Source organism: Haliotis rubra, unplaced genomic scaffold, assembly GCF_003918875.1.
Source record: "Haliotis rubra isolate DU_JTF1 unplaced genomic scaffold, ASM391887v1 Scf134, whole genome shotgun sequence".
Lineage (NCBI taxonomy): Eukaryota > Metazoa > Mollusca > Gastropoda > Lepetellida > Haliotidae > Haliotis > Haliotis rubra.
In genome coordinates this window covers 238,644-360,649 of record NW_025765270.1, presented here as the reverse complement: position 1 = coordinate 360,649, position 122,006 = coordinate 238,644, and the positions used below count along the sequence as shown (strand labels likewise).

At 40.5% G+C, this 122,006-nt stretch overlaps 3 protein-coding genes across 3 annotated transcripts; 2 read left to right on the top strand and 1 right to left on the bottom strand.

Annotated features, from left to right (window-relative positions):
• Positions 1–2,715: 2,715 nt before the first annotated feature.
• Positions 2,716–56,311, bottom strand: LOC124267801 (rho guanine nucleotide exchange factor 10-like protein). The gene is given in 22 exon segments (XM_046702789.1): positions 2,716–3,862; positions 6,783–6,960; positions 8,454–8,596; positions 9,362–9,519; positions 10,258–10,520; positions 15,120–15,232; positions 15,428–15,519; positions 16,401–16,519; positions 16,954–17,084; positions 21,361–21,399; positions 21,402–21,511; positions 23,564–23,649; positions 23,811–24,041; positions 25,579–25,671; positions 28,574–28,690; positions 29,856–29,884; positions 29,887–30,028; positions 31,455–31,532; positions 32,241–32,393; positions 32,875–33,065; positions 47,369–48,764; positions 56,214–56,311. Coding segments are annotated over 21 exon segments (4,773 nt in total). The 5' UTR covers positions 48,675–48,764; positions 56,214–56,311; the 3' UTR covers positions 2,716–2,861.
• A 6,503-nt stretch (positions 56,312–62,814) lies between these two features.
• On the top strand, positions 62,815–83,093 carry LOC124267802 (serine--pyruvate aminotransferase, mitochondrial-like). The gene is given in 13 exon segments (XM_046702790.1): positions 62,815–63,110; positions 66,785–66,863; positions 67,558–67,671; positions 68,179–68,243; positions 68,587–68,687; positions 71,524–71,594; positions 72,595–72,631; positions 72,633–72,677; positions 73,140–73,235; positions 77,250–77,319; positions 77,946–78,041; positions 80,506–80,588; positions 82,679–83,093. Coding segments are annotated over 13 exon segments (1,116 nt in total). The 5' UTR covers positions 62,815–62,996; the 3' UTR covers positions 82,824–83,093.
• Positions 83,094–110,307: 27,214 nt separating this feature from the next.
• Positions 110,308–115,668, top strand: LOC124267800 (chloride intracellular channel protein 1-like). The gene is given in 5 exon segments (XM_046702788.1): positions 110,308–110,468; positions 110,848–111,275; positions 111,277–111,552; positions 111,554–111,648; positions 112,514–115,668. Coding segments are annotated over 4 exon segments (771 nt in total). The 5' UTR covers positions 110,308–110,468; positions 110,848–110,897; the 3' UTR covers positions 112,536–115,668.
• The last annotated feature ends 6,338 nt before the right edge of the window (positions 115,669–122,006 follow it).

The following is a 122,006-nucleotide window of genomic DNA, read 5'->3' as shown; positions in this document are numbered from 1 at the left end:
CAGAAGTTCTGCTGACAGCAGACGCTTATGTTGATCTCCTGAAGGTTCCCCTTCCAAGGTTTAAATTGTGGTACAGGACGTGAATTTGGCCGGAGTCCTTGAACGACACCCCAGATCCCCACACCAGAAGTAGTAAACTCCATGGATGCAATCCAAGGTTATCAGGACTCAATGGACAGATCATGTTGTCTGCAGACAAATAGTTACAGTGATTAGGTCATGTATACTTACTGACATATGTAACTCGTGTAGGATCATCACTTTCCGGGAGGAGGTGCAGCTCCAGTCAGACATACCAGCACATTGAATCTCAGAGTGGCCCATGTGACCCTTCTTGAACTGACATCGCCAGTAACATATAGGTAATATATGCTGCTATGGGACAAATCTAGGCATTCTTTACAACATGCCCCTCGTCTTCCGCTGACAAACTGAGGTATTCTTTGACAAAGCAAACACCGGGACGCTTGCAGAACAATCTTTATGCCACGTCGAACATTATTCCCAACAAAATCCACAGTTATCATCCACATCCTAAGTCAATGGAGACACGATGGCACACCACTGACCAGCTCTACACAATCACACTGTGGTAAATAACTGATTGACATACTGAACTCTTGACATTGACACTATGCTTGACTATTAACAGGTTCCTCCAATGAAAAAGCACATATCCACCACATCAGATAACACTATTTCATGTGATATTACTCACAAAGCAGACTGTATTCAAGCTGCCTCACTAGTAAGTCCAACGACTTCCTGAAGGAAGTGGTTTAACAATCACTCATTGCAGGACTGGTATAAAACTGCAATATATTCCAACCATGTTTAACAATCACTGCTATCGAATGGTACAAACTGCAATAGTATTGCAACAATGTTTTAACAATTAAAATACTTTGACCTAATCTGTATGTAACAACTTGCAGTATTGCTACAGTGTTCTAACAATCAATATTGCTAATAAACTGCTGTAGTATTGCTAGTGTTCTAACAATCAATATTGGTAATAAACTGCTGTAGTATTTACTACAGTTCTAACAATCAATATTGCTAATAAACTGCTGTAGTATTGATAAAATTAGTACAACATTACGGGATCATGATCATTTGACCAGGGACTACATGAAATTATTATCGGAGATCAATTCACAAAGCAAATTGTGAAAGAAATATGTGCAAACTATTCAAGAATTAAATGCACAATTAAGTTACACTTCATTGTTTAAGCAAGCAATAGTCACGACAGTGAACATGTTTTTTTTCCGCCACTTTTAGCCATATTGCCCGAGGATGACAAGCTCCTTACGTTGAAACTAATGGAAATCAAACCAGTTTTTAGTTGTGAGTATCTAACACTGTAACCACTACCCTACCCAACCAACCTTAACACATGAGTGAATGAGTGAGTGAGTTTAGTTTCGTAGCTGCTTTCATAACATTCCAGCAATATCATGGCGGACGGAAATGGGATACACACATTGTACCCACCCGCTTAACACATGAGGGACAAAGATTGGCGTGGTTACAACTTTTAAAATGAACTGGTGGCGAAGATAGACTGAGAGTGTTAAGGCTTGGTGTTGGGACTGGGTTTGTGGCGTGATGACTCCACAGCATTGCTGCTGGCCTGTCAGTCACTGACTCCTCAATTATTCAAAAAGCTGCTGCGATTACACCTGGAATATTGCTGTGGTATACAACAGCAAAGCAAACATCGCTGTTGCTGTGATATGGCCAGACTACTGACATGAAACCTGTTGCTACCATATGTGTACACACAACCTTGCACTCGGCCAGTGTTATCTACCCAGGCGGTGGGGTAGCCCTAACGGTTAAAGCCCTCAGCTTGTCATGCTGAAGACCCAGGTTTGATTCTAAACATGGGTACAATGTGTGAAAGCCCATTTCTGGTGTCCCCCCATGATATAGCAGGAATATTGCTAAGCGAGCATAAAACCAGAACTCAGTCAATCGGTGAGTCAATAATAACACGAACCTGTGGTACTTTCTTCACACACGTCATCCAAACATAGAAGGAAAATAGAAACTGGATGTCTTAAATAAAATTCATGAGAATAAACTGAACTATTTTTACATGTAATCACCAACATTTTATCACATCTTTCAACACTACTGAGAGATATACAGTGTATTCAAAATTACATTTGAAAGTAAATTCTTCAAATAATATTAACAAGAATAATCTAACATATAACTCTTAACCAGTAATAGGTAATCCTTTCTCCATTACACACATTGCCAGTATAGAATGATTTACAAGCATAACAGCAGCACTGGTAACCTTGGCAACAAAGCATAACAACAGCACTGGTAACCATGGTAACATGTATAAATGTGAAAGACTTTTCTGTACAATGTAAATAGTAAATAACAACAATCACTGATTTGTTTTCATTAGTCTGTTCTGGATGTTGTTCTGCGACAAAATATTTCATCACATTTCATATAGAAAAACGCTTTGAGAATTCACACTAAATTCATAACATTTTACATAGCAATGACAGAAATCAACAACAACAGAGACTGATATGTTCTCACTTATGTCTGATGATAGAATAGTTTTAAATGGAAATTCATTACACATATTTATTTGACGCGATTGTTCAGTTTACAATGTCAGCACATCAGCAAATTTTCAAAAATAATGTTTATCTGCTATCCGTAGTCCATTCAATGTGCCATTTCATGACAATGGAACAAGTAGAGCTATAACTTGTAAATCCATAACAACAGACTTGCATCCTCGGATGTCCTCTGTTTGGTCTTTTTGTTCCAGTCGACGTATCCATCCCCGCCTGCCACAACGATCACAGCATTGCATGGACTCTTCCTCATTGTCGCCGTCCTGTGTGTCTGGGCAGATCCCCCACGATGCAGTGTCCCTGCCGACTGCGCACAGACCTACTCGTTGCTCTCAGCCTCACCCCAGACCCCCATTTAACAGTCTGACCATCCTTCCGTGCTGACAAAGCATTTTCTGGTGATCCTAAGTCACTAGGAAGCTCTTCAAACGAGGAGATCGCATCTTGGAAACTATCATCCTCACTCTCTTTATCAATGTCATCGTCAGTCTCCATCAAATTCTCGTACAACATGCGGACCTCATCTTCTTCTTCGTCCGCTAACTCAGAGTCAGAACTTTCAAAGTTTCGTTTTGCAATCTTGTTTGCGAGTTCACTCCTGAATGAGAGTGTTTTTGATTTCAGTCTTGGTTTCTCCCTCTTGAAACTTTCACTGTCTTTATCACTTTTCCTCCGCTTAGCACTCTGAGCTGTCTTGGCACTCTTTGACTGATCAGTAGTACTAGATGAATCCACTTCAGCGATTGGTTGAAGGACAGGATTTGATTCTGTGTCGGTCTGACCAACTACTGTGTTATTTCCACCAGTCACTGAGAGCTCATCAATTTCTGCCTGCCAAGCCTCAGTATGGGACTTTCCATCAGGGGACATAACTCCATCTATTCCACTGTCACTAACAGGGGAGGTAATCTCTTCACTTTTGTTTTTATTCAAGGTTAACTTATCATTGAGACTGGGGCGCTTTGGCCGAAGTGATGACCACAAGGAGCTGCTACGGTTCAGTTCAGCGACACTGCTAGAGTAGTAAATTGGAATCAGAAACTTGACTGGTCCCCGATGAGAATGGTGTGATATTTTGGGCCGCCCACTGGCCAGTGGGACACCATCCTTCAAGCGAGGTAGAGGTAGGGTGAGAACAAAGCCGTGATTGGTCCCAATCCAAAGCAGTCCCTTGCTGGCTGACAAACTGGTGATGACACAGCTGCTGTATCCGTCCGGCTGGTCGTCAGTCATCACCTTGCTCTTCCTCTCTGGAGAAACAAACACACGTTATAGTAGCCGGGAGCAACAGGTTGATACCAGCAGCTGAACACAGCGTCTGGGGTAAGGATGTAGATGATGGATAGAGGAGTAGATGGATAGATGGTAGATTAGATGGAAGGATGGTAGATTAGATGGAAGGATGGTACATTAGATGGAAGGATGGTAGATTAGATGGATAGACTGGACTGACTGAGTTTGGTTTTAAGTCACTTTTAGCAATATTCCAGCAACATCACGGCGGGGGACACCAGAAATGGGCTTCACACATTGTACCCATGTGGGGATTCGAACCCGGGTCTTCGGCGTGACGAGCCAGCAGCTTTAACCATTAGGCTACCCCACCGCCCCAAGATGGATAGATTAGATGGATAGATTGTAGAATAGATGGATAGAGTGGTAGAATAGATGGATGGATGGATAGATGGCAGATTAGATGGAAGGATGGTAGTATAGATGGATGGATAGATGGTAGATTAGATGGAAGGATGGTAGAATAGATGGATGGATAGATGGTAGATTAGATGGAAGGATGGTAGATTAGATGGAAGGATGGTAGATTAGATGGAAGGATGGTAAAATAGATGGATAGATTGTAGAATAGATGGATGGATGGTAGATTAGATGGAAGGATGGTAGATTAGATGGAAGGATGGTAGATTAGATGGATAGATTGTAGAATAGATGGATAGATTATAAAATAGATGGATGGATGGATAGATGGTAGATTAGATGGAAAGATGGTAGAATAGATGGATGGATGGATAAATGGTAGATTAGATGGAAGGATGGTAGATTAGATGGAAGGATGGTAGAATAGATGGAAGGATGGTAGAATAGATGGATAGATGGTAGAATAGATGGATAGATGGTAGATTAGATGGAAGGATGGTAGAATAGATGGTAGATTAGATGGGAGGATGGTAGAATAGATGGAAGGATGGTAGAATAGATGGAAGGATGGTAGAATAGATGGAAGGATGGTAGAATAGATAATAGATTAGATTGAAGGATGGTAGATTAGATGGAAGGATGGTAGAATAGATGGATAGATGGTAGAATAGATGGAAGGATGGTAGAATAGATGGAAGGATGGTAGAATAGATGGAAGGATGGTAGAATAGATGGATAGATGGTAGATTAGATGAAAGGATGGTATATTAGATGGAAGGATGGTAGATTAGATGGATGGATGGATGGATGATAGAGTAAATGGAAGGACAGATGGTAGAGTAGATGATGGATGGTAGTGTAGATGGAGGGATAGATGGTAGATTCGATGGAAGGATAGATTGTAGAATAGATGGATAGATGGTAGGATTAGATGGAAGGGATGAGTAGAATAGATGGATGGATGGATGGTAGAGTAGTAAATGGAAGGACAGATAGTAGAGTAGAATGATGGATGGTGGAGTAGATGGAAGGATAGATGGTAAGAGTAGAAAAAAGATGGATATGGTAGAGTAGATGGATGTAAGAGTAGATGGAGGGATAGATGGTAGAGTAGAATACATGGATGGTAGAGTAGATGGATAAATGGATGGTAGAGTAGATGAATGTAGAGTAGATGGAGGGATAGATGGTAGAGTAAGAATAGATTATGGTAGCAGAGTACATGGGGGATAGATGGTGAAGTAGAATACATGGATGGTAGAGTAGATGGATAAATGGATGGTAGAGTAGATGGAAGGATAGATGTTAGAGTAGATGGATGATGGATGGTAGAGTAGATGGAAGGATAGGATGGGTTGAGTAGATGGATAAATGGATGGTAGAGTAGATGGAAGGATAGATGTTAGAGTAGATGGATAAATGGATGGTAGAGTAGATGGAAGTATAGTAGAAGTAGAATACATGGATGGATGGTGGAGTAGAATAGATGGATGGTAGAGTAGATGATCAATGGTAGAGCAGAGTGAGTGGTGAGTTTAGTTTTCACGCTGCACTCAGCAATATTCCAGCTATATGGCGTCTGTAAATAATCGAGTCTGGACCAGACAATCCAGTGATCAACAGCATGAGCATCGATCTCGCTGGAGAGAACGATGACATGTGTCCAACCAAGTCATGAAACTGACCAACCCGATCCGTTAGTAAGCCTCCAGACAAGAGACCCTTTTATAGCAAGCACATGGAAGTTGCTGAAGACCTATTCTACCCCGGATCTTCACGGTCTGGTAGAGTAGAGAAGATGATGGTAGAATAGATGGATGGATGGTAGAGTAAATTAATAGATGGTAGAGTAGGATGATCGATGGTAGAGTAGGAAGATGATGGTAGAATAGATGGATTGATGGTGAGATAGATGGATGGATGGTAGAGATTACAATAGATGGATGGTAGAGTAGATGATGGATGGTAGAGTGGATGGATGGTAGAGTAGATGCATGGATGGTAGAGTAGAATAGATGGATGGTAGAATAGAATAGATGGGTGGTAAAGTAGAATAAATGGATGGTAGAGTAGATGATGGATAGTAGAGTAAATGAATGGATGGTAGAGTAGAATAGATGGATGGTAGAGTCAAGATGGATGGTAGAGTAAATGGATGGTTGATAGAATAGATGATGGATGGTAGAGTAAATCATTGATGGTAGAGTAGAATAGATGAAGGTAGAATAGATGGATGGATGATAGAGTAGATGGATGTATGGTAGAGTAGATGGGTGGTAGAATGGATTAGAGTAGATTAGAGTAGATGATGGATGGTAGAGTAAATGAATGGATGGTAGAGTAGAATAGATGTATGGTAGAGTACGTGATGTATGGTAGAGTATGTCATGGATGGATGGATGGATGGTAGAGTATTTGATAAAATGGATGGTAGAAGCTGATGGAAGTACGACCTATGTGGCAGGAGTATTGTGATTAGGCATATAAAGACTTCCAGGAAACAGATGACTACACTACCTTCCAGAAGTCTGCTGACAGCAGACGCTATGTTGATCTCCTGAAGGTTCTCTAAGGTTTCGGTGTGGTACAGACGTAGTTTGGCGGAGTCCTTGAACGACACCCAGATCCCCACACCAGAAGTAGTAAACTCATGGATGACCAGGTTATCAGATTCAATGGACAGATCATGTGTTGTCTGCAGACAAATAGTTACAGTGATTAGGTCATGTATACTTACTGACATATGTAACTCGGTGTAGGATCACTCGGGAGGAGGTGTGCAGCTCCAGTCAGACATACCAGCATTGAATCTCAGAGTGGCCATGTGACCCTTGAACTGACACGTCAGTAACATATAGGTAATATATAATGCTATGGGACAAATCTAGGCATTCCTTACAACATGCCCGGGTCTTCCGCTGACAAACTCAGGTATTCTATGACACAAGCAGACACTCCGACGCTGAACAATCTTTATGCCATGTTGAACATTCCAACAAAATCCACAGTTATCATCCACATCCTAAGTCACGGAGACACGATGACACACCACTGACCAGCTCACACAATCACACTGCACATATCCACATCAGTTAACACTATTTGATATTAACAGGTTCCTCCAATGAGACATATCCACATCAGTTAACACTATTTGATGTGAGACACCAACAAATCTGACTGTATTCAAGCTGCCTCACTCGTAAGTCCAACGACTTCCTGAAGGAAGTGGTTTAACAATCACTATTGCAGGACTGGTATAAAACTGCAATATATTCCAACCATGTTTTAACAATCACTGCTTTCGGAATGGTACAAACTGCAATAGTATTGCAACAATGTTTTAACAATTAAAATACTTTGACCTAATCTGTATTACAACTTGCAGTATTGCTACAGTGTTCTAACAATCAATATTGCTAATAAACTGCTGTAGTATTGCTAGTGTTCTAACAATCAATATTGGTAATAAACTGCAGTAGTAATGCTACAGTGTTCTAACAACTAATATTGCAGTAGTATTGCTAATAAACTGCTGTAGTATTGCTACAGTGTTCTAACAATCAATATTGCTAATAAACTGCTGTAGTATTGCTACAGTGTTCTAACAATCAATATTGCTAATAAACTGCAGTAGTATTGCTACAGTGTTCTAACAATCAATATTGCTAATAAACTGCTGTAGTATTGCTACAGTGTTCTAACAATCAATATTGCTAATAAACTGCAGTAGTATTGCTACAGTGTTCTAACAATCAATATTGCTAATAAACTGCAGTAGTATTGCAAAACAATGCTGCGGTAGTATTGCTACAGTGTTCTAACAATCAATATTGCTAATAAACTGCTGTAGTATTGCTACAGTGTTCTAACAATCAATATTGCTAATAAACTGCTGTAGTATTGCTACAGTGTTCTAACAATCAATATTGCTAATAAACTGCTGTAGTATTGCTAGTGTTCTAACAATCAATATTGCTAATAAACTGCTGTAGTATTGCTACAGTGTTCTAACAATCAATATTGCTAATAAACTGCTGTAGTATTGCTAGTGTTCTAACAATCAATATTGCTAATAAACTGCAGTAGTATTGCAACAGTGTTTTAATATCACTGAATATTTACAACAGCATTAATCAGTCCTTCAGTCAGCCCCGTACACAACTCCCACCATAAATGTAAACTTACCTTTTCTTTCAAACTGTCAATTTCCAGGACAAGAATCTTGGTCGTCAAGGCAACCCAGAGGTCGTCATCAATTACCTTCATGCAGGATATGATGGTGTTTGAGAGATTTAAGGAGTGAGGAGAATTTACATTCCATGCGCCATCTGAAACAGAGTGAGTGAGTGAGTTTTTAACACAGCCTTTAGCTTTACTGCAGCAGGTCATTGAATTCAAACCCTAGTCTTTGGCCTAACAAGTCCGTACTGTACCTGCTGTGCTAACCTACTTGTATCAACAAATCATAATTTTTACTCACTCATGCACTTCAACAAGTAAAATATTCACTGATGGTGGCTGGTCATCCAAAGAGGGACTTGAAAGACCCTTTAGCAGTCATCTGGCTGCAGTTCGCTGGGCAGAGTATCCTACCTTAGCATTTCCAGGATCTGCTTATAACAGATATGAATCTCATAACTGCCCTTGTAATGATCCTTGGTGTTCAAGCACCACACTTGTGGGCTCCACAACGTTGCTACACATGTACATGGATTTGAACTTTGCTCCAACAACAACCCTCAGTGACATAAACTCACTCACTCCATCAAGATCTGTGAGCACTTTTCAGGATACAAAATAGTTTATAGAACATGTATTACCTGTAATTCAAACAATGTTGTGTGTTAAGGAAATATGACCAAAAGAATACCTCATGGTTATTCGACAGATTCCATGGAGGAAGGACCTCTCTTGCCGACATTCTTTGTGTAGATTACATCAGTAAAATCATGGTCAAGTTCGAAGAAAACAAGAGACAACTGGAACCCTGTACCTGAAGATTGCTAACAAGCCTTATGATACAGATGAATACACTAAACTTGTAATAACAATGGCTGCCGTCTGTATGATCGTCCTGTGAAACAAGACATTACCGTTATCCCTGGAGAAAACAGCCAAGGATCCATTGACCAGTCCACAGAAGAGTCGCTCATCCACGTACTTCATGGACAGCGGTGCAGCTGGCAGAGTGAACTTCACCACTGCTTCACGTCGCATCCCATCAGAACTCGTCAGTGGGAAGATGAGGATCCTGGGAAAAGAATCCTCAAGTTTACATCTCAAACATAGATCAAAATCTGTTATGTCAAATATCACACTTAGATTTATTCAAATACAAAACAGTCTGAAGTGTGGACAGAGTGCATTAACTTACTGACATCCGAACATGTGCTTTAGAGCTACCCTGAATGCTGATTGGTCAGTTGAGTGAGTGAGTATTGATATACACTGCTTTTCGATATGACGGAGGGGATACCATAAATGGGCTTCTCAAATTGGACCTACGTGGTGAATCAAACCCGTGTCTTCAGAGTGACAGATGAACACTTTAACCCCACTGACCCACATCAGTTGAAGTGTCATGATACCACAATGCTTCACTCTTGAAGACAATATCATGACATCATCAATTCTTTATAACATCACATAATTATAGCCTTATACTTGTTTCTATTTGTTTACAATACTGACTGAATGTCAATGGTATGCATACAACTTTCTGAGGATGTGATGTCTGTCAGTACCCGTATTTCTGTTCTGACCTCCAAGTGCATTTTCAAGACAGCTGTGTTTCACCACTCAAATGTTTGCTACAGTGACTTTATCCACAACATTGTACATGTTGATTGGTCTTTGTCACAGTTCATCTATCTGTTTGTTCATTTTTACTTGCATCAATAATATCACCCTTTCAGAACTTTACTCTTGATGCTTAACTTCTTTGAAGAGTATATATGCTCTGAATTCATAACGAGAAGTATTTTCCTACTCATTGTCAATAGTTCCAAGCCAGACACAATCCTCTGCGAATGCATATTCCTTCACTTCTCTAGCATATCCCGGAACATGCTCTGTACATGTGACCTCAACGTCTGCTGCCTTAAAGCTCTCGATGAGGCTTGGTTTGGAGTTGTGTATGGAGATGATGGAGACCTGCCCCCTGGTGGGAGTGGTGGTAACTACCCACAGGTGTTGGGTGCTGATCCGGGTGCCGGAGCTCGATGTCATGAACACTGGGATGGCGCACATCATCTGCAACAGCAACACCACTGAATATATCCCTGACAAACCAGTGACTTACCAGAATTCAATAATACTTCTGGACAACAATGTTAATGCTGATCTGATGCTTGTCACAACATACATGCTTCTCAACACCTGCTTGTATTCACTTTTAGGGGCGGTGGGGTAGTCTAGTGTTTAAAGCGTTGGCTCGTCATCATGAGACCCGGTTCAATCCCCAGATGGGTACAATGTGAAGTCCCCCCGCGATATTGCTGGAATATTGCTAAAAGCCCTGAAACCAAACTCAGTCAGTCAGTCAGTTTCACTTTTAAAGGTGTAAGAATCCACATCAAAATGTCACCCTATACAACATACTGGAAGTTGTATGCTTTATTATTAACTCACCAACTTCTAGAATGCCGATCGAACAATAAAAAGAAATCCCCACATGAATCGTAATGATCAATTGACTTTACGCAGGTTTACACCATTATCTGCCCAAACTACAATCTCAACCATTCTTAGTGTGTGGGTGAAAGTTTTTTTGCAGGACAACACTACTTGTACATTTTCAAGTTTATCACTAGTGGGGACACCTGATAGCCAGTTGACGACTTTTCCGATTGAGGAGCCAATGCGTCCTTGTTTTATCGTAAGTTCCAGGGTAGCAAGTACTGTAAACGTACTTATTTTCGTGTGGTGCAATTTTCGCGGAATTGACAGTTTAGACTACATCGCGCGGTCAATTATTTGCGCAATCAGTAATTGCCGGAACTGCCAGCTGTCTCTTTGGCCACTAATAGCAGTGAAAACAAACAGAGTGGCTTAACCTGTCAGGCGCCGTTTATTGCATACTCACAGGAAATCCCTATCAGTGCGATATACTAGTACACAGTAATCCGTTTACTCATGGAAGAGATGAAAAACACATCAGTCTTATGTTCAATTCTGACGATCTGACTAATTAACATCTACTGTATATGAAGCTCTTTGTGATTTCAAACAAGCCGGGCTGTTGTGAATGAGATGATTGAGTGTTAAGTGACTATTCGCGCTTCATGATGTACTGGTAAATAAAATCTTAATGAATAAATAAAATACTGCTGTATTATTTCTTTCCAAGTCGCTTCATGGTAATCTGTTTTGTATCAAACCATCTGTCATGTGACCAATTCCATGGCCACAACAACACATTGCTGTTTTCGCTAAAATTCAGCCGCATGGATTTTGGCTCATTATTTAATTATGTTTTGGAAATCCATTACAGCGACAGTTAAGTATGATTCTTTATGCTACTATCAGTCATTTTAAGATTCCTGTAGATTTCTGTCTTCAAACTTGATGTGTTATGGTAACAACTAGGGCTACAAGATGGCACAGACTGAATGAATGACAGGTTTATTCACGGTGGGAATTTCACTAAAATGTTTTTCTTTAAAAGCTGTAAAACAGAACCTGTGCTACCCTGATAATACGTTTACAGTACCATGTTTCAGCATTGTACAGTATGACGCAATAAGGGGACCTACCAATCTTGAGGCAGACACTCTACCAACGAGATCACAGAGGCATACCCTGATTGTGTGGGGAATACTAGCCACAAGATCACAGAGGCATACCCTGATTGTGTGGGGAATACTAGCCACAAGATCACAGAGGCATACCCTGATTGTGTGGGGGAATACTAGTCCACAAGATCACAGAGGCATACCCTGATTGTGTGGGGAATACTAGCCACAAGATCACAGAGGCATACCCTGATTGTGTGGGGAATACTAGCCACAAGATCACAGAGGCATACCCTGATTGTGTGGGGAATACTAGCCACAAGATCACAGAGGCATACCCTGATTGTGTGGGGAATACTAGCCACAAGATCACAGAGGCATACCCTGATTGTGTGGGGAATTCTAGCCACAAGATCACAGAGGCATACCCTGATTGTGTGGGGAATTCTAGCCACAAGATCACAGAGGCATACCCTGATTGTGTGGGGAATTCTAGCCACAAGATCACAGAGGCATACCCTGATTGTGTGGGGAATACTAGCCACAAGATCACAGAGGCATACCCTGATTGTGTGGGGAATACTAGCCACAAGATCACAGAAGCATACCCTGATTGTGTGGGGAATTCTAGCCACAAGATCACAGAGGCATACCCCTGATTGTGTGGGGAATACTAGCCACAAGATCACAGAGGCATACCCTGATTGTGTGGGGAATACTAGCCACAAGATCACAGAAGCATACCCTGATTGTGTGGGGAATTCTAGCCACAAGATCACAGAAGCATACCCTGATTGTGTGGGGGATTCTAGCCACAAGATCACAGAGGCATACCCTGATTGTGTGGGGAATACTAGCCACAAGATCACAGAGGCATACCCTGATTGTGTGGGGAATACTAGTCCACAAGATCACAGAGGCATACCCTGATTGTGTGGGGAATTCTAGTCACAAGATCACAGAAGCATACCCTGATTGTGTGGGGAATTCTAGTCACAAGATCACAGAAGCATACCCTGATTGTGTGGGGAATTCTAGCCACAAGATCACAGAGGCATACCCTGATTGTGTGGGGAATACTAGCCACAAGATCACAGAGGCATACCCTGATTGTGTGGGGAATTCTAGCCACAAGATCACAGAGGCATACCCTGATTGTGTGGGGAATTCTAGTCACAAGATCACAGAGACCCTGATTGTGTGGGGAATTCTAGCCACAAGATCACAGAAGCATACCCTGTGTGTGGGAATTCTAGCCACAAGATCACAGAGGCATACCCTGATTGTGTGGGGAATTCTAGCCACAAGATCACAGAGGCATACCCTGATTGTGTGGGGAATTCTAGCCACAAGATCACAGAGGCATACCCTGATTGTGTGGGGAATTCTAGTCACAAGATCACAGAGGCATACATTGTGTGGGGAATTCTAGCACAAGATCACAGAGGCATACCCTGATTGTGTGGGGAATTCTAGCCACAAGATCACAGAGGCATACCCTGATTGTGTGGGGAATTCTAGTCACAAGATCACAGAGGCATACCCTGATTGTGTGGGGAATTCTAGTCACAAGATCACAGAGGCATACCCTGATTGTGTGGGGAATTCTAGTCACAAGATCACAGAAGCATACCCCTGATTGTGTGGGGAATTCTAGTCACAAGATCACAGAAGCATACCCTGATTGTGTGGGGAATTCTAGCCACAAGATCACAGAGGCATACCCCTGATTGTGTGGGGAATTCTAGTCACAAGATCACAGAGGCATACCCTGATTGTGTGGGGAATACTAGCCACAAGATCACAGAGGCATACCCTGATTGTGTGGGGAATTCTAGTCACAAGATCACAGAGGCATACCCTGATTGTGTGGGGAATTCTAGCCACAAGATCACAGAGGCATACCCTGATTGTGTGGGGAATTTAGTCACAAGATCACAGAGGCATACCCTGATTGTGTGGGGAATACTAGCCACAAGATCACAGAGGCATACCCTGATTGTGTGGGGAATTCTAGTCACAAGATCACTGGGGAATACTAGTCACGCAAGATCACAGAGCATACCCCTGATTATGTGGGGAATTCTAGCCACAAGATCACAGCGGCACACCCTGATTGTGTGGGGAATTCTAGCCACAAGATCACATTGAAGCATACCCTGATTGTGTGGGGGAATTCTAGTCCACAAGATCACAGAGAGGCATACCCTGATTGTGTGGGAATTCTAGCCACAAGATCACAGAGGCATACCCTGATTGTGTGGGAATACTAGCCACAAGATCACAGAGGCATACCCTGATTGTGTGGGGAATTCTAGTCACAAGATCACAGAGGCATACCCTGATTGTGTGGGGAATTCTAGTCACAAGATCACAGAGGCATACCCTGATTGTGTGGGGAATTCTAGTCACAAGATCACAGAAAGCATACCCTGATTGTGTGGGAATACTAGCCACAAGATCACAGAGGCATACCCTGATTGTGTGGGAATTCTAGTCACAAGATCACAGAGGCATACCCTGATTGTGTGGGGAATACTAGCCACAAGATCACAGAGGCATACCCTGATTATGAGGGGAATACTAGTCACAAGATCACAGAAGCATACCCTGATTGTGTGGGGAATACTAGCCACAAGATCACAGAGGCATACCCTGATTGTGTGGGGAATACTAGTCACAAGATCACAGAGGCATACCCTGATTGTGTGGGGAATACTAGCCACAAGATGACAGAGGCATACCCTGATTATGAGGGGAATACTAGTCACAAGATCACAGAAGCATACCCTGATTGTGTGGGAAATGCCACCATGTGATTGATAGTATGAGGACCAATGAGTGAGTGAGTGAGTGAGTTGAGTTTTACGCCGCACTCAGCAATATTCCAGCTATATGGCGTCGGTCTGTAAATGATCGAGTCTGGACCAGACAATCCAGTGATCAACAGCATGAGCATCGATATGCGCAATGGGGAACCGATGACATGTGTCAAACAAGTCAGCGAGCCTGACCACCGATCCCGTTAATTGAGGACCAATGAACCCGGCCAAACACTGTGTCCAGTATGGCAGCCAGGGAGACGACAAGATTCAGGCAGAGACAGTACAAGACTAACCTTGGTGTAGTGCCGAGGGACGTCTACTGGGAGACACCGCATGAAGAATGCTGGAGGCAGATCCTGGGTGTCCTCGGTGCTCAGGTCCCCCCAGCCCGGGTCGTTATGCTTATCTGCATCATGACAGAGATGAGGACTGAGACATGTGATACGAGATGGAGACACTGACTGAGACGCGTGATACGAGATGGAGACACTGACTGAGACGTGTGATACGAGATGGAGACACTGACTGAGATACGTGAAATCTTTCTGTTGGCAATCTGGCCAACAATTTGATAGACAGTGAATCTATTAGAAAATCCTACCTGTTGCTAGTTTAGCTATCAGGAAGTCCATGCACCACTCATGTTTGATAGACGCAATTGGGGTCTGAAGAACGTACCGCACCTTCTCACTTCTGGAAAATAAATCATTTCAATAATCATCACTTTTGGGGGTGTTATACTACTTTATCATGCATCAATGACCATTGGGGTGTTGTATCACTTCAATATCCATCATATCCAGGGTCGTATACCACTTTACTATTCATCACTTATATAGGTGTTACACCGCTTCACTATTCACCACTTACATAGGTGTTACACTGCTTCACCACTTATATAGGTGTTACACCGCTTCACTATTCACCACTTACATAGGTGTTACACTGCTTAACCACTTATATAGGTGTTACACCGCTTCACTATTCACTTATATAGGTGTTACATATTTCATCACTTATTCACTGATAGGTGTTACACGCTTCACTATTCACTTATATAGGTGTTACAATCGCCACAATTATTCATCGCTTCACTATTCATCACTTATATAGGTGTTACACCGCTTCACTATTCACCACTTATATAGGTGTTACACCGCTTCACTATTCATCACTTATATAGGTGTTACACCGCTTCACTATTCATCACTTATATAGGTGTTACACCGCTTCACTCACTATTCATCACTTATATAGGTGTTACACCGCCCCATGTGTGTCCAGCTTCACTATTCACTTATATAGGTGTTACACCAGCTTCACTATTCACCACTTATATAGGTGTTACACCGCTTCACTATTCATCACTTATATAGGTGTTACACCGCTTCACTATTCATCACTTATATAGGTGTTACACCGCTTCACTATTCACCACTTATATAGGTGTTACACCGCTTCACTATTCATCACTTACATAGGTGTTACACCGCTTCACTATTCATCTTTTAAAGGTGTGTTATACTACTTCAACATTCATAACTTATAGACAGTTGAGAGTAATCTCCCCTTACTTGGTGCAGTCAGAGAGAACGATAGAGCAACTGTTGACCAATCGGAGCTGCTCATCTTTGATGTGGACGAGTCTCTGCAAGTCTCGTCTGTGTTCCTGTATATGCTCCTCCGACAGATCCTGGTAACAGAGTGAGTGAGTGAGTGAGTTAATGAGTTTAGAACGTTGTAACCTTTTTTAGATATCTTTCTATCTTCAGAAAGAAGATGAACCCTTTAACTAGCAGAAACAGAATCACATTTTGTCAGAGTGTTGATCCAAGGTTGTAATGATGACATGAACACTGTCAATAAAATACCACCTGTGATGAATGATGAAGTTGTCCAAGCACAGGCGGTTGGTTGGATCCAAGGATATAGTCAGGAAGAATCTGTTATCCCATGCCCCTGCATTTACTGTGTAGATGTGTTGTCAGCCAATCTCTGATATATGCAGGAACAACTTTTCAGTCACTCACACATTCTTGCACTCATCCATTCATTTGTTCCTTCTCTCTCTGATCTTACGACTGCATTTCTCATTCAGTCACTCCCTCACTCACACAGTGGACGTACCATGTAGTTACGTTTGAGTGAGGACACCAGTGTACTGATCTGGGCCAGCACAGGCAAGTCGTGCAGCATCTCGTTCAGGTCCGCGTCAGGCTTATCTGCGAACAGGTGGAAGGGGTCTTCCTCAGGCTTATCTGCAACATCCACAATAACATATATACTGACTTCCTTAATCTCAGTGAAAACTGTTGTACTTCCAATCTTGATCAGCTAATTCTCATACTTTAGATATCACATTCTTATTTAAGCTGGACTGTTTGAGTGATTGTTAGTTGTTTAACGCCGCACTCAGCAATATTCCAGGTGTCTGATGGCTGCCTGTAAATAATCAAGACAGACAATCCAGTGATCAGCCTATTCAAATTGGAACACTGTACAATCCAGTGATCAGCCATCATGGTTTAAGAAAGAAAAGCAGTTACTAAAGTCTATTAATGTTGTGATATGTTACCATGTCTGACAGATTGATGATACCAGTAGACCATCAGTATCACCAACAGCAGGCTTCAAACACGGGAACATGAGGGTAATCTAAACCAAAGTGTCCAGTAAATGCTGTTTATCATCTAATGGAGGGTGTTTTCGGTGCAATAAAGCAATCTGATAAACTTGGTATCCAAATCTGATAACTCGCCAAAGGCTCGCATAATACAGTTTTTATTCCTAATATATGATATTAATGAAATGGAAACACACTCGGTTAATAATCTCTATATCCACTAGGCTATATCCCCAGTCCTTGTCATTAATGAATCCATCCATTCTCACTGTAAGCATGCAGTGCCATACATGGCCAAATCTGCCAAAAAGTTATCTCCCTTGTATCACAAGTCCCATGAAAACACTGTATATTACTGCCAGTGTTGCTTTCATCCCATCTAAGGGCGTTGAGGTAGCCTAGTGGATACAGTGTTGGCTTGTCATGCTGAAGACCTACGTTCCATTCCCCACATAGGTACAATGTGTGAAGCCTACTTCTGGTGTCCCCTGCAGTGATATTGCTGGAATACTGCTAAAAGTGGCGTAAACCAAAACTCACTCGCTCACACTTCATCTGATCTGAGTAGATGCTCAGTTAACTCCCTTGCATTACAAGTCACATTGTATAACATTGTATATCACTACCAGTGTTCCTGCCTACCTATCCATGTGGAGTAGATGCTCAGTTATCTCCCTTGCACTACAAGTCACATGGTATAACACTGTATATCAGGTTATACTACACTAAATGAGAATCGCTTGCTCACTGAGCGAGATGCGTATGTAAACAAATGAAGAGATAAAGACATGTGACAGCTGTGATTGGATGAAATAGTGTAAGATGTTTATGTTTTTTAAAAGCATGTCCAACCAGTAATTAAAACTGACCACAATTTTAAGTATTCAGTGCTGTGATTTTCATCACCATGACTTATGCTTATTGTGTGTACAGATATTTTCCAGTAGGTGACATTTGGTGCGGATCTGGGGTTGATGTGTTCCGCTTCCTGTGCTTTCATAAAGCGAGCCGGACAAGTTGGCCAGATAGTGTGTTTTTATGGTAGTTTAAAGGCCAGAGTGTACCCATGTGCACATGGAATGGCTGTTGATAGCCTGGATTATTTTTAAAAAAATATAAGGCTACTATAGAAGTCTATGGGAAAACATTTGGTGTTGTGTAACCTGTAGGGTTCGAGCACTTTTCAGTAATTCATACTTTACATGATTTCCTGTGTTTATTTCACCATGGAAACATGTTAGCATTAATGTAGAGGCAAATTTAAAGGTACTGGGAGTAAAGATAGGGCTGTTTTGAGTGGAATAGATTGTTTTAGTGTCCAGAATATGAGCGTTGCTTCGTTTGTGGTCAGAACAGTGGGAAAAAGACCCTCACGGTGAGTCTTACCATCAAGAAGTGGTTCCCTGGCTTCTAAATTTGTTGGAACTGATGAATTTGACAACAAATTAGGTTAAAATCACCACTGCCACAACAATGTGAGTGTCTAAGTTAATCTCCTGAGGGTCAATTTGAAGTCAAATGATAAGAATATCATGAAATTTGTTCACTGCTGACAGCAGAACATGTCACAAACCCTTGTGTTAAATGCAAACAGTGTAGCATATGATCAATTCTTTCTGCCTGTCCCCTTTTGAATATAAAACGACCTAATTTTCTTTTCCTTTTTAAAATATACCCTTTTTTTCACCCATAGGACTTTCAAAATGAATTTCTGTTTTATTAACAACTGTCTCATTGCTGTTATAGATTTTATGATTTGACATTTAATGTAATCTCAACACTATTTTCAGCTTGTAGAATGCCTGTTGGTGAATGGGGAGGTGTATCTTCACAAATACAGCAGAAAAAGAAGCCTTCACATCCAATGTGGTATTTCGACATGCCGGCCCGAGTCTGTTGTTGGCAGTGTCTAATCAAGCATACTCCTTTGCTTCGATATGCTTCACCGCCTTGTAGAAGTTGCAGTACTTGGACATGTAGGTACATATAGTACATTTAAGTGTCCCAGTCCAGTTAAGGCACCAAAATGTCTCACTACCAAATTCCATCACTCGGTCATCCTCATACATTAGAAATTTCTGACAGTGTCCCCTTAATGCCCTCAGTGTGTAGTATTTCAGCTTCCCAGACATGAAATAAGGGCTGTATATCAATCCCAGAAGCTGCTTAGATGTAAATAATAACAATTGACCCTTGTGGAATGTAATATTATGGGTCTGAATTCACATTTTATTGACATGAGAGTGTTCGATATCTTAAAATTATCTCCCTGTTTACCCAAATACATTGTGTCTTTCTCTAACCCAGTAACCCATAAATTACTGCAGAGAGCTCTGTTTTTAGCTGATATTGTCAAATACTGTTAATTGTAATTAAAAATATTCAGTTTAGGGCAGGGTAACTAATAAATTTCCAAAGTTATGTGGATTTTTCACTTTGTTCCTCTAAACTGGCTTATACATGAAGTTGGCAAGTGTAACAGCCTCAAAACAATACAGTCAATAGTTTTGAATTTCTGGAAGTATTTCAAAGTCTTAGCTTGATGAATCAATAGATTCAAGTGTAAGTTCTTATCATGCTGTGGTCTAAAAAAGTGAATTCATCTGTTGAAAGGGTCATTTGCCTTGATCGAGCTAACAGGCTGCAGGGTACTGTGGTCAGTGTTTCAGACTGCTAGGCATAATCCAACCCCTCACTCATTACATTCTGGCAAAGTTCATCATCCAGCCTTACATATGTCAGGATGTTAAAGCTGCTTTTAATGTTAAACCTGTCCAATTTCTGGCCTGAATTCAATGATTTTTGTCGTTCAAAAATATAGTTTGGATTGATATGATCAAGGCAGTCCCAGTCATGCATGGAATTAACCCATGGCCCCTTTTTGTGAAATAAGAGTAAACTCCCATGGTATATGTATGATTTAAAAACTTTCTCTATTAATGCAGAAGTGCATTTTGTATAGCTTTGGTGAAATAGACATGATATAACTCTTACAGCTCTGTCAGTGCAGCAAATCCATATATTCTTGTGCCATATAGATATGTTGGACAGGAAAAAGTATTGAAGCTTCATGCAGTTTTATATTTTTTCTGAGAAGTTGCATGTATATACAGTACATAAGTCACAGATTTGCCTAGGGCAAATGTTTCTAAATTTTCCTACAGGTTATACTACACTAAATGAGAATCGCTTGCTCACTGAGCTTAGATGCGTATGTAAACAAAATGAAGAGATAAAGACATGTGACAGCTGTGATTGGATGAAATAGTGTAAGATGTTTATGTTTTTAAAAGCATGTCCAACCAGTAATTAAAACTGACCACAATTTTAAGTATTCAGTGCTGTGATTTTTCATCACCATGACTTATGCTTATTGTGTGTACAAATATTTTCCAGTAGGTGACATTTGGTGCGGATCTGGGGTTGATGTGTTCCGCTTCCTGTGCTCTCAAAACGAGCCGGACAAGTTGGCCAGATAGTGTGTTTTTATGGTAGTTTAAAGGCCAGAGTGTACCCATGTGCACATGGAATGGCTGTTGATAGCCTGGATTATTTTTAAAAAAATATAAGGCTACTATAGAAGTCTATGGGAAAACATTTGGTGTTGTGTAACCATCACTACCAGTGTTCCTGCCTACCTATCTGTGTGGAGTAGATGCTGAGTTATCTCCCTTGCATTACAAGTCACATTGTATAACACTGTATATCAATACCAGTGTTCCTGCCTACCTATCTGTGTGGAGTAGATGCTGAGTTATCTCCCTTGCATTACAAGTCACATGGTATAACACTGTATATCAATACCAGTGTTCCTGCCTACCTATCTGTGTGGAGTAGATGCTGAGTTATCTCCCTTGCATTACAAGTCACATGGTATAACACTGTATATCCATACCAGTGTTCCTGCCTACCTATCTGTGTGGAGTAGATGCTGAGTTTCCTCGTCCCCCTTTAACGACGCTCTCCATGTCCGGGGTAATGGCAGAATCCTTCACCTCCAAGTCTCGGAGGTTGGCCATCCACTTCAGCCGATATCGCTCGGTCGAGTAACCACCCTGATCTCTGGAAGGGCAGAGTAATAGAAAACATAAAGCTGGTGCATAAGTGAGGTGTTTTGATCTTCACCAATCAAGCATTCCCAACTACAGGCCACAAAGTAAAACCACCCCATCTCGATAAGCCTGTAGACGACCCATAATAAGCCAGGCCAGCCATCTGGATCCACCCATCTAGATCCACCAGTGGATTGGGAGACCTACACTAAGCCAGGCTGCCAGCTGGAGCCACCCATCTAGATTCACCAGTGGATTGGGAGACCTACAATAAGCCAGGCCAGCCATCTGGATCCACCCATCTATATCCCCCAGTGGATATTGGGAGACCCACACAAGCCAGGCCAGCCATCTGGAGCCACCCATCTAGATCCCCAGTGGATTGGGAGACCTACAATGGAGCCAGGCCAGCCATCTGATCCACCCCATCTATATCCCCCCAGTGGATTGGGAGACCTACAATAAGCCAGGCCAGCCATCTGGAGCCACCCATCCAGATCCACCCAGTGGGTGGATTGGGAGACCTACAATAAGCCAGGCCAGCCATCTGGATCCACCCATCTATATCCCCCAGTGGGATTGGGAGACCACACAAGCCAGGGCTGGGCCATCTGATCCACCCATCCATCTGGATCCACCAGTGGATTGGGAGACCTACAATAAGCCAGGCCAGCCATCTGGAGCCACCCATCTAGATCCACCAGTGGATTGGGAGACCTACAATAAGCCAGGCCAGCCATCTGGATCCACCCATCCATATCCACCAGTGGATTGGGAGACCTACAATAAGCCAGGCCAGCCATCTGGATCCACCCATCTATATCCCCCAGTGGATTGGGAGACCTGGATACACAAGCCAGGCTGCCAGCTGGAGCCACCCATCCAGATCCACCAGTGGATTGGGAGACCTACAATAAGCCAGGCCAGCCATCTGGATCCACCCATCTGGATCCCCCAGTGGATTGGGAGACCTACAATAAGCCAGGCCAGCCATCTGGATCCACCCATCTATATCCCCCAGTGGATTGGGAGACCTACACTAAGCCAGGCCAGCCATCTGGAGCCACCCATCTAGATCCACCAGTGGATTGGGAGACCCACAATAAGCTCAGGCCAGCCATCTGGATCCACCCATCTATATCCCCCAGTGGATTGGGAGACCTACAATAAGCCAGGCCAGCCATCTGGATCCACCCATCTATATCCCCCAGTGGATTGGGAGACCTACAATAAGCCAGGCTGCCAGCTGGAGCCACCCATCCAGATCCACCAGTGGATTGGGAGACCTACAATAAGCCAGGCCAGCCATCTGGATCCACCCATCTGGATCCCCCAGTGGATTGGGAGACCCCTACAATAAGCCAGGCCAGCCATCTGATCCACCTCCATCTAGATCCCCACCCAGTGTGGATTGGGAGACCTACAATAAGCCAGGCCAGCCATCTGGATCCACCCATCTATAAGCCAGGCCAGCCATCTGGATCCACCCATCTAGATCCACCAGTGGATTGGGAGACCTACAATAAGCCAGGCTGCCAGCTGGAGCCACCCATCCAGATCCACCAGTGGATTGGGAGACCTACAATAAGCCAGGCCAGCCATCTGGATCCACCCATCTGGATCCACCCATCTGGATCCCCCAGTGGATTGGGAGACCTACAATAAGCCAGGCCAGCCATCTGGATCCACCCATCTAGATCCACCAGTGGATTGGGAGACCTACAATAAGCCAGGCCAGCTCTTTGCAGCCACCCATCTGGATACACCAGTGGATTGGGAGACCTACAATAAGCCAGGCCAGCTCTTTGCAGCCATCCATCTAGATCCACCAGTGGATTGGGGAGACCTACAATAAGCCAGGCTGCCAGCTGGAGCCACCCATCCAGATCCACCAGTGCATTGGGAGACGCACACTAAGCCAGGCCAGCCGTCTGGAGCCACCCATCTGGATCCACCAGTGGATTGGGAGACCTATAGTAAGCCAGGCCAGCCGTCTGGAGCCACCCATCTAGATCCACCAGTAGGTAGGGAGAACACTACAATCTCAGTGACACTGACTTACTTCGTTCCAACCTTGACGAACATGACACAATCATTCATCAGGAACACTCGGACATTTTTGGACTTCATTGATGCTGTTTCCCCAACCTGAAAATATATAAAAAGTCATAACAACTAAAATAAATTTAAATGTCTGATAAAATGACATTTAAATGGCTCAGCTACAATGAATACAGAGGTCTCACAACATTCTGGCATATCATGTTAGCTCCATATTTAGTAAAGACAAACAAGTTGGGTTCCGTTACCACTTGCTCCATGTCATCTTGTCGCAGTAGTCTCCGCGGACTCTCCGCTGCCTTGATGACACCTTGGTTCAGTTGCCGTGACAACTGACTTGTGATCTGACGGGCCATAAACTTTTGTTCGCTGTGACGTTTCCGTTCATTCAGTTTGTGCGTGACATTCTCGAGTTCTGTGAGAGCCAGCTGTAAAGCTCCTCGGTCATGGTGGGTCTGTGGTGTGAACTTCAGTAAATCCTGCCAACAGAAATGACAAGACTCCTTAAAAAAAATGCAGGCACAATAATCGAGTCTGGACCCGAGAATCCAGAGATCAACAGCATGAGCATCAATCTATGCAACTGGGAAGCAATGACATGCATCAACCAAGTCAGCAAACCTGACCCTCCAATCCAGCGACTGATATCATTCGATGCATATCCTTGCACCATTGTCAAGCAGGAAGCTTCGTTATTCTTAACTGACAACGGTACAAGGATCTGTATCGAGACGTCACACTCACAAAATAAAAGAAGTTGTTATCCATAAAGTTTGTTCAATATCGTACGTCTCAACTTCTAAAATGCCACTCAAAGAGGCAAGATATCTATAACAGGCATTGTCACTAATAATCTCTCGCCGTAAATTATCAAATCAAACTTAAAAAGTAATGAAAGTTTAAGATGAAGTTAAATGTCAACAAAAACATGACCAGTCAACCTCTCTTGAAGTCTTGCTCTTCAGTTGTTCAAACACACAAATATTTTCAAGACTGACTTTGACCGTGACATGAATGTCATAGTGTATGAAATATGCAAAAATGGTACTAAAGAAATTGCTTATTGAACAATATTCAAGGGAAGTCCTGAAAGGCTATGAAGAAAATCCAGTGAATTCAGGTTAACATGCTGAAATCTTCAAAGTGTCATAGTGACCTTGAAAATTATGTGAAGGTCACCAAAATCGACTTGGCTCTGTACCTGCATTAGATGAAGCTTGGTGTCAAATATGAAAAAGATCCAGTGAATTGTTTTTGCGATATCTTGCTGACTATCTTAACATGCAATTTAACATGGTGAAAACTTCAAAGTGTCTTTGTGACCTTGAAAATTAAGTGAAGGTCACCAATATCGACTGGGCCTTGCACTTTCCCTAGATGAAGCTTGGTGTCAAATATGAAGAAAGTCCAGTGAATGGTTCTTGAGATATCTCGCTGACCATCTTAACATGCAGGTTAACACACTGAAATCTTCAAAGTGTCACTGTGACCTTGAAAATTAAGTGAAGGTCACCAAACTCAACTGGGCCCTGCGCCTTCCCTAGATAAAGCTTGGTGTTGAATATGAAGAAAATCTAGTGAACAGTTCTTGAGATATCTCACTGACAAGGGTAAAACGTTAAAGTCCCTTTATGACCTTGAAATTAAGGTCAAGGTCACCAAACCTGACTGGGATCTTTCTTATACAGTGATGAAGCTAGGTACCAAATCTGAAAAGAATCTAGTCAACGGTTCTTAAGATATTCCAATTCTACGTATGTACAGACGGATGGACGGAGCCTAATACTATATCCCCTGCTTCTCGCTAAATGCAAGGTGGGGGATAATAAGTCAGGCAAAAGTGGGAGCTGGATTATAAACAGACACCTGGTTTGTTACCATAGGAGTCCAGTCCAGGGCTCCACCAAGACAATATATAATTAGGATTGAAAATCTTTAACCCATTGCCAGCATGTTACAATGACTTGCCCATAAATAACATAACTAGGTGAAAATAAGCCGATGTTAATGACCAACCTGTAGCAACATGATGAATTGTGGGAACCTCTGCACTGGCTTTACCATCAGCCCAAATATGGACAACCGGTCACTGCTGCTGGACTCCTTCGCCTGAAAACAGGTGAATCATACAGTCATGCCCGGCTTGCAAACCTGCCGACTCTAAAACTGAAACACGCACGCACGCTCACAGGTGAATCATACAGTCATGCCAGGCTTGCAAACCTGCCGACTCTAAAACTGAAACACACACACACGCATGCACGCACTCACTCACGGACGCACGCACGCGCCGACACACACACACACATTAAAAAGATTTCTATAAAATTTATCGTAAAAACTTAAAAACATAACAAATTATTGGGGACTACAATCCAGTGTTAGGCTCATCACGCTGTTCAAAGACCTGGCTTCGATTCCGCACATAGGCATAACATGTGAAGCCCATTTCTGGTGTAACCCGCTGTGCTAGTGCTGGAATAATGTGACAAAATGCATAAACCTACTCATTCACTCACTCACTCTGCTCTTAGTATAAGCACAGTGTTTTGTAGGCCAATTTAAGACCACAATCCATATTGGATTCAGCTCCAGGCATCTTCTCATACCTGCTATCCTCTTTCGACCAAACACATGGTTAACTGTCGGGACTGTGACATACCTTCAAGAATTCGGAGAAGGTCTGTTTCGTCCTCTGTACTGTCTTGATCTCTTCCATCGCTGCAGCGAAGCAGTTGACGTAAATGCTGTAGGAGTTGAGCAACATCGTCTTGGAGAACTGGTATGGAATAAAACATATACTGTATATCATTGTAATAAGCCGATCTCATAGATAAACTGAGGTCTTAACTTGACTCTTAAAATCAGTATCAAAATGCATAAGCCAAACCGCCAACCATTGTTCATCTTCTCGCTGTGTGCAGTAATCACGGGGAAACGAGTGCACAGCTGGTTGCTATTTCCGGCTCTGTGTAGAAGACAAATACGCATGATAATCTTAATCCCTGCATAAAATACAATGCCTAGCAAAAACAACTTAGAACTGGAATGGTAAATAGTATTGTCTTCACTGACAAAGTGGTTTTCTCGTTTGTTCAGATGAAGTTTGACGAAAGTGTAACTAGTAGATCAGCCAACCCCCTTTTACGGACTGCTTTATTTGGGTCTTCAAAATTCGGCTTATCTACAGTCATATATACACTGCCTGGACAGGAATAAAGCCTGAATAAAGGTGTCCATAAACATGACAAGCATCAACAAGAACACGATGTCAACAGATATGCAGCTACAACTTGTAGCTGAAACTTAGATTTGTTTACGAATACATCAACATGCATGGTACTTGACAGAACAGTAGGCTTGAATGATTACCTGAAAAACAGTAATATGTTTATGATGGATAAAGTACTTAATCCTTACAAGGATGCAAATTCCACATGTCAGATTACTGTAATATTTAAAGCGTTTACCCAATACAGTCCACCCAGCTGTGAATGGGTACCTCGTTAGGATGAGAAAGCCACAATAACTCGGTGCGCCTAGTGGCTGCAAGAGTTGTATACTCCCCAGGGAGTTGAGATTGATAATACGATGTGCCATTGAGATTGACATCCAATGATCGAGGGGAAAAAAATATTAGCGTCTTTAGCAAGCACTAGTTGCCTGGATATGTGCTCTATATAAGTATCATATAATAATAATAATAATAATCTTATGCAGAAAAAACAACAGAAAGAGTTTTGTTTTACAGACAACAGATTATGATGTCCTAACAGTTAGTGAGTGAGTGAGGTTATGCAGAGTAAACTAGAACTCGCTTTAATTTCTTTAGGAGAGCTGATTTCATGTCAGTGGTTCAGTGTGGTTCCAAAGTCAAATAACTATTATTAAATCTACACGCATCCTTGCTCTACATTGAAACTTATACAAACCTGTAGAGGTTATGAATTCTTTGAAGAAAGTCCTCCTTGGGGTACATATAAGCATTAAAATGTCCATTTCAAATCCTACGGTACAGTTGTAACTATATTTTAATAAAATATTTACAAAACAAAAACTCGCTTTGTTCCTAGAGACCTACAGTCATGCCCGCTTGCAAACCTGCCGAATCTAAAACTGAAACACGCACGCGACGCCACAGGTAAATCATACAGTCATGCCTGGCTTGCAAACCTGCCGACTCTAAACTGAAACACGCGACGACGACGCCACAGGTGAATCATACAGTCATGCCCGCTTGCAAACCTGCCGAATTTAAACTGAAACACGCGATGCACGCCACAGGTGAATCATATACAGTCGCGCAGGCTTGGGCTAAACCTGCCGAATTTTAAACTGAAACACGCACGACGCCACAGGTGAATCATACAGTCATGCCCGGGCTTGCAAACCTGCCTAATTTAAACTGAAACACGCGACGACGCCACAGGTGAATCATACTGTCATGCCAGGCTTGCAAACCTGCTTACTCTAAACGGAAACATGCGCGACGCATCGCCACAGGTGAATCATACAGTCCTGCCAGGCTTGCAAACCTGCTTCACTTAAAACTGAAACGCACGACGCGACGCGACGCGATGCATCGCGCATCGCGACGCGACGCATGCACTCACTCACTGGACGACACACACACACACACATTAAAAAGATTTCTATAAAATTTATCGTGAAAACTTAAAAACATAACGAATTATTGGGGACTACAATCCAGTGTTAGGCTCATCACGCTGTTCAAAGACCTGGCTTCGTTTCCGCACATGGGCATAACATGTGAAGCCCATTTCTGGTGTAACCCGCTGTGCTAGTGCTGGAATAATGTGACAAAATGCATAAACCTACTCATTCACTCACTCACTCTGCTCTTAGTATAAGCACAGTGTTTTGTAGGCCAATTTAAGACCACAATCCATATTGGATTCAGCTCCAGGCATCTTCTCAGACCTGCTATCCTCTTTCGACCAAACACATGGTTAACTGTCGACGAGAGCATGACTCACTCTCTGTGACATACCTTCAAGAATTCGGAGAAGGTCTGTTTCGTCCTCTGCACTGTCTTGATCTCTTCCATCGCTGCAGCGAAGCAGTTGACGTAAATGCTGTAGGAGTTGAGCAACATCGTCTTGGAGAACTGGTATGGAATAAAACATATACTGTATATCATTGTAATAAGCCGATCTCATAGATAAACTGAGGTCTTAACTTGACTCTTAAAATCAGTATCAAAATGCATAAGCCGAACCGCCAACCATTGTTCATCTTCTCGTTGTGTGCAGTAATCACGGGGAAACGTGCACAGCTGGTTGCTATTTCCGGCTCTGTGTAGAAGACAAATACGCATGGTAATCTTAATCCCTGCATAAAATACAATGCCTAGCAAAAACAATTTAGAACTGGAATGGTAAATATTATTGTCTTCACTGACAAAGTGGTTTTCTCTTGTTCGTTCACATGAAGTTTGACGAAAGTGTAACCAGTAGATAAGCCGACCCCCTTTTACAGACTACTTTTTTTGGTCCTCAAAATTTGGCTTATCTACAGTCATATACACACTGCCTGGACAGGAATAAAGCCTCAATAAACATGACAAGCATCAAGAAGAACAAGATGTCAACAGATATACAGCTACAACTTGTAGCTGAAACTATTTGTTTACGAATACATCATCATGCATGCTACATGACAGGACAGTAGGATTGAAAGATTACCTGAAAAACAGTAACATGTTTATGATTGATAAAGTACTTAATCCTTACAAGGATGCAAAATCCACATGTCAGATTACTGTAATATTTAAAGTGTTTACCCAACACATCTTAGGCAGAAAACACAACAGAAAGAGTTTTGTTTTACAGACAACAGATTATGATGTCCTAACAGTTAGTGACTGACTGACTGACTGAGTTTAGTTTTACGCCGCTTTTAGCAATATTCCAGCAATATCACGGCGGGGGACACCAGAAATGGGCTTAACACATTGTGCCCATGTGGGGAATCGAACCCGGGTCTTCGGCGTGACGAGCCAACGCTTTCACCACTAGGCTACCCCACTGCCCCCCTAACAGTTAGTGAGTGAGTGAGGTTATGCAGAGTAACCTAGAACTCGCTTTAATTTCTTTAGGAGAGCTGATTTCATGTCAGTGGTTCAGTGTGGTTCCAAAGTCAAATAACTATTATTAAATCTACATGCATCCTTGCTCTACATTGAAACTCCTACATGTGATTCAATTACTCAAAATGAAGCAAATGAACTTTAAGGACGATGTAGTGTTAGTAGTTGAGGTAGAGGACGTAACCGATGCTGTGAAGATGTCTCCGATCTTCCCTCCTGGTCCCACTTCCTGACACGGTCAGCCAGTTCGATCTGGAACATCTTGTGGTGGCTCAGGATCTGCTCAGCCTCGGCGAACACCATCTTCACGTGACTGCGTGGGGAGGCTATGTTCTCCAACACCACTTTCATGTAATCCTTCAAGAAAGTAATTATTATCAGCTTTAAGATTTTAATCATGATGTTTGTTTGTTGTTAAATGCCACAATCAGCAATATTCCTGCTTTATGGCGATGGTCGTACACCCTTAATGTCAAGTCAGTAATGTTCAAATAAATATGTGATAAAACCTTTAAATGTAAAAAAGGAATTATGCCCCCTGAACTCCCCATTCCAAATATATAATGAGTCCCTACAGTCTTACCACAATCTCATACGTGATTACCTAAACATTTAGCTCTATTAGACAGGCCTACAAAAGAAAACTTTCCCACTGTGCAGAAAAACTCAGAAAAGCCCACATTAATCGTGGAAATAGCAACATAAACATAATACCTCGCTACTGAAACAGTACGTTCAAACATAGGCTGGCTATGACTGACTGACTGAGTTTGGTTTTACGCCGCTTTTAGCAATATTCCAGCAATATCACGGCGGGGGACACCAGAAATGGGCTTCACACATTGTGCCCATGTGGGGATTCGAACCCGGGTATTCGGCGTGACGAGCCAACGCTTTAACCATTAGGCTACCCCACCGCCCGGCTGGCTATAAGCCGTCGCCACATGTAGAACGCAACGTCACAGAAGAAACGTGACGTCATAGCCTTGTTCATGATGTCACGTCACCATGGCAAAGTGATACTTTGCCCTAGGGCATCGTATGAAAAATATGAACCCCGATATCTTCGCCCTCGTAGGTAATATAGTCACATATTTCTTCATAAAACACTTAGGAACTTATGTTAATCCTAATGTATCTGAAAACAATAAGCCATATAAGGAGACGAATACAAAGCACTGTTCATCTTCCTCAGCCAGGCACTTTAGGAGGGGAACATTTTGACATCATTTTGATGAGAAATTTAACAAATGATCAATACAAGGTGATAATTAAAAACAAAACCCTGAACATATGACCCAATGTTGAATCACACAACAAATATTTTGTTCACTAACGGTGCTGTATGTGGGTTAGAATCGGTCCCCTGTAACCTATTCTTGTCATAAGAGGTTACTAAATATTCCAGTGGGCCATGTTGGAAACTTGATTGAATTCATGTCCCTGCCCCCCGATGACATGTCCTGCTGCTCGTAAAGTCCATCACTGATTTGCATGGTGCATGAGTGAGTTTAGTTTTACGCCGCTTTTAGCAATATTCCAGCAATATCACGGCTGGGGGACACCGAAAATGGGCTTCACACATTGTACCCATGTGGGGAATCGAACCTGGGTCTTAGGGTGACGAACAAACACTGTAACCACTAGGCTACCCCACCACCCCGATCTGCATGGTATCAACTCATGTACTTACTGACGGCCATTTTACATCAAGAGCAACATGTGCAAACAAACAAACAAACCAAAAGGCAGCGATTTCAAGAATCATTTCAATTCATCCTACCTCTGTTATCCGTTCCAAAGCATTGATGTAGGACTTCTCACTCGATATAGTCAAATCAACAACACATCGCCTTTTTTTCTGGAACACAACATTTTGAACCAAGCTGAATATTCAATCGCAATAACAATGGCATCTTTAAAGTCTTATTATCACACATCAATAAATATTCAGCAATTGTCATTTCATGTCTAGGTAAGTCAAATGACTTCTAGGCTTGTTATTCTTTAAATGGACTGCCTCCGTGGTGTAGTGATTAGAGCTTCCGCCCGGAGAGCGGAAGATCGCGGGTTCGATCCCCGACCGCGTCATACCAAAAGACGTTAAAATATGGTACTTGTTGGTCCCTGCCTGGCACTCAGCATTATTGGGTACAACAAGGACTGGTCGGCTCGGAGTCAGTATAATGTGTCTGAGTGGGGTATTCATGCTTCACTGCGGCATGGTATCTCAGTGAGCTAGCTCTATAAAACCAGCTTCAGTCTGGGCTAGTACAAGCAGCCGCACATACACATACACACGCATGCACGTCGTCATATGAGCGAAATATTCTCAAGCACGACGTTAAACCCAATTTCACCTCACACCTATTCTTTTAATACACTGTTAACTCTCCAGCGGAACCATATACATTTTGAATTATATTACAACTTGAATTCATGCAAAATGCCAAAAAATACAAAATTTAAGCAAGTGTTGAAACATCATTTTATAAAAAGGAAATTCTTTTTGCATACAAATTAACAGATTCTGGTACGTAGTTACAGCTAGATGACCGAGTAGTCTCACCTGACTTTCAGAAAGGTCATCCGAAGGGGGAGGTAACTCTGGGGGTGGATGTTTTGAAGGGTTAAGATCAACAGGAAAGCATCTAGTGTCCTCTTCCATGGTAACATTATTTTTCCTCGCCAAACTTCGAATTCGTTTGATAATATGGTGACCCTTGGAAAACAAAAATGCATGCATGAATAAGCAAGTAGACAAGCACTTAATGAAGGATTTCAGTTTATTTGAGTGAGTGAGGGTGAGAGTGAGTGAGTGAGTGAGAGTGAGTGAGTGAGTGAGTGAGTGAGGAGGTTTAACACTGCTTTTAGCAATAATCCAGAAATGGGCTTCACACATTGTACCCATGTAGGGAATCAAAGCCGAATCTTTGTCGTGATGAGCGAATGCTTTAACTGTGATTCTATCTCACAAAGTATGTGATCTTGCCTAACATCAGACTTCCATTTCAGTGGAAGTGTCAGTGAGTGAGTGGGTTAGATCACTGACTTTGTATGCTTCTTTGCTTTGTAACTTCTAAAAATGTCACTTAAAGAAGTTTAATTACTTGTATCGCAACAATCTTACCCCCAATTACCTGTTTGTTTTGTTAACAAGTTTACTCCAACTAACTGTTTCAAAAAGAATATATGCTAATTACCTGTTTGGGTTCTGGAGGTAGAGGTTTGGCTGGGGCCTGTTCCAAGACCTCATCGTCCCCTGATTCCTCGAACTCGGAGGACCCCCACCCATCGTCAGACAGGTGTATGGAGCTTATGGACTCGTACAGCTTATCCTGAGACACGGGAGCAACAGTCTCAGCCTCCGGTGAAGCGTCTTGTTCAGGAAAGTCTGAAGACAAAAAATAACTACATCAATGCACTGCATTGTTTCCATGACAACTACAGCCAAACACTCTAGAAACATGTGAGTGGATACTGAAGCCAGTCAGCATTCCCCATTCTGTAACCAGACAGTGTGTGAAATATTCTCATAATATTGCTGGCCAAGTGGATACCCAGTCTTAAAAGTAACAAGACAGTTTCAAATAAATCAATTAATAAAATAATGACTGCATATTTAAAAGAAATATATTAATTTGGCGAAGGTTTCATTTAAGTGATACCAAACTGAAAATCATCGGTCAAATATTATGCAGGGGTAACTGTGAGCACATTCCTTTGTTAAGGGATGTCCTTTTTCTTATTGATGGTCCTTGTGATCTCACAGGCTCTGGAAGAAAACCCTCTCACCTGCACAGCAAAGACCATCCTATACTTTGAGAGTGGGATATAAATGGTGATTCACATAGAACAAGTAGCTAAAAGGCTAATCAAAATGATGCAGTCACCTAAAGGGAGTGAGTTGGTGCGGCAATATTCCAACAACATCTTGGTAGTGGATGCCAGAAACAGGCATCCTACATTTTGACCAAGATAGGAATAGAACCTGAGTCTTCAGTGAACACATTAACCATAGGGCTACCCTAGCACTCAATGAGTGAGTGAATGAGTTAAGTTTTACACCACTATTAGCAATATCCCAGAAATATCACTGAAAGGGACACCAGAAATGGTCTTCACACATTGTACCCATGTGGGAATTGAACCTGGGTCATTGGGGCGGCAAGCGAACGCTTTCACCAGTAGGCTACCTAAGCACTCAGTGATAACAGGCTGTGCAACAGACATCTTGATGATCTTCACTGATCTGAAAACATTCACACTAGGACTGTTACTAGTACACACAAAACCATGAAACCCTTCAGCATCAATACATGGAAAACATACATGGAAAACATACATGGAAAACATACTGGAAAAGTTTTCAAAATGAAATGAATTCAATACGTCAAATTAGTTGACCTTTTTGCAACTTGACATGTTTGTGACGTTTGTGATGAAACTTGATATGCTTGAGGCTGGTTGCCGATGCAGAACGGAGACGAGAAAACAACGACATCGAATGTCATCTCATCGGAAGACCAATCATAGTCTCAAGTCTTCCTGGCTGAGCATCTGACAACAATACATACAACTGCCACAACTCGGAAACACAGGAAGTCAGAGAACAATTGGCCTCATTACAACTTCCACAAACTTGATAAGCATTAGACTCACATGACAACAAAACACATCCTGCACAATTTCCGACAAAAATGTATTTATACCGATAAATAACCATGACAACTCGTGTTACTGCAAATGTTGAACTTATATCCATGGGAGTTCATGGTATGACACATATTCCATTTAGAAGTCAGTTCAGGAGAATATGGAAACCAGGAGTTGAATATGTTGATGGAGATGTGAGTGTTGATTGGTCGGGGAAGGGTCAGTGTTGATTGTTTGGAGCGGAGTCAGTGTTGATTGGTTGGAGTGGAGTCAGTGTTGATTGGTCAGAGCGGAGTCAGTGTTGATTGGTCAGAGTGGAGACAGTTTTGATTGGTCGGAGTGGAATCAGTGTTGATTGGTCGGAGTGGAGTCAGTTTTGATTGGTCGGAGTGGAGTCAGTGTTGATTGGTCGGAGTGGAGTCAGTGTTGATTGGTCGGAAAAGGGTCAGTGTTGATTGGTCAGAGTGGAGTCAGTGTTGATTGGTCAGAGCGGAGTCAGTGTTGATTGGTCAGAGTGGAGTCAGAGTTGATTGGTCAGAGTGGAGTCAGTGTTGATTGGTCGGAGAAGGGTCAGTGTTGATTGGTCAGAGTGAAGTCAGTGTTGATTGGTCGGAGTGGAGTCAGTGTTGATTGGTCGGAGCGGAGTCAGTTTTGATTGGTCGGAGTGGAGTCAGTGTTGATTGGTTAGAGTGGAGTCAGTGTTGATTGGTCAGAAAAGGGTCAGTGTTGATTGGTCAGAGTGGAGTCAGTGTTGATTGGTCAGAGCGGAGTCAGTGTTGATTGGTCAGAGTGGAGTCAGTGTTGATTGGTCAGAGTGGAGTCAGAGTTGATTGGTCAGAGTGGAGTCAGTGTTGATTGGTCGGAGAAGGGTCAGTGTTGATTGGTCAGAGTGAAGTCAGTGTTGATTGGTAGGAGTGGAGTCAGTGTTGATTGGTCGGAGTGGAGTCAGTGTTGATTGGTCGGAGTGGAGTCAGTGTTGATTGGTCGGTGTGGAGTCAGCGTTGATTGGTCGGAGTGTTTGTTTGTTGTTTAACGTCACACTCAATATTATAGCAATACTCCAGCTATATGGCACTGATCTGTAAATAATCTAGTCTGGACCACTCAGCAATATTCCAGCTATATTGGTGGCAGTCTGTAAATAATCATGTCTGGACCAGAAAACCATGTGATCAACAGCATGGGCATCGATCTGTGCAATTAGGATATGATGACATGTGTCAATCAAGTCAGTGTGCCTGACCACCCGATCCTGTTAGTCATCTCTTATGACAAGCTTGGACTCCATTCTACCTCGTATCTTCACAGGTTTGACAGCACTGGGAAGTTATAAGGAAATATAACACACCCATACAGATATAACTATATATAACAACCAAGCATTATATCCATTATCACCACCATCACAGACTATATCTTCAAATCCTTCACAATGTTTGACAATGTCTGAGAATCCTTGGAATCTATCCCACCCAGAAGACACACAAAACGTTCGTACATCTTCACACAAGGACAAAGGCACTAAAGAAATTCAACCAAAAATGCGTTCTGTGGGCTAAAACCATCCATGTTGTAGACCGCAAAGAATGAGGTTAATCCTCTTACAAATGTTCCTAATCAGACCATCAACACACACACCACACACCAACTACTACACCCACTTCAACGAGGACATCCTCTGTCACCTTCACCTCAGGTGAAAGGTCGGGCTATTTCCACGAGAGATCAATCCCAAAGTGACAGGTGCCCTCAAAAGTCAGACCTGAATGTGGAACGATGACTCTCCCTACCATCGCTGACATGTGTAATTAAAGACAAATATCCGCTATTGACTGGGTCGTCAAAGTGTGAAACAGACTTAATGAGTCAGTATAAGAAACACCAACACTGACAACCACTTCCTCATACCAGACCTCCCATGACGACCTCTCACCTGAACATACAACCTACCAGTTTCAGGTTCATAGGGGATTCAAGTTTAAAATAAAATGTGTCCCCAACAACCTATACTGGTCATATGAGGCAACCAAATGGATCAGGGGCGGTGGCGTTCGCTTGTCATGCTGAAGACACATCTGCCATGGTACATGCTTCACATCTCCTTTGAAACAGCATTTCCTTCTGACAACACGGGCGGTGGGGTAGCCCAATGGTTAAAGTGTCCGCTCATCATGCTAAAGACCTGGGTTCGATTCCCAACATGGGTACTATGTGTGAAGCCCATTTCTGATGTCCCCTGCCGTGATATTGCTGGAATATTGATAAAAGCCGTGTAAAACTATACTCACTCACTCACCCAAATGGATCATGTGGTCAGCCTCAGTAACTTGGTATATTTTCTATCATTGTATCTCAAAGGCGTGGGGCATTCCTCGTAATATCAGACATTTTATTTTAATTTATGGACGTCGACTTCTGTAACATGTTTCTGAGTATATTCTTACTCCTTCATCTGTTTATGTACAGTACATGAGTGAGTGAGTAAGTGAGAGTGAGTGAGATAGATGGAAAAAGTTTCAACATTCATTCCTCTCCTCCAAACAGCAAATCCTAGATACTGTCTTCCAAACCACACACTATAAAGACAAGGTACAAACAGACACATATTAACCAGTAACTGCATGAATCTGACCTGCATGTTTGGGCGATTAGGAGATCTTGTAAACTATGCCACAAAACAATATTCCAACACATCCACATTCCTTTCTCCAAGAAACACTTCCAAATCCTCTTTTCTTCACAAAAGAGGAAAAACTGTCCCAAATTAACTCAAAAAATTACAAACAACCCAATCTGTTTGCTGGGAACTCGAGAAACAATCACAAGCTTTCAAGCTGGTGTGACCACCCCAACGGTTGACCTGTGAAATGAAAGTGAGGCTACTTCTGGTAAATACGACAGAATGGCTGCCAGTCAGGTAGTATCAATACTGGACAACAGGATTAAACTCTGTACCTTTCTTGACTTGATTAAACAATGTAATTTAACTTGTAAACAGACTTTAAACGTTCTTGTTTCATCAGACAATGTTTTGGGGTTTTTTTAACTCTGGAAGTGTGACAGGACCCAAGCATCACAACAGATACGGTATATTTGCCACTAGTTTTTATACCATCTCATATGTTCCTAATGTCTGCTGGACAGAGCATTAAATTCACGTTTACACATTAATAGTGAGTGAGTGAGTTTAGTTTTACGCCACACTCAGCAATATTCCAGCTATATGGCGGTGGTCTGTAAACAATCGAGTCTGGACCAGACAATCCAGTGATCAACAGCATGAGCATTGTTCTGCGCAATAGGGAACCGATGACATGTGTCAACCAAGTCAGCAAGCCTGACCACCCGATCCCATTAGTCACCTCTTACGACAAGCATTGTTGCTTTTTGTGGCAAGCATGGGTTGCTGAAGACCTATTCTACCCCGGATCTTCACGGGTCACACATTAATAACATTTGATGATTTAATGTACATGTCCAAGTGAAAACAAAAAGGAGTTAACTTTAACTACCACACAAAAATCCAGGATGGCAACCAGGATAAATCAAGGATTGCAAGCAGGGCCTAGATTTTTATTGCTCTCTTAGCACTAAGATAGTCATAAGTGCCATTCATTAACAATAATAACATTAACTTACGACTATCTAAGCGCTAAGAGAGCTTCGAAAATCTAGGCCCAGGACTGTAAATCCAGGATCACATCCATGATACGTAACCAGAATATATCCAGGATTGGAATCAATGATCAGAATATATTAGAACAACAAAAGGAAGCACCTCAATGATTTAACTGGAATACTTGATAAATGAGGTGTAAGTACAACTTCCTCATAGACACTGCATTACCATGGTAACACGTTATAACAATTGGCATCACCTATAAAACCACGGAAATTGAAACTTCCACTAGAACGTTAAGGTTATTATCGACGCCATCCTCCTTCAAAGCCACCTTTATCTGTGTGTGACTTTGTATTGATGTACACACTTCCCTCATATACCATAGATGTTTTTAGTTGCTGACATATACACCAGGCTAGCTATTCTCGAAACTTCTTAAGCCCTACGAACTTCTTAAGCCCATTCTTAACACATTGGCTACGATCAAAGTTAAGAATTCTTAGGGCTACGAACGTTTCGAGAATAAGGGCCCAGGACCCTGATCCACAAAGCGTTCGTAACGTTACGACCTGTCGTAACTGTATAGTTTATCATAGGTTTACGACCTGTCGTAACTGTATAGTTTATCATAGGTTTACGACCTGTCGTAACTCTATAGTTTATCATAGGTTTACGACCTGTCGTAACTCTATAGTTCATCATAGGTTTACGAATGTCGTAGCGCTACTAACACTTTGTGGATCGGGGCCCTCGAATAAAGAAAGTACCTCTACAATAAATTTAGACAATGTGTTGTAACTGGTTCTTTGTGTGAACTGAAATATTGCCTCCATGTACTCACGGTATTACCGTAACGTTTAACTGAATCAGATATACTTCATGCTAACTAAGGTAACCAACAATATATTTCAATTTAAAGTTGAAGCTGCCAGTAGTTTTGCCCACCCAGTAGGCTACCCTTACACTCCTTACAGAGGCTCAAAGCTGCAGGCAGCAGTGTACAGGGGATCATGCCAACTCAACAAGCAAATATTTAGATTTATCAACGGTCAAAACTGCAATAATGCAGTTGTATGGCGAGAAAGTGTGGTTTTTTACACTGCTGTTGCAATATTCCAGCAATATTCCAGCAATATAAAGGCAGTGGACACCAGAAATGGGCTTCACACATTGTACCCACGAGTGGACTGAAACCAGGTGTTCAGCATGACGAGCGATCACTTTAACCACTAGGCTACCCCATCGCCCCTTACATTTATGGACTAACAAGGTCCTAGACAATAGGGATGAAGACAAAGACGGTTTTCTTTCCTGTACCATGGTAACCAGTGTGCGAAATAGTTTCCACATCTTGCTAGCCATTTGGGCTAGCTATGCCTCAAAGTTCCTAGCCCACAAATAAACTGACTGGCTCAAAATTTGAATGTAGAAACTAAGCAAAAGTAATCATTTATCGGGCCATAACCTTGCATGATTAATCAAGCGTATTATAACTTGACAAGTTGGAGAGAGTGACATATTTACAAAATGACCCCATAAAAAATTCACGAGCTAGTCGGGCCAGTAACTGTGGAGGTTTACTGGCCCGACTGGATTTTTACTACCCACGGGCTAGCGGGCTAGTGTCTATTTTGCACACTGATTCTAACCTGGACCTTCACAGGTTTCCTGGACCATGGACCTGTCCCTGTAATCTTAGTTGACAGAGATGGAATGTTGTACATTTCCCATGATGCACAGTAAAACAGAAACACGATCCTACCACAATTCTTGTCGATCTCGTCGTATATAGTTGCTTCATCCTCATCGTAAAAAACACAACTTTTCACTGGGTGTTTATTATCCTTAAGAATGGCCTTGCTAGCTTTGTTCAAACATGGAGAGTGTTTTCTCCCGCTGAGTTTGTGATTTGGAACTCTCTGCTCACTTAAATATGACGTGTTTCCATATATATTCTCACATAGAGGGGTCCCTCTCTGATCATTCAGTGCATGTTTCTTAGGACCGGTTTTATGGCCGTCAACATTTGATGCCTTTTTCTGTTTACATACACTTGTCACCTTTTGTTTACATGCACTGGTCACATTCTTTTCTTGTTTACAGGTAGTGGTCACATTTTGTTTACACATGCCGGTCACATTCTTTTCTTGCTCTGTACCATAATTCTCATATATTTCGAATCCATCTTCACTCCCATCCAACGTAACAGGCTGTTTCCCTTCGGAATTATCATCTTGTTGATTCCCAGAAGCCGATGTTGGACAATTGGGCTCCTTGCCTCCAGTTACAGCTGCATCACGATTAGATTCTTTTCGGCTTTGAAACAACGGAGTCCGTCCACTAATATCACGAATGTCTTGAACTATAAAACTAGGCTTTGGAACGTCCCGTTTCAGCTGTGTGGATACGTCAACATCTTCGTACACATCTGCATCTTCATCCTGTCTTTTCTTACTAAAATTTTCATAAATCTGACATTTGGCCTTTTCTGACCGTCGATGCCTCAGCTGCAAATGTGACTTATCCCGTTCTTGACAAGCTTCAAAGTTTCCTCCCTGAATGCTTGAGAGTTGGTTCAGAATGTCCTGCACCTTTGTACCGCAAAAGCCTTTTTTAGTGGATTTCATTGTCGACTTGTCAACATTAGCAGCTTAAACAGTGTTAAAATATTCAATGCACACGCTCAAGTTCATTAATCACAAAGAGGCTAGATTTCCGTATGATGGTGTGAAAGTAGGGTAACTGGTGTCAGAGGGTCAACCATTACTTCCTTGTTACGACAGAACATAGTTAACCATTGTATGTCAACACAGCTGCCTTCAAGACGGTTCGCCTTCTGACCCATGGAGGCCACAGATGACTAAACTCCACTTGAGAAATGTCTTAGAAAGCTTCTAGGGGTAAGTGAGGTGTTATCTATTGATCTATTTGCATTGTCTTGTTTAATTAATGACAGGGAAATTTGGTGGGTAAACCCAGTCTCAACTTCCTGATGAAGTTATCAAGTGAACAATAGGACTTTCTTGGAACCTTCATGCCAGAGAGATTGGGATCTGATACTATGATGTGGGACCAGGCAGCAGTCCAGGAACTTTCCTCCACACCGTGACAGTCGAGGTATGTTTAATTCCATAATCATGTCTCCTGGTAATAGGCTTCCATAGTTTTGTAACACTGAATTTAGGATAAACCTCTTGTCCTTGGTTGTGGTTGACAAAGTACAACTTGCAGGCTGTAGTGTCCGAGCTAGTATTACTGATGGCAATAACCTGAATGTTTTGCTATGTTATTTTTATGAATACATGACACTTTTATGGATAACAACTTCTTTTTTAATCTTTTTTCATCTGATGAAGGAGCAAGAATTAGCTCTAAAATGTCGTGTAAGAATAAAAGAAGTTGTTATCCATAAAAGTGTCATGTGGCCACCATCTGGTCATTTACCAACAGATTTGTGTGTTCTTTTAATATTGTGGACTATTATGTCTAAAAGTGTGTTGGGACTGTCAAAAGAAACATAAAATATGTCTGTGAGAAAATATATTCTAAACATGGCGTCTTCTATGGCATCTAGCTAATGAACTACCCATCTTCTGGGGCCTACAGAGTTAGAGTGCTGGGCCTGGATTTCCGACGCTCTCTTCACGCTATGATAGTCGTAAGTGCTATTCATTAACAATAACTTATGACTATCTTAGCGCTAAGAGAGCTTCGAAAATCTAGGCTGTGATTAGGAGGTTATGGGTTTGATTCCTGTCATCCATTATGGAAATGTTTCTCTTTTCTGCAATTTTAGAAAATTTGACTTGTGTAATACTGAGACTATGTTCATCTTCTACTCAACTCACCAGAACTTACAAGAGAGAGGTAAACATCATACCCAATATTACTAGGACAAAGTAACATCTCAGGCAGATTGAACAAAGAGTCTCCATAATCTGACTTGTGTCTCCATTTGTTTGGTAATGGACGAAAGCATATGCAATTACATTCTGTAGATGGGGGATGTGTCTGGCTCTGACCATAACGTGAAGGCATTCTACCACTTGGAAGAAAAACACCCAGTTAATGTGTGCAGTGTTGATGTAAATACCCTCAGACATGTTTGCAGTCAGAAAATATAATTACGAAAGAGAAATGTTCTTTGAAACTGTTAAATATACAAATACAAGTACATTTAAAATGTTCAAATATTTTTTAGATTGAAACAACATTGCGGTTATCATGTGGTTAGAGGACTGTCCATAGTCAAACCACATGTGACACATGTGGTCTCACTTTAGGCAAGTGAGTTTGTTCAAAATTGTCTCTGTTCACCCAGCAGGAAAATGGGTACCCTGTGGAAAAAGTCATATGACTATAACCTTCTAACGCCTAACAGGCAGCTTGGGTTATCCGGGGTAATAATGTGCTGTGCCTTGATTGTTAGCGCTATGAGCATACCTAGTGTGGAGTTTGGCGCTATATAAATGGACACATTATTATTATTAGTAGTAGTAGGTAACTCTATATGTTTTCTCATTATTACCATACATGACTGTAGATAAACTGGTCTAATAGATCAGCCAAGGTCCTAACTTGACCCTTAAAATATCAGTATTAAGATGGTAAGTTCTGTACATAAACTGAACCACCAACCTTCGTTCATCTTCTTGTCATGATCAGTCATCGGAAATAGAGTGTCAACAAATTTGTATTGAATTACGCAAGTTAATCCTGTTGTTACATTACCCTGTCATGAAGGCACGCAATGAAGGGCAAGAGGTAGCTATACATAAGCTCACAATACAAGCTACATGTAAGTCTAGTATGAGCAGTGATACATGTTGAGTCACACTTCGGCAAACCCCACAGTTTCACTTATCAGCTGGCTCTAACAAACATGGAACTAGAAAGTATTTTTACTCATAAAAACAGATGTCTCTCCCTTCCCCCAAATCAAAGTTTGAGACCTCAAATAATTCATTTGATTCCTTCAATTTCAAAATCTCTGAGTATGAAAATACATATTATACATGTTTTATAGTAGTACATGTGTATGGTTGATGGTTCTAAGCTTACTAATAATTGGTATTGGTATTACGTATACAAAATTCGGTGAATATGGGTGAAGTGGTTTTAGAGTTATGCTCTGAACACAAACCCTACCCTTCCAAAAGACCAAGTCCAAATTTGTTGCCATTGAAACAGAAAAAAACTAAATTGAAACCCCCAAAATGCACATCTACATAATATAGAGGGGCAATTTTGCTCCGGAAACAAACTTTACCCTTCAAAAAGACAAAGCCTAAATTGTCACCATGGAAACAGAAAAGAATGAAATTGAAAAACAACCCAAACCCCCAAAAGGCACATCTACATGATATAGAGAGGCAGTATACCAAATTTGGTAAAGATGGTCAAACAGTTTCAGAATTTTGCTCCGGAAACGAACTTTACCCTTCAAAAAGACAAAGTCCAAATTGCTGCCATGGAAACAGAAAAAAAAAACAAATTAAAAAACCCCCAAAACCCTCAAACTCCCAAAAGGCACATCTACATGATATGGAGAGGCAGTATACCAAATTTGGTGATGATTGTTCAAGTAGTTTTAGAGTTATGTTCTAAATGCTGACGCTGACGGAAACTCAACCAAAAACAACATGTCTCCCGACCCTTCATGGGGAGACATAATGATGGGAACACTGGTTCTGCCTAGAATCCCAACACTGCACCTTTAACACTGAAGTACAAGTACATCCCAGCCCTCATCCCACACACTACCTCCTGTCTCCCCACTTGCCCCAGTTCTCTCCCTCCCCTGCATATTATCATATGAATCTACTCTAGATGTTGACTCACACAGACTTGGCTATCTAGCAGAGACTCAGAGTGCTGACAGAGGCAACTTTCCTTAGTCGTGCAGATGCTGGAGCAAATAATTCACAAAACAACCAACACCATCTCATTATCATACTTTCAGACTGACATGATGGATTTTCTCAGGTTCTCCGTCTGTTATCACTGTGTGACAACATCCTCCAGCTTATCAATATAATCATTGTGGCATTTATGGACATGTCATCCGAGTCTGTCATCTTGTCATTTATGGACATGTTATTCCCGGGTCTATCATCAACATGTCAGTTATGGACGTTATACCCAAGTCTATCATCAACGTGTCAGTTATGGACATGTTATTCCCTAGTCTATCATCAACGTGTCAGTTATGGACATGTTATTCCCCAGTCTATCATCAACGTGTCAGTTATGGACATGTTATTCCCTAGTCTATCATCAACGTGTCAGTTATGGACATGTTATACCCAAGTCTATCATCAACATGTCAGTTATGGACATGTTATACCCTGGTCTATCATCAACGTGTCAGTTATGGACATGTTATTCCCTAGTCTATCATCAACATGTCAGTCATGGACATGTTATTCCCTAGTCTATCATCTTGTCAGTTATGGACATGTTATTCCCCAGTCTGTCATCTTGTCATTTACGGACAGGTTATTCCCTAGTCTATCATCAACGTGTAAGTTACGGACATGTTATTCCCCAGTCTATCATCAACGTGTCAGTTATGGACATGTTATTCCCTAGTCTGTCATCTTGTCAGTTATGGACATGTTATTCCCTGGTCTATCATCAACATGTCACTTATGGACATGTTATTCCCTGGTCTATCATCAACGTGTAAGTTACAGAAATGTTATTCCCCAGTCTATCATCAACGTGTCAGTTATGGACATGTTATACCCCAGTCTATCATCAACATGTCAGTTATGGACATGTTATTCCCTGGTCTATCATCAACATGTCAGTTATGGACATGTTTTTCCACAGTCTATCATCAACATGTCAGTTATGGACACGTTATTCCCTAGTCTATCATCAACGTGTCAGTTATGGACATGTTATTCCCTAGTCTATCATCGTGTCAGTTATGGACATGTTATTCCCCAGTCTGTCATCTTGTCATTTATGGACATGTTATTCCCTGGTCTATCATCAACATGTCAGTTATGGACACGTTATTCCCTATTATAAACCAAAAGTCACTGTGTTCTTTAATCTGATTGGTTGAAAAACGTGATCAAATGGTATTTGATTCCCGGAAATTCTCTGCGTATTAATACATACAAACATCGCTCACACCATTGTATTCTTACGTCGTCAGCTGTGATGACGTCATTAAAATCATATTGTGACGTAAAGTCCGAATGACGTCACAAATGAGCAGTTTCAGATGCTACCATGGGAGACAGCCGAAACGACCGGTTGATGACATTTCACTGCCGTACTCGTACTCGATGTCAATGAGTGCAGACACAAAAACGTGTGTGGACCTCTTGGTTTACTTTCAGTGTTTACAATGTCGATAAACATCATGTTTGGCCAATTTCGAAGTGTTATTGAGTATTTGAAGCACGGAATATTTCATTTGAAACCTCCGGCTGACGCCGTCGGTTCCAAATGAATTCCCTTGCTTCAAATACTCAATAACACCCGGAAATTGGCCAACACATGATGTTTATCTCCTAAGTCTATCATCAACGTGTCAGTTATGGACATGTTATACCCTGGTCTATCATCAACATGTCAGTTATGGACACGTTATTCCCTAGTCTATCATCAACGTGTCAGTTATGGACATGTTATTCCCTGGTCTATCATCAACTTGTCATATATGGACATGTTATTCCCCAGTGTGTCATCTTGTCATTTATGGACATGTTATTCCCTAGTCTATCATCAACATGTCATTAATGGACATGTAGCTCCCCAGTGTGTCATCAACGTGTCAGTTGTACTCCAGTACAAATCGGTCACATTTCCGCAGTCATGGGTCAAGTGTGCTCTTCCTTTCGTCAACTTTCTTAATGGCCATCTTTCCCTTCAACGTTCCATAGTTTCCTTGAGTACGTACTGGTGAAAATATAATCTTTTAAACAAATCCATTAAATTAATGAAATTTAAATTAATGTAATCGAAATTCCACAGGAGTGTCAAGGTCAAAATAAGATTAATTTTCTCGAGACATAGAAACCAAAAGAGCTTACCCTGACAAAATTGTGAGTGAGAGAGTTGGGTTTTAACCGACAGGTAGCATCAAGATATACAAATGTCACCACTTGCGTTAATTATGTTAAGAGAATATGAGATATTTGGTTTAAAAAGCTGTAAAGATCCTTAAAAGACGAACAGACCCATCCAAATTAATCTTGTCAGGGGGGTTTCCTGTGAAGCATTATGTTGAAAAACTCAATCAAGATATAAATAATTACCATATCATTATCATATTACCATGACAACTGACTAGTACTTTCAATTAAATTTTGTAGGTGTTTAACTTGTGAGAGAATGACATTTGAGGATTTAGAAAACAGAAATTTTACTTCACTGAGAAGTAAGAAATGTTGCTAAAGTTGTAGTCTGTCTCACAGTCCCTGAACCACATTATTTTCCCTACTGCCTAGCGTTCCCTGTAGTGCTAAAGCCCTAAACGAAGCAAGTCTAGATTTCCCCAGGTTCTGAATCTCTGGTCTCACTGGGGCTCCTTTTCAATTTAAATGGGCTTGTTTGTTACTATCAAAATTATATATATTCAGATACTAAGCATTAGTCGACTAAAGTTGCTGAAGCTGGCCACACTGGCCACACCAGGATGTTAGCATGGCAGCCCTGATTGACTGAGCCGATCGTAATCCAACACCCATACTCACGCAGCTATTGACATTTCCTTATTTATCTTCATACTTGTAGTGACCAAATCCATTGAAAGCTAAGGAAAAATGTGCTTTAACTTTCACTGATAAGTAGTGGTGTGACGATTCACCGATACGAATCTATGTATCGATCCATGGGCCGCTGATACAGTGAATCGATACAAAGGTTTACATTGTCGTATATACCCGATACAATACTTCAAATGAGCCACTTTACATCAATGTTTTACTTTGAATATTGCGGAATCTGTCAAGAAACAAAGACTTACTTTTGTTTGATGATAAAAATATATACTCAGAGACCCAGATAAGCTGCGTATCCGGGTAAAATACGCATAGAAAATTTCCAATTACGCATTGAAAAAATAATTGTTGCGTACCAATTACGCATTTAAAATGTTAGATACGCAAAAAGTTTAAAACAAGTGCGTACGGAATATATTTATAAAAATCGCTTGCATAATGAAAAAGACATCGATTGCTATCAAGTTGTACTGTTAGTATAGGACTAGTGTTGTACTGTCAGTATAGGATGAGTGATTTTTTATGAAATCATTTCCATTATATTAAAGTTGGTTTACGACAAGCATTGGTTACTGAAAGTTCATTCAACCCGGACCTTCACGGGTACCATCTTTTAGTATATAACTAATGCAACATATCATAAAATCAAATATGAAATTAATGCCGCTGTCAACTTACCTTCAGGCAAAATATCATCTTCTCCATTATAGCTGATGTAGAACTGACTACGACTCTTTGATTTCTTGGAATTGAATCTCCGGAATTTCAACCTGTCATAATCCCCATCCTCTGGTGTCTTGAGACCCTTCCGGGCTGCACTGGCGTCCTCCAGGAAGTGGACAGAGTATGGGCGTCCAGAGCCCTGCTTACATGATATGAAACCAGGAGGGTGCGACTGAATCATGAAGTCATCACGCCTCAACACACTCTCAGAAGAACCAGTAGGAATCGGCTTGGCCATTTCATACATGCTTGTTGCTGCACTTCTGGCTAAATTTGCTTGTTTTTTAGATTTGTTTACTGCTTCCTGTGCAATTGAGTAAACACCACCAAGGCCTGGGGGTGCCGCTGATACATCGCCGTCACTACCAGCTTTCGACTGTCCTTGACCTTTCACCTTTGAATCATTTTTACCTTTAGCAGTCGTATCATGAACCACAACCTCATATATTGGTTCTTCGCCCAACAGAGTCAAATATGAATGACCTGAACCTCTCTCAGATGAATCCCGCGATGGCACAACATCATAAATTGGCTCGGAAATTATCTTGTCTGATACCTCACCATTAGCTTCTGCCGTATCCCACAGTGAAACTCCTTCAGTTTGGTCACCGACAGCATTAGCTGTCTCCCTTGATTCAGATTTCTCAAGCTCATATACTGGTGCAGTATTCTTGAGGACCTCAAATCCTTCGAATGGGTTCCGAGACAGGGGAATATCATGAACGGCTGGTGTGGAATCATCAGACCTCTGTTTCTTCACCTCTGGAACCTGGTGATCACTGCCAAGGGCTTCAAAAGCCTGAGTAATGTCATGTACGGAGGGCTGCATTTCTGGCATGATACAACTGTCCTTCTTATCGCTCCCAGTTTCCAGCTCAAAGTAAATCGGTGGAGCTTGATCACCAGGAGCCTTCCCTTCAACCTTTGTGCTGTTGGTCAAGAGCGTATTACTCACTTCTGTCACATCTACTATTGTATCGACTGAACTCTCCATACTATTCTCTGAGTCAACGTCAGGAACAGCTTCCTGAAACGTTGAGACACAGTCACTGTATACATCCTCTAGACTTGTCTCCCCAACACTGATGTCATCAGTGCTTGTCTCCCCTATGTCAATGTCGTCAAGGGTGTAAACACCACCGCTTAATGCATCGTCGTACGGGTCTGTTGCCATGTTTGTGTTATTGGGATCAAGAGTTACGTTCAGCGGTTTCTGCAAAGTTTGACCTTCTTCAATGTTCAGTGATCCGACATCGGCCATCTTGGATTTGCAAAACTTTTGTTTTTTTGTTCAAGAACTTTTGAATGGGTAGTATGCCAGAGTCCATGAGCTCTGCACAGTTCTGGTTATCTGAAAACAAACATGGACATTTGATAAAAAAATGCAGTGTACATGATGTAAGAAATTAGTTCTGTGAGGAAACTAATATCTTCTAAGTAACCATGATCATTGACTTTGTGCCTCATGTAGAAATGTTCAAGAAACATGAATACATGAAACTTTAATGGATCCCATATTTTTTAATGTTTATAACATTTCATACTTCTTTCCCTTTCATCATCTGATGTATTAATGTCTAGATGTTCGACTAGGATTGACACTATAGTGAGTGGGAGAGCGGAAGGTCGCGGGTTCGATCCCCGACCGCGTCATACCAAAAGACGTTAAAATATGGTATTTGTTGGTCCCTGCCTGGCGCTCGGCATTAATGGATACAACAAGGACTGGTCGGCTCGGAGTCAGTATAATGTGTCTGAGTGGGGTATTCATGCTTCACTGCGGCATGGTATCTCAGTAGGCTAGCACTATAAAACCAGCTTAAGTCTGGGCTAGTACAAGCAGCCGCACATACACACGCATGCACATCGTCATATGAGCGAAATGTTCTCAAGCACGACGTAAAACCCAATTTCACCTCACCTCACTATAGTGAGTGAGTGAGTTTGGTTTTACGCCGCTTTTAGCAACATTCCAGCAATATCACGGCGTGGGTCACCAGATTGACACAATAGACAGTAATTGTCCACTATAATATGGAACTGGTAACCATGCAATATTTAATATATATCAATATTTCTTAGTATTTATTTGTTTGACTTACTGGGGTAATTAAACATCTAGAGATAATGATATCAGACTTGTTTAATGAAATGGCTGCCATGAAACTGTTACTGAAAATCTACTAAATCTAGCAGGAAGTATAACTAGCAGTGAACATGGTGAGAGTATGAATGAACACTGTGAATGGTTGACGTATCTGTCGACACTGTAAGCACAACAGACCTGACAACTGACCTGACAACTGACCCGAGTGACAGTGATTAAGACAACAGGCATTCCAGTACCCATGACATCCTCTCCATGCATACACAATGTAAGCGGAAAGCTGGAGTAGGATGTGATTAACTCTGTCACAAACTCATACAGCGACAAGTGACAAACACCACTGCTGTTTTCCGGTGAATGTTCTCATTTTAGGAGGTAAAAGCCAGATTATCAAAATATATTGGTTTTTTTTGTCCCACCTTGTGTTCTTTGATCATGTGTTTGATGAATCAGACATGCCAGAAATATTAAATCATTGCTCAAATGTATTGTTTGCCATCTCCATCCACTGCAACCATCTGAACTACAAAAACCTATTTGAGTGAGTGAGTGAGTGAGTGAGTGAGTGAGTGAGTGAGTATGGTTTAAAGCCAATGTTAGCAATATTCCTACAATATCACGGCAGGTGACACCAGAAATGGGCTTTACACATTGTACCCATGTGGGGAATTGAACCTGGGTCTTCAGCATGGTGAGTGAATACTTTAAGCACTACACCACCCTCCCCTTGTTTTGAAGTAAATATGCATACATCAAGTATATACAACTGTAAATATACTCAATGTTCAGCACTTCAAACAGAATTATTAACTATCAAATACTTGGATATTGTTAATTGAAGTTGTTTTCTAAACTTTTCTACTGTAATATGGTTGGAATGTCAATTATTATTCAAGATCCCTAAGAAAGAAGGATCTAGGGCCATGTAACTCTCATTTGCTGAATGAACCTTGCACACAATTAGTATTTTATTGATAGTCAGCTGATTTATCGAGTAGTGGATGAGATTCTGGATATAATCTGATAATGGCTGGGGTAAAACTAAAACTGGGTAAAACACAACCCTCGTAACAGTTCAATCCTGTCGGGGTGGTGGGGTAGCCTTGTGGTTAAAGCATTCGCTCGTTATGTCGAAGACCCGGGTTCGATTCCCCACATGGGTACAATGTGTGAAGCCCATTTCTGGTCTACCCCGCTGTGATATTGCTGGAATATTGCTAAAAGTGGCGTAAAACTATACCCACTCACTCAACTCACTCAATTCAATCCTGTCGGTAGTAATCCTCACCGATTTACATACACACAAATTCATCTTTGATATATGCTCCACAAGAATGTTAGAGAACACCTGATTTTTCTACTTGACAAGTAAATGTATCCTGTCCGAACTTCTGTTCAGGAATATACCTGATATAAACCTGAAAGACAGCACGCAACATTTCTATTAAAACATTCAAACATACTACATGTATAAGAACAGCTTCACTGCAACAAATAATACATCATGCTGTGTTGATTCTTACAAGAAATATTCACAAGACTCAACACCATTCACCTCAGTCCATGACTCTTCAGATGACCTTGTGTCTGGTGAAGGTAAAGGACACTCCTAGTGAAAACAGACTTGTCTAACACCATACAGTGTGATGTAAAGGTCAGGAGCAACAGGTACACCACTGGAACCCAGGTGTTGAACACAGAATAGATATCTACTGAGTCTAGGGGGTAACACACTTCTGTTTTCCTGCCAAAGGGCAAGAGGAAACTAATTATATAGTTGCCAACAAGTATTTTTCACCTGCATTTTGAAATCCCTTTGTTTAATTGTTGGCAATATGCTAACACTTCATAGCTCAACATATTTCAAGTATCTTAAAAACTGAATATAACTTCTTGCCCTTCTGAATTAACATTTTCATCATGAATATTAATAATATTAGAAGGGGCGGTGGGGTAGCCTAGTGGTTAAAGCGTTGGCTCGTCACGCCGAAGACCCGGGTTCGAATCCCCACATGGGTACAATGTGTGAAGCCTATTTCTGGTCTCCCCCGCCATGATGTTGCTGGAATATTGCTAAAAGCGGCGTAAAACCAAACTCAGTCAGTCAGTCAGTAATAATATTAGACACTAATATAAATACAAACCTGACGAGGAGAATACTATCAAACTCTGTACAACACCGTAGGCCCTGTAGAACATCTAAATAAATACCTGAACAATTCCTGATTATGCCCACTGTGTTTATGTCATATTCTGTGTTTTCCATTTCCCCTCAGCCTACAATTTCCAATCTGTCTTGAAGAAGTAAAATGTTTTCTCATCCAACTTTTCCCCACTGCTCCTCTGCCTGAATGAAATTAAAATAACCCACCATGGCACTTGCATACAAAATCAAGATCTGTTGATTTGTCTTCCGTTATTTTACTGAAAAACTCATTCCCTAAGCAGAGCAACTCTATCTATGCTAAAGCTCATTTCTGAGGCTGGTCAAAAGTTCAAAATTTAAAAACTTCTATGAAGTATTTGAAATACATTGTTTGTTTTACTTGTATCACTCTGCTTTTTATCCAACCAAGATATAAAAAATGGAACATATCCAAGCCGGCCAGAATGACAGTCAACACTGATAAATTATCACTGTCAACAACGACAAAACTGATCACACCAGTTAGTTTGTTGTTATTTCCCTGCATCTAATGAATAATACATCAACTGGCGATGCGGAATGGTATTTGTAAAAATATGTGTAGATTCATGATATTGATCACATTCACCTCATAGTTGATTCATTGCAGCCCTATATCATTACAGAACATGTGCAGAGCCTTGTATATCAAGCAGGCTTCTCATAAAGCCAGTCAAAAGTCTCTCCAGACAAGCCACATACATGTATTCAACCATTACTAGGCTGTTAATTTGAATCAATACCATATCAGTTATTGATTTGCACAGCTGTGATACACCGATGCATATAGTATGTTTTCAGTGCACTATGTAGTACAGGTTGTCGTTTCATACAATGTCACAGCCCACGTTTTGCATGCATGACTTCCCTACAAGCCTTTTAAACGTCAAAATATTGATATGTTTCACAGTATATTTTCATCATTTTCAAATGCATCAAACATCTGATCATCCTGTTACATTATGAGAAAGGTTTATTCATTCTTTACTTATTCACATCTGTATTTGTTTTTGAAATATATTTCTTGGTCATTCATCAACATACAAAACACGGAAACATGGCCACGGCCAGTAACAGTCCTCACTGTTGTAGTTAACTGTCTGCTTGTTTAATTCTGTACTCAGCAAATTCAGCTGTGAAGGTCATCTGTAAGTAACCAAGTCTGGACCAGTCGATTATCAACAACATCAGCATCACTGACCATCAATTATTATGTGAAGCATGGGATGTCAAAGGCCTGGAGTTCAACACCATATCGTCACAGGTTAGGTGAGCTAGTGATGTACAGTTTTAGTCGTGGCCTGGCATGTTGACAAAATCCCAAGTATATTTACATGAAATCTCAATTAACCTGAAGTGAACGTATTAACTGGAGATAAACAAACACTGTGTTTGCAATGCAATTCCCATGTACAAACTGAAAAAATTGAGGCAATGTTAAGTTCAAACATATTAAAAGAAATATTATCGTCATGATCATCTTGCAAAACTAAAGAAAAACAAAAACTAATTTAAAAAAAAAACACATCAGAAAACCTTCATCACCTCTTGTTTTCCTCAGGTTTCTTCAAGTCCCACATCAGCCACCATGCTGTGATATAAACTAAATCATGTTCAAGACACAGCCAAGTTTGAAATGGAACGATAAATCCAAAGTCTGTTTCCATTCAAATTTCAACATCACAACGCTCTGAAACATGTTAACTCAACCAAGATTAGTCATGGCTCAAGTAGTATCTATATGTCTGCACCATAACATTTTAAGATTAGAGATACCCTGACATCTGACTGATGCAGGTGATACCAACAGTGAGCAGGGCTCTCACATCAACAGGAGAAAATACACCCCAAGGAGGCGATAAGCCAGCCCATCTCAGATGCTATTTACCAGACCACTATAAATGGGTAACGCTATCTCTTAGCACTACTTCTGGAGCTGGGGTTTCAGTTTCCATGTGGTCCAATTCAAGATAACACAGGATATCTTTTCCATCCCTTTTAGTTCTAGACTGTCATTCCCTGAGCACCCTGGCTATTTTCAGTGGTATTCTACATCATTACAATAAAATATCATTATCATTTGTCTTTCTCGAAAAGTGGAAAAATATCCTGTCATAAATCAAATGCAAGCAAAATAATGCTACTTTCCCAAATACTAATTCCAAATGAAGGATGTAACAACATTCAGTGTGTACAATTTCATAGGATGAAAAGCAAATGCTCATTGTTCACTTCAAGCCCAATTAGTATAAACAGGGTTGGGGTGTTTCTATTCTCTTTGATAGAATATTTCCCTGACTATGGCAAATGTCAGCTAGTTGTCATCATATTGCTACCTTACCATCAAGAAAATATTGACATTTTATCAAGATATGTAACGCAATGCCACCTTAATGTCAAGATAGGTATCATTACACCACCTTACTATTGACAAAATATTGACAATTCACTATCAAGATCTGTAAAATAATGCCCCTTTTCTGTCAAGATGTGATTCATATTGACATATTTGAATTACCAATTGTATTACTATTACACTAAGCTATCAAGACTGACTGATTGATGTTTACGCCGCTTTTAGCAATATTCCAGCAATATCACGGCGGGGGACACCAGAAATGGGCTTCACACATAGTACCCATGTGGGGAATCGAACCCGGGTCTTCGGCGTGACGAGCCAACGCTTTAACCATTAGGCTACCCCACCGCCTCAAGTTATCAAGATGTACTGGTTCACCACTTTACTATTGAGACATATATCTTAACGGCACCCAACTATTGAGGTATGTATCAGAATGGCACCCAACTATTGAGGTATGTATCATAACGGCACCCAACTATTGAGGTATGTATCAGAATGGCACCCAACTATTGAGGTATGTATCATAACGGCACCCAACTATTGAGGTATGTATCATAACGGCACCCAACTATTGAGGTATGTATCATAACGCAGTGTAAGCAAACTTAGGCTCAGTATTATTCGTTACACTGCTATACTGAGTCTAACAAACCCTAGTAGAAGGTCGCATCAGCTAACCTTTTGGACTGACCAATCAGAACACAGTTAACATTCGCACATACGGTTTGAATCTTTACCTCAAAAACTCAAACTATTTTCCACACGATCGCTTCCGAGTTATACACATGGAGGACGCAATGAGTAAACAGTCGCTGAACATAGCATTTTTGTCAAATAGTCAAGGATGCCATCTTGCGGAAATATAAGCTAATAGTAACCATGTCATTAGAAACCCCTATGTGTATATATTGCAGGTCGAATATCTGTGTTTAATGCGGATTTTCGTTTGTTGACAGATCAGTGTCAGCGACCTGGGAGGAGAAAATCTAAAAACCGTTTTGTAAGTCCCCCCAAACCCCAACAAGTAGCTGTTGTCTGATTGGTTAAATCCAGTCGGCCATCTCACGTTTGATTGGACTGTCATATGTCGCTCAAAAACCTTCTACTAGGGTTGTTAGACTCAGTATAGCTGTGTAACGAATAGTACTGAGCCTAAGTTTACTTAGACTGTATCATAACGGCACCTAATTAATGAGATCTGTATCACAACATGTAAGTATTCAGATATGCATCATAACACCACCTTACAATTTAGATATATACATGTATCAGACTGACATCTTACAATCAATGAAGCCCATTTCTGGTGTCCCCTGCCGTGATGTTGCTGGAATATTGCTAAAAGCGGCGTAAAACCAAACTCAGTCAGTCAGTCTTACAATCAAGAAATGTATCATATTGTCACCCTTCTATTGAAATCAGTTGGGATGTGAAATGGGGTTTCAAATTAAACATACATAGCGACTTGCATGCACAAAATGCAGATACGTGCATGGTTGCCTTTACAAGACAAGACTTTTACAGTGCTAGCCCACAAAAATACCAAGTAGCAGTTATGCATTTTAATCCCAGGATTCATTTGTCCAAATTACAAGATCCTAAATCCTCCTTGCCTGGAGCGGGGTGTAGCGTGCAGGGGTGGAAATAACCCATTGCCCGACGCCAGAGTCCAGTGTTTTTTTCTGTCGGGCAAGCAAATTTGTATATCACACTGTACCGGTGTCCAGTTGATATTCCAATGTTAATTATGTTGTTTATTTAAAAAATCAACAAGAAAACGGCTGGTATAGTGGAAAAATTATCAGGGCAAGTGATTTTACATGTGCCACTGTACTGGAGTACACTAGCAATTTTAAAGTTATTTCCACCCCTGGCATGGGAGGATCCAAGAGAAATGTTGGCATGTAAAGTTAGTTTTAAAAATAAATCATAAAATTATAGCTATGTCATGTTTAGGCATTCTCTATGTGTAATTATGGTAACAAGATGTTGACAGACTGATCTAAATAGTTCGCTCACACTAATGTCTAGTCTCTGAAATGAAAATATTATACAGACAAAAAACAGCTGTCAAATTGTCTTAATAAATATATAATTAAAAGGTGTTTATAAAGTCTTCCATTTCAGGCACTCCAGGAATATTCACCTGTCACCTGTTAGAGTTGCATTGGCTGTACTGCAGTACTGGATATCTTTCTCTCAGGGTCTGTATGGCAGACTACTATCTGCAGTATTCACTGCCTCCTGATTCAAGAAAACATTCTAGGATTGCATATCTAGTCTTGACTTTCTCAATAACCTTCCAAATGAAAAGCATTTTTGTCAAAACAAAAATGAATATACTGGACAGGACAATGTTTATCTTAAATGGTGGAACAGATAACTATTTATCTTACCTGATTAACCATGTCAAACCACCTCATGCGGAAGCATACCGACATATGTAGGCAAATAATTAACATAATATCTAGCTGTCAGCGTTTGACTAGGGACTGGTTGTGTCGTGAAATACACTACCAACAGGGATTACCTGTCGTTCAAAACCACGTGGGTGATAAACGAAGTATTACTATTAGGCTAGTGGAATTTAAAAAGTCAAAAGGTAAAACAATTCAGGTGATACGATTGTGAGGTCAAATGGATCTACCCGAATACATTACATACAGTCTACTCGCTATATGATATACGACAACTGAAAATGTATCTGATTGTGTGTCCACCATGAAAGCAGGAACAGACAGCAAACATATTACCTGTATTACCAATGACAAGGCACGTGATCGATGATACGTAAAACACTAAATACCTGTCAGGTGAGAACACACGTCTGAGACAAACTGTCATTTACACACCTCTCATCTGTTAGTAGGGATATTCAGGTAACTATTGAGCTATTACATTCAAGAATAGTTCAACAAATCGGTACTGACATTGTCTTCGTGTGACGGAATGTAAACAAGCTCCTCAGCATCACGGAAGTTTGTTTTCGCCATAACTGATCGACAGCTTCCGGTTCAAGACAGACAGTAGCTGCACGCTGATTGGCTGAAAGTTTTCATTAACGGGCACCTGCTGATACCTTTCTTGCGATTTTTCTCATTTCTGACAAAATAAAGTGAAACATGTACGAAAGAAAGACATGAAATGTAATTTTTGGGTCATAATATATTAAGGAGCATAATGTCACTTAAAGGTAATAAACGTACATAAGGTAAACCTCTTGCATAATTCAGAATTAGGCATTTCATTATATGTACCTGAAGTTATAACATCTTGTGACTGTCTGGGTTGTTGTAAGTTCGGCTCAGTGTATATTATTTGTTTTGACGTCAGCTGTCACGGTATGACAGTCGTATTAACTGTAAATATCCTTAACGAGAAAGCCTGTGCTATGTACTTGTATACTCGACGTCATAAAAAAGGCATAACTCTCCCATTAAAGTGACATGGGGATATACCGTACCTCACTGTTGAACAGGTCCTGGGGACTACGTGTTGGAATATGTCACCAAGCATTGGCGGATCCAGAAAGGGGGGAGGGGGAGGGGAGAAAAAAATAAAAATAGACCCCCCTTGAAAATGACTTAAGATCACATTGAAGATTTTTTTTTGCGTTGGCAGAGCCAATGGTGGGTTCAGGGGGTTCGAACCCTCCTTTCAAAATTCCTGGATCAGCCCATGTCAGACATATGCTGATCGTAAGTGTGTTGTTTAACGCATCACTCAGCAGATATATGGCGGCTGGTCGTAGGAGTGAACGAGTGAGTTGGGTTTTACGCCGCTTTAAGAAATAGTCCAGCAATATCAAGGCGGGGGACACCAGAAATGGGCTTCATACATAATACCCATGTGGTCGTAGGAGGAGTGAGTGAGTGAGTAAGATGGGTTTTACGCCACTTAAAGAAATAGTTCAGCAATACCAAGCGGGGTTCACCAGAAATGGGCTTCATACATTATACCCATGTGGTCGTAGGAGGAGTGAGTGAGTGAGTAAGTTGGGTTTTACGCCGCCTAAAGAAATAGTTCAGCAATATCAAGGCGGAGAACACCAGAAATGGGCTTCATACATTATACCCATGTGGGGAATCGAGCCCGGGTCTTCGGCGTGACGAGTGAACGCTTTAACCACTGAATTGACATCGACAGCCATGATGTCAATCACTAGATTGTCAGACCCAGACTCTTTTATTTACAGACTGCCGTTATATAGCTGGAATATTGCTGAACGTAGCATTAAACAAACAAAATCGGGAACGGTGCATCCTGGAATAACAACTTTAACATCATTCTGTTTAAAATATGAACATTTACTACTAAAGTTTTGTAATGACTGCTAAATTATGATGATTGAGTCACACGGAGTAGGAGAGATTTGGAAATGCTGTAATGAGTGCTATTTCACTGAAATCTAAGGTTCCTCACGTTTGGAAACGCACCATACTAAGATTATCATAACATGTTCGCACATTCTTCTAGAAAACAAAAAGCAAGACATCTCAGCTTTCAAAAAATATTTCAACTGATGACCACATGGATCTATAGACAAATATAATTATAATACAATGAATGATGGCATACTATGCAGGCTCTTCATAATTATATTGGCAATATATATTTCCTTTACGAAATAAGCAAATCCCTGGAGCGCCTCGATCAACCTTGATTTACTTCAGCCTGAAAATAATTGCTAAAACGCGGCTTGAACACCTCTCATATTTCATACCGTGGAGACCGCCTCCGTGGTGTAGTGGTTAGAGCGTCCGCCCGGAGAGCGGAAGGTCGCGGGTTCGATCCCCGACCGCGTCATACCAAAAGACGTTAAAATATGGTACTTGTTGGTCCCTGCCTGGCGCTCGGCATTAATGGGTACAACAAGGACTGGTCGGCTCGGAGTCAGTATAATGTGTCTGAGTGGGTTATTCATGCTTCACTGCAGCATGGTGTCTCAGTGGGCTAGCACTATAAAACCAGCTTAAGTCTGGGCTAGTACATGCAGCCCCACATACACATACACACGCATGCACGTCGTCATATGAGCGAAATATTCTCCAGCGCGACGTTAAACCCAATTTCACCTCACTCACCTCATACCGTGGAGTAACCAACATTCACTCACTTGAAGGTAGAACATTTGAAATGTGAATGGCATCATCAAGGAACAGTGAGTGAGGCTCTAGAGATTTTACGTCTGTTTCTATCAGAAACATTTACTTACACTGTACCCTTTACTGTTAAACAATGTATCAACAAACTATGTGCTCTCTGTGCCCATAAAGTAAGTAATTTCTCAGGTAATTCGCTTCAGTGTGTTTACGTTCATGTTGTAAGCGACTGAGATGAGTGGGTTCGAATCCCGGATGGGACTCAACCAACCAAAAGTAGTAGAATCGGTACTTTACTGAGAAAGTGTAATCCCAAATATAACATACGTTTTATGTGAATGGAATTATTTTCAAGGAAGCGCCTTGCCCCGCCTGCCAGTCTGTGGCGTTATCTGACGTCTCTTTATCAACTGTCTACAATGCACGAAGTTGACGAAATTTTAATTAAACAGTATGTTTAAGTAACCGAACAATGATCTGTGGAAATTCCCCCTTCCGTTGTAAAAAAGTAACAGTCCAATGAATTATAAAAACACCAAACAATTTAATGCTCATGTTGATCATGAAGTAGAAGAAACAGTCTGTGAGGTGAGGTGAAATTGGGTTTAACGTCGTGCTTGAGAATATTTCGCTCATATGACGACGTGCATGCGTATGTGCGTCTGCTTGTACTAGCCCAGACTGAAGCTGGTTTTATAGTGCTAGCCCACGGAGATACCATGCCGCAGTGAAGCATGAATACCCCACTCAGACACATTATACTGACTCCGAGCCGACCAGTCCTTATTGTACCCATTAATGCCGAGCGCCAGGAAGGGACCAACAAGTGCCATATTTTAACGTCTTCTGGTATGACGCGGTCGGGGATCTAACCCGCGACCTTCCGCTCTCCGGGCGGATGCTCTAACCACTACACCACGGAGGCGGTTGTTACGGTAAGGAGTAACGGTCACCTTACCGCTTTGGACAACTGTACCCAGGTGAGGAACGAGACCCAGGCCTTCAGCATGGCGAGCGAACGCTTGACGCATTGGACTACCCATCTACCCTATAAATATCAATCTACAACAAGATCTGTCGCTAGAAACAAAGAGAAAGATAGGTGCAAATGTTTACAGTATCCCCGAGTCAAATGTAGGACAAGGTAGATTAAAAACGTGGCCTAGATACATAGATCTATATACGCGGACACGTGGTTTCATTTAAGGATCTTCTTAACGCGTGGGGGACTTGTCGACCTTGGAGTCCACATCAACCTCATCGAGCCTTATCACGCAAAGTTAGTGAAAACTTGGCCAAGGCTAACCTTTCGTGCGGTGTCACATGAAAAAAGCAGCCCCGCTATCAAATGACCACACGCACTGCGCTCGCAAGTAATGTGGGAGATAGTGTGTAGGGTTTGTGCATTCCTACGTTTTCAATCACATTGATCATGCTAGCATTACAAAAATACTTTATCACTTGGTGATATTTTGTTTAAATGGTATTTTGTTATATATATATATCAACAAAATATAAAACTATTCAAGATATCGCCAAGGACAATGCTTACTGTCAGCGTTTCTAACTTAGATGGTTTTTCAATTCTCTTTGGTGGAGGAGACATACTATTGGTGAGGTGAGGTAGTATGGGGTTTAACGTCGTACTTGAGAATATTTCGCTCATATGACGACGTGCATGTGTGTGTATGTGTGGCTGCTTGTACTAGCCCAGACTTAAGCTGGTTATAGAGTGCTAGCTAGCTCACTGAGATACCATGCCGAAGTTAAGCATGAATATCCCACACAGACACATTATACTGACTCCGAGCCGACCAGTCCTTGTTTTACCCATCAATGCCGAGTGACAGCGGGGGACCAACAAATACCATATGTTAATGTCTTTTTGTATGACGCAGCCGGTGATCGAACCCGGGACCTTTCACTCTCCGGGCGGACGCTCTAACCACTACACCACGGAGGCGGTCACATACTATTGGTGGCGCGTTGTCAACAAAATATAACACTTCATTATTCTTTATGAGAAAGACACATTGTCTCCCGAAATATGATAGTTACATACAAAAAAGACCCTGTCCTAAATGCCCTTGTCTGTTGTCATACAGACCCTGAAGCAAATACATATTAAGAAAGACATCGCTACCTATACGTAAATCATGGAACGTATTGGACATATCGTGCTAGGTTATGGCCTATGACAAAAATGCTTCACGCATATATTTTCACATTAAGCATCGTGTGAAAGCCGAGATGTAACTTGTCAGTGACTTGACTTACATTGCATGATCGCTCAAAAGAATGGAAATAGTAATTTTATATGTACGTTTGACAACTTTTATGAATGTTATTGTTGATTTCAATTTATTTAATGATTTCCTCGATGTTTGAAACATCGTTACTTTGCTCTTTGACAATGCTATTGTAGACCCGCTGCCGAAGCATAAACAAGAATCGTTGTTTGCAATAACATTGCGAAAAATAGTTTATAATTTTAATTCTGCCGATAATATATGATCAGTTGAAATTTAATAAGAGATTTCAGACATTTTTATTTGATTTAAACAACATGAATGTGCATTCAGACACTGCCTTGTTTCTTATTCAAACATCTTGTTAATGCTAAAGTGACAGTACGACAGCGAACTTCCGTGTGCGCAGGCGTCATAAGCGAACCTAGCTAAACCGGCACTCTGTCAAAACCGGCATTTTTACTTGGTCCCGACTGATGCCGGTATTGACAGAGTACACTGTATATCCAAGAAAGCCCACGAAAGTCTAGATAATGTCGCAAGTCTAGATTTCCACACCTTCTGAAAATGAAGAAAGTTTCAGGGCTCCTTTTGACACATGTTATCGTATCCCATGTCAGTACATCCATGCTCATGAGGTCAATCACAGGTCTGTCTGGTCGGACCGCCATCATAGCGCTGGAATATTGCCGAGTGTGGCATAAAACAACAAACAGACAATAATATACATATCACAAGAAAACACCCCCCCTTCCCAAAATAATGGCAGAAATTAGGAACTAAGATTTCCAGGAAGTCGTCGTACATTGGCGGATCCAAGAGGGGGTGGGATGTTCAGGGGGTTTCTCTTCCCCCACCCACCACCACTTTTGAAATTTCCTGGATGTAGTATCGAACACCTCAAACAACAAATGGAGTGAGTGAGTGAGTGAGTTGTTTTACGCCGCACTCAGCAATATTCCAGCTATATGGCGGCGGTCTGTAAATAATCGAGTCTGGACCAGACAATCCAGTGATCAACAGCATGAGCATCGATCTGCGCAATTGACATGTGTCAACCAAGTCAGCGAGCCTGACCACCCGATCCCGTTAGTCGCCTTTTACGACAAGCATAGTCGCCTTGTATGACAAGCATGGGTTGCTGAAGACCTATTCTACCCCGGATCTTCTCGGGTCTACAACAAATCGAAGTCGTGAATAACATGAATATAAATATGAATGATTTAAATATGAATGCCATTGGGCTTAACTAGCGGGGTGTTGATGAGCCACCACTTGCTCTTTATTATGTTACTATCTCCAAAAAACTTGCCGTCCCTTATCCTCTCGCACATTTAAACATACACTTATAATTAGCACAGGTTCCATTTGGAATTGTGAAGGGAATTTCACAGGAAGCACTTTCTGTCTTCACCGTGCTGAAACAATCGTCGAGATGGCACGCCGCATACTATCGACCAGTTTAAGACTGATTGAAGCGCAAAGCTTACTTAGAATCACCGCGGACAGTCAAGCGTTTGTGAGATCAGCTGCAGCAATGGCGACACTAGCTCCACCCCGGAATCCTTACTTCGACCCATGAATTTCCCCTTCAAGACCTTGATGGGGCCGGGCCCTTCCAACTGCCCCCCTCGAGTACTTGCGGCAAATGCTTTGCCAATGCTTGGCCACCTGCATCCGGAATTCACGGAGGTAATTCACTCGTCACGTGTTGTCAACCTCCCCCATATGTTTACAATCGTGCATTGTTTTGCGATTGTATTGCGATGTTTTGTGAATGGGATTGACGGAAAAATGTGTACTTCACGTGCCGAGCGCGTGAAGCGTAGCTGTTATCACACACAAGCATGTAGGAACCGATTCTGTGACGTACTGAATATTATTAGAAACACTTGCCTTGTCATTAATTTTGACATTGTCTTGAAATTTTGTAATAAGACAAAAACCTCAACTTTCGTTACAGTGTACGGGCCAGGGTAGTATTTGATGACCTAGTAGGTGAGCGTTATCTGCTTTATATCTCAGCAGCAAAGGGACGAAACACTAATCCAAATAATCTGATTAAAAATATGCAACCAGAAAGATAAATTACATAAACAGATAAAGACTAGCAATGCAACCAAAATATTCAAGACAGAAATGTCATACTGGACATTTGTTAGACAGGAGAATATACAATTTACATTGCAGAAAGTAGGGCAGAAGGGGTCGTCGGCACAGGTACTACGTCACTGTACCCCAGGTACGTTTCTGTATACAGAAAAGTACCCTAGCAAAAATCGGAATACAGAAACGTACCCTTGGACAATTAAAATTCTGCAGTATGTTGTTTTCTTGATTGGAACTGTCATACAGTTGAATTAGATGCATTTAATTGCGTTCTGTAAGAAACGACCATACATGGTAACGAATATCTCACGGAGCACAATACCATTTGCAATCAGTTGAACGGGAACAAGTATATACAGTTTCGGTTTTGGGTTGCGAAATATGGACTTGTCGTCCGTGTAAGGTGCCGGGTACGTTTCTGTATTTTGACATTGTTTAGGGTACATTACTGTATACAGAAACGTACCTGGGGTACATATTTGTAGGACCTGTGCCAACAACGACCCTTACAGCGGAAGTAGGTCAGTTAACAGATCATTTCAGATAATCTGTAGCCCAAACACAAGACTGACATCGTAGGTTTTTTCAAGCAGGAGTATTATATTTTAGCATGTGTAATAATGTACGTTTTTTGTAACTACATGTTATAGTCATGAACACAACTGAGTTGCAAAATCTAATATAATTCAATAGGTTAAGTTATGTTTTCAGGTAGAGGGATCTTGTAGTTTTGAAAAAGGGGGAAAATGACCCAGTGTTATCAAATAATGTTGTTGGAGCCAACCATGAAGGAGTGGGACCTAGGAACAGGTGCCCCTCTTTCTGTCAAGTGTGCTTTTATTCATCTGTCACATTTCCTTTCTGGATCATAACTCTGAAACTGTTTAATATTATTATAAAACTTTGCATATGTATCAAGCACATGCTGGACTGGTGTATTGAAATCTTTGGTAAATTCAGGAAAAATGAGAATAAAACAACCATAGCCTAACAATAGCATCAAGTGAAACATGAGCCTGTAACAGTAGAAGACAGCCACAAGCAGTGTTACATTAAGCAACATGTTGATAATGTGACACCCTTCGATGCACATATTATCATACTGTGTATTAGCTCTGATGCACACATGTTGTTATACAATATAATGGCTGACAGAGAATCATTGCCTATCTTCTGTTATACAGTGTTCTGTCATCTGTGAAATAATAACAGTATCATCACATCACAATATTGTACATAATAGCCCACCCATCATTTTAGACCAGTTTATTTTTCTCAAGGCTATTTTCCAAATCCGGAAGGGACATGTCGTAGTTTTGTGTTTATTACTTAAGCTGTTAGAATGTTATAATATGGAGAGTGAAAAAAACCCTTTTTTTAAACAATGGTATAATGTATGTATGTATATAAGGTTTTAGGGCGACCTTGGGCCTTAAAAGGCCTATATGCGCCCAACACTTAACAAACTGTTATATTTTTGTTCAGTTAAATAACATCGTACTTACCCGTTTTAACGAGGAAGTCTAAAAGAGCTCTTTGTATGCAACCATACATTAAATTATCGCCAAGTATTGCGTTCATTGAAAACGTATTTTGGGCTTTGTTAAGCACAGTTTCTTTAAGAGCCTTACGTGGGTTTTCATGAGCTGGACATTCAATGAGGTAGTGCTGAACTGTTTCTGGGCACTGTAAGTTACAGCTTTCACACAGAGGAGATAAGTCTTTATCTAAAATACTTCTATATGCCTTTAATCCACAATGTCCCAGCCTGAGACGAGTTAAAACAACTTCATCTCTGCGACAACGCCGACGAATTTTAAAATGTTTGTTTACTACAGGACAAGTAGAGTGCATGTGTCTACCTGTAGTTTCATTATCCCATTTATTTTGCCAAGATGCATTTATTGAAGATGAAATGGTATAATGTAGAGAATACAGAGTTGCACCCCTTAGTGTCCTAGCTCCCTATTAGTGTGTGTTTGATTCCCAGGGATCCCTGGTTATGTTTCTACTAGGTTTGTCAGCACCACCCATGCCCATTGGTTTCATCAGAGAGGTAAAACATTGTACAACTACACTGCTCTGGCCTTTTGTCTCCCATTAAGCTGACAAACCCTGATATACTGTAATGCTGTTCAAAGTGGCGTTACACCCGGCATTCGAAATAATCGAGGCCCAGCGCTGGTTGTTATTGTAATTTGTATCGGGCCGGCAGTTTCAAATATTTGCAGGCCCTTGTGGCCTTCAGTAAATTATCTGTAATTTGTTATCTCAACTGAAATCTTTCCCATAATTTCTTTCTGTATTAATGTTCGGGAATCATCCATGATCATGTTACGATAACTTACAGTTTCACTTTCTGGTATTTCAGCGCTTTGCGCAAAGGAATGACAACACCAGTCTTTTACAAATCAAAACTTGTAATGTTACTGCGTAACGACGCTTAAAGTAAGGCAAATGGTAATGATTTTACGACGCTTCAATAATGTTTTCATTTGTGCTCTTCTGTGGAGGAGGGTTAAAAATTGCACCGGAAACATGTGATTTGTTTGTGTTCGCAACTGGGATCAAACCACAGTCCTTCTATCAGTCACAACTGTAGAGTTTGTCACAATACAAGCTTCCCCGACGTTGTGATTTTTCTGCAGAAGGTTTATGCTGATTGTGAGTTCTTTCACCCATTGAACGAGGCATTACAAACTTCTCTCTGCACCATAGGCTTTGCTAATTGATTTCGTAGAAACAGTGTGGAACTGTGTACAGTGTAGTCTATTTTGTTTTTATTGGTTGACTTTAACAAAATGGGCCTGCAGATTTCTTACATGGCCAGTAGATTTTAAAGCCTGCAGGCGGCAGCAGGCCCAGATGGCCAATTGGCAAATTAAAGTATTGCAAACACTGGTTACACCTTGATCACTATCGATACTCCTGCTATATGACAGCCGATTCAAGAACATTGTCACAACTGACCAGTTAGCATAGGCAGATCCAGAAAGGGGGTTGCACTCACCCCCTCTTTTGTCCTGAAAGTGTATTAGATGACCATTGAAACTCTTGTGAAAACAGGTAAAATGAAGTGTGCGCACATGCACACACACAAACTCACGCATGCGCGCGCACGCACGCACACACGCACACACACACACACACACTTTCTCAAAAAAGCTGTATCTGCCCTTGGTTAGCTGAGTATATGATTTTGGCTATCTCAGTAGTTGTCAACTACAGGGTTAATTCTACCGATTCTGCTTCCACAGATCATGGATGAAGTGAAGGCAGGAATCCAGTATGCCTTCCAAACGAAAAACAGCTGGACATTTGCAATTTCAGGGACAGGTATGGGGAGACAACTCTTGACAATCTCTGTGACAACATGGATGTTTTAAAGACTACTCTTGCCATTGATAAAGTGAATGCTAAATCACGGACAATTATAACAGTGTTCGAGCCTCCTTGTATGCTGGTGCCAATGGACTGGATAGATCATAATGTGATGTTCGAGAAGTTCCTGTTCACGTTTGACAGCAACTGTTTTTTTCTATACAAAATGGATGAAGTATATTGCAGTGACAGGCTAATTCACAGAAAGAATATTGTTTGTATTCAAAATTACAAAGGATGTAATCAATCTTAATGACAAGGAGGAGGAAAAATTAATACTGCTTATTTTAGAGAAGTAAAAGAGAAAAAGATGTGCATCAGTTATTCAATAGTGTAAAACAGTAGATACATCAGTAATTCAGCAGTATACAATGGTAGATACATCAGTTATTCAATAGTGTAAAACAGTAGATACATCAGTAATTCAGCAGTATACAATGGTAGATACATAAGTTATTCAGCTGGATAAAACAGTAGATACATCAGATATACCATAGTATAAGGTTGTTACATCAGCAGTGTAAAGTAGTTGATAAATCATTTATAATAGCTATTGAAAGTAGAGGATATGTCCTTATATACACCGTGTGACACTGCATGTCTGTCTGTCCTTGCACCATGAAGGATAACACCTGATCTGTGTTGTCAGGCCATGCTGCAATGGAGGCCATGGTCGTCAACTTGCTGGAACAAGGTGAAACTGCGCTTGTCTGTGAGAATGGAATATGGGGGCTGAGGTTTGCTGAAATGGTTGACAGAAACGGTAAGGAGACACATTATTAAGGTTTAATATTTCAGTCAAATCACTGCCCATTCATACCTACATCTTAACCAGGCAGGGTAACAAAAAGTATCATCTTTTAAGACCTTTTGGATTTAACTATCGAAGGTACACTATCCAGTACAGCAAGGTCACATGATGCTGTTATTCTCAGCACTGTTGGTTAAACTTACCTTATTGCTACACTATGTGCTGTGAAAGTGAGTGAGTGAGTGAGTGAGTTTAGTTTTACGCTGCTTTTAGCAATATTCCAGCAATATTATGGCGGGGAGACACCAGAAATGGGCTTCGCTCATTGTACCCATGTGGGGATTCGAACCCGGGTCTTCAGCGTGATGAGCCAATTCTTTAACCACTAGGCTGCCCCACCGCCCTGTGTGCCGTGAAAGCTGATTAGTTAGCTTCTTGAACATGCAGAATACTTGACAAGTTTCTCACCTTGGAAGACCTTATTTTCACCTGACTGAATGATGTGACTGTTTTGTCTAGGGTCAGTGGCAAAGAAACTCCTTCGGCCAATGGGAGAGGTGTTTACATTGAGCGAAATAGAGGAGGTAAGAGTGTGATACTTTTCTACTGTACAATATATGTTGCAAATTTCACACTAAAATGATCAATTTGTAATGTGAGTGACTGTTTATACCTATACAGTAAAATTTGCAAGCCTAGAAACTGACAATATCTGCATTTGGGGAACTCAGTATTATTCCATATTTTGTTAATCTTAATTGCTCACTTATACATATTTCATCATCAAGTAAAATACATCCAGATAACTACATAAGTGTCTGTCTAATGAAATATATCTTACAGGTCTCGGTAATATACATATTCATGGTGTCTTATGATAAATTGAACACTTTTGACACTTTTGACTTATATTTCACGCTATTTCAGGGTCTAAAGGCCAATAAACCAACTATTTTGTTTATAACTCATGGGGAGTCGTCCGGATCCACAGCTCAACCATTGGAGGGACTTGGGGATCTCTGTCACAAGTAAGCTGTACTCCGCAAATCAGGAAATACTGTGTTGTTTAACATTCCACTCAGCAATATAACAGAATAAGACAAGTGCCTGGAAATAATAGTGTCAGGACCAAACTATCCAGTGATTGAAGTAATGAACAACGATCCACCCTGTAGGGTGGCAAGTCATTGAATCTGAGTTGTCACCAGCTCTGATAATGCTGGAATATTGCTAAAAGCGGCGTAAAACTAAACTCACTCACCCATTCAGAGATTTACCTTGAGTCCTGTTTTTGAGGGTCCCTGGGAGTCATACTCTTAATTTTCAGGGGTCCTGGACAACAAAATAGGGGTCCCAGACACTTAATTATCCCCCACCGCGCGTTTAGCGCTAAGCGGGGAATATAGTATTATATGCTCCGTGCGTCCGTCCGTCCGTACGTGCGTACGTACAAATTGGAATTGGAATATCTTAAGAACCGTTGACTAGATTCTTTTCATATTTGATACCTAGGTTCATCACAGTATAAGAAAGATCCCAGTCAGGTTTGGTGACCTTGACCTTTATTTCAAGGTCACAAGGGGACTAACGTTTTACCCTTGTCAGCGAGACATCCCAAGAACCATTCACTGGATTTTCTTCATATTCAACACCAAGCTTTATCTAGGGAAGGCGCAGGGCCCAGTCGATTTTGGTGAACTTAACTAAATTTTCAAGGTCATGGTGACACTTCGAAGATTTCAGCATGTTACCCTGCATGTAAAGATTGTCAGCGAGATATCTCAAGAACCGTTCACTGGACTTTCTTCATATTTGACACCAAACTTCATCTAGGGAAGACGCAAGGTCCAGTCGATTTTGGTGACCTTCACATAATTTTCAAGGTCACTGCGACATGTTGAAGATTTCACCATGTTAAACTGCATCTTAAGATTGTCAGTGAGATATCTCAAGAACAGTTCACTGGATTTTCTTCATAGACTTTCAAGACTTCCCTTGAATGTTTTACAATAAGCAATTTCTTTATTACTATTTTCGCATATTTCGTACACTATGACATTCATGTCAAGGTCAAATTGAGTCTTGAAAACTATTTGTGCGTTTGAACAACTACAGAGCAAGATATCAAGACAGGTTGACTGATCATGTTTTTGTTGACATTTAACTTCATCTTAAATTACGACCTTCACTTTCATTCCTTTTTAAGTTTCATTTGATAATTTGCGGCGGGGGATTATGTCACCTAAGTGACAATGCTTATTATTATTATTATTACCACTGTTATTGTATTGTGTATCATGATCATCACGTTAATTGTTACAGTAATTGAATTGCAAATAATACTATAATTCAGCTAGTAGCAAACTCTTTGATAACTTATTATCCCCCGCAACGCATTTTGCGGGGGGTATTAAAATGGACTCCGTCCGTCCGTCCATGCACATTTGTCTTTTCCGGAGCAGAACTCTAAAACCGTTCAATATTTCTTTACCAAACTTGGCACATACATGGATCTGGTGGTGTACTGGTGCCTTTTGGTAGTTTTGGAATTCTGAATAAAATATTTTTGGCGTTTCCATGGCAACAAGTTCGACTTAGACTGAAATTAGTGGTAGTGCTCTTTTCCGGAGCAGAACTCTAAAACCGTACAATATTTCTTCACCAAACTTGGCACATAGATAGATCTTGTGGTGTACTGGTGCCTTTTGGTAGTTATGGAATTCTGAATAAAATATTTTTTGCATTTCCATGGCAACAAGTTCGAGTTAAATTAAAATTAGTGGTAGTGCTCTTTTCCGGAGCAGAACTCTAAAACCGTTCACTATTTCTTCACCAAACTTGGCACATAGATAGATCTGGTGGTGTACTGGTGCCTTTTGGTAGTTTTGGAATTCTGAATAAAATATTTTTTGCATTTCCATCGCAACAAGTTTGACTTAGCCTGAAATTGGTGATAGTGCTGCTTTCTGGAGCAGAACTTTAAAAACCTTTCAATACTCTCCTTCCGTTTTTCTATATACACACCTAAACATTTGACATTATCATAACTCGTAGTTGGCATTTCCATGGCAACAAGTTTGACTTAGACTGAAATTGGTGATAGTGCTCCTTTCTGGAGGAGAACTTTAAAAAACCTTTCAATACTCTCCTTCCAATTTTCTATATACACACCTAAATATTTGACATAATCATAACTCGTAGACATAATCATGAAGAGTATTTTGCCATTGCGGGGGATATTGATGACTTTGTCTTCTTGTTGTTACTTCATTGGAATTTTTACAAAAATATTTGGATTTTTTCTGCATCCCTGTGGATGTGCTAATAAATTTCGTTGCGTCCATTGTCAATTTTTATGTGTATAGGACGCAAATTCCTGCGTCTTGTAAATCCCTGCCCATTGAGTCTGACCACTTGACCCATTTTGTTGCCTTTATGACCAGCGTACGCTGCTGTGACCTTTTCTAACCCAGTGGGATCCTAGGTCAGGTTTCATCAATGTAATACACATATAGGTGGGGGGGGCGATGGGGTAGCCTAGTGGTTAAAGTGTGCGCTGATATCACGATGACCCTGGTTTAATTCCTCGCGTGGGAACAATGTGTGAAACCCTTTTCTGGTGTCCCTTGGCATGGTATTTCTGAAATATTGATAAATGCAGCCTGCCCCCATATCTCCCTAGCCGCTCTTGGTTTTCCTACCATGTTCAACTGACTGCCAGTTGTTTAAGTGAAATATCGTTGAGAGACAACTAATACCATTTTATTGCAAGCATCATTTTGCATTGACACAGTAATTATCCACTGCTTTAACTTAACACAAGGGGGTTGAGTCTGTGTGACATTCATGTCGGTGATGTTGCAGGTACAACTGTCTGTTGGTGGTGGACTCGGTCGCTGCCATGGGAGGGGTTCCTATCTTCATGGACCAGATGGGTAAGTGTTATCCATGACGAATGAGTGAGTGAGTGAATGTTGGATGGTACAGAAGCCAGCAATGTAACAGCTGGAAGAGTGAGTGAGTGAATGTTGGGTTTGGGCCTGTGTAGCTCCCTTACTTAACTACTATGGTGAACATCTGTGCATGCTGACATGGCCATATGAATGTGTCATGTTTACAAGCATGGTAACATATCGGAATGTTATTTCATGTACAGTAAGTATGTAGTATGTGGTACAACATATTATGCCTCGCATTTTGCTTTTAGTCCTGCCAGTACCTGTTATTTTAAAATATTTTTAAAAAATTGAAATGGTTGTACAGTGGAAGCTGTCTAAACTGGCACTCATCGGGATTGAAGAAATAATCCGGTTTAGACAGCGTGCCGGATTGTAGAACTGAGATGGTTATCTCAGACTAGAAGTGAACCAGTTTTGTCACTCTCATGTACATTGTTGTATCACAATAAAACATGTGAACTCACTAGTTTCATGTACAAATATACCCATGCTTGGACTAAGTTTAAAGTATCTTTGTTGGCAGCCATGTAATTTCAACGCAGGATTAGTTGGCGACAATACACATGTGGCCGACTCCTCGCCACGGATGGCAGATAGTGCTAACCACTGTATAACACATATTCGGGCAGCTCATTTCATGCCGAGATCCGAATTGACGGCTGTCGGATTGCAGAACTTTTAAATGATGATAAATGTACTAGCCACGGACGGGACTGAGATTTTATGCCGGTGTTGACAACTTGCCAGATTGGACAGCTGCCGGTTTTGACAGCTGCCACTGTATCTCTCTGTTACTTATTTTCATTTGCCATTTTATTCTGACCTCACTGTCATGGTTCAGCCTTTGCATAATATATAGGTGAGCTACAGATATTTTGTGGTTTCATGGTTTTATCTTGAAAGTTTGGGGGTTGCTTTTCTAAATATTTACATTGTTTGTTCAGTCAAGATCTAAATGTGACCATATTGTTTCCAGGAATTGATGCCTTGTATTCCGGCTCCCAGAAAGTGCTCAGCCCCACCTGGGCAGCGGCCTGTGTCATTCTCTGACAGAGCCAGGTTAGTGTAGAGTTGCCAGGACACTGGTACCTGAGCTGGTGTGTTATACACTACTCAAAGGAACTATTCAAAAGAGGTTTGAGAGTCCTATGAATTTCTGAATATTACTGCAGTTAATTTTTAAAAAATCTGAAAAATTAGAGTGTTCTTCAACTTTCTTATTAAGTACTGTTTCAAGTACATAAATTCTCACTCACTCACTCACTCACATGTAGCTGAATTGGGTATCTCAGTGAGTTAGCACTATAATACAGCTCAGGTCTGGGCTCGTAAAGCAGCCACACGTATGCACGTCGTCATATGAGCAAAATATTCTTAAGTGCGACGTTATACCCCATTTCACCTCACCTCACCATTCACTCTAGGTGAAAAGATCCCCCTTAACGCTGACACACTGGGATGTAAGTAAATCTACATTCCTTCACTTGACTTTATATGCTTTTGACACATGTCCTGTTTCAGAGAGAAGATACAGAACCGCAAGACGAAAGTGAGGTCATACTATTTTGACGCTAACGAGCTGTCTAATTACTGGGGATGTGATGCAGGACCAAGGAGGTGAGTAGCCTGGATGTGTAGCTGTTGGTTGGCCAGTAGCCTGGATGTGTAGCTGTTGGTTGGCCAGTAGCCTGGATGTGTAGCTGTTGGTTGGCCAGTAGGTGGGATGTGTAGCTGTTGGTTGGCCAGTAGCCTGGATGTGTAGCTGTTGGTTGGCCAGTAGGTGGGATGTGTAGCTGTTGGTTGGCCAGTAGTCTGGATGTGTAGCTGTTGGTTGGTTGGCCAGTAGGTGGGATGTGTAGCTGTTGGTTGGCCAGTAGGTTGGGATGTGTAGCTGTTGGTTGGCCAGTAGTTGGGATGTGTAGCTGTTGGTTGGCCAGTAGGTGGGATGTGTAGCTGTTGGTTGGCCAGTAGCCTGGATGTGTAGCTGTTGGTTGGCCAGTAGCTGGGATGTGTAGCTGTTGGTTGGCCAGTAGTTGGGATGTGTAGCTGTTGGTTGGCCAGTAGCCTGGATGTGTAGCTGTTGGTTAGCCAGTAGGTGGGATGTGTAGCTGTTGGTTGGCCAGTAGTTGGGATGTGTAGCTGTTGGTTGGCCAGTAGACTGGATGTGTAGCTGTTGGTTGACCAGCAGACTGGATGTGTAGCTGTTGGTTGGCCAGTAGGTGGGATATGTAGCTGTTGGTTGGCCAGTAGGTGGGATATGTAGCTGTTGGTTGGCCAGTAGGTGGGATATGTAGCTGTTGGTTGGCCAGTAGCCTGATGTGTAGCTGTTGGTTGGCCAGTAGCTGGGATGTAGCTGCTGGTTGGCCAGTAGTTGGGATGTGTAGCTGTTGGTTAGCCAGTAGGTGGGATGTGTAGCTGTTGGTTGGCCAGTAGTTGGGATGTGTAGCTGTTGGTTGGCCAGTAGACTGGATGTGTAGCTGTTGGTTGGCCAGTAGGTGGGATGTGTAGCTGTTGGTTGGACAGTAGCCTGGATGTGTAGCTGTTGGTTGGCCAGTAGGTGGGATATGTAGCTGTTGGTTGGCCAGTAGGTGGATATGTAGCTGTTGGTTGGCCAGTAGGTGGGATATGTAGCTGTTGGTTGGCCAGTAGCCTGGATGTGTAGCTGTTGGTTGGCCAGTAGCTGGGATGTGTAGCTGTTGGTTGGCCAGTAGCCTGGATGTGTAGCTGTTGGTTGGCCAGTAGCCTGGATGTGTAGCTGTTGGTTGGCCAGTAGGTGGGATGTGTAGCTGTTGGTTGGCCAGTAGTTGGGATGTGTAGCTGTTGGTTGGCCAGTAGACTGGATGTGTAGCTGTTGGTTGACCAGTAGACTGGATGTGTAGCTGTTGGTTGGCCAGTAGGTGGGATATGTAGCTGTTGGTTGGCCAGTAGGTGGGATATGTAGCTGTTGGTTGGCCAGTAGGTGGGATATGTAGCTGTTGGTTGGCCAGTAGCCTGGATGTGTAGCTGTTGGTTGGCCAGTAGCTGGGATGTGTAGCTGTTGGTTGGCCAGTAGTTGGGATGTGTAGCTGTTGGTTAGCCAGTAGGTGGGATGTGTAGCTGTTGGTTGGCCAGTAGTTGGGATGTGTAGCTGTTGGTTGGCCAGTAGACTGGATGTGTAGCTGTTGGTTGGCCAGTAGTTGGGATGTGTAGCTGTTGGTTGGCCAGTAGCCTGGATGTGTAGCTGTTGGTTAGCCAGTAGGTGGGATGTGTAGCTGTTGGTTGGCCAGTAGGTGGGATGTGTAGCTGTTGGTTGGCCAGTAGTCTGGTTGTGTAGCTGTTTGTTGGCCTGGGTGCCTATTCTCGAAAGTGTCCCAGCTAAGACAGATCCTAACTAGTTAGGACAGGAGTTAGGACATCCTACCGTTAGGATAAGACCCATTCTCGAAACGATCCTGTCTCCGTCCTAACTTGAGCTACCGATCCTAGCTAGGATAGCGAGCTCTTCAGAAGGTGAGATAGAAGAACATTAATTAAGTTGGGGATTCCCCTAAATATCACTTAGGAAATAAACAGGAGTTACTTCCCCTATCAAGTTGGCCTTGACATTGAAATTTCACGGCAATGTGACAGTAAAGTTGTGATTAAAAAGGCAGAGAATAGGTAAGAGCTGAACAAATCTCTTTTGTAGATCTAAAGAATATGTGCATTGCAACAAGTGTGTATATTCATTACCGATACATTGATAATGTATACACAAATAACTCTTCTTAACTCATCAAAACTGTGTGCTGTTGTAAATTCAAATGTAATTTAGGCGAGTTATTTTGTTTGACAACGTCAAAATTGGTGAACAAACAAGAACCACACCATGTTGACTTCAACTAAGATAGACTTAGGACAAGTCACAACCTATCCTAGTATTCGTCCTAAGTTAGGATATCCTAGCGCTAGGATATTTTTCGAGAATAAGGTAGGACACCTATCCCAGACCCTAGGAGGAAAGTTAGGATATCCTAGGGCTAGGATCCTTTCGAGAATAGGGGCCCTGTAGTCTTGTTGTGTAGCTGTTGGTTGGCCAGTAGATGGGAAGTGTAGCTGTTGGTTGACCAGTAGCCTGGATGTGTAGCTGTTGGTTGACCAGCAGACTGGATGTGTAGCTGTTGGTTGGCCAGTAGATGGGAAGTGTAGCTTTTGGTTGACCAGTAGCCTGGATGTGTAGCTGTTGGTTGACCAGCAGACTGGATGTGTAGCTGTTGGTTGGCCAGTAGCCTGGATGTGTAGCTGTTGGTTGACCAGCAGACTGGATGTGTAGCTGTTGGTTGGCCAGTAGGTGGGATATGTAGCTGTTGGTTGGCCAGTAGACTGGATGTGTAGCTGTTGGTTGGCCAGTAGTTGGATGTGTAGCTGTTGGTTGGCCAGTAGACTGGATGTGTAGCTGTTGGTTGGCCAGTAGATGGGATGTGTAGCTGTTGGTTGGCCAGTAGATGGGATGTGTAGCTGTTGGTTGGCCAGTAGACTGGATGTGTAGCTGTTGGTTGGCCAGTAGACTGGGATGTGTAGCTGTTGGTTGGCCAGTAGAGCCTGGATGGCTGTTGGTTGGCCAGTAGACTGATGTGTAGCTGTTGGTTGGCCAGTAGATGGGATGTGTAGCTGTTGGTTGGCCAGTAGATGGGATGTGTAGCTGTTGGTTGGCCAGTAGATGGGATGTGTAGCTGTTGGTTGGCCAGTAGTTGGGATGTGTAGCTGTTGGTTGGCCAGTAGACTGTGTAGCTGTTGGTTGGCCAGTAGATGGGATGTGTAGCTGTTGGTTGGCCAGTAGATGGGATGTGTAGCTGTTGGTTGGCAGACTGGATGTGTAGTGTTGGGATGTGTAGCTGTTGGTTGGCCAGTAGACCTGATGTGTAGCTGTTGGTTGGCCAGTAGGTGATGATGTAGCTGTTGGTTGGCCAGTAGATGGGATGTGTAGCTGTTGGTTGGCCAGTAGATGGGATGTGTAGCTGTTGGTTGGCCAGTAGTTGGGATGTGTAGCTGTTGGTTGGCCAGTAGTTGGGATGTGTAGCTGTTGGTTGGCCAGTAGACCTGATGTGTAGCTGTTGGTTGGCCAGTAGGTGGGATGTGTAGCTGTTGGTTGGCCAGTAGATGGGATGTGTAGCTGTTGGTTGACCAGTAGTTGGGATGTGTAGCTGTTGGTTGGCCAGTAGTTGGGATGTGTAGCTGTTGGTTGGCCAGTAGACTGAATGTGTAGCTGTTGGTTGGCCAGTAGATGGGATGTGTAGCTGTTGGTTGGCCAGTAGATGGGATGTGTAGCTGTTGGTTGGCCAGTAGATGGATGTGTAGCTGTTGGTTGGCCAGTAGATGGGATGTGTAGCTGTTGGTTGGCCAGTAGCTTGTGGATGATAGCTTTAGTTTGTGTTTAAAGCTGAAGATTACGCTGCTAGTGTTAATGATGAGGAAGGTCATTACCATAATGATTCAGTCGGCCGTGGGGTAGCCTAGTGGTTATTTAAAGTGTTTGCTTGTCACGCTGAAGACCAGGGTTCGATTCCCCACATTGGTACAATGTATGAAGCCCATTTCTGGTGTCCCCCGCCGTGTTATAGTTGGAATATTGCTAAAAATGACGTAACACTAAACTCACTCACTATGTTTCAGATATCACCATACCGGCCCAATCAGCAGCTTCTATGCACTGAGGGAGGGACTTGCACGACTGGCTGAAGAGGTAAGAAGGCTGGGTGTAGTACTTAGGAAGATAGACAAGTATGTTACAAGGGAAGGGGACAACTTCATGATATTTTGGACTTCTCCTCACTCCTGAGTATTCATTTAATTGGATTTTTACAGTAAAAATGTACTAATGACAATCCAAGTATGGGGTTTATTTAAGGAAGTGTTTAGGATTTAAAATACCTTTTGCTTGTCATATTAAAGGCCAGGGTGCACATGAGTATGATGGATAAAACCTATTTTAGTGTCCTGTGGAATTGTTTGAACATTGCCAAAAGCAGCATTAAACCACACTTTCACTTAACTCCCATTCTCATTTTCTACTGTACTTGTGAAGGTCCGTGTTAGAATTGATCTTCAGTAACCCATGCTTGTCGTAAGAGGCGACTAACGGGGTCGGGTGGTCAGGCTCGCTGACTTTGTTGACACATGTCATTCTACTGTATTTACTGCAGTACTAAAGTCTAGCATTGGTAGAGAGGTCCCAGACTGTGAAGTGTGACACCAAATTTGGGGGTCAGTGTAAACAAGTTCCACCAATCAGATCCTAGGACTCTCAATATTACAAGTTTCAGATGAGCAGTAATGACAACAGATATGTGTATATGAACTCCATGGCAGGGTCTGGAGTCGAGCTGGGCACGACACAAGCAGTGTGCAGAGATGCTGCATGATGGTGTAGAGAAGCTGGGTCTGCAGCTGCTGGTGAAGGACAAGGTGAGAACCTAAAGCACAGACTGACTCCACCTGTGTTGGACGTGTTAGGGTTAAATTAATTTATACTGCATTAGATATTCTTTGGTAGACCTCCCATTGTGAGACAGCTCAAAACAATGGGGTGGGTGGGATAGCCTAGTGGTTAAGCCATTTGCTCGTCATGCTGAAAACCCAGGTTTGATTCCCCACATTTGCTCAATGTGTGAAGCCCATTTGTTGTGTCCCTGCCATGATATTGCTGGAATATTACTAAAAGGGGCATAAAAACAAACTCACTCACATAAAACTATGGGATTTATGGCTGAATCACCAGCAACTCAACTGACTTTTACCTCAGGATCATAACTGGACAGTCCAGTTAATGAAAACAGAGAGGCTAGTGATAAAAGTTAAATATTTATTAGTATTTTACCATGTTGTGTGATTTATACACACAAATACATTAGCAGTACATGAAGTCACCCAGTTTACCCAAGTCACCCAGTTTACCCAGGTTACCTAGGTTACTCAGGTTACCAAAGTTATCACTAGTTTACCCAAGTTGTCTAGGCTTCTCGGTTTACCCAAGTAACCAAAGTTACCCAGTTTTATCCAGTTTACCCAGGTTACCCAGTTTACCTAAGTTATATAGGTCACCCAAGTTACCCAAGTTATATAGGTCACCCAAGTTACCCAAGTTATATAGGTCACATAGGTTACCCAAGTTACTGTAAACGTATTATATTTTGCGCAGGTTTTATTTTCGCGCTTTTAGCGAAAAACATTTTAGCGCGAAAATTTATACACCGCGAATAAACCTGTCATTCATTCAGTCGAGCCACCCTCGCCCCTGAGTTGTTACCATAACACATCACGTTTGAAGACAGAAATCAACGTGAATCTTAAAATGACGACTGATCATACTTAACTGTCGCTGTAATGGATTTCCCAAACATAATTAAATAATGAGCCAAATCCCATTGCCTAATTAGCGAAAACAGCAATGTGTGTTGTGGCCGCCATGGAAATTGGTCACATGTCATGGTTTGATACAAAACAGATTACCGTGAAAACGACTTCGGAAAGAAATAATACAGCAGTATTTTATTTATTCATTAAGATTTTATTCACCAGTACATCATGAAGCCAATAGTCACTAACACTCAATCATCTCATTCACAACAACCCGGCTTGTTTGAAATCACAAAGAGCTTCATATACAGTATAAGTTAATTACGATCAAATCGTCAGAATTCGAACATAAGACTGATGTGTTTTCATCTCTTCCGAGTAAGCGGATTACTGTGTACTAGTATATCGCACAGATAGGGATTTCCTGTGAGTAAGCAATAAACGCCGCCTGACAGGTTAAGCCACTCTGTTTGTTTTCACTGCTATTAGTGGCGGCCAAAGAGACAGTTGGCAGTTCCGTCAATTACTGATTGCGCGAATAATTGACCGCTCGATGTAGTCTAAACTGTCAATTCCTCGAAAATTGCACCACGCGAAAATAAGTACGTTTACAGTATATAGGTCACCCAAGTTACCCATTTAATATAGGTCACCCAAGTTATATAGGTCACCGAAGTTACCCAAGTTATATAGGTCACCCAAGTTATATAGGTCTGCCAAGTTATATAGGTAACCCAAGTAATATAGGTCACCCAAGTAATATAGGTCACCCAAGTTATATAGGTCACCCAAGTAATATAGGTCACCCAAGTTACCCAGGTTATCCAAGTAATATAGGTCACCCAAGTTACCTAGGTTACCCAATTTATATAGGTCACCCAAGTTATATAGGTCACCCAAGTAATATGTCACCCAAGTTACCCAAGTTATATAGGTCACCCAAGTAATATAGGTCACCCAAGTAATATAGGTCACCCAAGTTACCCAAGTAATATAGGTCACCCAAGTTACCCAAGTAATATAGGTCTCCCAAGTTACCCAAGTTATATAGGTCACCCAAGTAATATAGGTCACCCAAGTTATATAGGTTACATAGGTTACCCAAGTTATATAGGTCACCCAAGTTACCCATTTAATATAGGTCACCCAAGTTATATAGGTCACCCAAGTAACAAGGTCACCCAAGTTATATAGGTCACCCAAATTACCCAAGTTATATAGGTCACCCAAGTTATATAGGTCACCCAAGGTATATAGGTCACCCAAGTTACCCAAGTTATATAGGTCACCCAAGTTACCCAAGTTATATAGGTCACCCAAGTTACCCAGGTTACCTTATCAGTTTTTACAATACATCCTTGATTAAGGATGTATTAATTGAAAATATGTTCTTGTATAAAATCATGATTCAGTCAGACTACATGCATCTGTGTTTCTAGTTAGCTAAATGTACTGAACCAGGTAGGTAGCTGGTTTTGTCTGGCACAAAAATCTTTTCATGTCAACACATGCCTGGTGCTGAGTTCTATCAAATACCTTGACTCAATCCCTAACATGTACATTCTACTGTCAGAATGTCCGCAACCCGTGTGTGAATGCCATCATGGTTCCCGACGGAGTCAACTGGAAAGATGTGGCAGACTACGCCATGAAAAAGTGAGTATTGTGTTTGGTGTTTGCAATCCTTTAATTTGCCAGTTGGCCATCAGGGCCTGCTGCCCTCGCAGGCCATAAAATCTACAGGCCCTGGATGAAATCTGCAGGCCCATTTTGTTAAAATCAAACCAATAAGAACAAAATAGACTACACTGTACATAGTTTCACACTGTTTCAATTAGCAAAGTCTATGGTGCTGAGAGAAGTTTTGATTTGTTAAAGACTGGTGTTGACTTTCCTACACACAAAGCGCTGAAATACCAGGAAGTGAAACTGTTAAGTATCGTAACATGATGGATCATGGATGTTTCCCGAACGTTAATGAAGAAAAACAATATGGGAAAGATTCCAGTTGAAAAAAACAACATTGACAGATAATTTGCTGAAGGCCACAAGGGCCTGCAAATATTTGAAACTGCTGGCCTGATACAATGACAACCAGCGCTGGGCCTCTGGGCCGGCGATTATTTCGAATGCAGATTGTGTTTGGTGTTGTTGCTGGTTTCCTAGGCTTGTCATAGGAGGCGGCTACATGGTCCGAGAGGTAGTGCTGTGTGTCATCGTACCTCGTCTGTGTGGACTGTGCTCGTAATATCAACCATTAGTTTGTCTGGTTCAGACTCTGTCATCATACAGCTGAAATGTTACTGACTAATTATAATTTACAACATTCAGTAATATTTGAAAAATCCATTTAAAATGGTTCAGTATCATTTCATGTGCTTATTCACAGTTGATAAACCACTCTCTTCTTCAAATCTCGACTCAGATCTTGTTCCTGGGTTACAAAGGTCCTCAGTTATAATAGATATGACATTTCTCAAAGCATGAGTGAGTTGGGTTTAATGTCACTTGGAACAGCAAGGGCGGATCCAGAAACGGGTTGTCAGCGTGCACATCCCCTCCTCTCCCCCGAACAAATTTTCCTTGAGGAGCATTTCCCCCTAACCTTTGAACTTCATGATATTTGTGCACCCCCATTCTCCAAAATCCTGGATCTGCCCCTGAACAGTATTCCAGTTATAGGGGTCGGTGGGGTAGTCTAGTGGTTAAAGCGTTGGCTCGTCACGCCGAAGACCCGGGTTCAAATCCCCACATGGGTACAATGTGTGAAGCTCATTTCTGGTGTCCCCCGCCGTGATGTTGCTGGAATATTGCTAAAAGCTCAGTCAGTCAGTCAGTATTCCAGCTATACCATGGAGTGTTGGCTGATGTTTACCAGTTATACCATGGAGTGTTGGCTGATGTTTACCAGTTATACCATGGAGTGTTGGCTGATGTTTACCTGTTATACCATGGAGTGTTGGCTGATGTTTACCAGTTATACCATGGAGCGTTGGCTGATGTTTACCTGTTATACCATGGAGTGTTGGCTGATGTTTACCTGTTATACCATGGAGTGTTGGCTGATGTTTACCTGTTATACCATGGAGTGTTGGCTGATGTTTACCAGTTATACCATGGAGTGTTGGCTGATGTTTACCAGTTATACCATGGAGCATTGGCTGATGTTTACCTGTTATACCATGGAGTGTTGGCTGATGTTTACCTGTTATACCATGGAGTGTTGGCTGATGTTTACCAGTTATACCATGGAGTGTTGGCTGATGTTTACCAGTTATACCATGGAGTGTTGGCTGATGTTTACCAGTTATACCATGGAGTGTTGGCTGATGTTTACCTGTTATACCATGGAGTGTTGGCTGATGTTTACCTGTTATACCATGGAGTGTTGGCTGATGTTTACCAGTTATACCATGAAGTGTTGGCTGATGTTTACCTGTTATACCATGGAGTGTTGGCTGATGTTTACCAGTTATACCATGGAGTGTTGGCTGATGTTTACCAGTTATACCATGGAGCGTTGGCTGATGTTTACCAGTTATACCATGGAGTGTTGGCTGATGTTTACCTGTCTGATGAAATCCACAATCATGGGTATGGTGCTGTCAAACCTGGAAACAATTGGGGTGGACCAAGATTAGAACCGTAATCAGGTTTATGGCTATCCAAGGGATGCTACTCTGTATAGCAAATTGTGGTGCCATCCATGTCCTCCTTCAAACCATGCCTCATGTCTTATTCTTCAGTTACCGAGTGGAGATCTCCGGGGGTCTCGGCAGCCTGGCGGGGAAGGTGTGGCGAGTTGGCGTTATGGGGTACAACTGTACTCCTGACAACGTACGTCTCGTTCTACGTGCACTGGAGGAGGCGCTGAAACAATGCAGGAAGTAACCCAAGGTCACAACAGTATGACCACAGAAAAACAGAAACAAGTATTTGGGGGCGTGCTCTTTCCTGATTTCATTTTGGTGTATTTAGTCCTTTAACCTTATCCTACACTATACTACACAACATTGGCTAGGGACAGTCCTGTATATCAATACATTAGGGGTGGGTATTGCAGAGAATTTTCATATTGCGATATATTGCGATGCGGAAGCATATATTGCGATATGTATTGCAATATATTGCAAGGATTATTTTTTTAACAAAAACTACTTATAATCGAGTTAATGCTTGATTATAAAGCAAAAACACAACAAAATCACTATGACTGATTAACCTTTTATAAAAACTTTTAATCATGACAAAATAAAAATGTAAGTAACATTTGGCACTGATGAAACAGGCAAAGAACAATTAAAATCCGGAAATATCCGAAGATTTCCGAGTTGACTTTTCGAATGCATGTCAAAATACTAGTTTTTTCAGCGTTTGCAAATCGTTTTCATGTCTGAACGGTAAATGCCAGTAAACTGGTTATATTGTGCAGCCCGGAAAATGTTGTGTTGTGTAGTTCTGCTGAAGGGGTCATTGCAGTGTAGGTGACAAGAGATATGTACTCCAAGTTCCTATCTTTATGCAGAATTGTTCTGTTCGTTTCTGCAGAAATGACCCTCACTATTGTGTGCCAGTAAAGCATGGCACTGATGTCTGAAACCTGGAGATATTTCTGTCGTCCCCTATTTGACAATGGTCCCTTCAGTTCAGGTCGGGGATAATGGGTTTAGATGGGTGGGAATGATGAAAACTTCTCAAACACAACTAATCCTAAGACAGGGAAGTGAGAGCAACGGTTTTAGATTGTAAATGTAAGCTTGATCAGGAGGTCAGTACGGGTGCACTCAGGAATGTGCACTCTTGCCAAATAGACACTGGTGCTGTGTTCCAATTAAGTCAAATGAATTAATTTTCTTCATTAAGTCATAATTTGTTATATGCATCGTCAATTGTTTGAATTGTTCCTATTCTTTGGGAAAACCAGCATTCAGATTTGTAGGAAAGCTTTAAGTAAGGGAGACAACTCTAGTCAACATTTTGTGCCAGGTATGAAAGTTATTGTTCCAAAACATGCAAATGTAATAATGAGGCGATCTGTTTGTTAATAAACTGATATATTTTTATTTGTATCTTTACCAGATTGATTGACATACACTTTTTAGTCAGTTATGTGAAATGGCTGTGAAACAATATTCAGTATTGTAAAAATTCAGCAGTCAAATTTTGTTTTTGACAATTTAGCAAAACATCCGTATTTATCAAATCTGAAGTTTAACAATATCGGTCACATGCCAAAGAGAACATTTACACAGAGAAACCAAACAAAGTAAAATGTCTTCTGATCAATCTCCTTCAGTTCATGGTGCTTCTTAAGGGTTGTGCAGCAAGTAGGATTTGGATGTGTACAGGATTGACAGACTATAGCAGAGTTGTGTCCAGCCATTGACTACCAGCACACAACAATTTTTTTCGGCCAAATGACTTCATTACTCATTGAGACTGCATTGAACATGTGTTTTTCTGGTTTATGGACCACCCACATTGAATGAAACATATTGTAGCCAACCAGTGTGAAGTACAGGCAACTGCTCATTAAAAACTGTTAGCGTCATGGGCGGATCCAGGAATTTTGAAGAGGGGGTGGGGTGTGTGGGTGTGGTGGTGTTTCAGGGTTAGGGGGGGACCCCCTGAAACACCACCCAACCCATCCCCACCCACCCCTCTCCCCTTGTATCCGCCAATGAGCGTAACCAAACAAGCCTGTGATGATGTGGAACTGCTCAAAGGTCAGATATATGAAAAGAGATTTAGTTGGGCTTTTTAGAGTTTGCAGTTGTTATGGCTTTGATAACACATATCAATAACATATCTCGCTCAAATTCATGTTTGGTATTGGGCTTGTCTGTTTTCTTCTTGCCTGTTTTCCTTTCAACACACAAACAGTGCATGACGCGTGATACCATGGGTCGGTGCAGGTTGTGTTTGGGGGAAGATTTTGAGACATTCTTTGGCTTATCCAGTAGTGGTGGTCCAATTAATTGAAATAATCGAAAATTGGTCGTAGTGACTAAACGACCAAGCAATGGATCATAATTTCTCATAATCGAACACAAACAATTCTGGAACACTTGTTTTCGTTAACAATATTTTTCACATGGTTGATTGTGTCTGTTACATTTCGTAAGCACTACAAGCTCGTTTCAAGTCACGATTGAATTTATCTTAAAGATTACAAGAAATTTATGTTCCTAACATACTAGTCATCCTTTAAAGATATGAAATTTTGCCAAAAACACCCCAAAGAACTACATGTTTTGTTTCCATATTTTTATATGCATTAACAAATTTCATAAATGATGCTAACCAATTATTTTCGATGATTGATCGGTAGTAATGAACCAATCATCAATTATGAGATTTTAACCAATTCCCAACACTATTATCCAGTCATGGCACCATGTTAGACTAAACGAAAAGTCTGGAAACAAATACTCTTGTTGTTGGCTATCTGATTCTGGAACCTATTGTTTGGGTGATTTAAATTATGGGCTTATCTTTCACATGTTCTCTACCAATACAAAACCCCATTCCTGGTGTCAACTCTGTGAAATGGCTAGAACATTAATTAAATTGGCATAAAACTTACCAATACAACCTCAATCACTTATCCAGATCCATTCGTTGCCAAGCTGCCTGGGTATACCTGGAGTATATAATATGTGGTGGTTACGCTAGTATGAGGTGTCACATTTATACAGTTATACAATGGCTAATGTTTGGAATATATTGTGCAGGTACTTTAATGTCTGTGTATTTAGATATTGTTGATTAATATGATTTATTATATGAGCTATGTTGAATTTAATGTTATTTTTACAATAAAGGGTAATTATCATAGCTTGCTATAGTTGTTGTTTTTGCCTGTAAAGGTCGTTTGTTGAAAGACAAAGTGTATCATTCAATAAATATCCACCCCAACACGGGGTTGGGTAGCCTAGTAGTTATAATGTTTGCTTCATGCAGAAGACCTGGGTTCGATTCCCAACATGGGTACTGAGTATGAAGCCCATTTCTGGTGTCTCCTGTCGTGATATTGCTGGAATATTGCTAAAGGCGGCGTAAAAATAAACTCACTCACCCCAACACCAATCGCTAATTATATTCCTTGATGTTGCAGCCTGGTTCCTTGATATTACTGCTCTATTACGTCCCCTCGTTCACTATGAATGAACACGTGTGTTTGGATGGAGGATCTACCTGCACCTGCACACAGATGATCAGATATATGTGCACATATATGTGTCTCAAAGGGTTATTATCCACTGCCACCCGTTTAGCGTGAAGCGGGGATATAGTATTGGGCTCTGTCAGTCAGTCCGTCCGTCCGTCCATCCGTCCGTACGTACGTCAGGTTTGTTGACCTTGACCTTTATTTCAAGGTCACAAGGGGACTTTAACGTATACCCTTAACAAGGAGATATCTCAAGAACCATTTACTGGATTGTCTTCATATTCGACACAGGCTACATCTAGGGAAGGCCAGGGCCCAGTCGATTTTAGTGACCTTCACGTAATTTTCAAGGTTACTTTGAAGATTTCATCATGTTAACGTGCATGTTAAACTTGTCAGCAAGATACCTCAAGAATGGTTCACTGGATTTTCTTCTTATTTGACACAACGCTTCATCTAGGGAAGGCGCAGGGCGCTGTCGATGTTGGTGACCTTCACGTAATGTTCAAGGTCACAGCGACACTGAAGATTTCAGTTTGTTAACCTGCATGTTAAGATTGTCAGCAAGATACCTCAAGACTGGTTTACTGGATTTTCTTCATAGACTTTCAAGACTTCTCTTGAATGTTTTTTTTATAAACAATTTCTTTATTACTATTTTTGCATATTCCATACACCATGACATCCATGTCAAGGTCAAAGTGAATCTTGAAAATATTGACCCGTGAAGATCCGGGGGTGAAGATCCGGGGTAGAATAGGTCTTCAGCAACCCATGCTTGCCACAAAAGGTGACAATGCTTGTTGTAAGAGGCGACTAACGGGATCGGGTGGTCAGGCTCGCTGACTTGGTTGACACATGTCATCGGTTCCCAATTGCGCAGATTGATGCTCATGCTGTTGATCACTGGATTGTCTGGTCCAGACTCAATTATTTACAGACCACCGCCATATAGCTGGAATATTGATGAGTGCAGCGTAAAACTAAACTCACTCACTCACTTGAAAATATTTGTGTGAACAGCTCCAGAGCAAAATATCAAGGGAGCTTCACCGTTGACTGGTCATGTTTTTGATTGACATTTAACTTCATCTTAAACTACGACCTTCACTTTAATTACCTTTTGACTGGTCATGTTTTTGATTGACATTTAACTTCATCTTAAACTACGACCTTCACTTTAATTACCTTTTAGGTTTGATTTGATAATTTGCGGCAGGGGGTTATGTCATCTTAGTAACAACTGCTAGTTCTAAAGTCACCACTTACCAACAGGAAATTCACCTTTGATCAGCTTATTGCAGAGAATAAAGGTTTGTCTGCAGTATGGGCGAAATGTTTGAATCTGCTGTCATTACACACTATAAATACATGTATACTGGGCTAAACAAATAAGGGATTCTTGTATGTGAAAATTTGCTACGGTTGATGGAGTGGCCAAGCGGTTAAGGTGTTCTACGGTCTCGCCAAATATCAGGGTTTGACTTTACCACACAACAAAATCATCTTGTAATTAAGGCGTTCGCTTGTCACGCCTAAGACCTGGGTTTAATTCCCCACATGGGTGCAATGTGTGAAGCCCATGTCTGGTGTCGCCCGCTTTGATATTGCTGGAATATTGCTAAAAGCGGCGTAAAACTACTCACTCACTCGTATTTTGATTCGTCCGTCGGAAAGTAGCTGTAATAAATAGTGTCGCGAAACTCTCTTGCTGAATAATACAGTATTTGAAGGCGCGCCATTCCTCAACATTACTAGCCATGACACTACTATTCGGAACTCATTCGACTGTCTGGTCTGGTTGAGAAATGCAGACCAGAAAACAACGAGAAGTCGTATCAAGTATCAAACATTTCTGTTTCTGTAACAGAACATGTCTTCTCTATCCCAAGACTCGTCGATGCTTCAACACTCCATTCAATACCCGTCACTGCAGGCCCGTAGCGCCGATTTCAGAAGTGAGGGGGCCCCGAGTTTGCATTTTGGTAGCTCATTTTGTGTGTGTGTGTGTGTGTGTGAGTGAGAGAGAGCTTTAGTGTCAGAATTTACTACTATTATATACTACAGATAACATGTTTTTTTCATATTCATTCATACATCAAACTTCAAAATTTTCCAAATGTGAACAGCCTGTGTTCACTTCTTCTCAGAAAGTCATTTGCTATATCTCTCAAGATGATGTTGTTTGTTTTGTCTCTGTGCACATGAAGGACCATCAAGTTGTTCAGACGCTTTTGGGTCAAGGTGGATCTCAGATATGTTTTCAACCTCCTAAGGCTACTGAAGGACCTTTCACTCGTTGAGTTTGTTGTGGGCATTACTTGGATGAGCTTTATAACAGTGACAACTTCAGTGAAGACACTGACACCTGGCTCCTTCACGTGGGCCATCACGTCTGAGACATCCAACTCATTGCTTTTCGACATATTCACTGACAGAATATTCAGCTGTGTTCAAAAAGCAGAGCTATCAATATCTGATCCATGGATTTTGGAAACAAAGTCAAAATTCGCTTTTGTAGTCTATTCCTGCAGCAGCATTAAGGAGTAGAGTCTCCAGGTTCTGGTAGAGCATATAGCCAGGTTGATGAAACCTGTCTTTGATGCAGCTGGTCACGAAGTCTAGAGCCATGAAATACACTTGTAAAGTGGCCAAGCGGTTAAGGTGTTCAACGGTCTCGCCAAATATCAGGGTTTGACTTTACCACACAACAAATCATATTGTAGTTAAAGCGTTCGCTTGTCACGCCGAAGACCCGGGTTCGAATCCCCACATGGGTACAATGTGTGAAGCCCATTTCTGGTGTTCCCCCGCCGTTGCTGAAATATTGCTAAAAGCGGCTTAAAACTAAACTCAGTCAGTCAGTCAGTCTAACGTCTGAGGTATATTGGAGGTTCTCCATCATCTATTCTCTTGGGGGGGGGGCCTTTTCGTCCTTTGTAGTACTGGCCCAGGCACATCAAGTTGTGTGGCTTTGATTTTCTGGTTTTGCCAGAAGAGAGAGGCTTTCTGAGGCTTTCTAAGACAGCTAAGGTTGCAGAAGCCATCTTCTGTCCACGTGCAGCTGATATGTTTCCCTGGAGAGATTTGCTGAGATTGTCACTGTTTCTCAAAATGCAGACGGCTAAGTTTGCACCAAAGAGGAAGTTAAATGTTCTCATCTATACAGACACTCCTCTTATTCGAGTTTTCATCTCTGAATCTTTGACATATTCCATAGCTTCATCCCATACTTCTAACAGCACTCCGTAGGTGGTCAGAACACTTTCAATGGTGTCTGCTTTCACAGTCTACCTTGTTGGACATAATACACAGATGCTCAAAGAATGTTTGAACATTCATATTTTCCTTGATCTTTTTGAAAAGACCATCATGTCTTGGAGATTCTTTTATCAATTTGGTGATCTCGTGTATGATGTCCAGTGTGTCCCGAAGAAGGTTGCAATTTATGGTATCTGAGCATGCAAGATTAAGAGCATGACCATAGCAATGAGTGTACACAGCTCTTGGCTCAATGGGGCGACATGGGTACAATGTCTGAAGCCCATTTCTGGTGTACCCCGCCGTGATGTTGCTGGAATATTGCTAAAAGCGGCGTAAAACCAAACTCAGTCAGTCTTGGCTCAATACCCATGATCTTTGAAGCTACTCCTTTTTTCACCCCTGTCATATTTGCTGCCATGTCATAACATTGTCCTCGAACTTGAGACCAATTCAGATTCAACCTCCGGAGTACATCATTGATTGCATCAAATATGGTTTAAGCTTCGTAAAATTCAACAAATTCTTCATGTCCCTCAAAGTTCTCTGATACAAACTACAAGTTGCTCTTTATTAGACACATCAGCACATTCGTCTGCCATTATTGAAAAGAAAGTACTTTCCTGAACAGGCTGTATCACCTCTTGGAAGACTGTGTTTGCCATAATATCAAGGAGATTTTGTATCTCAGGCGAAGAATACCTATCTGTTTTCCGTTTATCAATTACTCAGAATAGGATCATCTTTGCCTTGGAAGACAAGTACTAGTAACTGAAGAAAGTTTGAATCAGTCTCAGTTTTGTCACCTCTGAGAGCTAGTCCTTGACGAGCAAGAAACTGTAGACATGACAGGATTTTTAGAAGACCTTGTCTGTTCTCCTTTCTAGTTTCATCAAGCTCTGTTGACAGCGAGTCACCAATGTCTTCTGTATGCAGAGGCAATACAATTACTCGTTCAACTGCTTCTTGATGACTTTTACTCTTTTCATGTTTCTCAAATTTCTCAGTAGCCTTCTTCAAGTTGTTGTATCCGTCAAAAATGAAAGCTTTCTCTGTGCAAGGCTTAGAGAGTTTATTTTCTTTGATTGCTTTTATGCAAATGAAACAAAAGACACTATCTGAGCGTTCATCATAATGAAGTCACTTCCATTTCTGGAACCACCCAGCCTGGCATGTTCTCTTGTGGGTACCAATCTTACGTTTAGGAAATAGTTGATGTGGTTGGTTACCAACATCTGGAATGTTTGTTTCCTTTGCATCAACATGTTTTGCACTTTTAAATGCGTCACTTTTGATTGATTCTTTTGAGCCTTCACTGACATTGAAATCAGAAACAGATGGTGTGCAAGTGTTTTCATTCATTGATTCATTTTCACTATCTTTTCCTTGCAGGGCAGTGGAATTTTTCTAGACACCTCGTTGAAAATAGTCAAAAATGCTTTTCTTTCTCTTTTTCTCAACATGTTGTTCATCTACTTTACCACTGCTTTTATCTTGTACTTGCAAGCAAATGAACAAGGGTAAAATATTATTTGGCTGGAAGATATCTCCAGGTCTGTTGTCAAACATGATGTCTCGAGTCCATAAAATGTACAGACGTCTATCCATACTACGAGGTTCTGAACACATTACAGTTCCATTCAAAACTCACCTCATTGCATAGTGGACATCAGGTATACAGACACAATCTCACAGTACTCCTTCAGCACCTCTCCTAATGCACACATATGAGAAATGAGTATCATTGCTTGTCACGGCAGTTCTTTTGGGCTTCAAATAATATAGCTCTCTCAAAATCCTTTGCTTCATCACATATTCTCCAACCCTCATCTGAAAGCATCAAGTTTATATAAGCTCCATCTCCTTGGTCTTTGCACCTTGACATCATACTGGTGATAGTTGGACTAGAGAGAGTATGAAAACGCCGTTTCAAATAAAGTTCTGCACTAACTAACATGCGAATACATTTGGAAAGAGATTCATTGCCACAGAGATATAAGGAGGCTGAATTATACAAGCAATTCCCATCTCCTGTACGCTCTGTAATTTTTGGAATGAACTGAGAAATCATGAGGAATTAATGAGGTGGAAAGTTCATCAATAATCAAAAATGATTTTTCAGCATTCAACGCAACATTTCTGTTCAGAAATTTTTTCGTTACTCTGAATATCTAAAATAGACATTTCGTCACGTCTCCAAATACTTTCCTCCATGTCAAATCGATGTTACTTTACTTGCACCGCACCATCAAAGTACATGTGACGCTTGATGGACATGTGACACACCCCGGTGCCAACAAACTCAGCTCCAGTACACATTCGTAACTACTCGCCTCTTTCCGTGACCTACAAGAAGACTCGTACCCCTATTGTACGCCATTATTGCCAAGAATCGTGGCAAACCAATCAAATCGCGCGTAGTAAAACGCATTTCGAAGCATGAAAATGGCGGCACCGTTGAAGTTTGAAACTTCGCTAAACTATGCAAAGCACAATTTGAACAGAAACTTTGAGCTAAAGGATCAGAAACTTTAAACACTGAAATATATTTACAAAGGGAATGACTGTATCGCTGTTTTGCCCACGGGATATGGGATATTCTAGGAGCCATGTTTGGAAATTCAGAGTTATCTTTCCTTGGCAATAGTACTAGACTATTTTCATCTCCATGCCCGTTTGCGCTTAGACACGGCCCAGTCGTAAACATGGCCACGAGAGAGGTACGAGACGCCATCCGGCTTGCCGGAACGACACGAGTAGTTACGAATGCTCCAGTACAGACGCCAGCTACTTTCACTTTCTATAAATACCTGTGATGAAACTTCTAAAAGACTCACTTACACTAAAAAAAACTGCGTGAAAGGGGGATAAATGACTTGTTACAGTGAAAGATTTGTCATAATTAAAGAAATTATTCTTAGTTTCTTATTTGGCACCCACACATCGTTATAAAGAACCAATTTTTGTTTCATTTCATCACTTTCGCTCTTGAAAAAGCGCCCCCCTTTTCTATTGAAGTTGAATATCGTTCTGACAACTTTATCGCGTAAAGAACCTACAATGTCAAGCACGTATATTTTTGTGTTAGCAGTATGATTTACTGACGTGCAAACTGAAACGGACAACAACCTACCGTGTAAGTGATTTAAAGCATTTCTCTGTGGGTCTTCCTCTACATCTTTGGTTTAGTCTGAGGATCGAACTTCGTCTTATTCCTATATACAACTGTCACTTGACTGTAACACCGACCCGTGAAGATCCGGGTTAGAATTGATCTTCACTAACCCATGCTTGTCGTAAGAGGCGACTAACGGGATCGGGTGGTCAGGCTGACTTGGCTGACACGTGTCATCGGTTCCCAATTCCGTAGACCGATGCTCATGCTCTTGGTCACTGGATTGTCTGGTCCAGACTCGATGATTTACAGACCGCCGCCATATAGCTGGAACATTGCTGAGTGCGGCGTAAAACTAAACTCACTCACTCACTAGTCTGAGGATCTAACTTAGTCTTTTTCCTGTTACTTGACTGTAACACCCAGGTATTAACAGGCTAGATTTAACACTGCTCTCATCTGTCATTATCTCCATGGCTACGGCATGGGTGTCCTTTGCCTAACTAATGTTGCTCTTCAAAGCTTCGTATGTGCGGTTTGTAGTCCGGATTGGTTAGGAACATTACGTTTGACTGAAGCTATCAGAAGTCTGCGAAACCCGTGAAGATCCAGGTTAGAACCCAAGCTTGTCGCAAGACACGTCATCGTATCCCAGTTGCGTAGATCAATGCTCATGTCGTTGATCACTGGATTATCTGGTCCAGACTCGGTTATTTACAGACCACCGCTATATAGGTGGAATGTTGCTGAGCGTTACAACAAAGAAAGAAGGAAGTATGCGATCTGACCACTTTAAAATACAATTTAATGAACAAAGCGCCCATAAAATCATCGAGCCCATTCTCACCAGAATAAGTAACAAACCACGATATATAGTATACCTTCAGTCGATGAGGTGTACAACGTTGTCCACTAGAAACTGATATTCCATCAGTTGACGAAATCATACCAGCAAACGAAAAACCAAGAAAACGTTAAGCGTACAGGGCAAATACTTTACTTGCTTTTTCATTATGTAGTAGGCTGTAGTTGCTTGGTTGTTTAACACCACACTCAGCAATTTTCCAGCTACATGTATATGGCGGTGGTATATGTAAATAATCGAGTCTGGACCAGACAATCCAGTGATCAACAGCATGAGCATCAATCTACACAATTAGGATACGATGACGTGTGTCAACCAAGTCAGCGAGCCTGACCACCCGATCCCGTTATTCGCCTCGTACAACAAGAATGGCTTTTTCAATATGAAGGTATTCTTCACAGCTTCGGGAAATATCGAGACATACTATTTATTAACGTCGCTTCAACCATTTATGGCATAAACTTGCTTATTGAAGAGTGTAATTTCCATTTGTGCCAATATATTTCTATTGCTAATTGTCTTCATCGAGTAACACTAAGGTTGTACAATCCAATTAATCACAGTATGTGTTCAGCTCGTCCAGGCTCGTTACATACAATTAAGATCGTCCTCATCCCTAAACACATCTTCTATATTTTTCTATTTGCCAAATTAATGTAATTCCAATAAATGGGATGAAGTTCACCTCTAGGAGCACTAGTACTACAATATATACTGGACAAAATAAGTTAGGGATATTGGTATTTGTGAGGTGAGGTGATATTGGGTTTAACGTCGTGCTTGAGAATATTTCGCTCATATGACGACGTGCATGCGTGTGTATGTGTATGTGCGGCTGCTTGTACTAGCCCAGACTGAAGTTGGTTTTATAGTGCTAGCCCACTGAGATACCATGCCACAGTGTATTGGTATTTGTAAGATTGATACTTTATCAGTGTGTCAATGAATAAATAGATCATTATTCATAATTTCAAAACTTACATATATCCCTAACTATTTTTGTACAGTATATAACAATTCTGTTAAGCTAAGACTTAAAGTGAGTGAGTTTAGTTTTACGCCACACCTAGCAATATTGCTGGCGGCGATCTGTAAATAATCGAGCCTGGACCAGACAATTCAGTGATATACAGCATGAGCATCGATAAGACTTAAAGAGACGCCCGTGATATATAAATATATATAACAGACTTCGATCCATGCTACCGAATACATGTCCCAACTACAACCGTTCACTGAATCATGATTCTAAATGTTTCTATAGTACTAATTCTAGTGTCTGTAGGCAACTGTTTTACCGCGCGTTCAGTAAAATAAAAACTACATCGGGAATACTAGATCTATGTGATGAATGTAAACAATCTTGGGAGAAACCTAGGCGTTGAGGTACTTATGAGATAAGCATGAACAATTCCTTATTTTATATCAGGAGCGATGTTTCGGGTGAGGGTTATCCCACCGTTATCAAGCACGTGTTTAAATTGAGGCTTTATTTGGTCAGCACTGTTAAAGATACATTCTTTTATTAATGTTTTAAATCCACGCTAATTCAGAAGAGCGTTTCCAGTCTCTCATGATATTGTCAATACTATTTCAAAAGTTAAACAGTGTGACATGTGACGCAAGATTTCTGTTTACCATGAATGCGATTCCTTTATTTGGTAACAAATGTCCCGCGGAGGCCAAACGCTGTAAGAGACGCACTGATTAGCCGTAAGGCTGGAATCAAACCAATAGAAAGTTCCGATACAACTTTGGCAAACGGAAATACCATTGCCTGCCATATTGCCGAGAACTTTGCAAAAAGTTACAAGGACAAGTGAACTGGTAAGCATATGTTTTAACTTGTTTCTTGCACGGCCGGAGTAGATAAGCACCACTTACGTAATGTATTTAGTCAAGCATGACTCTGCCTATCAACGCGTAGCAGTGACTGGCTCTTGCAGCGCACGCGCACATCCGTGAAATCTCAAGCAGACGATGCGAGCTGACAGTGAAAGACAACACGGGTCGCATCGTACTTTGTTGATGAGAGATTGTGACGAGGAGTTGAGGAATATCCTAAACGTCCTAGTGCAAGTTCGTTTTAAATATCACACACACACACACATAGTGATGTTTTCTAGCGTACGAGGTCCAGTATGGCGGACTCAGCTTATGGCGATTCCGTCAATGTCACTTGTCGAGAGATGATTGTTTACATTGGGGGGCACCTCTGTTGCCAACTTAATGCATTGTTTTGATACATGCATGAAGTTAAGCACGCCATAGTCCTGTATGAAGCGTTCTTGTAGATGTTGAGCTTTGTGTTTGTCACGATTGTAGATTGACAAGATGTGTGTAATAATTTGATTAAGGGCAGGGTATCATGATATTTGCCGATCATATTCCGACGGCTGTATTTGCTCGTGCTATAACGAGGGGTGTTGTGCTATAACGAGGGGTCACATAGATATTGCAAATTCTGCAATAATTCCTTTTATTTAGGATAAGGTTGTGTTTTATAAGGTAATGACATGTATTATAGCAAGCAAGGACAATGGTACAAGAATGTGTACCGAAATTTGGCACTCACAAACTAAAAGATGTTGTTAGCCATAAATTTGACATTATTATACTTGCAACTTTTAAAATGCCAGGCAAAGAAGTAATGTTATATAGTTGTTCATGTGACTAGAGAAATAATAACGAATATTTTTTAAGTGACTGAAAACCCATAATATTTATTATGTAGAACTTGATAGGGACATCTGCAGTTATTGTATATTTCCTTTATATTGTATGGAACACATGATGAACCTTTAAATAAGCAGGAGAAATGACTGCTTGCATTTATATGTTTTTATGTGATTAAACTTCAAAACTCATCAGCGACTTCCATTAGTGACACATTTCAACAAAGATTTTTCATTAAATTTTGAAACAATACATGTACTGACAATACCTGTCTCAGTTTAACATATATACCCCACCCAGACACAGTAGGCTGACTTCAAGCAAACCGTCCTTTATCCCCTTCTAAGCCAAGCAATTTTTAACCGGTCTTGGTGGATGCAGCTGAAACACTATCTGGGCACATGGTCCAGCCACAAGGACCCCAAATCAGTTGGATGCTCGATCAGAAATAGATGTGGGATAGCGAACTTATGAATGTGTCACTGTCAGTGCCCTTAGTATCAGTCGGTGGCATTAGGAACCAGTTGGAAGCCCAAGCCTTGTAAATTATATTTAGTCTACCTAGGTAGTTAACCTATAATGATAATAGTCCTTTTTGATGGCCCTACATTGTACAGAACTAAGAACCAAGTTCTGGCTTGTAGACTAACTTGTTATACTATTATCCACATTGTCACCCATCGGTTTTAGCAACACCTTTATTGCTTGATACATTTGACAGTATATAAGGATTAGTACATCATGATTGTATTTCAGTGTGTGGTATGAAAAATATTACTGTCACTTTTTAGCCAACCAAACAACCCTCATTTAGAAATATGATCCTTCAAAATATTGTCTTTTTCTTTTACAAATGATGAATTTATATGATATACTATTATATTTGAATAAAGTTTCAAACCTTTTTTCTGAGATAATGCTTCATGACTTGTATTTCGTTGTCATGAAACTAGCAGGTTTGCCATGTTCAATGTTTTATTAACTGTGTCTTAGAGTTCAATAGTAACATCTTGAGTAACTATTAATTACTGTGCATCGCACTTGTGACCTTAGCGTAAACTTTGGCAGATATTTGAAATATCACTTTGACATATGTAGAATGTCTGTGTCAGTGGTTTATGATTAATATTCATGGTGCAAGCAAAAATCTATTTGTGCACATGGGGTCAATGAAGCTGTATAATCTGGGATTAGTGGAAGTCAAGAGGGAACAGCTGCTTGTAAGTCCACTATATCAGGATACAATCTGTCAGTGTAAGAGGGCAACACTTCTCGCTAGTATGTCAGAGGGCCACATCTAGGCCACAGAATCAGATTTATCATGTTTTATCTGATACTTACCATCTATGCGGGTTTGGGTTAGGAATGCTGTTACCAGTGAAAGACTGCTTGTGGTGATAACAGTGCAATAAAGAGAATGTGATTCCAATAGCTGCCAAGTCATATTTTTACCAGACTGAAAGTCAGTGAGTATGAAAAGAAAAATTGTAGGCATAAATTGTGTACTGGCCTAACATGCTTATATTGGCAAGCAAAATTGGAAGGAAGACACATACAGCCATGGAAACTCATTTTTAAAGAGGTGTATAGGACAAGTGCAAACTTTATTTTATTAGTTCTTACGTTTGTAGCTAGCCCCTAGCTAGTCCTGCTTAAACAAGTAGCTTTGAAACTTATTCAGATTAAAACCATCAAATGCTACTAGTCAATCAGGGTTACCATAATTAGTTTTTGCTTGTCCTCAGCACAATCTAATGTAATGGAAATTATATCCTTATCCTACCATTACCTTGAAGAATGCTTAGTTCCAAATTCAGTAAGTTTAATAAATCATCTGTACAGTGGGGCTACATCAAATATTAAAACACAGCAGGTTCAGCTTCTAATTGCCTCTTAAAGAACCAATAAACTTTGTTTTTTGTTACTCTTTTAACCATTACATATGAAAGATTTGTGGTTAGTCTTATGCGGAACACCAAATTTATTCTTTAAAAACTTGTGGTTAATTAATACCGAGCGATTAAAAGTGGCCCAAAAGTCGCCTGCTTCCCTCTCTAACGCCAACGAAACCACAGACAGGTTACGTAACTCTGTCGCCAGAGCACTGCAGTGACGCCATATGAGGAACGATTTTCAGTTAGTTGTATAGAAAATGTGTAGCACGCTCATCATTTTGATGATTTCTCGACATCAACGGCGACATGCCGAATCGCTGCTTTGTCGCCAATTGCTCCTAGGGTCGGGCGATGGTGTACCCATGCACATATTTCCACAGGACCCGCAGTTCGTGCTAAATGGGTTATGTTTGTGAGTGTGTGAAGCGGCGTTGTGGAAAGCCTGAAACAATATCTTACTTGTGTTCAGATCGCTTCACGAAGTTAAAGAATCAAAACTACTTACTAGTTGTAGTAAAATATGCATATGATTGATGACCATAAAGATTTTCTATGACACAACTTGTAACATAACGATTTCTTCCTCGGAAGTGAGGTTGTGGTCGAAGTAACAATAATATTGTAAGTAGTATTATATTGACACCCACCTCGCTGCCACGAGAAAATTGTTATGTTATCACGCTATGTCATGCAAAATCCTATTGGCCATCAATAAAATACATATTTTACTACCAGTAGAAAGTAGTTTTGATTTTGTAACTTCGGTGAAAACAAACCTAAATACCATTTATCCTCAGACTGGCGGATGTTCCCGACAGGGCCGCCATTTTAAAAATAAAAAAATCTGTTAGAATTAATGAGATTATAGTTTGTTTTCATCAAGTAAGAAAATCAAGACTACTTTCTACTCAGTAGTTAAATATGTATTGGAATCATAACCAAACGGATTTTGCATGACACAACTTATAACATAACGATTTCTTCCACGAGGCCGCAGGTGGGGTCGAAGTCACAATACTGCTTGCGATAAATTTCTTGCTACATTCCCATGGTTAATGTCCACTCACCAGTATGTAGATACTAGTCAATGTGCGTCTTTATATTTGGTCTTATAATCCTAATTAGTTTATTATCATACTTGTATGCATTTTGAAACTAAATAAAAGCAGACGATCTGCTGATACTTATAGTGAATTTATAACAGAACTGTAATATCTAGACATTTTATAGTTTGCCAATGTGAATCATATTTCGCACACACACCCTAGTGCATGTTGTCTGTCTCATTACACTTCACGGGCTGAAAACAATGATTCTGTTGAATGCTACGACAAATGAATAAAAACAAAATGCAAATATTAAAATTAAAACAGATTAAAGTTATAGGAACAATATCAGGCCATTACCTTGTTCGAGGAATGTATCCATCAATATCCACAAAACTGTTCCAAATGATGTGTCTTTTAACAGTTTAATATACCAAAAAGTGATAAATCTTTTCAGGTATTGGTGTATAGTCTCATTGGTCACCCAAGATAGCACACCTGGCAACTAATTGCATAATGTCTGCCTTTCTTTAAAAACAGTAATTTAGTTAGCCAATAATGGGTAATCAATCAATGTATTGCCGGTTAATCCTTTGAAAGAAGGACGTTTGTTTTCGCAGACACCGACACGACAGAGTGTATTCAGTATAGGTTAGTAAATCTACATACATAAACACTACCTTTGACAATTCCGCTGTGTAAGATAAAAGTAATTAATCAATCAGTGTGTTATCGGTTAATCCTTTGATCGATGTTTATAATGTTGAATATTTACTCCAGACACAAGAAATGCCAAATGGGAACCTTTGTCGGGTAATCTAAGTGTGTTACCACTAATTATACCTGTTATAAATTCATTAACTGACCATCAAGTGAATGATGACAAATAACATGTGTAGGTTTATACCACCTAACACTGGTTACAACAAGGGAGTATTAATTGCTGTATTGCATGTGAAAACTTATGGGCCGACACTGTTTTGAGAATACAAACAGATTTTTACATGACATGATTAAATGTCGAGGTAAAAAACACAGAAATGGGATCAATTTGGATCAGTCATTATACAAATAGGGCCTAACGACACCCAATCGATTTTGACAGAATCGTCTATGAAAACAAGTTGTAACTCGAAACTAGGCAAAGCAGGAGACAAAATTAAATGACAGTAGATTGTGAGAACATATAGCTTTCATTTTCCACAACAATTGTCACGATTTCAGGTTTATACAAGCCTGTAAACAAGATAATTTAACCCCTAAAATGTAGATGAATTCTGCATCGGCCCTCAAAGCTATTCCTCATATGACGTCACAGAGGCGAGCCGCTCTGATTGGTTGAAATTTCGTTCGCGGGTGAGAATTGTGCACTGTTGTCAAAAAGGTCGATTTAAGTCAATTAAAGGTCGAAATGAGTAGTTTTAATGACGGGGTTTCATTTATAACGATGCCAGTTAGTGATTTATGTATTTGTACCCCCTAGGGTTTATGTGACCTTTAAGTCTTTATGTTTATGTGTCCAGCTTTTCAGTGAAATACATGTGACCATTTCAAAGTCATTTCAATAAAAATATAGTAATACAAATTTGGAATTTTTGCATATGTTAATTTGTTGTGCAGAATATTTTACTCTGAGCATAAATTACTTACTTAAATGATACATTGTATAGTACATTCTTGTAAGATTTTATGTGATGCATGTGATGATGACTCCTTCGAAGTAGCTGTGAAAAGAAGGAATATTAATAAATTGGAGGCATTTGAAATAACCATTCCATATTATGTCAAGTTTTTATGTATGTTTTGTGTCAATACAGTCTCTCTCTCTCTCGATAAGATGGCACAAAATGCACCAGACTCTTTATGAATCTTTACACTCACTGTGATATTGGAATAAATTTACCACATCAGGCAAGCCAATACAGGCAAGTTTGTTCCAATGTCTGTACTGGTTTATGTACAAAGGAGCTTTGGTCACTAATTCAGTCTCAAGAAATCTTAAAACCTCTAGACATGTTTGAGGACTTTTACCTTCAATTAAGAGGTAGCTCTATGTAAATAACAGCAAACTTTGTTTGAACCAGGGCTATTTTAAGCTTAGTTACTCCTACAGTTTTACGTTTAAAAACCTTTCTGTCACACAAACAACAGTGATAAGTTCAGAAGCAAAATTCTGTTAGTACGGAATGGAAATACACACACAAACCACAATTATTTGCTGTCAATAAGTTTTACCCCTGTTAAAAACATACAGTGAAAACCCAGTCTTGGTCAACTGAAAGTGTGACATTTAGAAAGAATAATGTTCAGTTTTGTTTGTGTTCATTCCATATTGATTTTAGCAAAAGCTTTATATAAAAAACTCATTGTCAATACACTTTTCCCCAGAAACTAATAAACACAAATAAATTTTTTTTTCAAAATGAAATAAAATATTTCAGGTTTAATTTACAAAAACATGCCATTCAGAATGTTATTTAACTTATATGTCATAAAACTGACAGTTGATATTGATGTGCAGGTTCCATGAATGTTTATGTTTGATACTTGCATTATGAGCTTCCTTCCACAATCATTCACTACAAGATAAAAATGTCCTTGGGTGTCACACAATTGTTGCAATGTCAAACTGAATGTGTGTACCAAGCGCATGTTAGATCCTGATTAGGTCATAAATAGTTGTTTTATATGCTATTCCCAATAGACCACTAGATAAAGTCAACATTGACTGACGTAGGCCAACTGAGGTGGCGGAGGCGATGGTCCTGATTGGCTAACAGCCAGCTGGTATATATAAGATGTATATATGCTGCCAGGCTGTACTGGGCATTGCAGTTGAATTGCTAGATACTGTGTAGTTTATGGTGAACACTGGCTGGCTACAGTTCTGTTGGAGGATATAGATTTTTGTTGTTGAGAAGGAATACCTTGAGCAGTTCCTGCCTACTCCAATAGCATTGGTAAGTTGTATTCATTGACATGTTCTGTGTGTTTAAGATACAATCTGATTCTATTGATATCTCTAACTTACACAAAGTTGAACTTTAGTGTTGAATCTATTGACTAGGAGAAAATTAGGAAGGGTTATGAAAACATGTGGCAGATAAATAGTAAACAAGAAAATTCAGATAATTTTACCAACATTTTAACAATATTGAATGGAAAGAGATACTTCATGTATTGATGCTATGTCCATGAATTATGAGGGCCAGAAAGAGTCATTACTTTTGACTGATGTTACATGATTAATTCTCTCTGAATCCTAGATGTCATGTATTTATTTTTGATGATTACAAGCAAAGCATTTGTTTAAAACTTTAGATTTGCTTGTTTGTACCATTTAGGTAGATGTGTACATATTGTGTGAGACAGAGGCTGGTCAGCTGGGTGTTTTTTTTATTGAGTTCACATCTTTTGGGACCACCAGCTTGAAAACCCTTTTTCAGATTGCTGCATTTATTGTCATCCAATATATCATACAAATATTGTTCTGACACAGTAATGATATAGAATAATGTCCCCCCAAAAAATTATATCCTGAAAATGTTCATTGCCACTTGTCGCTAGCAAAATCAGTGACATGTAAAAACTGAGATGAAGTGCATGAACCAGCCCATAACATTTTCACTTAATGTTTACATACCACAATGCATAAGAGATATGCCTTTACTATTTGTTTTGAAAAGTTATTTTTAGACTAATACCTGAAATCACTATTAATTTATTTTCATATAAGGTTTTTAGATCATTTTATCAGACAACTGGTGTTTATCTAAAAGGCCCTAACCAATAACGTTATGAAGAATCAGTTTGTGATAACATATTCTTTCTCTCTGAAATATGTCTGACATGAAGCAGATTGCTTTGGGTGAATAGATAATCTTTTACATGTCGACGGCTTACAGAATGCGTCCATGAAATGTAGATTGCATCTTATAATGTGTTAATTTTACATGTGGGTTCCATTCAAGGGGATAGTTTATATATATATGTCTGTAGATCATTATCAGATTATATTCCAAAAATCTTGTTGATAATTAGTATTGATTGTAGAAGGTACACTAATACTACTCTATATCACTACCAACATAGATCTCTTTTAGAAACATGTTGTCATGTACATGCAGGCAGAAAATGATACTTGTGAATAAGTCCTTCTTATCACGATGACACAGCTCAAGGGTGAAATACACTCAGTCATTAAGATACTTCCTCCTTCCACCAACTGAATTCTCATTACTTGTATTAATTAGCCCGTGAGAGCCTGGATTAGCACAGCTCTGTGATAATGGCCCGTCGTGGTCCATTAGGAGATTAGCGTGGTGTATTTGGCTGGTGGCTACAGCACACAAATACTCCTAGGAGAGCTTTCTCAGTATATTCAGTGTTCCTCAAGGCAGGGTAAGTATGTCTGGGGCATTGTACAATGAGTGAGATATTTGGAGTGATTATTGAAGTTCTGTTCAACTTGCAGTGTTTTATAAGCAGGGCTAAACACAACAACTAGGGTGTTACACATGGACTAAAGTATCTGTCTGTGCCAAGAACCTTTTAGTCACAGAGCCCAAACTTGGCTATTTATAGCTGTGCTTACTAGACTGAACAAAACTTTACTAGACTTGTGCAATAGTCTAGTGGGTAAAGTCACAGAATGATATCTAGTAAGGCTGCAATGAATACACTAAGTGGCGAATATGATACATATCATGAATACTGGGTAATGCATACGAATAATTATTCACGAATACAATGTTGTAGTTAAGTGATTGATGTACAATATGGAATGCCCATGTTGACAGTTTTGATTTGTCACAGCAATAACCAGTGATCTCATGACAATCAAATTTGGAATGTAATACATGTAGTTATAATCGACAGTACCATGTGCAGTCTTGCAAACTGACATGACTTGCACTACTGCAATGCCAGTACATGCTCCATTCTTGCATATCTCACTTTGGAAAGGACATAAGGGTTCAAGTAATACATGCTCCCTTAAGAAAGTCGTAAATATTCGTTAATATTCGGTTCTGGTGACCACGAATAACGAATTGAATTCATGAAGGGCTACGGTTCGATTCACCGAATATGCGAGTGAATCGTTGCAGCCGTAATATCTAGGGGCCCAGTTGTTTTCTCCCGAAATTTAGTCGTTTTCTGTGAACAGTTCATCAGAGTAGTGGACTTGTTGGATATGACCACTGCAAACAGATAATGACTCACAGTATACAAGTATCAGTTAGCACCTAAATGAATGACACTATGGTGCTTTTCATATGTACAGAAAGAAAAAACACATAAATAAAACTGTATATCCATGTCTAGGAACACTGCTTGCTGAAGTATAAAGCCAAATGGCAGGAGACTAAAGTAATATGGGTAGTACACCTAGGGATAAAACTGAGACACATTTACTGACAAGAATACTGATATTTGGGAATTAATGAAATATCTAGTCAAGACTTGATTATTTACAGACCACTGTCATAATGAGTTAGTGAGTATGGTTTTACACCGCTTTTAGCAATATTCCAGCAATTATAATCACGGTTTAAAACTAATGTGTACGAACATCAGAAATGGGCTTCACATATTGTACCCATGGGTGAGTTTTTTTATGAAATAATTTCCATTATATTTAAGTTGGCATTGGTATGACATAAGGCAGAACATAATGCTTTAACCACTAGGCTTCCCCACCCCACCAGTGACGCCAATATAGTGTTAAACTACAATCATTGGGACTTGAAATTCTGTTTGCCCTTGGATACCTTAAACATTAGAAAAACTGACTCAGACTGATGGTGTGTGCCAAGTTGCATCCCTGTTAACCCCTGTAAGTTTGCACTGCTTGATGAATCTGGTATGGTTTAGTTTAATCACGTTTTGATTTGGGTGGAGATTGCGAAAAATGTATTGTGAGAATTGTCTGAATCAGAATGACCTATCATGAAGCAGACAAGAATAGCAGCATGCTGTCAGCACATGGCGCAGGATCTCACCTACGTCAGTGTGTATTGTGAGGCCATGAGGCAACAGGAGGGGTCAGAGGTAACATCCATGCATGACTTAGGATCTCACCAGACCCACCTTCTGCGAAGCATCTCGACTGGGGCCGGAATATGACTCATCCAAATGGAAGCACAATAAACGTTAACGGACATTTAGGACAATCAAATTTGATATTTGAAGGTTTGGTTGAAAACCTTTTAGTGTTTGTTGACACAAGCCAAGGGAAACTTCCAGATTGTATCTAATACATGTGGTTGGGATGGGCATAACAAGCATCACCTGATTTGTGTAGTAAATATGGAATACGTGCAATGTTTAGAAAATACTGAAAGAATAAAAACTATTGGCTTGATATAAATATCTGAGAGTTTTGACAGCTTTTGGTCACGAATATCACATCTTTTCTGTTTGTGGATTTGTTCTTGGAAAGGTAACCCCAAACCATCCTGATGTGGTATTTCACATTTTTGAGAAGTCTGACATCCTTGATTTTTTAATGCCTTGACGTGATTAATGTATGATGTAGTAAATTTGTTAAAAAACTATTAGCAAGATGTAATTATATGTCATTAGATATACTATTATTTCAGTTTCATATGTCTTGTTTTGACAAATTGATATTTAAGTGACTCAGGTCCTAATTTATATATGTTGAGGTTTATTAAATAATTATTTTGTCGAATGATGAACAAGTGGTAGTTACCTGTTTAAACCACAATTCTGTTTTATGTGTCTTCTCTTATATGACAAGCAACATAGAAACATTTTTTTATTACTTGCATTGCAAAGTTTTACTGCAGTTTTATGACAGGAGTATTAACTATGGGGTCATTCAGAGGAGTGCTCCAATGGTAACTGTTTCTTATTAGGGCTGTAACGATTCACTCGCATATTCGGTGAATCGAACCGTAGCACTTCATGAATGCAATTCGTTATTGGTGGTCAGCAGAACCAAATATTAACGAATATTTACGATTTTGTTAAGGGAGCATGTTTTACTTGAACCCTTATGTCCTTTCCAAAGTGAGATATGCAAGAATGGAACATGTACTAGCAAGTAGTGCAAGTCATGTTAGTTTGCCAAGACTGCACATGGTACTGTCGACTATAACTATTACATACCAAATTTGATTGTCATGAGATCACTGGTTATTGCTGTGACAAATCAAAACTGTCAACATGGACGTTCCATAAAGTGCATCAATCACTTAACTACAATATTATATTCGTGAATAATCATTCGTATTCGTTACCCAAAATTCATGATACGTATCATATTCACCACATAGTGTATTCATTGCAGCCCTATTTCTTATCACTACCTGGATGTTGAATATCGATATGATTTGCTCTTGCTTTTCATGTTCAGTTTTGAACATAGGGGATTTTACTCTCTCCTTCAGTAGGCAACATTCCCGTCATCCCTTGACAGACACACCTGAAACAGCCTTGTCAATACTACTGTTTGGTTTGCTCAACCGACACTAATTTAATAAACTAGCAGTGAGACAACTACCCTTTATTATTTCCATGTGTGAAGTGCATAACCGCTATATCACACAGCTGAGATATAACCTGCAACAGTCTTACATGGTATTTCTTAGGCAAATTGGGTATCAATTCTGAGCCTCTCTAACATTTGATTTCCACATGTCACATCCACTTGAGGTAGAAGTTGCATCTTGCTTGTGCTAAATTTTTCAGCTGAACAAAATATTTATTTGGAACATTCTAACACTGCATTTCTAGATGCTTTGTTTGTTTCCATGACAACCATATGACCTGCTGTGTGGAAGTAGGTGATTATGAGGCTACTTTAGGACAATATTACTCCAAAATAGTGCCATGTGTGTGGCACATGGTGACATTCTAAGTGTGTGTTGACTGTCTAACACATTCAAATCAGAGGCACGTTTTTTAGATGGACAGAGGTCAAGGGGCTTGTTGTCAGAACTATTGTGCCAGGATTTAATGTTTACCAGTGGAATGTTAAGAACCAGTTTTGGAGCATGGCTTCTTGCCTTCAATTATACTGTGTTGAAGTCCTTTGTTACATGGAGAGAAATACCATATGCCAACTGGAATGTTAGACTTACAAGTACACCTTTGCATTTTAGCTGCCTATGGACAAGTTAGAAATTCTGTAGAAATCAAATTGAAATTTTTGCTATCTGGAATTCAGTGATGGCAAATGTGCATGGATTGGCCCAGAGAGAGAGAGAGAGAGATGTACAATGTGAATGCCACCCCCCACCCACCCCCATATTATGTACAAAGTAAGTGGCCCCTGCATGTCATGTACAAAATCAATGACCCCCCTCCCCTCATAATTTTTAAACATAATTTTTAAATTTTTGTATGTACAAAATTACTGACCCCCGTAACTCCCCAGGACAAAATGGGTGACCCCCTTTAAATCATCACTACACCCCCTATCCATTAATTATGAATGGTCCCTTATTTTGTCCAATTTCCACATACTTAGTCAAGTCAAATTCTGGTCACTCTAACAAGCTTAGCACTGATAGTCCATAGTTGCTAGTAGACTTGGGTTTCCTTGTGATGGATTTACAGATGTTTTGTGCCAGATTGCAGAGACTGTTTAACAGGATGTAGGCTGGTCATATATGGACATGTGAGAATTTATGAAGGGGTGGGGTTGTGGATTCATATGTTATATATCAGTATGTGGCATTGTTTACGGAATAATTTATGTTCAGATGTTTTAAGATATGTATGTCAAGGAAACCCTTCCCACACACTTCTTGTCCTAGTCCTGTTGTAACCTGTAACAGGACTATGTACTTATTCTTGGTTAGAATGTCCTGGCTGTTGTAACAGGACTATGTGCTTATTCTTGGTTAGAATGTCCTGGCTGTTGTAACAGGACTATGTGCTTATTGTTGGTTAGAATGTCCTGGCTGTTGTAACAGGACTATGTGCTTATTGTTGGTTAGAATGTCCTGGCTGTTGTAACAGGACTGTGCTTATTCTTGGTTAGAATGTCCTGGCTGTTGTAACAGGACTATGTGCTTATTGTTGGTTAGAATGTCCTGGCTGTTGTAACAGGACTGTGCTTATTGTTGGTTAGAATGTCCTGGCAACCTATGCTTGGCCTAAGAGGTGACTGAATGGATAGGAGGGTCAGGCTCAGTGGCATGGCTATTGTGTGTCATTTTACCTCAGTTGTGTTCATCGTTGCTTACAGTATCAACCGTTTGACTGTCTGGTCAAGACTTGATTACTTCGAGGTCACTTTCAAATGGATTCCCCAAGTACTAAGTAGTTTACAAATCCCACTCTTAATGTCCCCTATAATCATAATGCTGAGATACAGCTGAAAATAGTGTGAAAAACTCATCCTATTAGGAAAAATATTGTCTCTTTGTTGGTAAATTGCATATATGATAGAGGAATTGAAGTTTCATGTTGCTTGATAGACATAGATCCAGTCAGTGTTTGCCTTTAACCCTGAAATGTCGCAGGCCCTAAGGACCCAGAACCATTAAACGTTGTGGGTTCTGATAGGAATGTGTAGGCCCTACATTTTAATGTGGAAACAATACTCTTACTTTTTGGGGATAAAAAAGCTGTCGGCCATAAGGAGCTGCAGAAAACAAAAGCTGTGGGTCCGAGCTGTTTTCAGTCGGCTTGGGGCCTATGGACATTAATTTCGAATGCTGGATCCAGTTTGTTCTGCACCTGTCTATGTATATGCAGGAATTATTAACTCATTACATATCTTAACCTCTTCACCTGGATATGGGATGGTTTACAGTGGAAGGCGTAGACAGATACAGTGTACATGTTGGACTGTTTACAGAGTATATGATAACTAATGTGAGCATAAAACACATTTGTGAGGATGCCGAGGTAATGTTGAGATGAGGCTTTGGTCACAGCAAAGAGTAGTAATGATCCTGTGCTTAATGCCACATTGTGGGAGGAAAGCGTGAAGTGTCCAAGGAATGCAACTTTCCACAGCAAATTGTAGTGGGCTCCACACAGCCTAGAAAGTAAAATATTTTCTTGGTTAATCCAAGTATATTCTTCAAGATGATACTGAATGCATTTTGAATGTAAGTCTGTCATTTTTGGAAACATATTAATGCTTGAAACACACTCAGTGATGAATGTAAACAGGAACAGACCTGGTCAGAGGGTCAATGGGTCAATGAAGAACTAATGGATTATGATGAACTTTATGGAATTAAGGATGTATCTGGACCTGCCCTGGGGCCAGTAGTCAACCCTAAACCTGCATATAATGACAGTAGCAATTACCAAACTGCGTCCCGCTCCACAAAGCATTCGTAGCCTATGGTAAACTCTAGAGGTACGAGCCGCCGTATAGCTGGAATATTGCTGAGTGCTACGTAAAAGTAAACTCACTCACTCACTCATTCACTCTAGAGGTACGACAGAGTGGAACGTTATGAACGCTTTGTGGAGCGTTATGAACGCTTTGTGGAGCGGGACCCTGGAATCTAAGATTTCCCAATTCATGTTGTTATATCACTTCACCAAACGTTTTGGCTGTGGGAGCCATGCCAAGTTACCCTTATCAGAGGGATACATGAGTACATGAGCTAGACTACCAGTTGTCAGTCTTCCTTTTTGTGGATGCCTCGGTGGCTGGCTGGGTTAGATTGTGGACTTTGTGTGCTGGGGACCGTTTCACAAAGTGATCGTAGCGCTATGCCTGTCGTATGGGAGTTACAATGACCGCTCACTTTGTGAAATAAGCGCCCTTTTTTTGTTAGTGTGGGTTCAAATCCCTGATAGCAGTCAACCACAAAAAGCATTAAAATTTAAATTCACTAAAAAAGTGTAATCCCAGAGGTAACATTTGGATCATGTTGTTTAGTCATCACAAACATGGCTTATACAGGACTAGTGAAGAGGAAGTAACATTCATGTTTAGATTTACATTCAATGGATCATCAAAATACTGGTACCTATTGTCTGGGTGAGTTTGCTGGACGGAAAGTAATTTTTCAAAACTGTAATTGCATGCAAGGAACTTAAAAACCCCAAAGCTGATTATGCTGAACGTGCCCTTTACATTGTATGTGGTGACGGTCAGCTGTTAGTGTACAGAGAGACTTGGCGTAAATATGCTGATAGGTTGATAGGCAGAAGCATGCCAGTGGATAATGGAGGCATTCCATCAGGCTTAGCAGTCCACTGTAGGGTTGAGAGTAGACTGTTGCCACAGGACTAGTCATCCCTAAGCCGCTGTGAATCTGACCCTACCAGGAAGTACACAGTGGTTACATCAGCCTGACAGGGAAATATTTGGAAGATTTGTTGGCAGTGTGAAATTTTCTACAGCCATATTGCATTTATAAGTATGTCTTATGGCAGAAAGTCTTCCGTGTTCATTTTTTATTTTACATATGTGTGTAAATCAAGTTATGTGAAAGTTTTAGTCAATGCATGCTTGGAAGATGACTCGTGAGACGGACGGAAAAATATGTTGGTTTCAACTTCAGGTATGCAGTTTGTTAATCATATATAGAAAAGAACATGTTTTCGTTGAGGTCAGTTACACACTTAGTCTGTGACTTTAACAACTTTTCTGAAGCTTGAGTTTGGTGTGAAATTGTGTTTGGTAAAGTTAATTACTAGGGAAAGTCAATCTACTAACACTAAAGTGTACTGAAGAATAGTAGATTCAGATGATCTTGTACAGACTGCACATTGGAGACCATTATATGCTTATGTTGCAGGGATATGCTCATAATTCGGTTTTCTCACTCAGACCGCCACCTCCCACTCACTTGTACTTTAAACTGTTATAGGACACTAATTATGTCCTATTTGTTCAAGCAGTGCCAGATGTTCTATTTATGGGATGTTCTTTTGTTTCAGAAATAGAGAGTGACAAGCAAAAGCGGTATAGAAGGAGGTGAAGAAACAAGATGAGTGCAAAGAAAGTGTCCCTTCCATCCAATCACGTGGAACTCTATGTCAAATCAGGCTGGGATGGGCAGAGCTATGGTGCCTGTCCATTTTGCCAACGTTTCTACATGATCCTTGACCTTAAAGCTCAAGAAGGGACCTTGACCTTCAAGGTCATCACTGTGAACCCAGCACGACCAACTGCTGATGTTAAAAGCTATGCTCACAAGCTCCCTGTCCTCAAACATGGAGATGAAGTGATCATGGATTCAGATGAAATGGTCCAGTACATCGACGACAACTTCCCCTACCCAGATTTGCGCTACACAAACAGAAAGGCCCATACTGTCTGCCTGGACGTTTTCTCCAAGTTCAACTTCTTCATCAAGAATGTCAGCCACACTTCGGGAACCTCTTCTTAAGGAGCTTCACCAAATCGACAGTTTCATGAAGACCGCAGGTACTAACTTTTTGTGTGGCGATGAACTTACTCATTTGGATTGCCTGATGCTGCCTAAGCTCCACCATGCACGAGTGGCATCAGAAGCCTTCAAAGATTTCGAAATCCCATCGAATATGACAGGATTGTTGCATTTGCTGAGGAGTGCGTACTCCAACGAAACGTTCCGCAAGACGTGCCCCTCCGATCAGGAAATCGTGCATCATTGGAGTACCAAAAGGGGAAACAACTCCTCTTCCTAAGTCTAAGCAGCGATTCTACATGTTAGAAGGAACCCCCGTATACTCTATGGATGTCGGGCAGGCCAATGGGCAAGTGTTTTAGATAACTTTCACTGCTAACACTCTGGATGCCATGACTTGCCTGGGTCTTGGACTCAGAGCTCTGCTGCCGCTGGCCAGATTCCTGCATGTGACACAGCTTGACTGTTACTATGGTTACTAAGTATTATATTCCCAGCATGCAGTGGGTTTCCTGTGTTGTGATTTGAAGTTTTCAAACTCTTAGTCATAACCTTTGACCTCAATTGAAGTCATAATATCAGTTATGTAATTTCTGTGAATCTGTGTAACAAGCTCATTTTTCATAGAATCAAAATTGACCACTGTAATGCATCCTTGCTTTGCGTTTTGTCTTTGCATGTGTAGGAGATATGTGTGTAGTAGCAGGCTGTCACGTCGTCATGACGTACGTTATAGACAGATCTTTGACAGAAACAGATTGAATTCTGTACTTTTTCCTCCTGTATAGTGGAGTTAATAGGGTAGCAATACCAGCATGAGTATGGATTTATCACTATGGAGTATCACTGATGTAATATTTGTGTCTACCCCTCGGTTGGGGTCAGTCTTGTGGTTGGAACCATGTCATTCTTTTAAACTCCTGTGACACTTAGATCTAGCTGTCTATTTCTGAAACTTTTTCTACACTTTCTGCAATCAGCACCGAAGCATGCTGGAATCGATGTACTTAAATACATGTTTGTAGCTAGATTCTTATCAGGTTTTACACCGTCTTTTATCAAATTTATCAGACATATGTAGACAGTAAACTATTGTAGTTGTCCAATATTTGCAGTTTCCTTAAACAAAGAGTTTTCAAATGAATTAATGTTTGTGTAAATAATGCAAGTTTAAGCAATGAGATTACAATGTTTATGTTTGTTGCATTTTTCAGGAATGGTTGTACAGTTCTGTAGTAGTCACATCCAGTCACACATTGCTAGACCCAGTCACAGAGTGTCAAATCATGTTCCTTGTGTTGTAGTTCTGTGTAACTCGTGGCACTGCAACAACCATTGATGTCATTGAAAAGCCCTTCCAACAGAGAGCTCGAAAAGTTTTGAATATTATGTAATGTGTTTGTATCATTTAAAATGTATGCACAACAATGGCAGGGAGATCAAACCAAACACTGTAAACATCATGATATGGGTGATGAAAGGAAGTCAGTAGTCTGCCATCATGATTAGAAGGACCATGATCAGAAATAAAAAATTCTAGTCTGAACAGTTCTACATAGTCCTTCGTAATTTTCTTTATTATTATAATAATTATTATTATTATATATTTTGTTCCACTTTCTTTTTTACAAGTCATTGGACATGAACACACATTGTCAAAATCTGATAAGGATAAATTGCACTTGTTATGTCTTATGCCTGAAATGGGCATGTTTCAATTTTGATGTCGGATGTTAGTCTTTAAGTGCCAAAGTTGCCAGTGTTGGTGCCATTGTTTTGTTTGTTTATCCAGTGTATGTAGTGATCCTGTATGTAGAGCTAGACAAGCAGTATTATCTGAGTACATAGTACTAGTGTAGTACCCTACCATGTTCTATATCACTTCACATTTTACGATATTGCAACATCACCAGCACATTAATGTGTCACATGATCACACTGACCAGTGGGGAGTAAGTCTCACAAGTTGATATATGTTCTTTGAGAGGTATTTTAGAAGTTGGATAGATGAAGGAAACCCAAGTTCTATGGATAGTCAAGTTCTTTATTGCAATGGGTGTTAGTACCTACACCGAAACGTCGCACCCATTGCAATAAAGAAGTTGACTATCCATAGAACTTGGGTTTCCTTCAAGTTGATAAATGGAATATCAGCATTGGCACTATAGTTAACCAGGGAATAAGAGGGACAAGGTAACATTGTCTCCTGGTGTATAACAGATATTATCCTTTTAAATAGTAAGTTGCTGTATTCAGAAGTCCAATAAGCGCTGACTACCTCCGGACCAATTCGTAAGTAATTTTTGTTAGTGCCCCTACCTTCAGTTGACACTTTACGTGAAAGTCTATCATGATTGGTCAGCTGGTAGAATTTGTTTAAATTTATAATGTCAAGATTAAAATTTGTGGATGTTAAAGCGTTGTGAAGTTTTAACAGATCTCAAGTCTTTGTGGTGAATATTTCATGGAACCATGCTGGTTGTGTATCGTGATCATTTCTCTATATCTTATCTGTGCGTTTTGCACTAATGATAAACCCCTGATATTGCCCACGTTGAATATATGAATATATGAATTCTGTCATGTCGACTGTAGGTTAGCATGAATCAAATATTAGATCTTCATTCAGATGTTCCCACAATGTGATTAAGGAAGCCTCTTATTTTCTATAATTTGGTATCTTAAACAAGCTACTTAAGGCAAGTTTGGACACTACCAGTACAAAGTTTGGTAACTGATGTTTGTGAGGTCGTTCATTGTACATGCGTGTCATCGACTGTGCGTTGTAAAGAGCCAATGCTGGTCATGTCCTCACATTAATGTGCTGTGTATACACTTGCACATTTTTACTGTGTGTCATTATTATCCTAGCATGGTGATCAACATTGTTTTGACTTAATCTTAAAGAAGTCCAGTTAAGTTTAAACCGTCCATGACTTTACCCAGAATCCTCTGTGCCTTTCCTTGTTGCCTCCAGTCCCAGATTGCCTACATTACTGTCAGATGTCATAATGATGTCTTGTTATTTTACTGAAATGTTTACAAGTATGAAGTCCCCATGTAAATATATTTTGTTCAGTTGTTATGATTTATTTTTCTGGAATTACATGTTGAAAGTAATTGGATCCATTTTTCAAACATATTAGAAATTTCAATAAGAAAGGAAACAAATTCCCATCGTAAAGGCTATTATTAGCTGTATCTGTTTGTGACATGAAAAGGAAATCTTATTCTGCAGCGAACTTGTTAAGAAGTAAGACCTTTAGTAGATTGATGTGAATATTTCTAAAGCAACTAATGTTATCTTCTAAGTCTTTTTTACTCATATCTCCAGTCAAGTGTCATTCTCGTTGGAATAGAGATAGTTAAATTGATTACCTATAGCATTTTGTAACTCTGTAAAGCAATAGGTGTTTGATGCTCCTTGCTTTATCTGCCTCTGTTCACCATATAATAAGATTGCCTACTTCTAACCTTCTGGAGAAACATGCAGTGTGTGTTTACCAATTTCCAAAGGTATAAAGGGTACCATAGACATTTCTCAAAAAGAAATCAACATCATATGTAATATTAGACATGTCCCAAAAGTACAAGTTTGGTTCCTATGAAAACAAAAAGGGTTGTGCTTCATTCTTATGTGTATTTAGGAACACAATACAACTAGTCCCAGGTAATGATCCAGAAATCACTGCAATATGGTACCTGTACATTTTAGACAAGAAAACCTAATACTCTACCTTGTGATGCCTTGTGATCAAGATTGTGTTAGTTATTGTTAGAACTTGAGATTCATGTAGTACTCTTAACTAAAACGCTGAGCGCATAGCTGTTTAAGGTGGCTTGATACTGGTCTGTAGTGGATTGTGGAATATTTATTTAGACAAGTTATTCAATGTCACTATTTCTAGTGTTAGCTAATTATTTCTTGGCTTTTTTATAACAAGGGGGAGTGGTTCTTTATCCTCTTATATAGAATGGTTTGGTAAAATACTCAGATTGTTTGATATTTATATTCCTGAAAATGGCATACTTCAGATAGAACAATTCTGCTTGCTGAAATCAAAGTCATTATTTTGAAGAATTCATTCGTGTCATCTGTACTGAAATGAAAATAACCTGATAATGTATACATGTATCAAATCAGGAAGTTGTTTAAATTCAATAGCAAATTGGAAAGTGAAATTAGGTGTGGAGTAGTTGTTAAGGAAATAGGTTCACAGTTTGTAGCCAAGGTGAATCCTGGACTGTGTGTCATGCTATCATGACATCATATTAGCAATATCGCAGCCAAATAGTGACGACACTGTAGGATGAGCTATTGTCCCAGCCATGTCATAACACTGGACCAAGTGCCCCACACGTGTAATAACATTGGTCAAAGTGCCCCAGATGGGTAGTAACACTGGACCAAGTGCCCCAGACATGTAATAACATTGGACAAAGTGCCCCAGATGTGTAATAACACTGGACCAAGTGCCCCAGACATGTAATAACATTGGACAAAGTGCCCCAGATGTGTAATAACACTGGACCAAGTGTCCCAGACATGTAATAACATTGGACAAACTGTTCCAGACATGTAATAACATTGGGCAAACTGTTCTAGTCATGGAATAACATTTGACAAACTGTTCCAGAGCTGTGCATATCTATGCCTACATTGCCAAGTCATGGGAAACCATGTTTGAAGCCTATTATTGGTGTGATACTGCTTGAATGATGCTGACAGCATGATAGTCAACTCACACACAGAATCACTCAGATAAAAGGTTTTTGAAAATGGAGGTACCCTGGTGAAATTTTGCCACATGCTTGACCAGCTATATGTGTGAATGATGGTAAATCATACATCTGTGTTATGTTCTTAACATGGACAGATGGTATTTCCCTAACAAACACTTACCTGTCATGTGAGAAGCCATCTGTTTTACTGGCAACCAACTTGGACTACTCTCAAGAAAGGGTTTATTTCCCTTTGTTATCGTTATGAAGTTTATGTCCCTTTTGTATGTCAAATATGAGTGATATAGCATGGATCATATTTATAGGGCTCCTGACAATGTCAAACGTGTGGAGGTCATTTAATATCTTCCTACCCTACCATCCAGCTCAATCGATGTTATGAATGTGCTATATAAAAGTCTTATTTACAATTTTGAAAGAAATTTAAAGCATCTATTTATCATGACTATTAATATCAAGCTGATAGTTTGATGTGGTTTTTATTCTACCAGAACAGAATATCAATAGCTCGACATCAGCGATAATGTTTTGGGTTGTTTTTGCAGATAAGTATGATGATAATAAATCATCACTACCTGTATAAACATATGTTTTCTGGGGTGCAAGCGTTCAGGTCATGTGGTCACTGTGAACAAAGATCTGTGTATGATTGTGGTTAATGCTTTGGTTGTGTAAGATGCTAGGTATTTTAGAACATTAGGTTGATACGAGTTGTTAACATGAAATATTGTTTCTATTTGATGAAATCTGGTCAGTTATTTATTTGTTTACTTTTATTTGTTGATATATATTTATGCATGTCATAAGCGTGTATGGCTGAACATGTGTTGGTCACAGGTAGTCAGATACAAAGTATATACACAAAACAGTTCATTCTCACATAGGCTACTAGATAATTGGTTCAGGTGTCTTTTTCTTTGCATTTTGAAATGTACTTACCACTTGTACATGTGATTTCCTGTCTTAGAACTGAAATCAAATGATCGATGAAAGGTATTGTAGAGTCAAGTGTACCTTTTGTAAAAACTTTGCATTTATAATGTTTCAGTTATTTTCACTGATGGTAGTTTAATAGTTTCAAAATGATTTACGGTTGATAATCATTATATAATTTTTTACAGATCAATATTTTGATTTTGCAAATGTATTTTGATGATTTAAAAAAATATTTTACCTGTATATCTTTGAGTTTACATAGTTTTACATATGATAATAGATGTAGGTGAGTGCTTTTTTTCTTTTAAGTTTTTATGGTAAACAGTTTCACTTTTTTTATTTTGTTGTGACATCTGTTATGTTTCTTTTATCATTCATTATTGTATGGTGTTTTGCAGTTTGCTGTGTGTGTCATAGGTTAAATCCACTAGCCAGATTTATGTGTTTGGTACTGCTAAAAGCTGTTGCATCCTAGTCAGATTGAGAGTGATATAGCCATTTACAGTTATATGTACCAAGACAGGAGAGGGAACATGCCATAATCAGGTCATATTAGATGGTTTCTACTGCTGCCAGATATGATACAAGAGGAAGTATGGCCCTATGCTGTAATGTTGCAGGCAAGTGAGCACCACATTACACACTGATACGGGAATTATCACACACCAGTTAACGCCTGTCCAGCTATCTCAGCACTTTGTCCATTGTAAGCTAATGTTAAATTATGAAATCTACAATCACTTCAGTGATAAGGTTGCTTAGTAGAATGAGGTCCTGCATTTGGCACAACTGAATACTAAGTAAGTTCAATTTGTTTGTTATGATTCGATCTTGGGGCTTGATAACTATGCTGATGTGTTAATATGGTACGTACATGTTAATGATTAGTTTAATTAGTAAATAGCTTTATTTAAATGCTAACGGGCATTTGTTTATGAAAAAGTGTGCTAACTATGTCATATGCTGTGGCTATGAGGTGTTCAGGTCAAAGTGGGATGTTATGAGGATTTATACCTCATTTAAGTTTTAAGCCTCACTGAATTGACTATCGATTTAGGTTCTGCTTTTACCAAAGGTTATCTTGACGGCTGTCCAGATGAAGATTCTTATCCAATTGAACTTAGTTTAAATCCAACTGGACAAACAGGCCTGGTTGTGCCTTTTAGTCAAAACCGTCCAAGTTTTCTTGGTGAAATTTGTTGAAGACGTTACGGATGCAGCTTTAAAAAGGGTCTATGTTCTTGTCAGAAGTAGGTGCTATATGCTTTAACAGAATCCTCTTGTCAAAACTCTTTATTGTTTTTTGTAAATAGTTCTTTTTTGATGAAACAGTTTGTTATTTTAGTTGTAAATTTGTTTTGATATTTGAACAAGTTGAATTTGTTAATTGTATGTACTTTGAAGGATTATTGATTTCAAATTTTAGATGTGCCAAAGATCTTAGCTGAGTTTCATGAAATCAATAGATGTCTTGTAATTCTGACTTTTAAAAATAATTCCATGAACATTTTGTTTTGATAAAATATGTTCGCAGACTTTTAGTATACCTTTAAGTCTTTAGTATTGTTTTGTAGTTATTCTCTTATTATATATTAGCTTGAAAAAAGGGGTTGTCATAGCAACATAACATAACATTTTGACCCTGATGACATTTCATTGAAATTTCTTTAATTACTTGTAATTATTGTCGTACATCCGACCTATTCTTGAGCCATCATGATCAAGTTTATTTGTAAGTTGTATTTTTGAGGAATCCCAGTTTTACTTTGATCTTATTTTTTTCCACACAGACCAAGTTTTTGTTTTACAGGTGGCATTGCATGTAATATCATTGCGATAATAAAACGTTAATAATACAGAGATGTTTCCCACACAACCTTTCCTGAATCTTTCTCTCTTTTGTGATGAGAGCTTAATGGGAGGAGAGAAAAAAATATATAAAAGATTGAATGTTTTTCCCTGTAATCTCAAATCATCTGACATACATTTTTATACTATTCTGTATGAGATGAATCCCTGAAAAGAAATAAACATGGTTGTCCTTAATGGAGATATTTAATCCTCGTAGCTGACTTATCTGTTTCCATAGTAACTCAGCTGTCCTTTATACTCACTTTCACTATATAGCCAGTGGCCCAGTGTACAACTGTAGTGGATTATAATAGGCATGTTTTAGGATAACTATTATTGTATAAAATGTGTAATTTGTACACATTGTTATCTGATGTTTTAATAAAAGTATCATAGCCTTTGACTATGTTGTTGTACTTTCAGGACTTCAATAGTTGTTTACCAGGATCACCATTGATGGTGTGCCTGCTTTCATATAAACCTTGTTACAAGCATAAAAAAGTTGTTATCCATAATATTTCTTTGTAATTGGTCTTCAGTAGCCCATGCTAGTCTTAAAAGGCGACTAATGGGATCGGGTGGTCAGGCTCGCTGACTTGGTTGACACACGTAATCATATCCCAATTGCGTAGATTGATGCTCATGCTGTTGATCACTGGATTGTCTGGTCCAGATTTGATTATTTACAGACCACTGCCATATAGCTGGAATATTGCTGAGTGAGGTGTTAAATAAGAAACCAATCAACTAACCACAACTTACTGTTCTTCCAAGTTGCCTGTCTTTCACAATTTGTGTTTGAAGCTGTCACCCAACCAGAGAGATGGTTGCAAACCTGATTGGTAATTTGTCTCCATGAGAACCTTGCATTCATACTGATTATGTGCCACCTATTCCCAGTGTTACCTTCTTCTGTTAACAGAAGGCCTTCCAAACATGCTTTTGTGAACAAACGAGTTGCATGAGCTACAGTTTACACATCAGAAGCACAAAGTTCAAATTCAAAATCATTCTCGGAGGCATGGACTTATTCTGGTGCTGAATTCCTCTTTTCCAGATTCATAGATTTTAAAAAATCACTTTCCTGAAATAAAACAAGATATTTACTCATCGTTGACTGTAAACAGGGCGTTCTGTTTCAGTGATGAAACTATATGCCATGCAGGTTTGGCTGCTCTGAACTGTTAAGCTCTATCTTTTTTACAGATTAATTTCCTATTCAGGTTGTCACCCATATTAGTCAGACTATAAATATGCATTACCATGCTTCATTACATAGGATTAACTTGTATTACACAGGAAATCGTGGCTTCTAATATAGGCAGTCTTTTGTAGGTGCATTATGTATACAACAGGGTGCATGTTGGAGGGAAGGGCAACACACAGTCGCTCACTGAGGAATATGCATCTGTTCAAGGCTGGGGGAGTAAGGGAGTGAATGAGTACTACTGTGGTCAATAAGATAACAGTTGTATGATAAGTCTTTTGGTTTGGTTTGTTGTTTAATGCTGCACTCAGCAATATTACAGCAATATGGCAACAGTTTGATAATATTATCGAGTTTGGACCAGACAATCCAGTGATCAACAGCATGAGCATCGAATCTATGTAATTGGGATATGATCACATGTGTCACCGAAGTCAGCAAGCCTGACCGCCAGATCCTGTTAGTCGCCTCTTAGGACAAGCATGGGTTGCTGAAGACCAACTGTGACCCGGGTCTTCACGGTATGATAAGGCAGAATCTGAATACTCCCGATCAGGCCATGCTGTGGTTGAGGATAGCATGAGCCACTAACAGCAATTACACACTGAGACACAGCAGTCAGCCAGTTGGACTCAGGAGTTTGCTGCAAACTGCAGGTGCTTGCATAGTGTAACTTGAAATGACACAAAACCACTACCCATGAATGAATTATTCTATTCACTCAAGCTAGTTCCTTGTTAGCTTTTAGGCTTCTCTCCACAATATTCCAACAATATGATAGCAGCCTGGTAATAACTAGGTGTGGACCAGACTATCCAGTGATTGATATTAAAAACAACAATGACAACCCACCATGGGTTGTTGCAGTTTACTTTATCAACCGCTTTTTTGTAGAGCGCAGATTCTTCCCTAACACCTTGGGATTATTTATTGCTGACCGTGCATTAAACAGGATTCACTCACTGTAGCTGGTTCATCCTCCTTTATCAAGGGTGTTATATCTCCAGTCTATTTTGATAAATACCCCTGACTTTGTTCACGAAGGGATGACACCATCAGAATTGCTTTCTTAGCACGTTGCCATATGAACCAGCTCTAAATGAAGCTATGGTGGAGAACTGGTCAAAGGTACCATAACAGAATAGATATAATATACCTGAGTAAACGGCGTTGTGCCGCCATACATATACTCGTACATGGGTGAGTGAGGGATTTAGTTATTGGCATTAACATAGGGTGAAGCAGAAAGCATCACTGCCCAAACAGTAGTGTCTGAAGGTGTCCAGTTGTTATCAATGCTTGATTTAAAACCATCTGGGTTTGATGTTGAGACTGTTTACCATATTCCTAGTCACGTCTCATGTGGTGTGTGGATAAAAGACATCTATCAGTCAATATACAGCTTATAACGCCTTCAGCTGGTCAATATATTGTGTTACAACAATAGGTAGTGTACATATTTGATACAGATAGTCCTATTTGTGCATAAATATACTTAGTTCCAAAAGAAACGCGACATGTCCATTTGAAATGGGAACTGTTATCCCACATACGAGCTTCTAGCCACTATATGCTTTACACAAAATGCACCAAAGAAAGACAACAGCAACGACAGTGGATTTAAGATCTAATGAAACTTTTATTGTGCCCAACCTGAAGAGTCTGCATTATACACGTTTAGAAGCTTAAGCTGATATTCGATGTTATCAGTACCAGGTGTGACCACCATTATTGTTTATCACATGAGTACACCGTCTTCCCATAAACATGAACAAACGTCGAATGAAAGCACGGGGAATGTTATTGTACTCATTCAACACTGCATTCTCCAACTGCCGCCGATTTTGTGGAGGAACTGGTCTTTGACGAAGGCGTCGGTCCAACTTGTCCCAGAGATGTTCCACTGGATTCAAATCAGGACTAAGAGGTGGCCAAACCGTTGTCTGGATGTGGTGATTAGCCAGGAATTG